General features: G+C 37.0%; 1 protein-coding gene across 1 annotated transcript; it reads right to left on the bottom strand.

The window, feature by feature from the left end:
* Positions 1-37,536: 37,536 nt before the first annotated feature.
* On the bottom strand, positions 37,537-138,196 carry LOC138705709 (uncharacterized). The gene is made up of 4 exons (XM_069834281.1): positions 138,064-138,196; positions 42,590-42,696; positions 37,971-38,139; positions 37,537-37,897 (listed from the first exon to the last, which is right to left on the bottom strand). Exons 2-4 carry the CDS (start codon positions 42,690-42,692, stop codon positions 37,864-37,866), a joined length of 306 nt encoding a protein of 101 aa, XP_069690382.1. The 5' UTR covers positions 42,693-42,696; positions 138,064-138,196; the 3' UTR covers positions 37,537-37,863.
* Between the last annotated feature and the right edge of the window lie 1,986 nt (positions 138,197-140,182).

Below are 140,182 nucleotides of genomic sequence, written 5' to 3'. Positions count from 1 at the left end.
TAAAATTAATGCAGTTATACCCCTTTTACTCTGTATTACCAATTATATTAAGTACTACTGTATTTGCAGTTGAATTATAAAATTAAGGCGCTGTGTAAAATGGGTGATGCATGAATTAAATGGAAGGGGGTAGGAATATTTCTCAGTTTTACCTGCCCACAATGATAGTTCTAATTCTGTTTATGCATGGAAATTATAGGTCAAAGGAGAAGGCTTAACACTGTTACTCCAGTTGCTGTTACGAGTTACGCGCTTTCACCACAAGGGATTCAACAGTTACCAACATGTGCTATGAATTGTTGAGGTTAGTTTTGGTTTAAGCTGATTCTAATTTATTTCAGTTACTTTTACGAATGACTAATATAAAAGAAGAAAGGACTAGATTTGGAATAAGATGTACCTATAGCCTTAGAAAAAAGTTTTTTTTTTTTTTTTTTGGAAGTCCCAAAAAGGAGGCAGTGCGCATGATCAGAGGACGAGTGATTTTGTTCACAAGAGGACTATACTTGTTTTTTTTTTTTTTTTTTGAAAGATGGGACATGACAGGAGCGTTGCGATCGGAAAAACAACTGAATATCACATAGCGTGGTAGGCCTGTTGCTACGGTTGAGTTGCCAAACTTACAGGTCCCACATGGCGAGTGTTTAATAGCTCTCATCTAAACATTTATTGTGTACACAACAGCGGCGTAGCATGAAATTTTGAGCAGGGGAAGCTAACTCAAGTTGTCTTTCATGCAATATGAGAAAACGTATTACAAAAATACAGCCTTAAAATAAATAGTAGTCAATTTCAAGTCAGCAGTCGAAGATTGGTTGGAACATCGTAACACCAATAAGGCATGACCTCAAATGATACGTAATAAAATATGATTTCACGGTTTACACATATCTCTAACAAATAGACACGTATACGTATAACATTAGCTCACTCCCTGTCATACTTAGAGAAATCACAATATTAGTATCATTACGTAAGTATGCGTCTGTCTTTTGGTTGTGTCCTTCATTGACAGCAAGGGAGTCGGTCATTTATTTTTTAAATCACTCTTTTGTTCGTAAGTCAGTTTTGATAATACAATTGTCCTAAAAAAAATTCAAGCAAATTAGTGTCAGGAACTGATATTTCGCTCATTATTTATTATATCAGCCACAATGCACACTAACACTTCAACTGAACACAACTGACGAAAAGGGATAACTCGGAAACTACTGATTTTGAATGTTAAAGCTAGCTTCTTTGCGAGCCTTGCGACTAGGGTAGCTTAGTTAGAAAGGGATGGAAAATCTGCGGGGTGGATTACAGAGAAGAAACCGGTCTGCTTGTTAGCTGGTGTGTGCAGGCTTCTTGTTTACTGCTGCATCACAAATCATCCTGAGCTGCCGCATCACAATATTTAACGCGTAAATATAAATTCTATTAAAATTAATAAATAATTTTCTTCATAAACTGCAGGTTTATTATGAAATTATTATTAACTGGGGAAGCTAAGCTTTTTAGCTTACATTGACGCTACGCCACTGGTACACAATGTTAGCATTGGTACGTTTCGTCTTTGATTCTCTGTCGAGTTTTGTATTGTTTTCTTACCTTCGCGTCAATTGTCAATGAATGTTTTAACGTCAGCCATCTTAACGACAATTGTTAGCTTCCATCAGCTGGCAGCTGGTAGTCCATGTTGGCAACATGGTACTGTAGTTCCAAACTCGGCGCTTAACTGTCATGTCCCATCTTTCAAAAAACAAGTATAGTTGAGGTTAATAAAATTAGTTTTATTTCGTTGTATGTCTGATCTGGGACTTATAAAGTATCTGTGAGACAAAACTTTTTTCCAAGACTGTACCTGTATAGACTGTATTAATGCGCTGCAAGAACTTGTTTTTACAATTTGCCAGTAGGCTAAATATCCACATTATTATGAGAAAACTTTTGATGAGGTTACAACGAGGAAAGAATATCTGGTAAAAAAAATACGGTAGCTTGTAACCATGGCCAGGTTTTTTGGAGGAAATTTTTCGTGAAAAACGAATGAGATATCGTAAGCCTACTTATAGTTAAAAATGCGACAGTAATTTCGTGATTTTTCACAATGTAATGTCATATACAATCATAATAGTAATACTTAATCTTATACCCGGCATTGCGAATAAAGGTCCGCTAAACAGGAGAATACGTACGTGCCCTATTTGTTTTGTATAGAAGTCATAACCTCGTATTATTCGAAATGCTTTATTTTGGATCACTCAACTCGTTGCTTACGAGATTATATCACAGTCTACTATATACAGTCGCGAAGCTTGAGGTGATTTTTTGCAAATTCGTGATAAAGCGCTCCAAGCTGTTAGCAACTAGAAACAATAGACTGTCCACTGTCGACTTTGGACTGTGTCGTATTTCCATCGAGTGCTAGTTCGTTGCGTATTTCACATTGATGCTTGTGAAATGTTCGTTATTGGTTGTAATGAAAATGTTAATGGCTAAAATACAATAATTGGAATAATAATATTTTACTAAAGACGTAGAAAAATTAAGTTTGTTTTAATGAAATTTATTGATCACGTTTTATTTTCAATTCTGGTGGGATTATTATTGCTTAGGCCTACTTTTTTTTTCAAAGGATATGTTTTTAATTATAGCTGCTAATTTTGTTGTTATTTTGACGTAGAAAAAGTCTGTTACAATAAAATTTATTGATCACGTTTTATTTCCAATTCTGGTGTGATTATTATTGCTTAACCTCATCCCACTTTGTTAACTACGTAAGCCTACACTAAAAGTACCGGTACACGTAAGTTACTCCATTAATTCATATTTCCATTATTATTGCTGTAAAGGGAAATGCAAATTAATATTTATTGGTTTCATAGTTAATTATCGCTATAATCTTGAATGAGTGAAGGGATTATAGTAAATTTCAGTGCGTTTTGCACAAACCGAAATAATATTAACCTATTTCTTGCAGGTATCTTCGAGTTTAAGTATGGTGGAATTTAATATATTCATTAAAATAATAAATTAACTTTATCCATTTAATATTTCAATAATGGAAGGAAGGTGTTAATTTTTCCAAAAGAACACGACAACGAAAGTGTAACATATTTTGTCGTCTGCTAGGAGAGAGATCTGTGATGATGAGGCGATAGTAGCGATCCTAGTGGTGGGCAACTACCCATGTTTGCATTTTTACTACATAATGAGCTTCGCAACTGTATGTAGTAGACTGTGATTATATACGTACAAGCTGGCGCATAGCACGATCGAGAGTGGGTCTCTGAGCATCATGACAATTTCTGCCGCTAGGTTCGCCTCGCAGTCCTAAGCATTGTGTATCGTGAAAATTGTTTGATTAATTTTGCATTACTGATCAAGTACTCGAAGAGTATAAACATAACAAGCATATTACTGTCTTATCTGAGATTTATTGATGACTTGTTAAATATCAGTATGCAGATTTTCAGCGTCATATAATGGAATTTACAATTTTGTTTCCCGAAAATCTGAATTTGTTCAATTAAAAGTTTTTCTTCCAAACTGCATTGTTCATCTGGTTCATTTACTTTGGCAAGTTGATTGTTTTCAGTTCCGTGTTTTTCCTTCGGATTTCGTTCCCTCTAATTTGTTATAATTGCTGAAAGTGAAATGCCGGTGTCTTCTACTTTCAGACATTTTTATTATTATTATTATTATTATTATTATTATTATCATCATTATCGTCATCATTAAACTAGTATAGTTCTTAGTTTGTCTTGCCTTAAGACAATCAGTAGCGTTATTCGAGGAAAAGAGCATGATTTACCTCATCATTTATAGTGGCGAAATATTCCACGACAATGGTTAATTATTACTGCTGAATATTGACACACATATGCTTTGGATTATTTAGGATACAACATACGCAGCAATGTGGTTTTAATGTTGAGCATACCGAGCGTAGGCGGAGAGAGAACCGTTTCCTGGGGGGGGGGGGGGCAAAGCAAAACCATAGAATCCCGATATAACGAGGTTACGGGGGATATCATTTACTTACTCCCCTGTTATAGCTTGACCGTGGTACAGTATATCGAAATATGATTGTTTAATAAAAGTATTTGTGGAATGCATTTTTCTTATAGTGTTACATCCATATCCACGATGTTTCGGACCGAGTTGTATAGGGCTTCAACTGTAGGCCTACTACAAATTATAATAGGGCATAACCATAGGCAGAGTTATGGGAGGGTATGTGGCAGCACTGCCCCCCCCCCCAAATTTATCTGAACTCTTTTTTTTTTTCTATTAACATTACAAAATATTGAATTCGTGTTATTGTGAATATTTCAAAAGTGTAGTCAAGTTCAGCAGGTGTTTTTTTTTTTTATAAATAAGCTAGTATTCTTTTCGGCTCAACTGTAGAATATGCCCGTTGATATATCACCCTATGGTTTAACATGCTTGATAAAAGAAAGAATGTGGAAATGAAGTGTTCAGGCCATGTCACGACCATAACACTTGTAATAAATATACAGTGAAATGTTACTTACTTACTGGCTTTTAAGGAACCCGAAGGTTCATTGCTGTCCTCACATAAGCCCGCCATTGGTCCCTTTCCTGAGCAAGATTAATCCATTCTCTATCATCATATCCCACCTCCCTCAAATCCATTTTAATATTATCCTCCCATATACATCTGAGCCTCTCCAAAGGTCTTTTTCCTTCCGGTCTCCCAACTAACACTCTATATGCATTTCTGGATTCGCCCACACGTGCTACATGTCCTGCCCATCTCAAATGTCTGGATTTAATGTTCCTAATTATGTCAGGTGAAGAATACAATGCGTGCCAGTGAAATGTACATTGATATAATCTGCTGCTACTCCTGTTACATCCACATCCATTCTAATCTGTTTATGTATGACCGAAACCGATAGCAGCAATTTAATATTTGGCAATTGGCGGTATTTTTGCGGTGGTTTATGGGGAGTAAAAGGTGTAGTTTGACGTCATATCCGTCGCACTGATTTCAAGCATATTTGCCTGGATTACTCCCTCCTTTCGTTTTATTCTCTCAGGATCCAACCGTGGCTTCGTTCCATTAACACAATTTAATTAATGAACATAGGTACACATAGTATGAGTCGTATAGATGCTGACATTTCCACTTTTCAGCGAAAATTAGACTTTCACGCAAAAAAATTCCTCACTTTGAAATCTAAATGTTCACTAATAATTTATAAGCAAATAGCGACAGTTCCTATTCATTTGAACTGCGGATGCAGGGTTCAGTTTCAAACGCCGACATTTCCTAGGAGCAGCGACATTTCCGTTAGCCAACACCTGATGCGAATTAAGTCACATGATTCCCGCCTTTGCTACCACTTATCAGCTGTACTTCTTTGCTGGCAAATTGGATATTGTGACTGTGTTACTTAAAATTCATTCATTCATTCATTCATAATGTTCTGTCCAAGGGTAGGTCTTTCACTGCAAACCCAGCATTCCAGACTTCCCTACTTTCTGCCTTCCTCTTTGTCTCCTCATATGATCCATACATCTTACTGTCGTTTATCATCTGATATCTTCTTCTGCCCCGAACTTTTCTCCCGTTTACCAATTCTTCCAGTGCATCCTTCAGTAGGCAGTTTCTTCTCAAACAGTGATCCAGCCAATTCCTTTTCGTCTCTCTAATCAGTTTCACCATCATTCTTTCTTCATCCAACACAGCTTCATTTCTTATTCTGTCTGTCCATTTCACACGCTCCATTCTTCTTTATATCCACATTTCAAATGCTTCTAGTTGCTTCTCTTCTCTTCGTCGTAATGTCCATGTTCTGCCCCATACAATGTTACACTCCACTCAAAGCACTTCACTAGTCTCTTCCTCAGTTCTTTTTCCAGTGTTCCACAGAAGATGCTCCTCTTGCCATTGCTATTCTCCTTTTGAGCAGCTCATGTTTCTGCTTATAATAGGTACACCCCAAGTATTTGAAGCTGTTCATTTGCTCTACTGCCTCATTTAGAATTCGCAAGTTTACTTAAAATATAAAGTAATAAAGTGTAAGTATTTCCTGTAGCAGGCCATAGCTATCTTCCCTCTAATAGGGTTTCCGGGCAAATTGAAAAAATTGTAAGGAAGAGATAAATGATTACACTGAACAACAAGAATTTTGCTCCGACTTAAAACAATGTGTGCCTTATGGTTTGATATGCGCTGAATCCGCTCTTTTCTTCATGTCACGTAAGGGTTTTAAGATATACTATGATTTCACTTTTTGATAAGCGCTCCCCCAGGAAACATCTGGCAAGGGTTGGTGTATAAACCAAAACAAAAGCTGATGCATTTTATGACTTTATGTCTTATTTTCAGTTTCTTATGGTTGGTGGCATGTTCTTTTGTGCTTCTAAAAATAAACAGATATTGGTCTCTTCTATTAAGTAAATTTCACAACAGTTCAAAGTGACCTGTATGCAATGAACAAACAAGGGTGTGGTTTTCAGTATTTAAAGGAAAAGTTTACCAATTTGAGTGAAGGCAAATTAAAAGAGGGCATTTTCATCGGTCCACAAATTCACAAAGTTATGACTGACCCTTTGTTTGAGGAAAAACTTTCTGTTACAGAAATAATAGCATGGCGTGCTTTCAAAGACGTTTGCTCAAATTTCCTTTGAAATTCTAAGGCAGACAACTACATAGGACTTGTCGTAAAAACCATGTTAAGTGCATATCACAAAATGAAGTGTAATATGTCTCTCAAAATACACTTTTTACATTCTCATTTGGATTTCTTTCCTCCTAATTTTGGAATGGTAAGCGACGAGCATGCAGAAAGATTTCATCAAGAAATATCTGAAATGGAAAGGCGATATAAAGGAAGATCATCATCCAGCATGCTTGCAGACTATTGTTGGTTCCTTGTAAAATACAATCCCGGGTCTGGTTATAAAAGAAGTCATCCAAAAAATTATTTTAGATGTAAGTTCAAATTCCGAGATTTTTCTCATTATACGCATGAAATATTTTTATTGTTGTTGTGTTTTAAACTGTGTAACCTCATTTTTGTATCCAGTACATATTTTTCAAGTATTATGAGGCATTTTGAATCCCTAGTGTGTTAAATATTATCAGTAGCAGTGAAAAATTAAAAACAAACAAGTTTTGTCATAAAAAATTCAGTTCATTTTCCCCGGAAAATGGTATGTGATGGGGCAATTTGGATTTTAAATTCAGATTTAGGGCACACATATTAGTAATATTCACCTACTTTTGTTTCGGAGCAAGACAAAAAGTAAAAATTTGTTGTTCAGTGTTATAAAGATATATTCCAGCACTTTGGTACAATAACATAAAGTGGTAGAGAGGCAGCCGTATGACTGGAAAAAATATGCTAACTTATGAAAATTCCTGGACAAGGGCATTTCAAATTCAACGAGGATAAGAGAATGATCCTGACTCGTGAAAATGGAATTCTGAAAATCAGAAGTGAACTGTTGTACAGAACTGCTCGATGATTTGCAAATTCTGTTTCCAAAAAAAGTAATAACATTGACAAGGTCAAACTTGAAATTTTGTTCTTAGGTGTGCCAGTTAAAAAAGCAAAATGTTCTGATATTGATTAATTACTGAAGCGTCATTTCAGAGATGAATGGAAGGAACAAAGTGACTGAGTTCTACAGGCGAGTGGCTGATAATGCAGCACACAGTAGGTCATTACTAGTGGAAGAAGAATGAAGCGGAGTTATTGAGGACTTGAACTGTATGCAGTGGCAGTTCTTAGTATTTTTTTTCTAAATAAAAATGTTTATAATACTGTATTTAAAATATAAACTAACTGTGGATACTTTAAAATAAGTTTAAAACGTTTTTTTTTTTTGCAATGAAAAACGTATAAAAAGTAATGGAAATTCTAAAGTCATCTTAGTACTAGATCCACCACTGAATTAATTTTTTACTTTTGCTTTTCATTAATATTGTATGAAAGGTATACTGGTACTAAAAATAAATTTAGTGTCAGATTCATGCAGTTTTGTTAGTAGCAGCTGAAAAATAATGCTATAATGGATATTATAGAAAATTAAGATAACCATTCAAAAGCAGACTCGGACATTTCCATAAATATTATCTTGTCATATTCATAGAAAACCACTAACATTTCTTGCCATTTAAAGGAATAATTATGGTGTTAGTTCTGTCTATGGTGTTAGTGCAGTTTAGATATTTTATGTAACATAGTTTGTTAGTAAGTTAAATATATATTTTTTTTCATTTCCTGAAAAATTAACAACGCTGGAAATGTCGGGGTTTGCATGTATACGACCCGTATATACTCAAATAAAAATAAATTAGGTCGATGAAATAATAAATCCGTCCAGATCCTAGGGTCCCTTTATAATGAGAGTTGAGACGTTGCAGGGACTCTGATCCCATCAACAATTAAAATATGTAATGATTGAAAATGGAAAAACGAGAAGTAAAACCATAGACCTGTAGTGGTACCTATGTTGTATATAGATATTAAACAAATTTGATACATAATTTTGATAATATGTCGAGGGCATCATACCAGCATTATCGAATTATTTTAATAGGAAAACAAAGATTTGAAAATTATAATGGACATGACTATGTATGTAAGTGATGTTTGGATCGGATCATATGCCTCAACTATATTCAAGTACTATTGAACTCTAGTTACTGGTATGGTGGCTCATATATAAATTAACCACTATAGTTGCTGGTAGATTCCATTTGAGACAAGAGGACAAATGCTTATGTTGCCATCTGATACACCTACTAGTGTGTTATATACAAGCAAAAAATACAGAGGTTTGGGACTAGTCTGAGCATCGTGGGAAGTGTTCTTGCAACATTGCAACATCTGCATCACTTTAATATTAAATGAAAATCCTTATGTAAATAGTATGTGACCTTTGATGTCTGAACTTAATTCTTCCTGTCAACATCTAAGTCTCCCTTGTCCAGTTGAACTTCGTAAATCTGTGACTAGGAAATTAAGAGAGGAATTAAGAAATGCAGAATTCGAATCATGGAAAGTAATGCCTGGAAGAGGCAGAGGTGTGGAATTGTACAGCCAAGTACCTAAAGCCAACGCCTGGATTTTTAATAAGTCTGGACTATCTATATCTGAATGGGTAACCTGCCTCAAAATGAATGCCAATTTAGCAGCAGTTAGAGGAGTACCTGGTCGCTCTCTGGACGGATCCTGGTGCAGACATGGATGCCCGGAGACTGAAACCCTTGCCCACGTCCACGGTCAGTGTAACAGATGTTTACTCCTCCGAAATGCCAGACACCATCATGTTCGATCCTTAATTGCAACTGCTTTGAAAAAAAAGCCTTGGATAGTGGAAGAGGAAGTTTTTTGCCTTTCTACTAATGGCTCCTCTAGACATATTGACATCATAGCATACTCCCAGACTACCAAGATAGGTTATATAATTGATCCTACCATAAGGATTGAAACGGGGAGTAGCCAGCCGGAGTATGTCAATCAAGAAAAAATCAACATTTATCTGCCAATAGCTGATTATTTCAAAGCAAAATACCAGCTTGAAAGTATGAGGTGATTGGTCTTCTTATTGGAGCTCGTGGTGTGATTCCCAAGTTCTTTGAAAGCTTCAGGAAGACTTTTGAACTACCACAGACACTTACTGCTGACATCATAACTTCAGTTTTGAAACGCTCTTGCCAAATTCTGAGTCATTATATTCACTCTGTTTAATTTCTTTTTCTTCAATTTATAATTCACATATGTTTATTTTAATTTTCTGTCAACAAATTTATGTAAACATTTAGGCTAATATTGTAAAATTCATGTAGGAGAGTATACTGAGTCCTTCTGGGCTACCTCCAATAGGAGGCAGTTAACAATTAAAAAATGTTTATAGTCCTCTTGATTTGAGGAGTTAAACAACCCAAGTCTGCATTGATTGTATAATGATCCAGAAATTGGCGTATATTAAGACTCTTCATTTCGTTGCTAAGGTATTTATTTAATGTACACAGTCAATGCAGCTTGCTTTGTCTCATTTATATAAAGATAAAGGAACACTAGTTTCAAATCTTTTGTTTTCACGTGACTAGTTAGAAATTGTTTCGATATCATTGAATGTTTTTTTCTATTAATGTCTTCAATCCAGTTTGTTGTGTAATTTTGAAGATGTTCCAACTTGGGAGTAACTCTCAAATCGTTTAATATTCCTACTCTTTCATTTCTATCCCATAACCATAACACATACCTTGCAGTTTTTCTTATGAAGCAATTTCTGCAGCTCGAATATTGTTCTTAAATGTTGCTGTGAGAGAGTCCATGCCTCACTTCCCAATAACAAAAGAGTTGGTTTGATTAATATGCAGGATGAGTCTAAATTCAACCGACAAACTTACAGGAGCTGTAGGGGACACCCATCTGAACAATTAGAGATAGGAAACCAAGAAACAGGATGTTAATTATTTTTATTTGAAAACTATTTACTGTAGATCTATGCTTTGTTACTTATAACTTTACTGAAGATGACCCATAAATAGGTCGAAACATGTAAACGAGGTACCGGTACGTTGAAATTTAACACAGGGAAGTCTTACCATACATATTCCGAAGTGATACAGTGTTAAAAGTTGTGTAATCAAGATGTATAATATTATATTGGTACCATAGAATTATACATACAACGCAATTAAGACATGATGTAAATAATTCACAGTCAACTACGAAAACATATTTACTGCAGATTTCGTACAAAGTGTGTGAAAATTGGGTCGGCTCCTGCTGAAGCATTTTGCTCTTGTATAAGTTTATCTTCTCCATATTTATTTAATTCATTTTTTATTATGTGAAGCATAATATACTTTGTATATTTTATTGAGTAAACTTATCTCCCCGTGGTTTTTATTTTCTTTTTTACTTCCATTTTTATAAAAAGAGGCAACTGAAACTTCCTGCTGGGATAAGGGGATTTTTGCGTTATTGTTCAGTAACTGTCGTCTTGGATGTCATTTGAAGAGTACAGAGAAAGAACGAGTTTTGTCCACTTTAGCAAATTGTTCAGGATAACAATAATTTAAAGTCTGTCTTTAGCATATTCTTTCGTTGTATGCCAAATCTAAATCTATCATAGCACTTAGATTGTCCACATTATCACAGTGTTTATTCGTAGGATTAAACTACAAATGGACAAGTTCGTTCTTTTCCTGTACCCTTCATTTTGACCTGAATATTTTTAAGTTCCATTTTTATGTTCTTTTCACCACGCGATTTTTTTTTTCGCTGGTTTTGATGCATGTGTTCGAGTTCTGATGTACAAATTATTTTTATGCTCGACCATGCCGAAATGCAGTAATTATACACCTGGTAATAGCCCTTTAATGCACCTCATTAAAGTACACCTATTCATTATAGTTCACTTGTTCAGCCAATGAGAAATCAGCATTGTAGCATTATAAAAGCGCAAGTATCGATTATTTTCGGATATGCAATCGAAAGACAACTAGCGAAAAGTCACGGAGGCTGGAAATCCAATACTGTCGCAGAAGATTATGTTCTGTTACTACAATAATTAGCGTTAATTGTAAATAATATTCAAATAAATTCAATTTGTGATCTCGTTTTTCAATTCTAAATCAATTTCCAGGTTATATCAAGACTAATGTTCATGTTATTCTCTAGATTATATCAAGGTCAATGACATTCGTTCCTCGGAAAAAAATCAATACTTTCGCGTCTGCGCACATCTCACAATTTAAAAGGTCAGTTCCGCTCCTCACTTACATAGCCGTAACATGAATACTTATGAATAATTTCAAGTTAGAAATATGGTCGAGCATAAAAAGTCGTATGAAACTTGCCTATAATGGTAATTAAGACGCTCATATGGAAATTATGAAACTCGCTTGCGCTCGTTTCATAAACAAACATACTCGCGTCTTAATTAGTACCATTATAGGCTCGTTGCATAATGTACTATTTCATTTTCACTTACATAGACCTCATTTTTTAAAAATAAGTAAGTACGTCCAATGTTAGTGCCTTAGCAACAGAACGAAAATATTTTAGTTTACTCAATTTCCGGATCATTATAAATTCAATGCAGACATGATTTAAATAAAGGAACTGTAGTTGCTGATATCAGTAATTTATACAGATATGTCTCAGATAGAAGATAAATTTTAGTTGTAGAGTTTCCTGACAAATTCAGTTACGGAAATAATATCGTTAGTAGTTTCAAACATTTAATATGCAACTGATATTTTGTCGGCCGGATCGACGTGTTCGGCGGTCATCATTTCGTTTCCTACGCGCGAAGAGCTTCAATAATTCTTCTTCTGGTTTGTTGACGTTTTCTTTGGCAACGCAGTGGGAATGAAATCGTTTTGTGATGCTGGCAGCAGCGGTGCAACGCGCGCGCTCCGGAACGAACGTCGAGCATATTTCGTATTCTGATCAGAGGCAGGCAATGGTCCGTAAAGAGATTCAGTTATATGTAATTAAATAAAAATCCTAATAATTGCAGCCTCACTAATTGACGATGTGCGCTGATTGTAGCGTTGAAATACTCAGGCCAGGCACTGCATCCTTCTAAACGAAATGTTAAAATAAATCTGAGTTGAAAGACCTTTCCTTGAAATCGACTCACCTAGTTCTTAAACAGAGCATCATCCTTGCACAGTAATACTCATGTAGCGTTCAAAACTAGCCAGAACTTTGATGGAATCCTTGCAACTACGCATGATATACTCGTCTTGTTGAATTATCTTAGGTAAAAGTCCTAGAAATAATGTATATTATTATTATTATTATTATTATTATTATTATTATTATTATTATTATTATTATTATTATTATCATCTGGGAAATGCGTGTTATTATTCGGTTGAGAAGGTTTTATCATCTAGTCTGCTCCCAAAAAATCTGAAAGTTAGAATTTATAAAACAGTTATATTGCCGGTTGTTCTGTATGTTGTGAAACTTGGACTCTCACTCTGAGAGAGGAACAGAGATTAAGGGTGTTTGAGAGTAAGGTTCTTAGGAAAATATTTGGGGCTAAGAGGGATGAAGTTACAGGAGAATGGAGAAAGCTACACAACGCAGATCTGCACGCATTGTATTCTTCACCTGACATAATTGAGGGCTTTGCCGGAAGAAAGGCGGATAGACCTATACGCCCTTCTTCGGGAAAACGGTTTAAAATGTAGAGAATAGTTATAGTAGCGAAATTTTGTTTTGATTGTACTGTACATACCTGCAGGACAGGGCTGCGTGCGTGTATAACATTTTATTCAGGTGCGTTTTAAAATCTTAGATTGCATGTATCTCAATTCGCTATATTGACGTATACGCCCTTTTTCCGGCAAACCCCTCAATTAGAAACATTAAATCCAGACGTTTGAGATGGCCAGGGCATGTAGCACGTATGGGCGAATCCAGAAATGCATATAGAGTGTTAGTTGGGAGACCGGAGGAAAAAAGACCTTTGGGAGGCCGAGACGTAGATGGGAGAATAATATTAAAATGGATTTGAGGGAGGTGGGATATGATGATAGAGACTGGATTAACCTTGCTCAGGATAGGGACCAATGGCGGGCTTATGTGAGGGCGGCAATGAACCTTCGGGTTCCTTAAAAGCCAGTAAGTAAATATTATTATCATCAATTATCCGCCCGGAAAAGTACGGATATTTTAAAAGAAAATTTACTATCCAATTGGCTCTTCCTTGTTCAGCTCGAAGTCGTCAATGCACTTAGTATTTCTTATCATTTGAATTGCATTTTATTGCATGCCATTCAATTTATATCTTAACTGAGTAACTGCATCTTTATCATTCTATGAAGTGAATTCAGTATCCGAATTGACATGTATGATCTTAGGCAGACAAATGACCGATCTGTAGCGTGATTTTGTAGAAGTGCACCATCAGGTAGCTCTTGGTTCACACATCTAGGAAAAGGATGTTTACTTTACGCCTAATTTACATCTTGGATGTATCTTTGTTAGACTTATAGATTCACTTGATTTATAAATAGAAAAAGAAAGAAAGAAACAAAGAAGAAAACAGAGGGAAAGTCTTGCATAAGAAATTCATTCACTTCTAAACCTAAATCAATCGAAGTCTTCCGAAAGAAACAACATATGGCAGCCGGTAATGTTAACTTGTCTAAGATGATACATAGTTTAGCTCACAGTAGGCAATTGTAGGCCTAATGTATATCTGCTAATTTGAAGATTATGCAAATCTAGTCTTTCAGGTAAAGCTTCCTGTGTACGTTAACAGAAAAACCACAATTCCAAGTCACACAGAGATTGTGTGCACTCGATGTGGGTCTCCTGGCGTTTCGTCAGCCCACGCGAGTTGTGTGGATATAAAGGGAAAAGTTGAGACGGTGTCGGGTGGAGTTCCCGGGTAGCTCAGTTGGGAGAGCGCTGGTACGTTCAACCAGAGGTCCCGGGATCGATACCCGGCCCCGGAACAATTTTTCCCTGCTTTAAAGGAAGCTTTACCTGAAAGACTAGATTTGCATAATATATACGTCACTGTGTACGTTAACAGAAAACCACAATATTGAAATTATTCTAATTTGAAGATGCCATACATCACGAAATTTGTCAAACGCGTAACTCGAAGATACAATTTATTATAAAATCTTTTGATATAGAGAGTGACCCGTAAGTAATCTCATTTATTCTAGTGGATGATTCTTTTAGTAAAGAGCAACAAAAAAGTCAAATACCATTTTGCTGCGTTTTGAATAGTTTTCCAGAAAAACGTGCATTTTAAAAGACGTGACTTGTGCGATCGTGCAACGCTGTAATCAATAGAAAATGCACATTAGGTTGTTATGTTCCTCCGAACAACCCATTCATCTGGCCTATTTTGAATAGGAGAGTGGGAGGTCATTGCCATATAGGCCTACATTGTTTTTAAAATAGTAAGAAAAAATAAAGTTAATATGCCATTTAATTTTTGTGTTTAAACTGTATCGGAGAACGAAGACTGAGCAATACTCATTTCACGTTAAACAAAGTAACTTGGAGAACTTGAAATAAATTCCATAACTTAATTTTAATTAAATGTTAAGAGAACACAGAATAAGATAGCCTACGTTCATTTCAAACTAAATTAAAAAAATTAAGAAATATTTTCACAATCTCATTCCAGTTAAATGTTCTTGAAAACGTAAACAATATTGTTGCTTATATCACGTTATAAAAACAAAATTGTAAAACATTTAAATCTTCACAGGTAGAATAGAAAATACGATATCCTTATTTTACGTTAAACGAACGAAATTAAAAACATTATTTTTAAACTCTTCGATCTAATTTTAATTAAATATTCGGTAAACACAGGGAATAAGAAAAATTTATTTTACACTATACGAACTAACTTAATCATAAAAAAACTCCGTTTATCATACTGTAAGCAGTTTCTTCAGCGAACTGGAAATAGTTCTCTCCCACCTTAGTTTTTAAAGTAGTACGGTAACCGGTAATCTTACAAGAAATCAAATTTTGTAAAGCGCAATTATTTGTGTTGTGTGTCTCTTCCATCCCTCTCACAAACTTAATCGCGAGCTGTTCAGGATACTTAGGCCTACGTATCTGCCTTTTTCCAGGCAATAATATTTACAGCGTTGTTAGTGTGCTTTAAATTTTAAAGTTGCTTTGCAGAACGAAAAGTTACATTTGTTCGGATCAAATTTCTGCATATTTAAAGGACAAAACTAAAATTCTTTCAATACTCCATCACAATTCACTGCTCTTTTAAATTGTCTGAGCATGTTGGGATTAAATCAAGTTTTCGCAAAGTACGCTATGAAATGTTTCATAGGAAAGATTTATTTTCTCGAAAAGAAAGAAAAACGAACAAAATTGTATTAAACATTTTTTGTTTGAACTATCTGAAGGAATAACCCCCTGAGATTAATGACATTACTTACTGTTCACAATGTGTATAAGTCAAGGATTTAATGTATCTTATTGCATTACGGTAAGATGGTGGTAGAATATCAGAATAAACCATCGTAAATTCAACGAGATCACTGAAGTGATTTCTGGAATTGAACCTTTGTATTTAACGGTAATATACAGAAATACATTTTTTGACATAAATGAAAATTTTCCAGGATGTCGAAATCGAACGAAAAGCTAACATTTTGGCATCAGGATATGCAGGTGCATACAGTGGCTTAACACCCGCCTAAATGTGACAATCTTAAGTAGGCCTACAATATCTATACCGCTGGCTCTCTTATTCCAGGAAGTCTTAGTTGTGTTCTGTGATGGTACGGAATTCACATCGAAATATTTTTGTCTCCCCCACGTGCATTGTGTTCCTGCTTGTGGAGAGGTTGTATTTTGAACAGTATCATCGATAAATATATAAGAATTCCCTTCCTCCCTCCCACCATCCCTAATCCCCATTCTTAAACTAATCCAATTTAAAATAAAACATTTACATTTTTGTTCCTCGCAGCATCTTCCACTGAAAATTCTTACCGGAGCCAACAGGAATATAAAAGAGACAATCTATTTTACACTACCCGATTAAAATATAACCAGACAGAGACAGAAAATAAAGCAAAAGGTTAGATAATTTTGATTGTATTCTTTGGGTATTTAGTGTACAGCGCAATGGAAAAGTGTGCAAAAACTACTTAGATAGTTCAATTTATTATATTATTATAACTTTACAGTACATTCAACAACACTATTTTTACAACGTCCATAAACATCACTGTTTCACATACACTGATTATTCACACATATAGGCCTAGTATCACTTCATGTCCACTTATTAGCAAGTTTTTGGTTGCCATCTTGGCTTCTCGAGCAATGTCTCGAATTAACGGATAGAGACACGGATAGAGAACACGTAGTCCTAATGTTCACCACCTTCGACGTCGGGCGCTGATCATTTTATTTGATCCTCTTACCGTCAGATGGTGCTGACCGCAGTTTCGCATCCTATTATCACAGTCTACTATTTACAGTCACGAAGCTTGAGTTTTGAGGGTGCTAGAAACAATAGACTGTGACGGTACTATTTTGCATTGCCTGTAATGAGGCGATATGAGCGATCCTAGTGGTGAGCAACTATCTAATGTTTGCATATTTACTACGTATTGAGGTTCGCGACTGTATATATTAGACTGTGCTATTATTATATTTATCCATGACAGTACACTTCCAGTATGATTGTGTTTATGATGACTCAGAAATCTATATGCGACAAATTCACGTGTTTTGAAAACCTATACTTGTAACTCGGAAACCAAGCATTTATGGAATTATGCACAATATGTAAACTATTTTCATTGTTTACATAATTATGAGGAACACATTGCTGAAGTTATGCCGCTTATTTTTGGGATTTCTGTGTATGAAGAGAAACAGCAAGCATTACGGTAGAACTTTTTGAGAGTACAATAATAATAATAATAATAATAATAATAATAATAATAATAATAATAATAATAATAATAATAATAATAATAATACATACATACATACATACATACATACATACATACATACATACGGTTGGATAAAAAGTAATGGCAACAGTTCGATATTTCAGACATGGCTTTATTCACAGGGTTACAACATTTACGTACCTTCAATATAGTCGTCCCCCTTATTTATCACCTTTTGCCAAATATTTGGAAGGCGTCGTACACCATCAGCGCGTCCATGTTTATTGATGTTCCGTATTGACTGCTCTATAGCACAGATAAGTTCATCTCTGGTATTGCACCGGGTCCCTCACAGTGGTTCTTTCACTTTGGTGAAGAGATCGTAATCGCATGGACTCATATCGGGTGACTACGGTGGATGTTACAGAATCTTCCATTGTCAGAGGTCCTTGACAGCAGCAGCGGTGTGACTTCTTGCATTGTCATGAAGAATGATGGGGTTCTGTACCACCAAGTGTCGTCGTTTTCTCCTGAGCGCTGGACGAAGGTGTTGGTGCTTCACGCAGTGCCTGAAAACATTCTTGTGCACTACGACCTCGTGCCACACCAATTTTGATGCAGGAACGTTGCTCTAGTTTTGTAAACATGATCTTTGGGCACTCGCACTATCCCTTTTTATCCAACCCTTGTAATAAATTATATTGCGCAGCAAAAAAAAAAACTTAAATTTAGGTCGCGTTAATAACTAGATATAATTGAGGGGTTTGCCGAAAAAAGGGCGTATACATCAATATGGCGAATTGAGATACATGCAATCTAAGATTTTAAAACGCACCTGGATAAAATGTTATACACGCACCCCAGCCCTGTCCTGCAGGTATGTACAGTACAATCAAAACAAAATTTCGCTGCTATAATTATTCACTACATTTTAAACCGTTTTCCCGAAGAAGGGCGTAGAGGTCTATCCGCCTTTCTTCCGGCAAAGCCCTCAATTATTTTGGAGTGTAAGTTAGGAGTCGACGTCAATTCGGAAGGCGGTTGTCTGCTAGCGTTTGCGTCGAGAGAGACAGATAGAGCAAGGCAGCGTACAACATTGCCACATCGTACTTCACGAGCACGTGCAATGCAAATAGCGCAGGAGAGAATTTAAATTATCAAAAGACAATAATGACCTTAGCCGTTGATTACTGTAAGCATGACACCAAACAAACCCTCTTTCCTTCACTAACAATATTCTTTGCACGGTTCTCAATCCCACACCACATACTTCTGCAGTCGTTTCTTGCATGTTTGCAACGTTGCAGCCAGCATCAAGACGGCCGGCAGCGTTCTGCTCGTTAACGTTTTTGAAATAATTATACACAAACACTATTTTCCGCGCCTGCTTGTGTAATACTTGTCTTTTTATAGTCTCTTCTTCCATTTACTTACCTTACATCATACATGGGCACAATTTTCGGTTACGTGAGGCACTCGATTTGAAATAGTTTGTTTACTAGGAGAGGAGACTGCAGAGTAGGATGGGAAATATAAACTGCTGTGACCTGCGTCACCTTATCGTAATCGCTAAGGCGGTCAGTGGCGAATTGTTAGGAAAGCGCTTGGTTAACGTGAGAGACTCGAAAACTTTTGTTCAATTTGGCAAATTAATTCGGCAGCTTTAATCATAAACCTCTTTACTGTTTCTCCATCGCTGAATTGATTTAAATCACAGGCGAGAAATTGCGTAACTAGCCAATAATATTCCATCACGTTGTCTACGTTTATTTTCTTGAATATTCTGGCGTTTCTCAAGATTACTTAATAGATTTGCACGTTCTCGACCTAAAATAATTTCAGAAAATCATATTTCGTTTTCTACGCACATTTGATATATTTTTTTTTTATAAATTTCTTTTGGAAATAATACGTACAAACAACATTTAATTCCCCGTACCTTTTAATGCAGCGTGTTTAAGGTATAATGTCGTATTTAGTATACTATGCAAATATTAAGATCGTAAATTTTCTTCGGAACTGTACGAAAAATAACATTTAATTTGTCTTACCTTCTAATTCAGCATGTTCTTTATGACATGAGGAGTAATGTCGTTGTATATTACATTTATTAATGCCTAATAGGATTTTCGAGCATAACATACATCGTATGTTCTCCCCTTCTAAACAGCAAAAAAACTCTTCCTCCCATTTCTCATGAAATAATCGTTTTCTAACGCGTACACGCTGCTTTGATAATGCCATTATGCCACCACTGATATTGCTTATGAAACTGATATAGAACCTGCCCACGCCTAGGAGCTACGTGAGGGAGGAACGGAGACTGCGAAGATGATGTCACTCAGCTATAAGCTCTGTGAAGGTCAGTGAGGCACAAATTCTCAAGTGAGGCACGATGCCCATGTATGCCTTACATACACACAGTAAATGTTAGTTTTACTTATTCAATGTATTGAAACGCTCGCACGTGAACAAACGAACTCGGGAAGTGCTTGTTATAGACTGATTCTGATTGGTTCTACTGTACAAGCTTGTGACGTCACATACCAGAAATGCTACAGCGCATATAGAGGCTAACCGCCTTCCGAAATGCCGTTTATTTCTAGTATTTTACAAATAGACTGCAATTGCCTTACAAGTTCCGCCTCTTTCAGTTTCCTGGAAGCATTGAGTGGTGGGTGATATAAATTCGGATTTTTGTTGTGTGCTGTAAAGTTGGAACTATCTGTCTTGTCCGGCTTCTCAATCACGGACACAAAGGAGAGACGCGCTGTGGTTTCTGTTGACGCCAAGTTGTTGTGCGGGCTTCCACCTGCGCGTGCAGTATTTGCACACACCCGGTGATACGTAAATAAAAGAAGGTCGAGCGCACACGATTATACCTGAGGCATCGGCCGGAAGGAGCCTCATCGATTGTTGCTAATTACCACGGCTGCTGCATGTAGATGACACGGAGAAGGGATAGTTCAGTACGCAGTAAGGCGGTGGTTACATAGGACTATCTATAGTCCACCTGTGGAGTAACGGTCAGCGCGTCTGGCCGCGAAACCAGGTGGCCCGGGTTCGAATCCCGGTCGAGGAAAGTTACCTGGTTGAGGTTTTTCCTCAATCCAATACGAGCAAATGCTGGGTAACTTTCGGTGCTGGACCCCGGATTCATTTCACCGGTATTATCACCTTCATTTCATTCAGACGCTAAATAACCAAGATGTTGATACAGCGTCGTAAAATAACCCAATAAAATAAATAAAATACATATCTATAGACTCGTCGTATAGTTAATATAACTTGGAGACGAATAATGCTTGTTCCCAAGAATTAATGATAACAGTTTGTTTGAACATTAGCACATCATTCAGCGGTGCTGAGACAGTCTGCACAAAGATTACATTAGGCCTGTAGCTATACTTGTTTTTTTGAAAGATGGGACACGACAGGAGCGTTGCGATGGGAAAAACAACTGAATGTCACATAGCGTGGAAGGGCCTGTTGCTATGGTAACAATGGTTGAATTGCCAAACTTACCGTTCCCACATGGCGAGTGCTTAATAGCTCTCTTGGCGACATTTATTGTGTACACAGTCTTAGCATTGGTACGTTTCGTCTTTGATTCTCTGTCGATTTCTGTATTGTTTTCTTACCTTTGCGTCAATTGTCAATGAATGTTTTAACGTCAGCCATCTTAACGTCAATTGATACCTTCCATCAGCTGGCAGCGTGGTAGTCCATATTGGCAACATAGCACTGTAGTTCCAAGTTCGGCCGCTTAACTGTCATGTCTCATCTTTCAAAAAAACAAGTCTAGGTGGGAGATGGTACTGAGTCCGTCTGTACAAAGACAGCTTAATGGCTATGTGGAAGATGGTATTAAATCAGTATTTGAAGAACCGTACACTGAAGTTATGCCTCTCTTGCTACAAAATATTTAAGACATGTAGGAATCGACTGCAATTAGCGAATAATTAACTATTACTTACAAATGGCCTTAGGTTCATTGCCGTCCTCACATAAGCCCGCCATCGACTCCTATCCTGTGCAAGATTAATCCAGTCCCTACCATCATATCCCACCTCCTCATATCCATTTTAGTATTATCCTCCCATATACGTCTCGGCCTCCCCAAACGTCTTTTTCCCTCAGGTCTTCTAACCTTGAATATTATTTATATCGCTAAAGAACGATAACAAAATATAAATGATGACTTGAATAATATTTATGACGCTTAGGAACGATAACAGAAAATAAATGATAACTTGAATAATATTTATAACGCTAAAGAACGATAACAGAATATAAATGATGACTTGAATAATATTTATAACGCTAAAGAACGATAACAGAATATAAATGATGATTTGAATAATATTTGTAACGCTAAAGAACGATAACAGAATATAAATGATGACTTGAATAATATTTATAACGCTAAAGAACGAAAACAGAATATAAATGATGATTTGAATAATATTTATAACGCTAAAGAACGAAAACAGAATATAAATGATGACTTGAATAATATTTATAACGCTAAAGAACGAAAACAGAATATAAATGATGACTTGAATAATATTTATAACGCTAAAGAACGATAACAGAATATAAATGATGACTTGAATAATATTTATAACGCTAAAGAACGAAAACAGAATATAAATGATGACTTGAATAATATTTATAACGCTAAAAAACGATAACAGAATATAAATGATGACTTGAATAATATTTATAACGCTAAAGAACGAAAACAGAATATAAATGATGATTTGAATAATATTTATAACGCTAAAGAACGATAACAGAATATAAATGATGACTTGAATAATATTTATAACGCTAAAGAACGAAAACAGAATATAAATGATGACTTGAATAATATTTATAACGCTAAAGAACGATAACAGAATATAAATGATGACTTGAATAATATTTATAACGCTAAAGAACGAAAACAGAATATAAATGATGATTTGAATAATATTTATAACGCTAAAGAACGAAAACAGAATATAAATGATGACTTGAATAATATTTATAACGCTAAAGAACGATAACAGAATATAAATGATGACTTGAATAATATTTATAACGCTAAAGAACGAAAACAGAATATAAATGATGACTTGAATAATATTTATAACGCTAAAGAACGATAACAGAATATAAATGATGACTTGAATAATATTTATAACGCTAAAGAACGAAAACAGAATATAAATGATGACTTGAATAATATTTATAACGCTAAAGAACGATAACAGAATATAAATGATGACTTGAATAATATTTATAACGCTAAAGAACGAAAACAGAATATAAATGATGATTTGAATAATATTTATAACGCTAAAGAACGAAAACAGAATATAAATGATGACTTGAATAATATTTATAACGCTAAAGAACGATAACAGAATATAAATGATGACTTGAATAATATTTATAACGCTAAAGAACGAAAACAGAATATAAATGATGACTTGAATAATATTTATAACGCTAAAGAACGAAAACAGAATATAAATGATGACTTGAATAATATTTATAACGCTTAGGAACGATAACAGAAAATAAATGATAACTTGAATAATATTTATAACGCTAAAGAACGAAAACAGAATATAAATGATGACTTGAATAATATTTATAACGCTAAAGAACGAAAACAGAATATAAATGATGACTTGAATAATATTTATAACGCTAAAGAACGATAACAGAATATAAATGATGACTTGAATAATATTTATAACGCTAAAGAACGAAAACAGAATATAAATGATGACTTTAATAATATTATATCGCTAGAAAACGATTGAAAAATAAAATGAAAACTTGAACAAGGCCCGAACTCATAACCTTCGAATCATTAAGCGAGCACTCTACAGCTGGTCTACGAGACGGAGATACGGCATAGTTCCGGAATTGCTTCTACAAGCCCATGTATCTTGTAACATCGCCGTGACCCCAAGTGGACTTAGAAAATATTCGCTGTTCACGAGTGCGGCCACTTTTCTTTTACAGCTGTACAAACGAGTAAATTCAGGTCTCTTCCTTCTCACCCTACGACTGAATACTCTGTTTTTTAAGGTTAATTAAAGTTCTCCCTTATAATATGTGTCCAGTAACCTTCTCATCATATATTCTGCATCATCACAGTCTTGAGTTATTACCACTTGGTCATCCGCAAGTAGAAGTGGATCCCTGATCAGAATCCCATTGGTCTACAAGATGTGTTCCAACTTTCTAACACATACTCCAGATACATTTTAAATAGGGTAGGGGACATTCCGCATCCCTGTCTCAAACCTTTGGATATAATGAAATCATATGATAGGTATTCACCACATTTTACGGATACCTTGCTATTTGCATAAATCCTTTTAATAAGAGTAACTAGTAGTTCATTAATATTCATTCTCTTCATTGACTTCCATAGTTTATTGATTGGAACAGAGTCATAGGCTCTCTCAAGTTTCTTGGCCTTTGCTACCTATCTGTGTCAAGGAGAATATGTGGTCCGTCCAAACAAGATTTTCGAACGGTAAAGCCTGCTTGATCGTCGGACATGTAGGGGGCGATACTATCCTGTAACCGCTTTGTAATGATCTTATAGATGGCATTACACTTATTCCTCTGTAGTGAGCAGGGTCATTATTGTTACCCTTCAATGCTTTCTCAGTTCATTAACACATTTAAGTTGGTTTTACCCTCATGATGCTCTCCCCCTGATATTTTTTCTAAATATCCAAAATTTGACATAATTTTTTTATGAATAAGACTTTTTTCTACCAGGTCTTTTTCCACTTCTCATAATTTTGCATTAAATGCAAAGGGCATCACTATGGCAACATGTGATATAAAAAACAAGTTTCTATCTGGAATAGCTTTCACGCTGAGTGTATTCAAAGTTTGAAAAATGCCGAAAGGAGAAAAATAGGTCAAGAAAAGGAGACGTAACCGATGTGTGACTTGCATTCAGTTACAAAAGTGTTAGGCTATATTAAATATAGAGTGTCGTTTCACATAAATTAGCAAAAAATCTTTTTCTGAAAGATTTAAGCCACTTCGTCGTATCCGGTACCCTTAGGTGTAGTAGCAATGATCCTGAAAATACGTTAAATTGCGTAGAATTTAATTAATGTGGTGTAGCTATACTACAGACAGTGAAAATGGTTTTTTAGTATGGGGAATTAACTTATTCACGTTCCATTCCTAACGTTTATTTTTTATTCTATCTCGTAAGAATTAATATTTTGAAAAGTAACACCCGTCTCGGTTTCCCGCGTCGCGATGAGCCTGGTTCCCAGTTGAAGGGTTTCGCGGTTTCGAAGGGTCCGGTATAATTTGAAGTTCTAGTAAACTGGATATGTATCGTGTGTGTTCTCATTGTTTGCGTAGTTCAGTATGATTTTTCGTGATTGCTGCCTTAATAAAGTTCAAAATGTTAAGAATGTGGTCCACACCTGTGGAGAAACGGTTAGCGCGTCTGGCCGCGAAACCAGGTGGCCCGGGTTCGATTCCCGGTTGGGGAAAGTTACTTGGTTGAGGTTTTTTCCAGGGTTTTCCCTTAACCCAATATGAGCAAATACTGGGTAACTTTCGGTGCTGGACCCCGGACTCATTTCATCGGCATTATCACCTTCATCCCATTCAGACGCTAAATAACCTAAGATGTTGATAAGCGTCGTAAAATAACATATTAAAATAAATAAAAAGTTAAGAATGTTACAATTCCACGTAATGCCCCTAAACGCGATAAAAATTAAAGGTGGGTTTTACAGTAAACTGAAGCTGCATTAATGTTTCGACAAAACAAAAATCCTACTTTTTCTACAACAATGCGTAAAGCTGCATTTTACGCACTGTTATCAGTTCGTAAAGTGAGTCTAAAACACTAGTGCGTAAACTAGTAATGACTTTACGCACATAATCAACACTGCGGTTAGGAAAAGTTGAATGCTATATCTTGTTGCAATGAGTACTGCGTAAAGCAGCCGTGGCGAAAATGTAACTCACGAGCACATTGTGGCTCGCAATGATAGCTGTGCATGTCTCTTGCTCCCCCAACCCCCACCCTCTCACTCATTGGAGTCAAACTCCGTTCCATTTGTATTTGTCTCTGACCTGCGAGTGGCGTATCGTCGCAATGTCTCTCTCGAAACCATGTACCTCTACAAAAACGACAGTTTCAAGTATGATGGGAGGACGCATTTTTTTTGCTGCCAATATGATGAGAATATTAAATGTATGATTTGTTCACAAGTGTCACGAGGAAAACGGTTGTATAACATAAAACGGCATTATACTACATGTTACTCATGAAACATTAAAAGGTAAAGCGTTATTATTATTATTATTATTATTATTATTATTATTATTATCATCATTTTTCAGCAGATGTACGAATAATGCGGTTAGGTCTTCAATTTAAACTCACAGATTTACAATGTAGCCCTAATGTTAGAATGAAAGCTAGCTATAAGAACTTGACAAATGTTGAACTTTTCAAATCTTTGCCAAAAAATAAATATCCGAAGCTTTGTTCTTTCGCTTGCTCTGTTGAAGCCATGTTCGCTACAACTTACGTTTGTGAAAAATTATTTTCAACAATGAAAATAGTAAAAACCAAATTTAGATCACGACTGATAGACAAATACCTTCGTGATCAACTACGACTGGCAGTAAGTGACGTAATTCCCGATTTTGAAACTCTGTCGCAGAGACATTCTGAAGACAGTTAATTTTAGGTTGTGATAATGTGGCCTATGTTTTCTTGTTCATTTCTTTCTTCGTTATACGTACTAAACATTAGTTTGTAGCCTTGTACTGTATAACATTATATTTAAGTGCTTGACGTAAGGAAAATGAAAATCCGTTAATAAGTCAGACAGTTGCTTCACTTCCCCTTCGGGTGTCCGCCTCCCTCCATAGGTGCTATGCACGTCGCAGGTTACAGAGTGGCTCGGCGCACGATCACATTTTCGCCACGGCTGGCGTACAGTGATCACCTGTTGTGCATGACTAGTAGCTATGCACAAGTAGGCCTAAATGGCTGCTATGCCAGGAATCAGATGTCATCGACATTCACCACAGATGGTGCAACAGCACCATTTTACCTCGCCGTGGACACCTATTACATTCAGAGCCTGATGTGACCTCCTGCTGTTGGGAGAGCTTTGCACAGAATCCACTGTTGTGTTGGATAATAGGCAGTTGCGTTACAGCGAGATCGATAATGCAATTATCAAGCGTAGCTTTTAATTTCCTTCTCATTCAGTCGGAGACGGACTTCCCGGCGTGTCCGACAATGCGGCGATGCGGTGCAGGTAGCCAGGTCTGTTGTTTTCTTGCGTCCACTTTAAACCACTGCCGAAGTTGGCGGTCGTAGCGTCGAAACTGATGAGCGCACTGAAGCCGGCCAGTGGAGGCCAAATACTGCTTAACTCATTCCAGAAAGCAACATCTTCAGTTCCAGAGAGTTTTGGAAACCCCTTAGCCTTAATTAAACTGCTTTGCTGTCTTGACAGAGGGGAACTGCTGATGTCTTGGGAAATGGAGGTCGGTGCTGTGTACCTTGATGGCATGTATAGTCGGACCATCGGATCTGTGCCCCCGTAAGATATGCGAACTGAACCCTAATTCCTTCTCAGCCTCGGTAATTCATTTCTCTCCCTGCATTCCTATCTCTCTCCCTTTCTCTCCCCCACTACTTACAATTTTGGCCTTCTTGCGGGACAGTTTACAATATTTGCACTTGCAGTCCAGTGTTGTCAACTCAACATGAATACTGTAGCACGGAGTGGTGAAAGAAATATTATTAAGCAAGTACGTAATAGCATTTTGCGATGAAGAGAAACAAACAGGTCAATATCTGTTTCCTATAAATCAGGAACGAAAAGAGCAACTGATATCACAGGTGAGGCTTTTTTTATTTCAATTGATTACATATTAAAATTACTTAACTAATACTAATAGTACAACATTTTATGTAATTTATATAGACAGGTCAGAGCTCCTAATAAAGAAAATCAGGAGAGAGGGAGTCTGTGCAGGAGATGAAAAGCTAGAATTACCAGAGAAAAACAGAGCAAGGGAACTTTTAATTATTGTAGATGATATGAACCGATGTATTTTAAGAAGAAAGATACAAGAATTTTATACCGTTCAGAAAGAAGTTTCAACATTGCAGAAATTAGTGAAGCTTGCGAGAGAAGCAATAATTTCCAAGATTGGAGAGAAAAGCTACGGAAAGTGATTCGAGACATGGGATTTAGGTTAAAAAAATGTAGAAATACAAGATGTATTTTGATTGAAAGAAATAGTATTGTAGCATGGAGGACCAGTTATTTATGACACCGTTTGACGGAAGTTTGGCAACATCCCTATTCGGCAAGGTTCGTGGCCTGCTGTTTAACGTGGTGGGAGGAAAGCGGGTGGAATGGAGTGAGTACAGGCGTTAACTTTTCCAAGAACGATGAAAGAGTAATGGAACGGAGAAAAATTCTCTCCGGCACCGGGACTTGAACCCGGGTTTTCAGCTGTACGTGCTGATGCTTTATCCACTGAGCCACACCGTTCCATTACTCTTACATCGTATGATGACACAGAATATCTGCATGGAAATATCATATGTACTTCGGTACATTAAAATAATATATAATTAATATATATTTTCCAAGAACGAAAACAGCGCTGAAGGGGCACAGATCCGATGGTCCGGCAATAGCCTATAAATGGATGGGGATTTTCCGATGAACAGCAAGCATAGCTATACCTGTAGTTAGGGTAGCGAGAGATTGGAACGAAGTGTGCTTTCACACTTTATTTTAACTTTGTCACGTTCTCTGATTATCAGTTTGCTGTCTCATACTTTTGAGATACGCAGTTGAACAGGAACGAGTTCGCCTGAGGGACTTCTCTAGGCTTGCAAGTCTTGCGAACCTGTCTGATATTTTTAGTTTTTTTATGCTCGACCATGCCGAAATGTAGTAATTATACACCTGGTAGCAGTCCTTTAATGCATGTCATTAAAGTACACCTACTCATTAAAGTACAGGTGTTGAACCAATGACAACTCAGCTTACAGGTGTTCAGCCAATGACAAGTCAGCTTTGTACCGTTATAAAACCGCAAGTATCGATTATTCTCGGATATGCAATCGAAAGAGAATTAGCGGAAAGTCACAGAGGCTGGAAATCCAATACTGTCGCAGAAGATTATGTTCTGTTACTATAATAATTAGCGTTAATTGTAAATAATATTCAATAAAATTCAATTTGTCATCTCGTTTTTCAATGTCGAATTCAATAATCAAGGTTATAACAAGTTTAACGGGATTACATCAAGGTCAATGACATTATTGTTCCTCGGAAAAAATCAATACTGTGCGTCTGCGCACATCTCACAATTCACGACCTAGAACAAGGTCACTTCCGATCTTGTCAGATGCAAATAAAATGTATACATCTGAATAATTTCAAGTTAGAAATATGGTCGAGCATAAAAAGTCGTATGAAACTTGCCTATAATGGTAATTAAGAAGCTCGTATGAATATTATGAAACTCGCTTGCGCTCGTTTCATAAATATCCACACTCGCGTCTTAATTACTATCATTATAGGCTCGTTGCATAATGTACTATTAATTATAGTTTTCAGGACCCAATTCTGTATTTACCGTTCAGGATAAGACTGAAGCAACGATTAAGAAATTAAACTTGTGGTCTGGCTGAGTTATCAGTCGAGAATTGCGTTCATTTCCCACTCTGTGACTTTCTAACAAGACCTGGCGATGAACGCTTGTCCGATAACTGGGAAGAACATCTCCATTGATTGACATAAAAATTAAGAGGGTATTACCTTTCTGTAATGGAAAAACAATATATGAAAAATCTCTTCTTGATGACAATAGTTTGCTCGTCAAAAAATAAAATAAGGGGGGGGGGGGTGTTATGTTCCAAGTCGAGGTTAACATCATGTTTCATACAACTTCCCTATTGCAGTATTGGTTGCATGCACCCTACATAATATATCCCAATGTTTCCCGAATTGCAATAGGACTATCAAGCTTAAAGTCATTTGCTAGCATACCTACATTTCTTCCGCCTGAAGGTAAAAGGAAGTAAACGCCAAAACATGGATTTTCAGGTTACTGTTGATTCATCTAGTATTTTATGCTCGACCATGCCGAAATGTTGTAATTATACACCTGGTAGCAGCCCTTTAATGGACCTCATTAAAATACACCTATTCATTAAAGTTCAGGTTTTCCGCCAATCAGAAAGCGATATGAAAGCGCAAGTATCGATTATTCTCGGATATGCAATCGAAAGAAAACTAGCGAAACATCACGGAGGCTGGAAATCCAATACTGTCGCAGAAGGTTATGTTCTGTTACTATAATAATTAGCGTTAATTGTAAATAATACTTACTTACCTACTTACTTACTGGCTTTTAAGGAACCCGGAGGTTCATTTCCGCCCTCACATAAGCCCGCCATTGGTCCCTATCCTGAGCAAAATTAATCCATTCTCTAGCATCATATCCCACCTCCCTCAAATCCATTTTAATATCATATTCCCATCTACGTCTCGGCCTCCCTAAAGGTCTTTTTCCCTCCGGCCTCCCAACTAACACTCTAAATGCATTTCTGGATTCGCCCATACGTGCTGCATGCCCTGCCCATCTCAAACGTCTGGATTTAATGTTCCTAATTAGGCCTATGTCAGGTGAAGAATACAATGCGTGCAGTTCTGTGTTGTGTAACTTTCTCCATTCTAACAACCCTTCACCGTAAAAAACAGCTTGTTACGAATCCTTCAAATAAGCCTCGGAATTGTAAATAATATTCAAATAAATTCAATTTGTCGTCTCGTTTTTCAATGTCTAAACCAATTTCCAGGTTATATCAAGATTAATGTTTATTTTACTCTCTAGATTATATCAAGGTCAATGACATTTGTTCCTAGAAAAAAATCAATACTTTCGCGTTTGCGCACATCTCACAATTTACGACAAGGTCACTTCCGCTCCCCAGTCAGATAAGAATAATTTGAATACCGTACTTATGAATAATTTCAAGTTAGAAATATGGTTGAGCATAAAAAGTCGTATGAAACTTGCCTATAATGGTAATTAAGACGCTCGTATGAAAATTATGAAACTCGATTGCGCTCGTTTCATAAACATACTCGCGTCTAAATTACTACCATTATAGGCTCGTTGCATAATGTACTATTATGCTTGTTTTGATGTCGGCACTCCTGAATTTAGTGATAGATAGTTGCGCAGGCCTATATTCAAAGGAAGAAGTTATAAACCTGTATGCAATGTGGAATATTCACCTCACCATATCTCGGAATGGAGATTTTGGACTTACTTCCTTCTGACTTCTGAGGTAAGATTTTCTTCAATAAGAAATACGTAAGTAAATTTAATTGTGAGGTAGACTTGCGACTACAAAGGACATCAACCATTCCAATGATAATCTTATGATAAGTCTGAAAACTGGTTTCATCTTTCACAGCAGAGGCGTGATACAACGTAAAATAAATTTGTATTTATGTGTGTTCATATTGCATTCAAGAGTTAAAACTAAAATTTAATATCTCTGCCACTATATTAAGAGTGTTTAATTCACTACATTATATAAATGCATGATGGGTAGAACGTGAACTTACATTAAATGTTTTGGGAGCCGCCAAAAGAAAACATGAGCTTCAAGAGTCCGCCGTGTGCATTTCCGGACTTAATGATTCTTAATTTTCTGCAAAGGTTGTAAATAAAATGAAGTATAGGGTAATTCGTTTGGGTCTGGATAAGTCCAAAGTCTTTCGTAGCAATGTGGTCTTAGAAGACAGGAGTGAGCGAAATGCATGCATCTGTGTGTGTGAGTGAGGATTACCGGATGCTTTTTCCAGTTTTGCCCAAAGAAATATTTCCCCAATAACATTGCACCCAGTGGATTTGTTTCCAATTGTAATTGTTACCAATCCACATCTTTGAATGACAGATTTTCCCTTTCTCACGAATAATAAATAACAGAAACCTAATTATTTTAATGTACACACTTACAGGGTAAAAGTAATCCCAAATTACACCGTAACTGGTCGGACTGCTCTTCTTCCTCTTCTCCTTAGCCATACACTAGAAAATGATGTTCTGGGATATCTTGAAGCTCTTCAATAGGTCTGGGATCTGTTGATTGGTGTTTCATCCGTTCACGCTTAAACTTCTTTTTAAATTCTCTCTCTCTTGGGCAGCTCATTGTGCAACAACCGACAAAGATAATTTCAGCATGTTCACTGCCGTTCTTTTCATTCTATTTACAAGAATCCCTGGTTGTACTTTTTCTGCGTTTGGTGCATACTTCGATTACATTTCTAATGCTTCTAGTAATTGCAGTGCAGTACACTCAGGTTTTCTTTCACTCCTTAGGCATCTCTTCGATTACACAGTTGTCCGTTTAATGCAAGCTTTTTACCACCCCTTGCAGAGATTATAATTACTACTTCATAACTAGACATTGTATGCGGGATGACTTAAGGAAAAGTGAAGTTGTTTCGTATCAGAGTATATGGCACGTGCCGCGCCGTCCGTCTTTTGTGTACCTGGCGAGTACAGCAGCCTACAAAACGAAGGAACCCTCATCTGTTCATAGTAACATTGCAACGCAATGTGTGCAGTTGTGTTATCCGGCTCAAGTATTTAGTACGCGTTGAATATGTTTTGCTGATCCATTCATAATGGCAAAACGTTAAATTCGCTCAGAGATACGAAATGCAATTAAGAAGTATGAGAGTGACATTATATGTATTAACGAAGACAATATCGTGTGTAATGTATGTAAAATTGAAATAAAAACCAGAACAACTCAGACTATAGAGAAATATTGCAACAGTACATCGCACAGGAAATACGTTGAAATGAAATCTGAGGAACCATCATCATCATCATCATCATCATCATCATCATCATCATCATCATCATCATCATCATCATCATCATCATCATTTAGTTGTGCGAGTCTAACGACACGTGCAACATGATGCTCAGTGCAAATATTCCTCTATAGAAATTGAGTGATCCCCATTTTAGAGGTTTTCTTCAGAAATTCTGTCGATACAAAAACTGTTTAAGCGATAGGCGAAGACGATTCAGTTTCGACAACTTACGAGAATATATCGTCGTTTACTGCAACTCTGGTAATTACATAATGATGATGACGAAGACTGAACTTTGCAAGGTATGTACTACAGTACGTTATTTTTCTTTTCCTTCTACTCTACGGAGATACGGTAGCATGTTGACGTCGTCTGTTTACGTTTAAAACCTGTTGAGCCAATGGTCTGAATGAAAAAAAAAAATGTAATATATAATAAATGCGGACTTACATTCAACGAGAAATCATCCCCCCTCCACCGTCTATTCATAACAAATTTTTTATATGATCATTATAAATGTAACTGGAAAATTTCTATATGTTACATGTTAACTGATTGCATTGTTGTTGCAAAAAATGAAATTAGATTTTGATTGAATTGTTGTTACGTTTCATGTAAAAAAATGAAATTAGATTTTTGGATAGATAAATTGGGTAAGAATTCATTGGGAATTAGCCTATGGCTGCGGGGAAAAACGTTTTGAACGAAATTTAAATTGGAATTAAAGGAATTGGGAACTGTTATTTTGGGAAAAACGAATTGGGAAAAAGTGACCGGAAATGATGCGTGAGGCAGAGATGGCTGCGTCGTACGCATCGTGGCGTCCAGATCCACCGAGCCTAGATGAAGCAACTTGCAATTTGCTATGGTCTAATGTGGACAAACAGATAAGAAGAAGAAATATAGCTGCCATTTTTCATTTTTACTGTATAACCTTTCAGTTCATCCTGTCGAAATGGATACGCTGTCCATATGACGAGGTACGCGTAGGCCCGGGGATATGTTACCGATTTCAGAAATTTCTCTCTTCCCTCCCTAATGCATCTTTTGAAACTTGTGACTAATTCAGTTCGATAATGAAGTAATTTCCGGGCCATTTTTGTGTAGAACCAGTGGCGGTGCGTCAATAAGAGCACAAGAGCACGTGAACACCTTGTTTCCATTAATGCACGACTAGTTTTATTATTTGATACCGTATTGATGTATAATATCAGAATCGAGTATTTTAAACTTCCCGCATCTTGCATAAACTTCTTATGTAAACTTGGCAACATCCGTTCACGTACAAGCCGTGCTCTTTTCAAGAAGGTTACAGGAATTTCACGCATGCGCGGGAGAAAATTGTCTTTAGCTGGCCGCATATGACTCGTCAAGAGCACAAAGCGTTAAGTGAACGTGATGAGTATCTATCCTACAGATGTCAGGTCCATCGATGCCTATCGTTCACGTGCTATATCTCGAGGAGGAAATTTAATAGCCTGTAGATGTCAGCATCTGACTGTAGGAACGTTTACTTACGTGGATGTGTGTACAGTGCTGCTACGAGAGTGTAGTTTGTTAATTACTATACTTCAGTGTCGGCATAATAGCATAGTTTGGCTTTCAAACACGTGCTGGCTGACTGTGGTGGTGGTGGTATGAATTTAAGTATCTGTATGGCAGTGTATAATATTTAAGAATAATATTTACTGGCATGTATTTATAGTAATCAATCTATGCGAGTGGGATTACAGTACTGGTATAGGCTATAGTGTATCAGTGTGTTGTGAATCAAAATAGCCTATATTACTGAACACACGCGTTTGGAAATAACGAGACTGTGGTATGTATTCATTTTTAACAAACGTAAACAATGAATTCTGTTCAAGTAATTATGAACAGCAAAGAAAAATTGGAAATAAAAAGACTGAGTTTCATTATTATTATTATTGTTATTATTATTATTATTATTATTATTATTATTATTATTATTATTATTACATGTTGTTTTGAATTTATATACGGTTTTTTTTCGATAGTGAAACATTGGAATAATGACATTTCATATTAGACTAAACGTACGATTTCAAATTCTCTTCGATTTTGGAACCACAAAATTGTGAACACACACAATATTTTATCACGAGCCGCCACTGTGTAGAACTCTGTAGTCTCCAACAAGTCGAGTAGTCCGCACAGTCCCGTGTGGCTGTCATGAAGCCCGTCTCTTCACGAAGATCCCGAACACATCTTGAAAAACCGGAAAATAGTGGGGGGGGGGGAAACATTAGGGACACTTTTTGTCTCAATTTTTCATGAAGTGACTAAGAGTGTTAAAAGATAATTTAGTGTAATTCTTCACATCACCAGACGAAACGTGTAGGCCTAGTGAAAAGAAAAGTTTAGTTTCTAGATAATTATGTTGGCTGATGTTTTCAATTTTTCCATTGTAAGTTTTTTTACCTTACTGGTGAGGAAACCTGTACGCTTATAAAACAAGTTTAATCTTGCGTTCTGTTCGTTGAGTTTGTGATTTGGATTCCTTGGTACACTAATAACTTAACTTTGCAAATGCAATTAATATAAATGCTGTATTTTAAATACTTATTCCTGAAGTTCAGTTATGAAATATTTAATAAATGTAATTCAATTTCACATTGTATGACTGTTACAATAACATGGGAGAGCAAAATAATTCCATATTTTATAGTTGGACGTACCTTATTCAGTTCTTCTGGCGACGCTCTTCCATTTCTCCGAATTCATTCGAATCTTTGACTGATAGAATTTCAACAATTTAATACTGCAGATTACTTCAGCAAGTTCTAGGAAATGTCACTACAGAGTGGGCTAGTTTATTTTATTTTGTTTTCCCTGTAAAACAAATCTATGAGGACAATTTTGTCCGTGTTAATTGCATGACATTGGCGGACGTATTTCGAGGTATGATCATGGTGCGAGAAATCTGACGGGCCTGAGGGAAACCATAACACGTGGAATTCCAAGAGGTGAATATGAGAGCCTTTAGTGAGGGGAGAGACTGGTGGCTTCGCGAGCGGCCACAATAAGCGTGTTAATTCATTGACAGTCGCAAGCTATCTCTGCTCGGTGGCGCCCGCATATGTTACTCGAGGGTTTTCCGGCATGGACCTGCACAGAAGCCACACTAAAAACTTTCGTATTCACCTCGCCATCTTGGAATTCCCGTGTGTTATGGTTTCCCTCAGGTCCGCAAGATATCTCTCATCATGATCATACCAATGTCATACGAGTACTGTCATCCTCTGAGGAGTTTAGTGCTGAGAGGAATGCGGTTCCGACTAGACTAGTGCGGTACTGGAGTGGGAGGGGACAGTGACAGCGGCAGTCTGGAAGGAAGTACAATCATACTGAAAACATTCGCCCAGTTTACGAGAGCAGTATGCCTATTAGTTTTCTAACGTATTTTTGGCGAGATAGAGATACAACCATTCGTACTTACGTGTTCAGAGAAGGAAAATAGTGTAGAAAATTTTATTTATTCATTCATTCATTCATTCATTCATTCATTCATTCATTCATTCATTCATTCATTTATTCAGGTGAACTTAATGCCATCACACCACCAGAAAGACAAATCCAATAAAATAAATGAAAAGAAAAATCATAATACAACTACAATAATATAGGCTAAATGAAAAGAAGAATCATACTATAAAATTGAGTGATTAGTAAACTGAATTAAATTTGTAAAGTAATCAATTTAAATATACTGTACTGCTGAACTCACGTGAGAAGTATACCGGGGACAGAACAACTAGAGGCTTCAGTGACGTCAGTACAGAAGAACTCACACACAGCAGAATTGTTCGTTGCACTACAAACTGAAAACTTTGACCATCTACGTTCACTGATCCAGCTGCGCTCTCACAATACAATAACGTCTGTTCAGAAAATGTTTTGCAGCTGAATGGTACCGTATACCTGCTAGTGCGGGAGGAGGGGTTGGTCGGACAGTAAAAGTAACCGTCTCCAAGTTTCTAGATGTTCTGTCCCCAGGCTACACAGTCATACACCACTACAAACTGAAGACTGCATATTTTTGGGCGATTAATACTTCCCAATCCGCTCGGCTCGGCTTGGCTGTAACAACAAAAGAAACTACCTGTAACCCCCCCGATGGCAAGAATACCTCAGGTCCAGCGCTGAACTCGTCGGAGGAAGACAGTAACACAGACACAATTTTCCTGCATAGATTTGTTGTGTAGTGGAACTTCTACCCAACGAGCACAGAATGCTCGTATTGTATTCTGTGCTCGTTGCTTCTACCCCTCTGCACATGAAATGGCGACTTAAGAAGTCCTCAGTCGACACAGGGATTACTACAGGGTGGGCAGATAAAACCGGCCCGTGTTATGACATTGAGAGGTACTAATGATTTGAAACAAACTTCAAATGGAATGAAAATAAAATGCATTTACCTTCATAATAAATGTTGGAAGTGCCCTCCATCTGCATCTAGACACTTCTGTGCACGTTTTAACAGGTTCATGAAAACACGTGTCAATTCCTCATGGGTGATACTGCGGATGCAATTCCGCAAGTTCTCCTACTCACATGACCTGTTGAGCCAATCTCGTGGTAGACTTTCGAGGACTCCTAGTCATAGATTCATTAATTCGCGCCGTAGCTGAGGAGTCCGGACAGAAGGAGTTCTGTTCCTTGTTACATTTTTGATGGCTCCAGTCGTACGCCATTTCGCACCAAATCTTGAATGCTGCTTTTCGCTGGTACTGAGCGAAGCGGATATTTGTCTCTGAATAATTGTTGTGTTTCCTTAATAGAGCTGGTCTGTACGTACGCCTCCACAATGAATATTCGCTCTGGTATTGAATAAGTCATGCTTATTTAAAGAACAACTTTTCACATGTGTTTAGAACGTCTGACTTTTAAACAGCAACCAGAAGAGGTTATAAGCAACAATGGCGCAACAACAATGACACAAAACACGCGGAAGATACAGTATAGCCAACATAATTACATTTTCAAGAAGAATGAAAGAAAAAAAAATCAGTACCCTACATAATTTATTTTCCAAATCATATGGCATGAGATGGGGCCGGTTTTATCTGCCCAACTCTGTATAATGGGGATAGCAACCAAGAAACATGGCAAATCCTGCCGCTTCGTTTCTTAGTTCCTGTGGATAAGCAAAGTTTCAGAATTTCATTCCACAACTTTTTATAATCTGTTTATTGCTTTATTTATCGATGCTGTACCAACTGTTGAGGACATGAGATGAAGTAATGACCATGGCGGCGAGTAACAGGGGGATGCACGAGGAAGCGGTGAGGTGTGAAGAGCGCCACCCCGGCGCTGTTGGGGCAGCACTCTCGTAAAACACTCGACAGGGGGCGCACTCACCCCGCGCGCGTCCCTGGCGCTGCGCGCGAGGGGAGTGGCGCGGCCCGCACAGAGCTGTTCGCGGCGTCGTCACTTTATTGTTCATACAAATACACGGGGAGGGTCACACCTAGTGGTCCGCGGGCCGCGGGGAGCTCACAGACCGCCGCCGCCGCTGGGCGCCTCGTCCCTGCAAGAAGAAGGCAGTGTGAGTGGGGCGCCGCCGGACCTCGTGAGCTAACCCGCCTAGGGGGGGGCCTGACCTCTCCAGCACGCAGCGGACCCACGAGTTCCACCCCTGCGCCGCCAGGCTGCACGGCTCCTGCAGCGCGCGCTTGCCGTAGCGGCTGCCGAAGAAGAAGCGGTCGTTGCGGAGGGCCACCTCGACCGGCACGCCGCCCGGCTGCCGCCTCAGCAGCATCGCGCCCGGAGCTGCAACACAAGAGGACGTGAATATGAACATTTGTGATTCACAATAAATCGAGAACGTAGACGACTATGCATATCGATATGTATGTCAATAACGATATGTAAAGTCGATATTACGCATTCTGATGTTATTTGTGTATAATTGACCAATGGTATTCTCTCATGAGTACAAGGCAGTCAACATAAACACAGGTTAACCAACTTCGAAATTTCAACTGAAACATTTCATTAGGTACGGTAGTCCGACCATCGGTTCTGTGCCCCCGTAAGATATGCTAACTGAACCTTAATTCCTTTTCGGCCTCGGCAATTCATTTCTCTCCCTGTATTCCTATTTCTCTCTTTTCTACCCCTCTCTCTTTCTCTCCCCCACTACTCACAATTTTGAGCCTTCTTGCGGGACAGTTTATTTGCACTTGCAGTCCAGTGTTGTCAACTCAACATGAATACTGTAGCACGGAGTGGTGAAAGAAATATTATTACGCAAGTAATAGCATTTTACATAAGTCAATCAGCGTCATTAGACCTACTTAAATTAAATTATGAATAAGTAATAATTAACCTTACAGTATTATAAGCAATATTCAAGAGACATGACACTGTTTGACGGAAGTTTGGCAACATCCCTATTCGGCAAGGTTCGTGGCCTGCTGTTTGACGTAGTGGGAGAGAAACGAGTGGAATGGGGTGAGTAGAGGCGTTAACTTTTCCAAGAACGACGACAGCGCTGAAGGGGTATAGATCCGATGGTACGACAATACTATAAATGTGCCCATGCATCTTTATTATCACAACCTATTTTAAGTCTACCATAACGTAAAATAATTAGAGAAGAAACATTTGTAATAGAACAAAAATGAACACAACAGTAGTTATTGAATTGAAGCGTTAATATGTAGTGTGTAATACAACCAATACAGTAATAAAATATGATTCACTTACGATCGGTGTTCAAAGATGCAGCTATTGAAAGCCATGTATTCTCCTTCATTTTCTCATCTTTAGCCTTTACGAGGCGCGCCGCTTATCGTAAACGTGAGTATTTTCCTCAACACTCAATATTAGAATCTCATCAAATAAAACTTGCTCCATGATGCACAGCACGGAACAAAATAATGCATAGGTTATGTCACGGTCTTCTTGCTACAAAATATACGACGACAAAATAGCTTTTAGATGGCAATAGAATGAATCTAGTGGGCTGTGATCGGAAACGTGAACGCCAAAGTTGAAACTTGGCCAACTCTCCGTTCCCGATCTCGGGCTCCGGCAAGCTTTTCGTTAATTGTGAATGCTCACATTTAAATGTACACATTTTAACAATTTTACCCTTTTCGTTTTCGTTCCGATTCTCGTTTCCGGTTTATTGTGAACCAGCCTTTAATTGTGGCCATGTGAAGAAGATGGACGTGGCCTACCACATGGATGGGAGGAGAGGCGAAGGCCGAGTGTGGGTCGCGGAAGATCAGATAGGGTGAATAGCAGTTGTCGAAGGGACGTGAATAAACTCTCTTACGGTGCAACTTTTTTTAGTGGCTTATTTTACGACGTTTTATCAACATTTATGGTTATGTAGCATCTGAATGATATGAAGGTGATAATGCCAGAGAAATGAATCCAGACTCGAGAGTCGAAAGTTACCCAGCATTTGTTCTTAATGGGTTGAGGGAAAACCTCAACCAGGTAACTTGTCCCAACCAGGATTTTAACCCGGGCCCTCCCGTTTCACGGTCACATTACATTTAGGCCAATTTATATTTTTGAGATTGATGATCTGCCCAGTTATGAAGTAAGAATGATGCGTGCTTGTATTGGCTTTAGATCACATCACGTTTATTGGGATATTTTAATAATTCAATTTCAGTATTTCGTTACAGCATACGAAAGGAATATTTTGTCTTGCGATGATCCAGAAATTGTAACGTAGTCTCAAGTATTAAAAGCTACAAATTTTATTAACGTTATACGAGAGTGATCGGATAGTGCATGAAAAAATTAGCCAGTTTTTTAATGTTATAAATTACAAATGAAAATTGACATGTTGTAAAATGTTGGGTTGCAAACATTTCTACAATTTGACTTGCTGCTTTGTTACATTTAGTGAAGTGAAGTGAAGTGAAGTGGTCTGTGTTCACATCGTCAGGGACGCAGGTGCGACGCGAGAAATATGAGGCAGGATTATTGCGGACCGCTATTTTTAGCAACGCAATCATCGTTACCTCATCAAAACCTCTCATTGTTATTACCAGTAGTGTGGGAAATGGAAGATAGGAAAAGAATGTGGGCGAGAGAAAGAAGGCAAGAGACGAGAACATTAACAAAAAAAGACGAAAGGGAGAAAAGATGGATAGTTATGGGGAAGAAATAAACAGAAAGAGAAAAGGGAAAAATATAGATAGATACACAAAGACAAAGAAATAAACAGAGAGGAAGAAAGAGGATAGAGAGGAAAGGGAGAAAAGATGGATAGATAAGCAAAGAGGAATAAATATAGAAAGAGGAAAGGGAGAAAATATGGATAGATAAGCAAAGAGGAATAAATAAAGAAAGAGGATAGAGAGGAAAGGGAGAAAAGATGGATATATAAGCAAAGAGGAATAAATAAAGAAAGAGGATAAAGAGGAAAGGGAGAAAAGATGGATAGATAAGCAAAGAGGAATAAATAAAGAAAGAGGATAGAGAGGAAAGGGAGAAAAGATGGATATATAAGCAAAGAGGAATAAATAAAGAAAGAGGATAGAGAGGAAAGGGAGAAAAGATGGATATATAAGCAAAGAGGAATAAATAAAGAAAGAGTATAAAGAGGAAAGGGAGAAAAGATGGATAGATAAGCAAAGAGGAATAAATAAAGAAAGAGGATACAGAGGAAAGGGAGAAAAGATGGATATATAAGCAAAGAGAAATAAATAAAGAAAGGATACAGAGAAAAGGGAGAAAAGATGGATAGATAAGCAAAGAGGAATAAATAAAGAAAGAGGATAGAGAGGAAAGGGAGAAAAGATGGATAGATAAGCAAAGAGGAATAAATAAAGAAAGAGGATAAAGAGGAAAGGGAGAAAAGATGGATATATAAGCAAAGAGGAATAAATAAAGAAAGAGGATAAAGAGGAAAGGGAGAAAAGATGGATAGATAAGCAAAGAGGAATAAATAAAGAAAGAGGATAGAGAGGAAAGGGAGAAAAGATGGATGGATAAGCAAAGAGGAATAAATAAAGAAAGAGGATACAGAGGAAAGGGAGAAAAGATGGATATATAAGCAAAGAGGAATAAATAAAGAAAGAGGATAAAGGGGAAAGGGAGAAAAGATGGATATATAAGCAAAGAGGAATAAATGAAGAAAGAGGATAAAGGGGAAAGGGAGAAAAGATGGATGGATAAGCAAAGAGGAATAAATAAAGAAAGGATACAGAGGAAAGGGAGAAAAGATGGATAGATAAGCAAAGAGGAATAAATAAAGAAAGAGGATAAAGGGGAGAGGGAGAAAAGATGGATGGATAAGCAAAGAGGAATAAATAAAGAAAGAGGATACAGAGGAAAGGGAGAAAAGATGGATAGATAAGCAAAGAGGAATAAATGAACAAAGGGGATAAAGAGGAAAGGGAGAAAAATTGGATAAATAAGGAAAGAGGAGAAATAAATAAAGAGGATCGAGAAGAAAGGGAGGAAAGGTGGGTAGATAAGCAAAGACGAAATATAAAGAAAGAGAATAGAGAGGAAACGTGTAGATACGTGCAAATTGAACAAAATCAGTGCAGTGATTCGCTGTACACAGATAGCCTTGTTTTTTCTTTGTTGCGAACACGGAAGGTAGTGACGATCACAAAACTCCTCTGCTGCCTAGCTTACTGCGAGCGATGTTCACTTGGTGTGTAGCGGGTAGTATTTATATTGCGCCACGAATTTGAGAGTTCCTCACTGAGTTCTATGTTAGATGAAAAAAAAGTCAGATTTGAAGGCCATGATTTCATATTAGGCCAAGAAAGAAAATGAGGAATACTACTTGCAGATCTGTGGATAATAAATAAAACGAAGCACCTACGAAATATTTATGGAACTTAGCACCTTTCATAAATTATGAAGTTCGTTTTTATCTCAGTGTGTTAATTTTATCAAACCATTGATAAAGATTGGTCAGAAGTTGTTATATGCGCTTCTCATTTATTTCTGAAAAATAAAATCTCAAAATTGTTTAAGAGAGAAAGGTTTTTATTAATAAAATACTGATTAAATTTCAAACTTTTTACTGTGTTAAATATTAATACAGCAAAAAGAAGTTGGAAATTTAATCAGTGATATATGTGTTAAAAGTGTAGCTATGTAGAATAATGAAGAATAAAATACTGTTTATAAATTTGGCACTTTGCACCTTTCTGCTGTTAAGTATCAAACGTGCATTTCTATGAAAATTCGTAATGGATTATCACGACGCTTCATTCTCACGCGCCCGCCGTACCTTCCCGTTTGCCGTAGCGCCCGCTGGCGTAGAACTGCTGTGCTGAACAGGTCACCAGGATCATCAACATCACCACCATCACCACGCTGCTTGGGGAAACCATGGTGCTGCAACACAAAGCAGACGTCATAATTGGGAGGCAATCCCGCGAACACCCGGACAGGCACGCGCGCTGATCCAAATGCTTTAACTTCAATTTGAAGCTGGGATTCGCAACTTAACGACTAGGGGAATAGCCTGCAGTTCTGAATGAATCCTATCTTGGACTAATAATGTGCGCGCAGTATCTGTAACACTTAAATAATTCAGGATAAGAAAAATCCTGAGGTAAACAAAAGAGTGGGCATTTACCATCTCCCATATCATGTACCAAATCATGCTTGTTCTCCTATTGGCTACTGATAACGCAGGCGCTAAAAATTAGTTCGGAATTCTTATAGAGTGTTTATTGGTGCTGCTTATGATTAGCTTTTCTCCGGAGCAGTTGTTTGCGCGCATTCGATCGGAGACCTCCGGTTACCTCCGATTGATGCCGCGCAGGTTGAATATGTGCTGTGGCGCAGACATACACTTTCCGCTGAGCTTTCCTTTAATCGGATCAGGTAGTGATTCGAGTCCGCTGACGTCCGCGTATCTTTTAAAATAAGTTCTAATTTGTTGTTCATTCTCTCTTTTATGTTAATCTCTCTCTCTTTCTTCGGCTCTTTTTTTTTTCTTGTTTTGCTTGAAGTGCTACGTTAGCTGACAGATTTTTTTCTAGTTTTGAAATTCGTAGTAATATATGGAAAGCCGTATTAGTTTTATGTCATTGATCAAATTAATAACATTCAATCTAACTGCAAAACTAACGCAGAAGTAAAGATTTTCAGTAGCTAATGTAAACATGTATAGGCTATTGTGTAAAGCGATTGGGTTGGAAGTAAATCCCGAAAAGACTAAGTATATGATTATGTCTCGTGACCAGAATATAGTACGAAATGGAACTATAAAAATTGGAGATTTATCCTTCGAAGAGGTGGAAAACTTCAAATATCTTGGAGCAACAGTAACAAACATAATGACACTCGAGAGGAAATTAAACGCAGAATAAATATGGGAAATGCCTGTTATTATTCGGTTGAAAAGCTTTTGTCATCTAGTCTTCTGTCAAAAAATCTGAAAGTTAGAATTTATAAAACAATTAGGCTTATATTACCGGTTGTTCTGTATGGTTGTGAAACTTGGACTCTCACTTTGAGAGAGGAACAGAGATTAAGGGTGTTTGAGAATAAGGTTCTCAGGAAAATATTTCGGGCTAAGAGGGATGACGTTACAGGAGAATGGAGAAAGTTACACAACACAGAGCTGCACGCATTGTATACTTCACCTGACATAATTAGGACCATAAAATCCAGACGTTTGAGATGGGCAGGACATGTAGCACGTATGGGCGAATCCAGAAATGCATATAGAGTGTTAGTTGGTAGGCCGGAGGGCAAAAGACCTTTGGGGAGGCCAAGACGTAGATGGGAAGATAATGTAAAAATGGATTTGAGGGAGACAGGATATGATGGTAGAGACTGGATTAATCTTGCTCAGGATAGGGACCAATGCTGGGCTTATATGAGGGCGGCAATGAACCTCCGAGTTCCTTAAAAGCCAGTAAGTAAGTATAGGCTACTGTAGTTCTCCTAGAAACTCTCGTTTAATCGCAAACAGTGTTTGTCAATAATTATTCTAATCGGTTTAGTTTAACGTAAAATATATTGAGGGAGCTTCAGAATGGAACAAAAGAAACGTGGGCTATCAATGGGTTAAAATTTACTGTCGAACATAATTTATTCAGATTCTTCACCGGACAGGATTGTGATTATTGTGTTAAATGGTGTCTGTATTTGAACTGCCTCTTCTAAAACGCGCCACTCTTTCTCTGTAATAAAAATATAAGCGGATATCAACTTAAGAATAATTGTAATTATATTATTACCACATGTTTCTTTAGTTTCATTCAGAAACTCAATATTTTAATCTAAACAGTAAAACATAACTCAAGTTGTCTAAACAGCAAAATATAACTCAAGTCGTCTTTTAAATATTTCATATGTTTTTTTTATTGCCTCGAAAGTTACGTTTTAGAGAAATTTCAAGACTTTTTCTTAAACTGTGGCCCTTTGGGAACAATAGCACTTAAACAATTTAAAAAGAAATTGTATCAAATGTTTTGCGTAATTGTTTTTATCAAGTTCGCGTTTGTGTGATCGCTTCAAATGGTCTAACACATTCGAAGTTCCACCACCCTTAGAGTAAATTCGTCCACAAAGTTTACAATGTGCGACTTTATTATTACATTCAACTAAATTAAAGAATTTCCATGCGACGGATATCGGATTTTGTGCCATTTTATTCCACTCACAACTACCGTCAGTCCGTACGCGCCGGTCGTCCTTGAGCTAACTGTCGCTTCGCTCCGAACCCCCATCCCTCCGTATGTCCCCTGTTCCACCTACGGTAGTACCGGAGATCACCGGTGGAGAGCTTTATTCGTAATCTCCAATTCCTCCGCGGTAGTAGTCGCTCCGATGAGCAGCACTGGTGTTTATCGTTACTAATAATTTAGACAGAAGTGAAATATGTTAGTCATGAACCGAGATTCGCGATACGTTTGGAATGCAGACATGGGTTATCAAGTCCATTTTCACGAAATTAATATTGGGCTGCTGTCTAAAGTGGGCGGGCTTCTTTTAGGCCGTATTGTTGTATTTCTTGCATTTGCAACTGCGTCACAATGTAACAACCTATACCACTTCGCATGTAATGCGGATACTTGTTTCGCTCCTTTGTAACCCTACAAAGATCTCTCCTACAGTACGTGTCTAAGCATATAAACATTATTATACTTACTTACTGGCTTTTAAGGAACCCGGAGGTTCATTGCCGCCCTCACATAAGCCCGCCATCGGTCCCTATCCTGAGCAAGATTAATCCAGTCTCTATCATCATATCCCATAAACATTATTATACTGAACAAAAAATGAACACAATTGCCATGTAGAGATCGGAGTCTGTGCTGTAGCGTAGTGGACGCAGCACTAAGACAACTGCGTAATAGGCACATTTTCCTAAAATTATCAAATAATTATTTACCTCCATATCGTTCTTGTGTAGAAAAATCGGACTAATCATCAACAAGGTATTATAAAGAATGCATTACTTTATAGCAGTGGTCGTCAGCTCTCGCTGAAATGTGCAATGTGTACGCGGTGCCGTCCCGTGTGCACTGTCGTGCAACAGGGAGAGATAGAGAGCATACCCGCTAGCAGCTACGAGAGCACTATAGTGCGCTGCGTAAGAGAGGCTAGCCCCAGCGTGCTCTATGCTGACGACCCCAGCTTTATAGAATTCAATGCCTGTCTTCATAGTAACTAAAACTAATTTCCATATTAACAGACTATACCAAACGCGCGCTGCAATAAGATGACAGATCAAGTTAGGTAATACATTTCGCATCAAGTGTTAATTTACCTCAGAATTTTTGTCTGGAATTCAGCTTAGTCGTTAATTTTGCTGTGTAGGTAATGATACTTCCTTTGGAAGGAATTTCGCACTAATTTCTCGGCCATGTTCCAGACCGGAGAATAAAGAAGCTTGGTGCAGTCTGTATAGATCTTTTACAACATATGGCTCCCAGAATTAGCAAACACGGCAGGCAAGTCAGTAGGAGTTTTCTGCAAAAGCTGTGAAAACAGTAAAGGACACATTTAAAATAATTAATAACAGCATGGTAGTTGCTTGTTGTCAGAGAGCAATTGATTTCTTTTTTTGTGTTGCGGCGGAAGCGTGTCACCGGGGCGTAATGACGTTACCCGCGGGAAATGACGTCGACATTGTTGAGGCTGCTCAAGACGCAGATTGCGTGTGCATGGCCGCTCTTAATCAGGGCCCGCAAACAAAACCCGCGTGTTTGCCCGCCTGATGAGGTGCCCGCCGCCCGCCCGCGCTCATTCTTAAGAGCCCGCTTGTCATAACAGTGCGGCTAATGGACTTTGATCCGATTGATTTAATTAGCGATGTCTTGCAGGTCGTCGAGCTTTTGAATTAAGTTGTTCTAGCAGCTTCACCCGCATACTCATCTGCACTGATTTTTCTTTCGTTTGCGTAATCTTCATCATCTTCGTTATCATCGGTTTCTTCATCTTTAAAATTTTCTTCACCTATTCTATTTTCATCTTCATTATCATGTACTGTAGTTCACCATCATCTTGTTGATCTTCATTATCATGTACTGTAGTTCACCACAATCTTGTTGATCTTCATTATCATGTACTGTAATTCACCACCATCTTGTTGATCTTCATTATCATGTACTGTAGTTCACCACCATCTTGTTGATCTTCATTATCATGTACTGTAATTCACCACCATCTTGTTGATCTTCATTATCATGTACTGTAATTCACCACCATCTTGTTGATCTTCATTATCATGTACTATAGTTCACCACCATCTTGTTGATCTTCATTATCATGTACTGCAGTTCATCATGTTGATCTTCATTGTCATGTACTGTAGTTCACCACCATCTTGTTGATCTTCATTATCATGTAACTTACTGTAGTTCACCACCATCTTGTTGATCTTCATTATCATGTAACTTACTGTAGTTCACCACCATCTTGTTGATCTTCATTATCATGTAACTTACTGTAGTTCACCACCATCTTGTTGATCTTCATTATCATGTACTGTAGTTCACCACCATCTTGTTGATCTTCATTATCATGTAACTTACTGTAGTTCACCACCATCTTGTTGATCTTCATTATCATGTAACTTACTGTAGTTCACCACCATCTTGTTGATCTTCATTATCATGTACTGCAGTTCATCATGTTGATCTTCATAATCATGTACTGCAATTCACCATCATGTTTATCTTCATTATCATGTACTGCAATTCACCATCATGTTGATCTTCATTATCATGTACTGCAATTCACCATCATGTTGATCTTCATTATCATGTACTGCAATTCACCATCATGTTGATCTTCATAATCATGTACTGCAATTCACCATCATGTTGATCTTCATAATCATGTACTGCAATTCACCATCATGTTGATCTTCATAATCATGTACTGCAATTCACCATCATGTTGATCTTCATAATCATGTACTGCAATTCACCATCATGTTGATCTTCATAATCATGTACTGCAATTCACCATCATGTTTATCTTTATAATCGTCTTCAACTTCATCCTTACTTCCAACGTCATCCTCATCCTATTTTCTTCACATCAGCACTGGAATTTCTCTCTTGCAATTTTTTCGTTGTGACAACACGATGTCTGTCAAGAGAAACCGACAATCAGTTCTGGCTGAGTGGGAGGATGTAGGCTTAAGATTGTGGCAATGAAAATATTTACGATTTGTTAAGAAATATTGCAGTGATGTCGTAAAATTTATTACCTGGATGAAACTTGAGTAAATGCAGAAAATACTGTCTCAAAATCTTGATCAGATAGCACAGTGAGATTAGACAAACGGACATTTTTGTCAGGGCTTGCGACTGAATTGAAGAACCCTGCAGGAAAAGGTAAAAGGCTAACAATTGTGTAATGAAGCTGGATCTGTGGAGCATGCGTTGTACGTCTTCGAATCAAAGGACACTGAAACTTATCACGAAGAAATGAACGGACGAGGTTACAGTCTGTGCAGTCAAACAGCGTTATAATAATGCGCTGCGGCAGGACGTGCCCAAAATAGCTAGGATTTGACTTATAATAATAATAATAATAATAATAATAATAATAATAATAATAATAATAATAATAATTTATTTAATCTAGCAGAGCTAAGGCCAGGAGGCCTTCTCTTCCGCCCAGCCAGACTCTAATTTTAACTAAATACTGTATATATACAGGGTTAATTAAAAATCCCGCACCACCTAAATAACTTTTGAAGCATGTGGTTCACTGACATAAAACTTGGTATGTGGGGATAACCATATACTAAGAACTCAATAATGGTATTACCGAGTTTTTTCTATTTCCGGTTTAACCGGAAGTAACTCCAACTCTCTTATTTTAAATGGAACACCGAATATATATTTTTTATTTTTGAATAAAGCTCATTAAGAGCTTTTCAAAAATTAACCACACTTGATAATTCTGTACAAATTCAGTGTTGCTAAGTCAAGAAAACAGAAAAATTTATCGAATATTAAAATAATAAATGCAGTACCTAAATAACTTTTGAAGCATACGGTTCAGTGATATGAAACTTGGAATGTGAGGATAACCATATACTAAGAACTCAATAATGGTATTACCGAGATTTTCTACTTCCGGTTTAACTGGAAGTAACTCCAACTCTCTTATTTTAAATAGAACACCCAATATATATTTTTATTTTTGAATAGTGCTCATTAAGAGCTTTTCAAAAAGTACCCACACTTGATACTTCTGTACAAATTCAGTGTTGCTAAATAAAAATGGAAGTGGTGCAAGATATTCCTAAAGCCTGGTTAAATCATTCCTTAAATGGTTTCTATGATCGAGTGACACATTGTAAATTTGAACACATAATTTAGAAGGTGAGCTAGCTTTGTTTTGTTTTTGTTAAGGAAGGAGTATTTTATTATTTTAATATTCGATACACTTTTCTGTTGCCTTGACTGAATTTGTACAGAAGCATCAAGTGTGGGTAATTTTTGAAAAGCTCTTAATGAGCTTTATTCAAAAATAAAAAAAAATATATATATTGGGTCTTCCATTTAAAATAAGAGAGTTGGAGTTACTTCCGGTTAAACCGGAAGTAGAAAAAACTCGGTAATACCATTATTGAGTTCTTAGTATATGGTTATCCTCACATACCAAGTTTCATGTCACTGAACCGTATGCTTCAAAAGTTATTTAGGTGGTGCGGGACTTTTAACTAACTTTGTATGTGTATATATATATATATATATATATATATATATATATATATATATATATATATATATATATATGTATATATGTGGCAAAGTGGAAATGCTGGATAAGTGAAGTCGGTAAAACAGGATTGTGAGAGATGTGTTGTCGATGACATAGTTCAAGAAGCAGGCAGGGCACACAGTAGTAAGAACTCATCATCACTGTGCCCTTTACATTACCTCGCCAGGCACAATACAACATTAAATTTTCTCGGCATAGCTGCAAGCTGAAAATCGAAAGAGTTCTGTAGTGAGAGAAGAAGACCTTGATGACCTGCTGTGTCGGAGAGATTTATCAATTCTGACAACGATACGTCTTACAACAATAAACTGTAAACAACCTGGTCTCGGTTCGTAGCACAGCATGGGTTGAGTTCGCGCCATACTTGAGAACCGAATTGCCGCGCGGAAGGAATGGTAAGCGGGCGACCCTCTTTGACTGATGAAGTTGTTGTCACACAATAAGGTGAGCTGTATTAGGTGCAGGAGGCGTGTGTGATGTTGCACGTTTGCATTACAAGCACGCCGCGCGGTCTGCCCCCTCCCACACTGTTGGAGCTCGTAGATTGTGCTCGGAGACTCCGTAATACATCCACGGATCAGTTTCTGAATTTTAGCGCTCTTTAAATGGATAATGTTAAATTCATCGCACTGCCACTGCAGGTGAGCGGCGTGCATGTCACTTACCGCCTTTCATCTGAATTTCAGCAGCAGTAGCAAGTTTAAAATTATCTGTATGATACTGAAAGTAATTAGATCAAGATTAAAATTAAGGCCTACATCACTGCGCATGATTTTTTATGATTTAAAACTAATGTGGGTTATTAGAGTGCTCAAATAAATAATTGTATATTATTTTATTGCAAACACTAGCTGTACCCGTGCGCTCCGCTGCACTTGTTAGAAATAAATATAAAGTAATTACATAATTAAAATAGGACATCTGGTCCAGGGAACATTCGTGTTTGATAGAAGGATAAATCGTTTAATATGTCACTTAATTTAAATTGTATTTAAATAATTAAAATGCGATCATTTTGCTCCAGAGACCACTCATTTAGTGCAATGATAATTACTTTAACATGTTTCTTAATTGTTATTGCATACAAATAATTAAAATATGATCATTTGGTTCAGAGAACATCCGTTTTTGGTGCAATTTGGTCCCATAAAAATTTTGCTTGGAATGAAACGTATCGGAAATATTTTTTAAAGAAACTTTTGTTATGTAACATTTTTCACAAAAATCAATAATAAGGGAGATATTTCGATTTATTTAATTCAAGCCCCCTTATAACCCCCCTTTTAAATAATGTATTTTGAATGTCATATAGCCTAAAATCTAAGTTACAACGAACTTAATTTATATTCCAATTTTCATATAAATCGGTTCAGCCATTATCGCGTGAAGAGGTAGCAAACATCCAGACAGACAGACATACAAACAAAAATTTCAAAAAAGCGATTTTCGGTTTCAGGATGGTTAATTATACATGTTAACAACAATTATTTTTGGAAAATCGAAAATTACTAGAAAAATTTTGGCTACAGATTTATTATTAGTATAGATATGAAATATTCAGTACAATTCTTCTTTGATAAAAAATTGTTGCATATAAGTTTGCAATAAAATGACATGCAGCAATTTCTTTGAGCATGTAGTTAATTTCTTAAGCTGTACAGTTTTTTTTTTCACTTTACTAAATGTATCTATAAATAAGGTGTCTGCCTGTAGCCTAACGAATTTCAAAGACTCGAATGGTCATGCATATCGTTGTGCCGCTGCCTGGTCGGTAGTCAGGGATTACATATTATGCGAGTCTGATAAGTCCATTGGAAGGAAGATCAGAGAACTTAAGAAACAAGTCCGATGATTAGGGGGCGGATGTTGATGACCTAAAAATCTACTTAAAATGATCATTAACATACCCTTAAACTAATGGAAAAATGACATAGAATTAAAAGAAAATGACATTTAAATATTATTCACCGTATTCGCACCACAACTTCTTAAAAATTAGTCACCTTGTTTCAATGACTGCCCTGCAAATCTCGAAGAGAGGAGGCAACTTCCTGGAATTTGGCTAAGATAAAAGAAAATAACATGCAACAAAATGAAGGTTTTTAAGGAAAAACTATAGATTTTAATGAGGGTTTACAGTGTGTTTCAATCAGGAGTGGTCCATGTCAGTGCCTTCATTCTCCGTCTCCTCCTACTTCCGCGCGCTTCACTTTTGTTACCAGATCTTCCAGATGAGGGAGTGTGAATGACAAAACAAATTGTGGGCGCAGCGTGCATTCTTCCAATCTTTGTGTTAAAAATACTGTCCACCACAGTAGAAATCCCTTCCGAACCATATTGAGGAAACAACGTCCTGTCCAAGACACGGTGAAAGTTTCCCCCCTTCCAAACATAAATTCTAAAGACATCCTCGTACCGACAAAAGAACAGTAGCGGTCAAAGTCTTCATTTAAACTAAGCTGCTGTCAAGCATTTTGTACAACTTCCGTTGTGTGAAATGAAGCCTTCAATAGAACGAGGGATGGACTTTAGATTCTGTTTGAAACTATAAAACTCAAAGTTCACTGTTATTCACTTATTCAGTAGGTAATTACTACTAACTTATTTGGTTAGAAAATGATTTAACAGACCTATCGGTAAAGAAGAAAGTAAAATGCACTCCAAATGATCTAAAACTTGTTGTAAGTATTAAAAATGACCAAAAAATGCCGAAAAAATATAAAAATGATTTATTAGTTCAAAAACGTGAAAAAAATACAAAAAAATGCAATATAAGAAATTACTTTTTTACGTTGATTTTAACATAGAAAGGATTTTTATATTAATAGGCATTGTGATAATGCGAAAAATAAGAAGATGACTTGTCATCAACATACTGATGACAGATCGCAAGATGACTGAAATATGTTTGATGTTTTTCATCATGCATGAGTTACTATTAAGTTGTGGTAACTATAAAGTAACTAACTTTTGTTCCACATTTTCAGTAGGCACCTCCATAAGCCAATAGATAATTAAATTACTGAGTGTGAATTTTTGCTGCACATGTCCTTAGATCTTTAGGCTAATATTCTTTGTCAGTATCTCATCCTGGAAGCATTATCGTTGATTTAAAAGTTGCCGTAGCTGCCCTATTGATGTCTGCACGATCCCAATGTATTTTGTTACTTTTATTGGGAGGACGTAAGAAAGTGTGCTGTGTTTATTTTGAAGTGAAACTGCGAGCATAGACAAACCGTAGGCTCCACATAAAGTTGAAGGAAAAGTGCACGCCATTTGTAAATCGCACGAATGGAAGGAACAAACAAACCTCCACAGCGACTGTTACTTTAACTTACTTATTGTTCAGGAGTACAATACAAGGAATAAGAAAGACATTTTTATTCGAGTATTCCATCAGCCATTAGACCAGTTTCACATGGAAAAGACTTGCCTGTTTCTCTACCTACAGTTGTATTAGAAAACACAGCAGATGGTGTTGAAGGGGATGAAGTCTGTGAGGACGAGAATGGTGTTAACAGGTCTAGCAAGAGACCTGGACTTGCCTAAGGAATCTGACTAGCAAGAGACCTGGACTTGCCTAAGGAATCTGACTAGCAAGAGACCTGGACTTGTCTAAGGAATCTGACTAGCAAGAGACCTGGACTTGCCTAAGGAATCTGACTAGCAAGAGACCTGGACTTGTCTAAGGAATCTGACTAGCAAGAGACCTGGACTTGCCTAAGGAATCTGACTAGCAAGAGACCTGGACTTGCCTAAGGAATCTGACTAGCAAGAGACCTGGACTTGCCTAAGGAATCTGACTAGCAAGAGACCTGGACTTGCCTAAGGAATCTGACTAGCAAGAGACCTGGACTTGCCTAAGGAATCTGACTAGCAAGAGACCTGGACTTGCCTAAGGAATCTGACTAGCAAGAGACCTGGACTTGCCTAAGGAATCTGACTAGGAAGAGACCTGGACTTGCCTAAGGAATCTGACTAGCAAGAGACCTGGACTTGTCTAAGGAATCTGACTAGGAAGAGACCTGGACTTGCCTAAGGAATCTGACTAGCAAGAGACCTGGACTTGTCTAAGGAATCTGACTAGCAAGAGACCTGGACTTGTCTAAGGAATCTGACTAGCAAGAGACCTGGACTTGTCTAAGGAATCTGACTAGCAAGAGACCTGGACTTGCGTAAGGAATCTGACTAGCAAGGGACCTGGACTTGCCTAAGGAATCTGACTAGCGAGAGACCTGGGCTTGTCTAAGGAATCTGACTAGCAAGAGACCTGGACTTGCCTAAGGAATCTGACTAGCAAGAGACCTGGACTTGCCTAAGGAATCTGACTAGCAAGAGACCTGGACTTGCCTAAGGAATCTGACTAGCAAGAGACCTGGACTTGCCTAAGGAATCTGACTAGCAAGAGACCTGGACTTGTCTAAGGAATATGACTAGCAAGAGACCTGGACTTGCCTAAGGAATCTGACTAGCAAGAGACCTGGACTTGTCTAAGGAATCTGACTAGCAAGAGACCTGGACTTGTTTAAGAATCTGACTAGCAAGAGACCTGGACTTGTCTAAGGAATCTGACTAGCAAGAGACCTGGACTTGTCTCAGGAATCTGACTAGCAAGAGACCTGGACTTGTCTGAGGAATATGACTAGCAAGAGACCTGGACTTGTCTGAGGAATCTGACTAGCAAGAGACCTGGACTTGCCTAAGGAATCTGACTAGGAAGAGACCTGGACTTGCCTAAGGAATCTGACTAGCAAGAGACCTGGACTTGTCTAAGGAATCTGACTAGGAAGAGACCTGGACTTGCCTAAGGAATCTGACTAGCAAGAGACCTGGACTTGTCTAAGGAATCTGACTAGCAAGCGACCTGGACTTGTCTAAGGAATCTGACTAGCAAGAGACCTGGACTTGTCTAAGGAATCTGACTAGCAAGAGACCTGGACTTGCCTAAGGAATCTGACTAGCAAGGGACCTGGACTTGCCTAAGGAATCTGACTAGCAAGAGACCTGGGCTTGTCTAAGGAATCTGACTAGCAAGAGACCTGGACTTGCCTAAGGAATCTGACTAGCAAGAGACCTGGACTTGCCTAAGGAATCTGACTAGCAAGATACCTGGACTTGCCTAAGGAATCTGACTAGCAAGAGACCTGGACTTGCCTAAGGAATCTGACTAGCAAGAGACCTGGACTTGTCTAAGGAATATGACTAGCAAGAGACCTGGACTTGCCTAAGGAATCTGACTAGCAAGAGACCTGGACTTGTCTAAGGAATCTGACTAGCAAGAGACCTGGACTTGTTTAAGAATCTGACTAGCAAGAGACCTGGACTTGTCTAAGGAATCTGACTAGCAAGAGACCTGGACTTGTCTCAGGAATCTGACTAGCAAGAGACCTGGACTTGTCTGAGGAATATGACTAGCAAGAGACCTGGACTTGTCTGAGGAATCTGACTAGCAAGAGACCTGGACTTGCCTAAGGAATCTGACTCCCGGGTTAAAATTGAAAATATTCTGGCACAAAGAGCATATTTTTCACGGTACGAAATCAGGCCCTTAGCACGTAACGGGGCATTTTCAACTATTTTTCTGACATTCACATTGAAAATCTTGTCTGTTCTCTATTAGACCGAAGTGCCTCTCACAGGGCATAGCTGTGATCTGGTTCAGGAAATCGGTGGATAATAGTCTGCAGTCTACTAATGTTAGTATAAGTGAAAAAGAACTGAAGACTGAAGTAGTGCCATATTTAGGCACCTAACATCACCACTGAGGTATTCTCAAAGTAGATAGGAAACTGATTCACTCATTTGCATTTCTCTTTCCAGTCGATTATTTATACATATAAAAGTGCGCCGTCTGATTTGTGGCAGATTTGCTTGACGACTGTAAAATGCATCAGCATGTGGCATATTATGTACGAAGTGTTTCTGTAGATTTTATCTTTAAGCCAGTTTTTCTTGTTTCTCAGACGATAGTGTGCTTTTCTTCTTCAGACGCAGTACTTTTCATCTGATTGTCGAGATCTGCTAGTGTCAGTTCGAGGGCTTCCAAGTGCATAATTGAAGTTTGTAGTAAAAGTCATAACTGACCAGGCCTACTGGTTTGTAGTTTACCCTCTGCCTTCAAACAGTGCTGCTCTGCTTCATATGTCTCTAAGCACATGTCATACATTTTGCTTATACAGTATTTCGTCGTTGTTCCTGCAATAACTCCTATGTGACATATTTATCGATTTTCGGATTTTCGCTCTATTAAATAACTTAAATACCGATACAAGAAATAATAAAATCTGCTATATCTATCTATCTATCTATCTATCTATCTATCTATCTATCTATCTATCTATCTATCTATCTATCTATCTATCTATCTATCTATCTATCTATCTATCTATCTATCTATCTATCTATCTATCTATCTGTCTGTCTGTCTGTCTGTCTGTCTGTCTGTCTGTCTGTCTGTCTGTCTGTCTGTCTGTCTGTCTGTCTGTCTGTCAACCCATCCATCCATCCATCCATCCATCCATCTATCTAATTTGAACTGGTAATGGAAATTACGGGAAAACGGCTGAACGGATTTTAATGAGTGATCCCTCATTTTCATGCCTGGCATCCAAAGTTTTTCGGAAAAATAGTTAGTTTTCAGTGAAATGTCAATTTTCCTACATACTTTTCCTGTTTTCGAAAATCCATCTTTTGTCAGTTTTGAGAACTAATTTTATTGAATCACGGCCGACTTGATTGAATTTCAGAACAAAACACACACTACAATAAACAATAGGCTATTACACGAATTTCAGAACAAAACACACACTACAATAAACAATAGGCTATTACACGAAGGCCATGACCTTCAGGATTGTGGACATATTTAGAGCTCAATTCAATTTGTTATTAAAAACGGATTCTGCAGTGTATAATTTTCCGAGTTCAGCTGTGTATTGGATATTCAAATCTACGAAACTTGAGGTGGTTCGATGACATTATTACCATTAGAAATTAAATATTATTATGGTTAATATCATGATGCGTCTGTTCTTCATTAATTGTACATAATATTGATGCTATATTGATGACATGAAAGTGAAACGTTCTAAGATTATGTAAGTAAATGTAGAGAATATCTTAATTTAGATCTTCATTTCTATAATTTACTGAGTGACTGCTATATATAACTACAAAACTTAAGTACGAGTAATATTGTTATTAAAAATCAAATATTTGTATACTTATTAAACCAGTGGGGTTGGGTCTTTTTCATATACTTAATTAATAGTTCATATTATTTTGTTGTTTAATTCGTAAATAACTCTTGTATACATGTAACTCTCATCTAAATCAAATTGTTGAATTCTTTGTAAGTTCATGCATATGTATATACACTTTTTGCTGGTTGTGTGGAAGAGAAGGCCTTACGGCCTTAACTCTGCCAGCTAAAATAAATCATTATTATTATTATTTATTATTATTATTATTATTATTATTATTATTAATGGCGGTGTAGTGTAGATATTGATATGTGTCATTGTCTTCAGTATTGGCTCGAGAGAGCGCAAAAATTACAGTTCCTAAGGAAAAATAAAAAGGTATTACTTGCTGATAAAATAAGAGGCCTAGAAAATTTTGTAGTCTCCAGATCATTTCAGCAAGATCTCTTTGTAGGATAAAATGATTTTACGCTCTACATTTCAAGTTCTACATGCAGCAGCTATACGAAAATGCTATTGTTCGAAAGCTTAGCAAACCTGACATTTTTTTAACTTTTGCCTACAATCCACAATGACCTGAAATAGCTACTGCTATCGTCCTGACATTGATACTTGCGTTTTCGCGTTGAAACTCAAAAACTGAAGTTGGATAGGTTCAAGAAAAAGTATTTGGCCTAAAAAAATCCATTCAGAGAGAGTATGTTTCATTATTATGGAAGCAAATAACTATCAAAAAGACAATTATTCTTCATTGAAAATAAATCTGAAAATTTTTTATTTGAACGTCTAACGAACTTAGTTTGGAGCAGCATTTGCTGCACAAGCCACTAGTGTAATTATCTTTCTTTGTTTCGAAAATGTAAGAATTCAGTCTCCTATACACGGCTGCCATAGGATGAATAAATGTGTTTTCTCTTCCTACTGAAACATTTTATATTTTGCACATAGGAGTTATTGCAGAAACAACGACGATTTGCTACTCTCCTTCCTATAGTGGGATAGACGATAGAAAAATTTTTAATATGACTATTTGATTTCTAATGGTTTTTGGAATAGTATTTGGCCAGGTGTCATGTTTTCCTCTCGTCTTGTGAAGGAGTAACGTGTGCCGTTCCTATGTAATTTGCAAGGCGTTCTAATCCTACGTAATAGACTAATTCTGTCTTAAATAGTTTAATGTCCTCTGGTCCGAACCTGACCCATAAACAGAAATGCATTACCAAACACAGCCACGACGAACGTACACAGAGTTGTAACCACAAAGAAATGAATCTTACTGTTCCTGATTACAAAACACATTGATCTTTATCTGTAAGTGGGATATACTCTTTCTCTTACATTAGCAATCTTTAGCAGGTGTCCTGCTCGGTACCGCTTTCCCCGTGACTCCTATAATTATATTCTTCACCCTTCGCATGTTTCAACTTCCTCACATCCATTTTCCAGGACTTTTGATTTTTAAATCTTTTTCGTCCACTTCGAGGAACTGCATTTACACTTTCCCGAATTACTACAAATAACAGCTGGAAAAGGAAGAGAATGCAAAATAGCAGAGTCTATGGTTTCTGTAGGGACTACAGCAAGATGGCACCTCGCGTGCTCTCTAATCAAAGATTGCTGAATCATTAATAATAATAATAATAATAATAATAATAATAATAATAATAATAAAATAATAATTCTTTATTTATACTGGCAGAGTTAAGGCCATAGGGCCTTCTATTACACTCTACCAGGTCACAAAGTATACAAGCAGTTAAAATTTAACAAAAAGTTAAAGAACAGAATACTAGCATATTACAAATAATAATAATAATAATAATAATAATAATAATAATAATAGCATAATAAAATCGACACTAAACAATATGAAAATAATACCATAATAGAAAAAAGTAAGTAAAATACATTGAAATATAGTGAAAGCAACTCATTTAGTACAAATGGTTAATATGGAAAAACATAAGGAAGAATATATCAAAATGGAATGTAATAAAATAATAATAAAAAAGAAAAGAAGTACGAAAATTAAGTAAAATTCACAATAAAAAGGCTATGATAATAAATTCATCGACTGATAAAGAGAACAAAAAAGGGAAAGGAAGGAAAAAGAAATAAATAGCCTATATTTTTACAAAACTATGGTAGAGAAAAGGGCTTATAACTGAAAGGAATCTAATTCAAAAAGTGCAATTTTAATTTATTTGTTAAACTAGACAATGTCCGACAGTCTCTGACATGTTGTGGTAGAGTTCCAGAGATGAGCTGCAGAGACCGTGAAAGATGAAGAGTAGAAGGATGTTCTGTGTTTAGGAATGGAGAGTGTGATATGGTGTTGTGAGCGAGTATCTATTTCGTGATATGAGGACAAATGTTGAAAACGAGAAGCTAAGTAGCTAGGGTTAGAGGTTTGAAGAATATTGAATAGTAAAGTGATAGAGTGAATAGTTCTTCGCTCTTTGAGACGGGCCCAGGGCAGCATATTTAGTGAAGGTGTGATACGGTCAGATCTACGGACGTTGCAAATAAATCGAACGCATGCATTATGAACACGCTGTAGTCAGTCTCATGTTAAGGTCAGTGTAGAGAGTGTCACAGTAATCAAAATGAGGCATCAAGAGCGACTGCACTAAATTCTTCTTGAGGAAGCAACGGAAGGAAATTTCGAATTCTTTTTAGTGTGTGAATTTTCATAAAAATTATGTTACATATGTCATTCTAGGGCACTAGAGGTGCCTAAACATGAGCGAGATAACTTGCAATCGCTTATAAGCCCATCAATTCCCGGCGGATCTACTCCGTTCTTGTATCAAAGTTGCCACTAATATTTCCCTATACATAGAAGTAGAAATGAAATTTTGTGAATTTTAGAGTTCCCTTCCTCTTGCAGCAGATCTGAACCAGAGTCGCTGCGGAAACGGAGCAAAGACCAGACTTGATATTCCGACGCTGGATGTTACTCAAAACAACGGGAGTGGTGTAATCTTCGTGTTAACGTGGGGCGCTCGCTGTAATTCTAAATATCGTCCACAAATTATAGACTATTCATTCGAATGGTTTTTCTCACACAAGTAACATCGCTGGAAGATAAAAAAAACAACTCTTGGATTAGTAATAGAGGAGGGATATCACCCTCAGAGTGGACCAATGCCATAAAGATGTCCACAAACAACGCAGCAGTACGATCTGTGCCAGGTCGCTCCTTCCAAGATCAAAACTGTCGTCATCCAGGATTCAGCGAAGTAGAAACCCTTGGGCATGTTTTGGGTTATTGCCCTGAAGGAGAACTACTGAGGAACAATCGCCACCATAAGATAAGAAGCTCCATCGCAACCACTCTTCGGAAGGCAAAGTGGGAGGTTTACGAAGAAGTACACTGCTTGGCTGAGAATGGGTCAACGAGAAGAGCAGACATTATAGCCATCGATCTCCGGAATCAAAGAAGCCTCATTCTTGACCCCACTGTCCGTTTTGAGAAGGATGATCAACAAGCCAATAACGTTAACGATGAAAAGAAGTCTATTTACAACCTATGTATTCCTCACTTCAGTGAGAGATACAAAATGAATATTAATACATGGGAAGTGAAAGGACTTCTTTTTGGCGCTAGGGCAACTTCATTTAAGTTAACCAAAACCATTCTCCTTTCTCTTAAATTTTCTAATGAGGACATTGTATACTAGAATGTATTTTTCTGTTTCTGATCATGTATTCAATCTTTTTTTTATTACATATATTTTTTTATTGTTGTTATTTCAAAGTTAATACTGATTGTGTATATATATTCAATCTCTCTTTTTTACTCAATTATGTTTATTATTTTAAGTTCATATTTTTATACCGGTATGTATTTTTTCTGTATGTGATTTGATCCTGGTTGAGTGAAAGAGAAGGCCTGATGGCCTTAACTCTGCCAGGGAAAATAAAAAACTATTATTAACAAAATTTGTCTAATGGTACTGAGAGATTCATTATCCATTTCACACAATCACTTGTATAATATTACGTAATATTTTTTTTACTTCATTTCATTTCTCTTCAATGTACTTTCATCTCATGTTTCTGCGAAATCAATTGTACTTTATTTTTTAAATTTATCATTGTTCCGTATTCTCTCCGCAATCATATTGTATTTTTAATTTAACCTCTGCTTTGTATTCTGGATCCTAGTGGTCAGCCGTACATGTCGGCCAGATGTCCCAAATTGTGGAATTTGTGTGGACATATAATTTCTTTTCAGTTTTTAATGACATTTAATTGCCGATCTGCGTGAGTAGCAAAACACTGGGTAGCATCGAATACATTAAGGAGAAGAAAGTGCAAAATGAACTACGGTTCATATTGAAGTGTTATACCTAACTTCTGGTCACAAAACATGTAGAGCAGACATGAGGAAGAATCTGAAGTTTGTTCGTTCCGCCCTCCCTCTTTCCGCACCACCGCATTTTAATTTATTACACAAACTGTGAGCAGGCTTCATACCGGCGAGCGTCGGAAAACATTGCATTTAAATCAAGTGGTTTGTTTTAAGAAAAGAGCTCCTCACCATTTCCCGGAACTTCCAGTCTATTCTTAAGAATTTAGACCCTATGAATCCTGCTTGAAATTATTTCGAATCGTATGCTTCTGAAATGTAAGGCTGCATAATGTAAATGGAAATGATTATTGCACGTGGGTAATGAAATAGAATTAACTTAGAAGCTCGTAAATTCAAATGTGTCAAGTATCTTACAGTATATTATCACCACAGTCTAGTATATACAGTCACGAAGCTCGATACGTAGGGAATATGCATGCATAGATAATTGCTAACCACCAGAATCGCTACTATCGCCTCATTACAGACAATGCGAAATAGTACCGGCATAGTCTATTGTTCCTAGTACCCTCAACAACTCAAGCTTCGTGACTGTATACGGTATACTAGACTTATGAAAATGTTGTACTAAAAGGGAACGTATGGAAATAATCACAACAAGGATTGAATTCTTGGAGTGAGTATTGTGTTTATTTGTAATCATAATTTGGCGAACCCAGCACTCAAATATGATAATGTTATTAAGCCTAAACATGTTCGTATGATTGGGAGAAGTAATCTTATGATTAGTGATAGTGATAAAGTTTTACATTAATGACAAACTCTAGATAGCTACAGTATTAGCCTACTTTTTTAACAGTTTGAAGAGTAATGTAGTTTGAGCAGGGGCGGCTCGTCCATAAGAGCTGCGGAGCTGCAGCACTCCCTGCTTTGACAGGAAAATAAAAATAATATTTATTTTAATTTGTAGAAGAATTGCTACAGCTTTTATTGGTAAATTGCTTTATATTTCATCTGGCCGGGAATATGTACTATTATCTTATGCATAATCTTTTTGCGCGTCGACTGTATTGGAATTGACACTGCATTCAAAGTCGTCCTGGGATCTGCAGGGTGGGACAGCTCACAGAGAGTGTGTCTTGCTTGGTCAGGGGGTAGAGAGGTGAAGGGAAGCAGAGGGAAACTGCCGCTGTTTGAAACCCATATCTCGCTGCAGTGGCTTACAGAGCCAGGCGACAAGGGAAGATCTTTCCTCTCCTCCCACACCGCTATTGTAATGCTACGTCAAATGGATTCTCTATTCCCTTGAAACTTAATGACAACATTTTTATTTTCTCTTCACATACTTATTGTTGTAGAATCTTATCGAGTTAATATAACGAAATTAATATTCTTTTTTGCCTTATTATTACGTATATATCCAGCCTCCAGTAGAACCTTAGGATTTGCCTTAACTCAAAATGATTGCACGAGTAGAATCCTTTTGATATAGCACGTAAAATACGAAAGAGACTTCTTTTCCAGTTTTAGAAAATTGTTGACCATCAATATATCTGAGTGTTGCTTTGGTGTAACGTCTTAATACCGTAACTTAACCAGTGCAAATGTGTGTTATGACTTTTTTATTTGATTGAATATCTTTATTATTTATAGGTTTTGTTTTTTTTTTATTTCTTCTTTGGATACCAGCCTGAACGACTTCAGGCTGGTATCTATTTATTATTTTATACCTTATTGGCATCATTACCTTTATTGGTTGGTATATTTTATATTTATAATTTTTTGGGCTTATTATATATTCCTTTATTAATAAATGATTTTTATATTAATAATCTATTTTATTTATGTATGAGTGTGTGTGAATTACAGAATATTAATTTTATTTTTCTCAACTTTCCCTTGTGGAGAAGATTGATGTAATGAAGTGAAATTAAAGGGTCGTCCGTTACCCGACTTAAATCTTACTCAAGCTTCATCCAGCCGAAATAGTGCATATATGTAAGGAAGTATAACAATGAAATTTACGGTGAGCATTTGTGGTTACGTGGATGTGAACAAAAAAAAATTCTGTATTTTGTTTTCCTTGCCTCCTCTTCGGTGGTGATACTGCATAGAGTAGAAGTGGTGTGACAGATTTAGGACATTTGCCCCTAAAAGGTAAAAAGCACGAATCTTCGCAGTCTCACTTGAAAAATGTTGTTTCATTGGCTATGTTAGGCAAAACTAATATTGCTGTGCAGCTAAGTGAAATGAACAGAACAAACATTCTCAAACATAATCAAGAAATGGGAAAAAAATCGTGAAATTATTAAAAAAAAATTGATTGTATCAAATTTTGTGGCCAATATGAACTTCCCCTTAGGAGACATGATGAAAAAACGATTCGAAGAACTCTGGTGTATTTCGTGGGTAATCTAAACGAGCCTCTCAAAAATCATTTGGAACATGCCGCTGTTTAAAGGTAATTCTAAAACAATTCAGGATGAACTGGAAGATTGCATGTTCAGTGTCTGCCGATTTGAAATTCAGGTTGAAATTGATGCTATTAGTTTTTTTTTTTTAGCGATTATGGCAAATAATGCCACAGACATCTCCCAAGTCAGGAAGTTTTGATTTTTCGATATGTAGTGCATTTATTGCTTGTATTATTTATTTGTATTTCTCTTTGTTTGTTTTGTAATTATATTTCTTTATTCTGTATATTTGAATTTAAATAAATAAAATAAATGTATTTAAATAAATAAATTTATTTTTGTCCTATACTTATTAGTAGTGATATCAAGAAGTGAAATTTGTATGTACCAAAATCTACTGCAGCTCCTCCAATCCATAAGTTCACGAGCCGCCACTAGTTATGAGTCTGCTCATGTTTTATTAATCTTGTGAAAATCTTAGTGAGAATTAGCTTTTCAAGTAGAGAGCATCTAAACTTCTAAAGTGTTTGAGGAAATAAAATGCCGCAACTACAGACTTGTGCGGTCATCTGGGAAATAAAAAGCCGCTTCTCGCATTTATTTATTTGTGATTGTGTGCTGTAACAGTTCAAAGCGTCACACAGGTGCATGTGACATGTCATCTTTCCGTCTGTCTGTCGCTTCTTGCAGTTTCTACTGAGTTTTGTTCATATTCATTATGGTCGGAGAACTGGAGCAAATAAGAGCATTAGTGAGTGCGGTGTTGGCTGTCACGTGGATTCATACTGCAGTACGATAGCGCTTTGAGGTAGAACGTGACGAGATCCAATGTTCCAAATATTGAAATGAAAAGACTCCAAAAATTTCGTAAATCAACCAAATAGATATTTCATAGATTTTCTTAATTGCTTTGAAAGTCATTGATTTAAAATAATTGATAAGAGAATAAAATATATTTCTTGCACTAGAAATTTAAATTCAAATTTATTCACAAATTCAAATTCAAATTTATTCACAATTTACATTTGAAATTATACATATGAATATATACCCGAAATGAGCATATGCTCGTGCTCGGGTACAGTCCAGTAGTCTACTTAAATTTTACAGAGATCAATAATAATGTTGATGTTAGAAATAACAGTAACGATAATAATAATAATAATAATAATAATAATAATAATAACAATAATAATAATAGAATATCCGTGACGGAGATGATACAAAGATAGTAATACAAATTAATCCATTAATAATTATAATAATAATAATAATAATAATAATAATAATAATAATAATAAAACAAAAATATTTACAATAATAAAATAAATACTAAGACGGATAAAATAAAATATAAAACCACTAGCGACAGTTAACACAACTTAAATAAGCATATAATAATCAGAAAAAAAATGAACTCGAAAATCAACAGAAAAGTTCATTGTATCGCAGACGACAGCAACCGCCGTATTGACATTGTGTTATTGGTAGTAGGGGGGCCGAAGGTCTACGTAACTTCCGTTCTCTTCGAATCTTCTCATACAATCATGGGAAGTTAATGCTGAAAAACAAAATGTCTACGAGTCAAACTGTTCATTATTACCAGGATAAATACAAATAATACTGAAATATATTAATCAAGTTTCAGTTATAGATCTCCCCTTTTGTATCATATCAAAATATTTTATGAATGGCGGGGAAAATATAAATCTCAAGAACTCTCTAGTGACAGAGATAATGACAAGTACAATCAAGTGTATCTGTGGCGATGCTAAGGAATCATTTATTGGAGATATATACTGTTATTAATCAAGAAAATGATCTATATATATTACAATGTTTTATCTTATAGGTTACATGCATCAGATAAATACAATACATATTAGTAACATATAATGCTAGTAACACTTAAAATAATAATAAAATGTATCAAATATCATACAAACATTTTCACTTTATTTTTAAACTTAAGAATGTGCAGATTGCTTAAGTCTGGATTATTTTTCAATACTGAATTGTATAGGGCGGCCGGGTAGCTCAGTTGGTAGAGCAGCTGGCTACGGACTGAAAGGTCCGGGGTTCGATCCCAGGTGGTGACAGGATTTTTTCTCGTTGCCAAACTTTCAGAACGGCCCCAAGGTTCACTCAGCCTTCTATAAAATTGAGTACCGGGTCTTTCCCGGGGGTAAAAGGCGGTCAGAGCGTGGTGCCGACCACACCACCTCATTCTAGTGCCGAGGTCATGGAAAGCATGGGGCTCTACCTCCATGCCCCCCAAGTGCCTTCATGGCATGTGACGGGGATACCTTTACCTTTTTTTTACTGAATTGTATAGTCTTGGTCCATAATTCCTACTGTGTCTTAATCCAGCTGTAGTGTGACATTTAGGTTCTGCCAAAAGAGTTGGGACATTTCTTCTGGTGTTATGTATATGTTTTTCAATTATAAAATTCATTCGATTTTTGTGAAAATAAATTAGTACTGTATGTTTAGTACTTGGAATTCAGAATAAATAAATTGTGTCGGATAATCAAGTGGTTTATACAGACAAATTTTGATGATACGTTTTTGTAGTAATATTAGTGGAGTTAGGATAGTCTTTGTCATTCCACCCCATCCTATTATTCCGTATTGGATGACTGATTGAAACAAGGCTAGATAAACAACACGGAGAACATAGATAGGCATATATGCGCGAAGGATTACAAAATTGTGAATTGTTTTCCGTAACCTATTACATAAATATGTTATATGTTTATTCCATCTTACAGTAAATGTTGATCAATGACAACATCTAAGTATTTTACTTGCGTGGATTCTGTCAAGGAAGAGCAATTACAATCAATCAAGTTTATGTTACTGCAATTGTGTATTTTTAAATTTGTATCCTTATCGAGTTTGGTTTTTCTCAGACTAGAAGCCGTTAATGTAAAAGGAACTGCAGTTGTTTTTGAAATGTTCAATGAGAGCAAATTTTCATCTAACCATTTCTTAATTGGAAAGTTCTTTACTTTTCTATTGTAAATTTTTAGATTTTTACGAGTGTATAATTATTGCATACATTTAGGATGTAGCAAACACTTAAGTGTAGGCCTATGTTAAAATGTCTTGTATTTTTAGGATCGGTCAAACTCGTTCAAATGAAAAATCAAATCTATAAGTTTTGTGCACACTCATGATCTTGTATGAGCATCAGGCCTACTTATTATTCTGAGAATCATTACTTTAACATTGATGGATAATAATGATTAATATCCTGTCCAACTAGAAAAGAGATACTTTTGCGGATGCTTTTTAGTTCATTATTGTAAAAATGAGTAGCCCAGATGCAAAACCAGCTGTCAAAAAAAATGAGAAATGAGATAATGGTAACCATGGTTTCAGTTCGTCATTAGCTACGTAATAAGCCATACATTCGGTTACAAATCCAACCCTAAACCCTTTAAATCTAGTAAATAAAATTGCATAAGGTTGCAAAACCTGCTAAGTGTGGAGAGCGTAAGGATGCAATACCTGCTAACTGCACAATGCCATGTTTACTTTTGCAAAACCTGCTAAATGTCACTGAGACAACATGGCCATATTGAGAGTTACGGATGCAAAAGCTGCTATTTCGATCTCCATAAGGATTACATTGAGCCTACTAAAATAACGAATAAGATATTATTAGACGCTGATAATAAAGCTAGTTTTTGCTCGTATAGTTAAATTGACTATACGCTGCATTTAAGACATCAGCTGAGAGTTTCTGCCCGCGCTTTATCGGAGACTTCTAACCTTTTATGTTAAGCGTGTTGAAGTCTTGAAGTGGTTACTGTGATTATCTTGCAGTTTTTTCGACTTTTGCCGAAATGAGTGTGGATGGATATGGTGTATCCTGTTTCAATAACTCTGTTAGTGTTGAGGGAGAAGAAACAGATGATGAAGAGAATGATACCAGTGAAAAGACGAATCCAAAAGTTTAAACAATAAAGGTAAACATTTCCAAAAGGACTACATTCCAATGGGTGTCATCCTTAAAGAAGCAAACATCAGGGACATTGAAAGACTTCTGGAATTGCACTTCGGGTAGGACTGGCTTCGGAATGCAGACCTGACCTTCTACACCGAAATGTTCAACCAGCAGCAAGACCTTTCTGTTGCAGACCTGAGTGAAGATGAGGATGAACGTACGGATGTAGTGGACTTCGAACTCATGGATGAGGAAGAACCGAACATTTTTTAAAGTGTTATATTACATTGATGTTTGTAGAAATTGCAACACCAAGAAGGATACATGTGACTGAAATGAAATTGATATCACAGTTTAGATGCATGACAATACACAAAGGATTAGAATTACAGAACTGTACCTGATCTGTGACCGTGAGATTTCATTATGGAGTGAAGTCTCCATGCGCTGCAATCAGAGCTTCTAAACGTCGTGGTATGGAATCAAAGAGTTCTTGGATGTTCCTGGGGAATCTCCCTCCACGCAGTTTGTATGCGAGTCCACAAAGCGTCAAGAGTGGGTGCTGGAGGACCATGACGAACAAGTTGCCGACCAACCATATCCCAGACATGTTCGATGGGCGAAATGTCTGGCGAACGTACAGGCCAGGAAAGCAGTGATACCCGTCATTCTTCGAAGAAGACTTGCACAATCCTCGCCACATGTGGCCGGACATCGTCCCGCTGAAATATGGCATGTGGAGTTGCCTGAGGGAGGGGCAGTACCTCGGACTCTAAGATCTCTCTAATGTAGCGGTTGAAGTTCAGATTGTCCTGAATACGTAGGAAGCGAGATCGCATATTGTATCACACTAGGAACTTGTCCGCAATGCAGGCTCTCAGATTGCGTTCACCACGGTAGCGCTTAACACGTATGTGACCATCACTGTAGGACAAGTTGAAGCGGGACTCGTACGAACACACTACATTTTGAATTCTGTTTTACACATCTCCCGAGTTTGGGGTAATTCGGGCCATTCTTTCTGGGTGTTGCACTTTTCACAAACAGTAGTACATAAGGAAACCTTCAAACTATAACATTAGTATTCTATTCTCCTGTTTTACTTTTTTATAGTACAGTATTTGTGTGTTTAATAATATTTATGTATGTAACGAAAATAAGAATGTTCTCTTCTACCGTCAGTTTGTTTCCAAGTTAATCTTGTCAGATAAACTGTTAACATTGATCAAATACCAGGTTTTGCAAACTAATGTATCGTTAATATGGCTAACTACAGAGTTGCAAATCCTGCTAACTGCTCTGTTCGGCTGCAAAACCTGCTATTTGCAAATTAATATACAATATAGCTAATTACCTATTAATCATATATTTCTGAGCTGTAGGAAGACAAACTAAATATTTTTCCCCATTATTTAAACTAGAAATCATGCCTCTAGCATCTGTGGATAAGTTTTTACACAATTTTCCTCATTTGCCAAAATTCGTCTAACTTGCAAATAGCTGGTTTTGCAAATTGGCTACTCAAATATTTAGATTATAAATATTTAGGTATACATTTCTAGCAAATTCTTAGGAGATACAAAACGGATGACATGTGTAATTAGTTACCACTGCCACCGTGTATATACACATTTGCAGTGTGAATAAATACATACATACATACATACATACATACATACATACATGCATGCATACAAAATAATATACATCAAAATAACTATGCTTTATGAAGCTTACGACCCTACTTAAAATACGACATATCTTCTGTTTTGTTGGTTATGTTGGTTATGTCTGTGAAGTTGTATGCTAAATACACAGCCGGCATTGTTGCAGCATTAAAAAATTATTTTACATCAAACATCTGTTACGCACTGCACATTCTATTTCTATGACCAAACAAAAAATGGCGATCCACAGTACCACCAGCCTCCGCAGGTATACTGCCCTCTATAGTATTATTACAGTGTAGTATATACAGTGCGAAGCTCAATACGTATTAAATATGCAAACATTAGATAGTTGCTCACCACTAGGATCGCTAATATCGCCTCATTACAGGCAATGCAAAATAGAACCGTCATAGTCTATTGTTTCTAGCACCCTCAAAACTCAAGCTTCGTGACTGTATATAGTAGACTGTGGTATTATAACTCGTTGGTCCAATGCATTATGAGTTAGAGAGCTGCTTACCCAATGATGTTTGATTTTGTTACATTAATTTCCCTCGTGATGAGTTGAAATTTCCCTTTTACGAGTAAAATTTCCCTCTACATCTCGTATCTACTTTTTCATTGCAAGACATAATTGCGACCCAATTTACACCTTCACCTAATTTCACTTCTTGTATATAAACCTGTAATCTGTAATAGATTGTAAGGGAATAAATGAGCCGGAGCCTAGAGTCGGCAACACTGTAAATAACTGTAACATCATTGAGCGGAGGCCTACGTGTTCGCTTTAATGTCGATTTTCTATGTAAAACATAAGTGTGTGTGTCGATGACGTTATGTTCGCTGTCGTACCAAACGTTCATCGTTTAAGTGCGTATTGGTGATAAAAGCAAGACAGTAGCTTAAATGGAAATAAAATGACTGTCGCCTTTTTGGCAGTTTTTACCGTTAATGATGACAAAGTGATTGAAAATTCTTCTAGATATTAAATATTTTATAAACTACATCTTTATAGTCTTATTTGTGGTTTGTGATGTTCCAGCCAAATAATTATTATGGGATCTCGCCTGCTATATGGGTATATTATAGGCCTATCAATAAAGTTACTCCGTAGATTTTAAACTTCATTGAAAACAGCTGTTTTGTGATCCCATAAATGTTGCAGTCTTGTTGAAGATTCGGAATGCCTGCTATAATTTGTAGATGCACACACTCGTTCTGCTGTTTGTTATTACTTTTTGTAATTGGTTACAAACATGTTTCTTTTCACTTTGTATATACAGGATTTAAAGTTCACTGCGTTTACGCTAATTGGCACATGATGTGTTTTGTTACATATTATGTTAAAGGCATGTTTCTGCATTTTTTCATAGATATTTACACTCGGCCTAACTATTTACATCCTCATACTTTATTGTAATATGTGCATAGTTTCCTTTGTTTATATATTTTTTTGCTTAGTTTACATCCTTCACTTGTTTTCTGTAGTTATATTTATTTAAAATTACATTTGAAACTGTTTATAAAAATAATTCAGGATAACAGTAATTATTGTTATGATAATTGGCCAGGTTCGAACCAAAACTGGCTTCCTAGCATCTGAAATATTTATAGGTAATCACATGAGATTAAAATGTATAAGATATCGTATAACTTTCACGTCAGAGGCGGAACACCATAAAGCGGCAAAATCAAAGACGTTTTATAGTTCAACAGGCAAAACATTGTCAATTTACTAGCTACATTTTGGTTAATTGATTGGAATAGGGTATTGCGAAAGTACGTCGTTATTTAATTTAATTTTGGTACAAGTAACGTTTAAGTAAGTATTTATTTGCTCTTGTGCCATCAATAAAAAACGTATGCTGTGCTTTTAATTTCCTCAAGTCATTTTAAGTGGCACAGTTTTTGTACCGGTATGCAAGTATTCTGAAACTCGAATAAAATACCATTTCGGATTCCGTAATAAATTATGTACATCAATATTCTGAGTCTTGATCATATCCACTTACTTTTCTATAAATTAATGTCGAAAAGGTACACGTGACAACGAAACCAAAGCACTATAATGCCAAACAGCGTACTGTATTTCGACTCCACCCTAGCTACCACTCATTGTTGCCAAACATACGCATGCTCCGGCTTGTAACTGAAGATGGCTCTGGAATAAATAAATAAATACAATACTGTTCTGTCTGCCTCTAATGACTGGACCATGCAGTCACAGTGATGTAACTAGTAGCTCGGTAATTTCACTCAAATCACAGTATAACGGAATAGAAAACCTTTATTGCGTCATCAGTAAGGGCAGATCATGGGTCTCAAAGTCTCGTGTCGTTATGACCACAGTATAAGAAGAATCAGTAGGGACAACTCTTGTCGGCACCTTTGATGTTGTACTAAATTCAAGCTCAGTAAGGTCTAGTTCTCAATGAATCAAACTATGTCGCTAGTATCAAACCACTATCAAAATATTAATAAAATATTTATTCATTTATTTTATTAGTCAGTAATACGAATAATCTTGTATGTATATTATCTATCATTAATATTATGTCGCTAGCAAGTCAAAATACTTATATCCATTGTTGACGTTCATGTTTGCACTTCACCGCAACGGACGCCGTGATGCATTATGTTGTACTTGGATCAGTTCTACCAACATAAGCCTCAAACAGTGACTTAAAAGTTAGCGTCAATTAGTGAATATTTTCATGATGATTGCATACAGAAGTAATTATTATTATGGTTATATTGCCAATCCTTTGCCTCATGTCTTTAAAATTGTTAAAAGATGAGTATTGAATGTTTTCAGTTAATATTAAATTATGCCAGCCCTGTCGTAGATGGAGAGCCATCTGGTGGAGATTCCAGATAATACACCCGGTTTCGTGACATGCGCACTCAGAATTTGTTCCCACGAAATGGCTTAAGTGTCTTAACTGTATGTTCTCTACACTGTGTAATGACATGAGTGACTCAAGCTTCGATACGTGTAGGTTATTCTTACTGCTGTTTCTCCCTCCTCGAACCAAGTTCCTCCAATAAGTATTCGACAACGTTCAATATTCATATTAATTCTAGAATCTAGTTGGAAAATGGTAAGGAATGACAACAAATAAAATTTTCCTAAATTAAACTGAAAAGTGGCCAAAATATTAAAAATGTCCTATTTGACACAATTTTTCCCCCTTTTCCCTCATGGCATCAGTTTTTCTCCGGAATTTGGGAAATTTCCCTCCCTCTGACGTCACACAGAAAGAGTGAGAAACAACTCGAATATTCGTTAAACCGGACCTGAGACACTCCGCAAGACGGAAGAGTTTTGCGTACTGACTACAGCGCCAGGCGTCCAATAGCAATATAATTTCTATTTTTCGTATGGGTATGCTGCCTAGATGTGGGGGAAAATAATGTAACAATTATTTTGGAATACTACATTTCAAAATAAGAGTGTTGCTCAGAGCTATAGTCCCGTCTGTCTAATTTCCGGCAGCCAATCACGTTGCAGGTCGGCTACATTTAAACGTGTGCGTCTTGTGATTCGCTTATGAAGACGTTATTCATTTCTTAAGGCTCGATAAATACTTAATATAATCGCCCGCCATTTTGGCTCTTTCGTTGGCGTTCACAGAAAGCACACGAGGACGTTATTTGCCGCTCAATTATTTGCTGAATTACAGTGCGTTTGATTTATTATCATAGAAGCTACGACATGATAATGTTTAACGGTGTGGCAAATAGATTCCCCGTATGGTAGCTCGGCAACGAAAGAACAAAAATGGTGAACGATACTACCTACCTAGACTTTATAGAGCCTTCACTTCCTAAGACGTAAGCAAAGAGGAGGAGTCACGCCGAGAATAACAGCGTCGCGACTATAGTACGAGTATAAAATACTTGCTGTTACAAAATACTCGTTTCACTTTGGAACTACATTATGACAACGCCTGTTTCACAAAACGAAACATCTTTGCTACTACTGGAAGCAGAAGTGGAAATCTTTTCGTCACATTGAAAGGAATGTTAGAAACTAAAGTAATAAAAAGAAATTAATGGTAAAGATACGAAGGACTTCTTTGAAAAAATGTACAATTTATGTTGAAACTTATGTTACTGAGTATAGGATTTTATCAAACAATTATTAGCATAATGCCTGCATTACAATATAGTAACTGCATTGTGAATTACAACAAAGGAGTTGAAAATATACAGGTCAAGTTTTATTTACAATCGTTTTCCATTTTTAGTTTCATTACCAATTCCTGAAATTGAATTAAATTTTGTTCAAACATGACTGTGACCTTCGTGAGACAGCAGAGAATGTTGAAGACTTTCTATTTACAAAAATACAAATGTTATAAATTTATCTGCTTCATCATAATGACTTCATGACGGTATTGTGAATTTTAGTAAGGCCGTAATGATTATAGGTATCTTCTATTTACTAATTTTTGGAGAAATTGAACACCATAGTGAACTTGAGCTGGGCAGAAGAGAAAGAATAGGTTAGGTTTTATTTATCATTGGGATCCACTTCGATTTCGTGCCCAATTTACAAATAATTTAAAATTACATTATATTTACTGCTTCGAACGTAACTATCTACGAATTCCGTTTGGTGTTAGAAAACATTTCAGCTCATTATGACATCATACTGCATCACATGGCATACAGGTAAGTATGTGGTCATTTAGCGTCCAAAACACTACTATTACATTATGTACTAGTCGCATGTGCATGTTCAAAATACCACTGTGTACCTTTGTGGTCAACATACAATATATTAAATAACGTTAAATTTTGTGGCAAAAGTTCGACAGTTGAGGGTGGAACTGGCCGAGGAGGAGGGAGCCGAGGAAATATTTTTATTTTATTTTATTGGGTTTTTTACGACGCTGTATCAACATCTAGGTTATTTAGCGTCTGAATGATATGAAGGTGATAATGCCGGTGAAATGAGCCCGGGGTCCAACACCGAAAGTTACCCAGCAGCTCGTATTGGGTTGAGGGAAAACCCCGGAAAAAACCTCAACCAGGTAGCTTGCTCCTACCGGGATTCGAACCCGGGCCACCTGGTTTCGCAGCCAGACGCGCTGACCGTTACTCCACAGGTGTGGACACGAGGAAATAAGGGGAAGAGTTATTTATTAGTGTTGTAATGAGTAGTATCAACACTGAGCGAATGAGGTAATTAGGGGATGATGTTCTTTTTGTATTTATTGTGTCTTTATTTTTTTCTAATTTTATTTTATTGCTTTGTATATGTTTTTTTATGTATTACAGTTATATTTATTAGTTGGATTATTTCGTACAGTGTCAATAAGGAATTGAATTGTTTATATATATATATATATATATATATATATATATATATATATATGTTTCACTGTGTTTTTTCTCTCTTTTCATATCTTACATTTATTTTATTTTTATTATTTTTGTGAAATTTGGTTTGAAGTTAGATTAGTTGTAATTGTGATAATTAATGATAACGGTAGTAATAATAATAACTGTTGTTTCACTATTTTATTATTAGTAGGTATTATTTCGTTTTGAAGATTCAAACTGTGCATAGTTATAGCACGAATGGCCGTACGGGCTCGTGCGAAGGATCTTGTGTACAGGAGTTTGTATAATTTATCATGCATCAATAAATGCACTTATCTACCTATCTATCTACATAGCGTACTGTTAATCGGAACCTAATACTGTATTTTCAAGGAACTGGAACAGTTGGAACTGTTACGAGAAAATAACTTTTCCTATCTCTAATGCTGCCGACTTATCGATGTGGGTCCAGTGAACTTGAGATCACTGATGTAAAGAGGTAGCGGTCTTCACTGTCACGTGGCTTATCCCGCAGCTGACGTGGAAGTGTTTAAAACGCACTCGAAGTAATACGAGAAATCATGTGAAGCTAAAGTGATACTTTATTACTTATCTAAGCGAACAAAAATACATGCAATTGAAATTCGATTTAAAAAAAGTCTGTTTACAAAAGCGAATTACGTACAGCAAAATATCGGATAGGCTATGACTGCATAACTCTTTGTTACGTCACATCTCACTTTTTGGAACCGTCAACCGGGTATACTTTACACAAGGGGGGTAACTTTACACATTTCTAGAAAAAATGTTTAGATGGCAGCACATTAGAGACAATGTGTAGCAACTCCGTGGAGCTGATTCTGTGTGACAACAGCACATGTGTGTAGTAGTCTGAAGTGTGTGCCATTATTAAAGCTGTTATACACCATTGTTGTGGTGAATTTCACGAGGCAAGTATTTTTACTCTTTTTCCTATGTGTAAAAACTTTGTGTTGTACTGAACAGTTCAGTTCATACATTCAATTGTGACTAGTATCGTATGAAATTATGAAGCTTTCGGACGCGGGAAATGACTGCCTGACCAGTTTTTCGTTACATGTGCTACCCTGCGAGAGGGACAACAAGAATGATAACCTAATGTACCTCTGAACTTTACACAGATGTGAAGTGTTTATGGACACTAATTAAAAATAAAAACTCTTTTTAATATGATGTATAATGTCACTATTAATGGCGGTAGGATCGATTCCCGTCAATGATAGGGGAAAATAAATTACTTTCAAACAGACAAGGCCGTTACTTGTAGATTATTATTATTATTATTATTATTATTAGTATTACTATTATCATTATTATTATTTTAAATAATCCGTGGCACGTCAGCTCTCAAGGATCAATGCCAGTTGAATCGGTTACTGCAACTAGTAGGTAGCAGTATAGTCATGTGGTTAGCATGATGCTATCCCTCAACCGTTGGACCGTCACCAGGTTCTGAAAAGGCTTCCTACAGCACCTCCCCAGGAAAATCACAATGTAGCAGCACATTCATGAACAGCATATAACCATTTATTGTACTGTTATTACATTGCTTTACTTTTATATAAAATATTTCATTTTCAGGAATTTACCGATATATTTTGTTCCCGCTGTGCTAACTGTAGTGGGCTAATAAATTGCGAAACACATCATATTGTTCAGAAATGTTTTACCTTTCCAATCCCAGTACTTAAAACAGTGCAATTTTGGACCATATTGAACAGAATACTCGATTATAAGGCAAAGTAAACGGGGCATCTTTACACACGTGATTATTTATTTACAAGTGTGTCATAATGCATATGTACAACCACTAGATTTTCAAATTTACTCAAATTAACCAGGAACATTCATATAAAAATTAATTTGTGTATCTAACTTGATAATCTTCAATTATATTAACGAATAAGAAAAACAAGTGTGTAAAGTAACCCCGGTTGACGGAATATAAAATGTATCACTGAATGATTTGTCTAAATTAAACCCGGAGTATTATCGTGACAATTTAAACCCGGCCTCACTTTGTATTTTATCACGACTTTGTTATTTTTATTCCATTCTCTCTCACATCAATTTTAAGAGTTCTGTTCAATTTTTCAGATGGCGTCGAAAGCAACGCACTGTATAGTTGGTATAATGCTATTTATAATTGTATCCAGCTGAACTGAAGCGTCAGTCACAAATTATAATCACGCCACAATGTGTGCTAAGTGGAAAGCAAGACAGCGTGGCAAGTTGATCCGCAGCGATTGATATCCAATCACATTCTGACGCAGGATTAGCTTCATGGCGTCACTGTCCGCCGCCCGCAATAATACCCAATTAATGAAATCGGCGTGCACAGTGTACACCTTCCCGGGAATCGAACCACCGGTCTCTTAGGCAAATTTATTCGGAATCGTTTACCAGCGTTCGCAATCTACTAATCGCATTGTCCTGCAGCAAGTTTTTTTTTTTTTTTTTTTTTTAATCAGCCCGAGCGGTTTGCGCGAACAATGAAACAGACTGACGGAGTCCCCCTCTGCTGGAGGGCAACGCAAACATCATCAAGTTGAAGAACTAATAGCGCGACCGCGCGCGTGCAACAGTGGCCCAAGCAGCGCCTCACTTCTTTGTTAGCTTCTTCTCTTTCTTTCTCTCCTTATTTTAGCATTGACTATTCCACAGTCCTCTAGTTTCTCTTTCTTTGTTCATATTCGCTAGATCTTCCTCCCATCCATTTAATTTCTCTGTGTCATCTTCTTTCATTTATCCATTGCCCCCCTCGTGCTCTTCGTTGTTTGTTATTTTTTCCTGTCTCCATTTACTGTTTTGCTCGCTTTCTTTCCTTTCGTAGAGTCTTGTACCGCTGTTGCACTTCGTCCTCGGACACGTGACCAGCCTGGAGCATAGTCCGACCCACATAACATGGCGGCTGTCATTGAAATCAGCTGATCGGAAGTGGCTTTGTTTCTTTTGACTCTGCCGCGTACAGACAATTAAATTAATAAACACTGACGGGTTACCTTTGAGGAGGCAACAAACCGCAAATAAAATACATTTCCTACTGGAGATTGCAATTCGCCTCCACGCGGCGCGGCGTGGGCAGGTAATCCGAGAGGCGGTCGCTCCCCTAATTACAAGGCTGCCTTGCTGCAATCAGACCGGCTCACATTCCCTAATTATTTTTATTATGAAAATATTATCTGTGAACTCGCTCGGGTTCAATGCGCGATGGTCTACAGGGTGAATCTAATTCACTGACTGAAATGAGAAATCATTTGAAGTATTTTGACGTAGTAAATCACGTGCCGGAAACTCTTTGTTTCTTGAGAACAGGGCGCGAAAGTGCCCAAGAAAGAATCCGATAATTACTTCCTGTAGGAAATATGCGCTCGCAGTCTACCTCAGCTCAGTCCACCACCCAAACAGTGCCTGAAGTCCACATCTGTGAAGTAACGGTCAGCGCGTCTGGCCGCGAAACCAGGTGGCCCGGGTTCGATTCCCGGTCGAGGCAAGTTACCTTGTTGAGGTTTTTTCCGAGGTTTTCCCTCAACCCAACATGAGCAAATGCTGGGTAGCTTTCGGTGCTGGACCCCGGACTCATTTCACCGTCATTATCACCTTCATCTCATTCAGACGCTAAATAACCTAAGATATTGATAAAGCGTCGTAAAATAACCTATTAAAAAACAGTGCCTGAAGTACCTAGGCAGCTTGGCAATGATCTGCGTGGTTTAGATCAGGTGACTTGTAGCAGCCAGTCTCTGACGTCCAGCCCGCAGTGTGGTAACTAGAGACAGGCAAAATATGGAATTTTATATTCTGAACAATTCCTGCTGCCGATATGGGATCAAGGATTTTCATGATTCACCGTGTGTAGAATGACATTAAAGCTCATATTTCATTATATAGGGTATTTCGAAAGTCAGTTCAAACATTAAATCTCTATAAATATTATAATGTTTGAGATAAGGGAAAAAACAAAAACATCACAGTGTTGGGCATACAACGGAGTTTACAAAACATTGGGAAGATGTCCGCCGTTTTTGATTTTGATTAAGATTTTTTTTCTATGCTTTCCTCAAACATTCACCTATCAGTCATAAAAATTACACCCCGATTGACTATCTTAGGAGCTACAACGTGATATATATATATATATATATATATATATTTAACGCAACGGAAACTGATTTCTTCCTTCCTCTGGTTCCGGTATCGCTCTCACACGAGACACCTCTCTCTCTCTCTCTCACACACACACACACACACACACACACACACACACACACACACACACACACACGCCATCTATATTACAACGCCGCAGAGATCTCCGATTGGTTCTCCTCATATTCAGGAGATTTTCCGCGGAGAATAGAAGCCAAAACAAAATAAGTGATTCTTATTGCATTTTTTCTCATTCTTTTGAATCCAATGAGTAATTTCGGTGTAGGCATATTTAATTTTATACCTGTAAATTCATGTTTTAAACGAGGTTCAAGCATTAGTTAACCTGTCCACGTAATTTCTCCTCTTCTTGGAACTTCATAGTTTCTCGTTGTACAAAACAATGCTGATAGAATGTATAGGCCTAATGTTTTTTCCAGAAAATATATTTATTTGTGTTGTAACCATTGTCATGTGTGTGTGTCAGCCGGGTTAGCTAGGTGGTAGCGTATCTGCCTCCAGTCTAGCCGGCCCGCGTTCAGAAATTTTCATGTAATTTATAATCACTAGATTGTGAACCAATATGGCTGGTTAAATCCCAAATCTCTCCGCAGTGCATATGAAGGGAAGGCATATGTCACTGTCGACAGTGATTCGTCCGTCGGACTGGGACGTTAAGCCATTTTTTTCATATTGTGCCGGACTCTACCCTTGGTACTATTCGACAGGAGTAGTCCACGTGCCGGCACCGGGTTTCCCTTTCTCCTTTCTCATCTTCATAATCATCACTCATTCCATACACTACTTACACAACACTCACTCTAGTGCACGACATAACCCTCCACAGATATACATCACGTACAGGATGGCCCGCCGAAGTGGTTTGCAAGTTAGAAAATGGATCTCAGTCCTGCCATTTATCCGCAATATGTCGAACCCGAATCACGTAAAGTGAAGTGGGTTGGCATTGAGAGAGAGAGAGAGAGAGAGAGAGAGAGCGGGAGGGGGGGTGTGTGCGCGCGTGTGCGTGAGAAAATTGACTTGTCTAGTTGTTGCATTCAGGTAATGATTTGATAATAATGCTTAAAAACTGTTTATGCTCGACCATGGCGAAATGCAGTAATTATACACGTGGTAGCAGTCCTTTAATGCATGTCATTAAAGTACACCTACTCATTAAAGTACAGGTCTTCAGCCAATCACAAGTCAGCTTTGTACCGTTATATCGATTATTCTCGGATATGCAATCGACAGACAATTAGCGAAAAGTCACGGAGGCTGGAAATCCAATACTGTCGCAGAAGGTTATGTTCTTTTACTATAATAATTAGCGTTAATTGTAAATAATATTCAAATAAATTCAATTTGTCATCTCGTTTTTCAATTCTAAATCAATTTCCAGGTTATATCAGACTAATGTTCATTCTTATTCTGTGCCAAGGTCAATGACATTCGGCCTCGGAAAAAATCAATACTTTCGCGTCTGCGCACATCTCACAATTCAGGTCAGTTCGCACATAACCATAAAAAGACCTACTTTTCAATACTTTCAAGTTAGAAATATGGTCGAGCATAAAAAGTCGTATGAAACTTGCCTATAATGGTAATTAAGACGCTCGAATGAAAATTATGAAACTCGCTTGCGCTCGTTTCATAAACAATCATAGCCTACTTGCGTCTTAATTACTATCATTATAGGCTCGTTGCATAATGTACTATTATAATTTTGCAGATTTATTATATTTTATTTGGTAGCATATTAAATATAGACAAAACTATTAATCTCTAAAGACTTATTTTATAAGTAATTTTGTAAACCTGCTCCAAATAGTTTAGGAACGAAGGTATTTTAATATTGATACATATATTTCATACTTTGTCAACATTTTCTTTATATTGTGCCGGACTCTATCAATGACAGTCTACGTGGTACAACTGTAGTAACGTATGACTTATTGTTTTAAGAAACAATAACGTAAGTAGGTAAAGTGGCCACGTTCAATTAGTAGGCTAGCGGTGTCAAAAGGACGGAAGCTTTGTAGTTTCAATAATTTTAATTATGTCGCGCTGTCCATTGTCGTAAAGTCTTTTGAAGGCCGCTCCAATACTTCATGTTATGTTAATATATAGCAGCAACAAACAAGACGTGACAACGTCGCATTTTCATTTTATTATCGGTGCATGCAATAAAGACCTACAAATCTTAAAAGGAGTGCCGCTGCCTAATAATTAAACGAGGCTACTTTAACAATAATGGAACAATGGTTGAATGAAGATGATGGAATATAATAAATAAATAAATTAAGCTTTCTTTATGAAAAGGTTGCCAGATTTGACAAAGCGTATTATATATAATTGGGAAAAACATGTATAAAGTAAAATGATTTACATTTGAAACAGTTAGGGAATCGAATATACAAACGTCAAAAAAATTAACACCTAAGTAGCGTACATGTTCATTTGCAATTAAGCATGCTGTGATAGTAGTGTCATCAGAAATGTTTAGTTGATTTGGAAGCAATTTACCGCGAGAAATATTAATAGCTACAGAATTATTGACATTTATATCCAAACCAATAGCTTTGGAAAGATCAGTAGCTATCCTTGTGAGTTCTAAAGCAGAGGTTTTGTTTTTAGCTATGATAATAGTGTCATCTGCAAAACCAATTATTTAGAATAGCCTGCTCTACTGTAACTGTCGAGGAAGGAAGAAGTAGGATCTATAAATCCAACGCGTGAAACTCTAATGCATCAGTATCAGTCGATAAGAACTCGGACATTGCAATGTGCTGCATACTGTCACTTTTCTGCCAGCGTTTCGTATCTGGGACGAATATTGATGAAACGTTTTCATTTCAGTCCGCGTTGATAACGAATCGCGGACCAGCTGCGAGCTGGGTGCAATGTTCAAATAAATAGTTTCATCTGAAAAGTGCAGTTGGCTGCCCTGCCCTATTAAATCAAAATGAGAGGAAGTGAAGTGTTGCGATATTGGGCGCACATCCGGTCGCGGCGCTGGCGTCGCATCAGAATGCGAGGCGCGTTCACAACCTGCAGCACCGCTAGTTAATGGACAAATTGAATTGGATAAATAAATTACGCGGCACAATTAAGGCGATGAAACGCAGTCATAGCAGTGGCATCGATTAGAGCGACGAGCGAATCAAGTTTGGGCGATATTGGTCGCAACGAAAACTCCATTGAAAGCATTGACTACGAACGGTGCAGACCCGAGCTCCACCGCGATAAATGCAACGCTGTAGTTACGTATTAATAGTACGAAATTATCGTCATGAAGTAAGTCTAAACATCTGTTCCGTTAACGGATAAACTTCGCTTAAAGACCTGATCCGTGAGAGGATGGGTAATTACGCTTAAGGACCTGATCTATCAGAAGATGACACGCTTAAAACCTGATCCGTCAGAGGATAAATAACGCTTAAAGGCCCGATTCAGGGGAGGATGAATTACACTTAAAGACCTGTTCCATCACAGGATGAATTATTACGCTTAAATATCACATCCATGAGGGAATAAATTACGCTTAAAGACCCGACTCATGAGAGGATTAATTATTTTTTTGTATGAATTATTTAATTGTAATTGATATAACACAACAAAGCCGTTTTTAAATTTTTTATGTTTTATAGTATCCGAGATATTCAGTGTCCTATATATATAGGACGTCAGTCATATCCCCATGCAAAAACATTATATGACATAAGTCGTTTTAGCACTAATATGTATAAATTGTTTAGCTTAACAATACATCAAATTAACACAAAATTATAATATCACTCACACATAAGATTATTGTATTTTTCGAGAATGTTTATGGTGTGTGATAAGTGATAAAACATTTTACAAGTACACCAACATCACACTTCATACATATTATTGTTGTCTTTGTGTGGCACTGTCAGCATCGAGTTTGTTGTTCTTGAGATACCACAAAATGATTACTTCCATCAAACCTTGAATCTTTTTGCTCAGTCTTAGATGCGATGTCTACCGCAGTGGTCGTCAGCATTTGCTGAAATGGGTAAAGGGTAAGTGCAGCAGGATTAGGTAGAGAGCATACCCGCCAGCAGCCACAAATGCACCTGCGGGTAAGAGACGATAGCCCGAGAGTGCAGTGAGTTGACGACCGCTGGTCTACCGCTTGACTGTACATGTCGAGCAGTGGATTCGAGACCAGATAAGACAAGACTTTTGCGAAATGCAAGATGATCGAGTTTTTCGTTGGAGTTTATCTTGTATAGCTGCCATGCATTTTGTTCTGCTACGTCAATGCAGACTAAAAGTACCATTTCTTGCTTCTAATAGATGTTTTGTACAGATTGATGTTTTGGTCCACCCATATTTTTGTTGTACTAATATATGATATTGGGCTATTTCACTGATATTTTCTTCAAATTTCTAGAGTATCTAGAAACTGTGTGCACGGAAATTGAAAAATATAGTATTTCCCTGCTGTATGTCAACTTCTTCCCAATTGAAATTTATTATCCTTTCTCTTCGTATGTATGTTGCTGAATCACTAGTATTTCTACTGCCATTCTCACCATCGCCTTTACTATGTTCATCATCACCATTATGACTTTCGTCATCATAATCATCCATTCCCTCTCCTTGTGTGTTGAGGGTTACTTCCGTCTCAGCTCGCAACTGACTACCAGGCATATTGTCAATTGTAGGGTTATTTTCATCACCAGAATCCTCATCAGTTACGTTACCACACGCATTTTTGGTGATAAAATGGTGGTGGAAATTTTGTTGCACTTAGGTATAGCAACTTGGTCGTCCTGAATCATTTGTAAGGCTTCATTTAGTGAAAACCCCCTATAATAACATAAGTACTATCAGTCTCACGAAATGTCCCCTCTTATGACTGACGTACTACATGTAGTACGCCTAACTTTACCATGATATGGCATAACACTAAATTAAAAATTGAATCTAATTATGAATTATTATATACGAAGTACATCATACGAGTATGCCCTATCAATATCAAAAGCATTATACCTATAGCATGTGATATATACCGACTTCGAGAACAACATGTTCTGCTCCACAGCCATGACTCACAAATATGTTAACAACAATGACCATGACAGACTGAACACAATAAAAAAAATTGGAGGCAATTTATAACACATAAGGATTATGGTATCATGATGGCCGACTATGAAAATCTTACACAACAATGTTAAAAAAAAATAAAACGTCCGGTGTCCTATATATAGGACGTCAGTCTTATCCATCATAGGATGAATTATTGCGCTTAAATACCGGATCCATCAGGGGATGAATTACGCTTAAATACCTGATCCATCAGGGGGTAAATTACGCTTAAAGACCTGATCCATCATCTGGGGATGAATTACGCTTAAAGACCTGATCCATCATCTGGGGATGAATTATGCTTAAGACCTGATCCATCATCAGGGGATTAATTACACTTAAAGACCTGATCCATCATCAGGGGATGAATTACATTTAAAGTCCTGATCCATCATCAGGGGATGAATTACGCTTAAAGACCTGATCCATCAACAGGGGATGAATTACGCTTAAAGACCTGATCCATCAACAGGGGATGAATCACGCTTAAAGACCTGATCCATCATCAGGGGATGAATTACATTTAAAGTCCTGATCCATCATCAGGGGATGAATTACGCTTAAAGTCCTGATCCATCATCAGGGGATGAATTACGCTTAAAGACCTGATCCATCAACAGGGGATGAATTACGCTTAAAGACCTGATCCATCAACAGAGGATGAATTACGCTTAAAGACCTGATCCATCATCAGGGGATGAATTACGCTTAAAGACCTGATCTATCAACAGAGGATGAATTACGCTTAAAGACCTGATCCATCATCAGGGGATGAATTACGCTTAAAGACCTGATCTATCAACAGATGATGAATTACGCTTAAAGACCTGATCCATAATCAGGGGATGAATTACGCTTATAGACCTCCGCTTCATCGTGGACGTCCAACATCTCTAAATCCTTCCGTAATTGTGCGTGGGCTATTGTGTGTTGGTATGGAATTGTTAGGTTGCATAAATACTGTAGTTTTCTTATGAACTGCATCTCTGAAGGTGCACAACTCATAAATTCCAACTTTGCAATTTCCATTAGCCCGTTACCTTTTCTATTAATTGCCAACTTGTGACATGTAAGGGATAACAAGGAAATCTTTTCAGATCCCTTCACAGCACAGTGACGCGTCTCGCAGGACTACACAGCAGCAGATGAATGCACCTCCCCTCCAGTTTTAATAAATCTGAACCGCACTCACATTTGTCTCGCGAAGTTTCCTGGAAGTTGGAGGCACATTTCACATCCCATTTTATTCGGATTCGAGTCTGACAGTTGTAAGCCGGCGTGACGATTAGCACCGCGCACGCAAGTACTGATCCAGGGCTGAATTCATTATTCTCGGTAATAGTATAGCCTGCTGGGTTCGCGGATACCAGATTTCAATTTTGATATGTAAATAAATAATACCAGAGGTGCGCAGTGCTACAAGCCGGAAGGTCGCGGGTTCGATTTATTACGAGTTCATGGATTTTCTGTAATCCTTCCGACCGTACTATGGTCCTCTGAAGATGAGTAGCAGGGCATTCATTGCCTTGGGGTACCCCTACCCCCATTAATGTCGATCTTAACCTCCCGTTGCCCTGTGGCTATTATGGCATGTAATGGTGATGACCAGGCTTCGAGACTTTGGACCCAATAGACCAGTTCAGTGGGAAATCCGTATAACGGCGTACTGAGTATAGTGGTAAAGCGTACGGTGGTGGTGGTACTGTAGAATGAGTGCCAACAAATATGCAAAGGAAAACGCTCTGGATTTGAAGGTTCTGACGAATAATTTGGTTTTCATACAAACCCATTTTCAAACTGTGTCTGAAACTATTACACGGTTAGAAAAGTCAGAGCAAGAGATGCCGGAAGCCCTCAAATTAATTTAGAAAATGACGCAGAGAATTAATGAGACACCAAGTACACCGATTACTGAACGTGTAAAACAGAAGTGGAAATCAATTTTATGTAAAAATAACGGATATGGAACATTGTGTAGCATAAACAGCAAATTAGTGGGCATAGAGTCACCCGAGAATAAAGGACTGTGTCTTAGAGACTGCAATGATGTTAGGTTTTTTCGTTTTGCTCCTATCACGTCAAGCGACGTAGAGCGCAGTTCTTCACAGTACAAACTGTGTTTGGCAGATAACTGAAAAATATTTACGTTTGAGACACTGAGAATGTATCTTGTAGTAGGTACACTGCAATTCGGTACTGTAACTGCACTTCCTAAAGACGACCAATAGGATAAATGTAAAATTAAAATTGCTACATGCTTATTCCACCATTAACACTGTGTATAATTAAGCACAAATGCTTATAAAAGACAGGAGAATAAATGCTTTTCACATTCTTTTGAAATTGTCATTGTGTAATGGACATTTACTTTCAGAATGTACATATGTGTGTGTTGCTGCACGCATTGTATTCTTCATCTGACATAATTAGGAACATAAAATCCAGACGTTTGAGATGGGCAGGACATGTAGCACGTATGGGCGAATCCAGAAATGCATATAGAGTGTTAGTTGGGAGGCCGGAGGGAAAAAGACCTTTGGGGAGGCCGAGACGTAGGTGGGAAGATAACATTAAAATGGATCTGAAGGAGGTGGGATATGATGGTAGAGACTGGATTAATCTTGCTCAGGATAGGGATCAATGGCGGACTTATGTGAGGGCGGCAATGAACCTCCGGCTTCCTTAAAAGCCAGTAAGTAAGTACATATGTGTGTGTTTCCCCATACTACCGTATTCTATTCTAAATAGCAACGTTGTTACCTCAACACATCTCTACCTACCTGCAGCGAGTCAACAACTATAATGATGCACGGGAAACTTATTGTATCGGGTCCAAAGTCTCGAAGCCTGGTGATGACTGGACAAATAAGTTAGATATCACTAATAAAATTGTAATGTTGTCATGAAAGTTATTAATAGCTTTAATAGACTAGTTGAAACGCATCAATCGCAGTTTTAGAGAAGTACAATTTTTGACATTTCAGAAGTCATAATATTTATTTGGTATTAAACAACGTTATTTTCCCCATCCGTAGCCGTTTACCGACAGTTCATACACTTTTCAATAACGTCAAAACAAAATACATTGTGGACAAATCCGTAAGAGTTCTGTTTGATAGATTAGTACTGCAACTATTCTAAGGATTGCTGTCTTGCAGTAGTCTATCGTTCTGCGAGGCATATTAATAACAACACAGCAGTTAGGCTGTCACACGTCCCTGTGGCGTGGCGCGGCTTCCGAAGCAGGGGAAGCAGCCAAGATTAATTTAGTAATAATAATTACACCGTTCTGCATGGATTTTGTTGTTTTGAAATAAATGAGCGTTTCTGAATCACAATTTCACATTGATTGCAAAAATGAAATCCGTTTTCGCTTACCACGTCCGAATTTTTTAAATTCAAAATTTTATGTTTTCAATATTTTTCGTAATATAGTAATATTACAGTGTGCTTGTCGTTTGTTAAAAAGGCTCGACAGCTTATAATTTAAAATTTATTACTTAAAATGTGATATAATATATTTTATTAAGTTTGTATTTGATATTTATTAAAATCTACTGACTATATCCGCCCTTGGGGGTTGTACAAAATTGTATCCTCCCCCTTAAAATGAACCGACGTTAAGAAATCCATTGTTTATTCTTGGAGATTTTTATCTGTCTGCACCCAACGTTATCTATAAGCAGGAAGTTCAAATGTTTAGTGTATCAGATATATATTTTGATGTACCGAAGTACATATGATATTTCCATGCAGATATTCTGCGTCATCACATGATGAAAGAGTGATGGAACGGAGAAAAATTCTCTCCGGCGCCGGGATTTGAACCCGGGTTTTCAGCTATACGTGCTGATGCTTTATCCATATCATGGAAATATCATATGTACTTCGGTACATCAAAATATATATATGATATGCGTAATAAATCACTGCGTTCATAGACATCTATGACGTAGTGCAGAGGGCGGCCACTAGAGGGAACCCAAGAGATGGAGCTTAATCTGAGACGATTCTAAACGGCGTCGGGATTGTATCCGGCGTGGCTTAGTGGATAAAGCATCAGCACGTAGAGCTGAAAACCCGGGTTCAAATCCCGGCGCCGGAGAGAATTTTTCTCCGTTCCATCACTCTTTCATTAGTGTATCAGGCCATAAAAAATTATGAAGAAAATATTTACTCTTAGAGATTGCTATTAAAACTAACAATGAATTAGAGAAATGACATAGGGTCCCTGTATATATATTTATTTATGGAAGTGCAATCCAGCTTATGAGGCTACAGATTTCCTTACTGAGATAATAAACCTATCCCTTTTTAAAAGTTGTTTTAAAATTAGAGGTTCAGTTTTGTGTTGTTGGTTGTGTAAAAGTGAAGTGTGTGAGTTCTCATTTTTCTCGAGAGTATAACATAATAGTGTTGTTTCATAGAAATGTCGAAACGTAGTTGTGTAAATGATTCAAATTTGTTTTGCTATATATGTGGGTCATATACGTTAGTACAGAATGTAACAGCTTTTGTAAAGAATACTTACTTTGCTTTGCTTGAGCAGCCACATTCCACGAAATTATAGGAATTCTACGAATCCTCTGCCTTCCTTTTTAATTCACAGATTATTCTCCTCCAAGATACTTAAAATATGCAAAATTAACTTTAGTTTAGCTTCCTATATTTTGATTCTAATACTATTGGCCCCTTCTAAATAACCTATAATGAAATCAAATTTACATAGGCTCTATAGATACATAAAGTTTTCAATATCTTCAACTCTAACATTGCTGTACTTTTCTCATGTGCCTATTTACAGTTTATTTTATATTTCAAAACATAGAATATGTGCCTAAATGTGATTTTTAGATACTCCATGTCTACTCAAAAATATGAGTAAAATCGTTTAAATAACTTTGGCGCTGTGGGCTTAGACAGATGAGCGGACAGAATCACGAAAACCACTTATTCGGTATTTAGTGTTTATGTATTAAGCAATTAATACTATTATACTGGCCACCCTATCCCATTACCTCCTGACCTAGTTGCATCATAAGTGGTGCCTTCTTTGTATCACTTTGAGGTTCAGACCTCTCTTCGGTCAGTTGACTAAAAGAAGAAGAATATAATTACTATTACGACTGTATTATTATTATTATTATTATTATTATTATTATTATTATTATTGCATATAGAGTGTTAGTTGGGAGGCCGGATGAAAAAAGACCTTTAGGGAGGCCGAGACGTACATGGGAAGATAATATTAAAATGGATTTCAGGGAGGTGGGATATGATGATAGAGACTGGATTAATCTTGCTCAGGATAGGACCAATGGCGGGCTTATGTTAGGGCGGCAATGAACCTCCGGGTTCCTTAAAAGCCAGTAAGTAAATATTATTATTATTATTATTATTATTATTATTATTATTATTATTATTATTATTATTGATTAGTAATGTTATATTTTGTATTCATAATGTAACTACTAATAACATCACACTGACTTAAATTCTGAGACACTACACAATATCGAGCTGCGAACAACACCACGTGCTGTTGTCAGTAGAACAAAGAAACGTTAAAAAGAACCTGGAAGCAAATTGCTGCTTACATATCCTTAGAAAGAGAAAGCATATGAGGACATCCGTTCCAAACCGTATTAAGTCCATCCACGGACAAAATAGAGTTTTATATTATTTCGTATAGTTCTGAACATGCTCTATTATGCTGTAAAGTCTGTTTGGGTCTATCTGTATCAAATTCCCTTGAAAAGATTGCATGAAACCGTGTGTTCGTGGCAAACCATATTATGTCCACGTTTTGTTCGCGTCAAACCGTATTCTGTCCAAAACCAAATAATATTTTTCATTGTAAGGTTGCGTGTCAAGTTTCTTGTACTGAGAAAAACTAGCGCCAGTTTACAGTATTGACTTATTGTCGACCTTTGTTATCAGTTCAGTGCCGCTGCAGTCTAGCTGTGCGTGTGATATCCGTGGAAATGGAGGGAGAAGTGCCTATGGATGAGGATAGCACGAAAAGAGCGAAGAAAAAAACAGCTCGACAGCAACAAAGTCAATTTCGATATAATATTTTTACTATATTTTTTGTTAATAATGAATAAGTGTTTAGGAGACTTACTTTCATTAAAAACGGTTTTCTACAATAATCATGTAATGTACAGTAGGGTATTCTTTTTTCAATCTGCAGGAACATTGATAAGGATCCTGATTTAACACTGTGCTAGAATAGGGAAGGTCGGTTCCACTGTTGTCCAATTTCCTAACATGATATACGCAGGGTCAAGAAAGCTGATCAAGATCGTTAGAATTAATGAACATTATACCACAGTCTACTATATACAGTCGCGAAGCTTGAGGTGTTTTTTTGCAAATCTCGTGATAAAGCGCTCCAAGCGGTTAGCAACTAGAAACAATAGACTGTCCATGGTCGACTTTGGACTGTGTCGTATTTCTATCGAGTGCTAGCTCGTTGCGTATTTCACATTGATGCTTGTGAAATGTTCTTTATTGGTTATAATGAAAATGTTAATGGCTAAAATATAATACAGTAATTGGAATAATAATATGGGACAAGGAGGAGACGTTTGTAGTGCTATAAACTGTAGCAACAGTAAGAGAAAGAGGCCAGAGTTATTCTTTTTCCGATTTCCGAAAGATTCAGAAAGGTTCCTGGGTTTCCACAAGAATGCTGTGCAGAAACAAAACTGTTAATTTGAAGTTCTTTGTGACTGTTAGAATACATTATATCCTTAAATTTCACAATGAAATGTTTCAGTGTAACCGAAAGGACATTAGATACCGGTTAAAGTTCTGTCACTTAGGCTGCTAAATTTCCAGAGAAATAAAGGTTAAGTCTACTTTTTTTTCAGAGGATATATTTTTAATTGTAGCTATTAATTTTGTTATTATTTTTATGTGTTATTTTACTAAATACGTAGAAAAATTAAGTTTGTTTTAATGAAATTTATTGATCACGTTTTATTTTCAATTCTGGTGGAATTATTATTGCTTAGGCCTACTTTTTTCTTCAAAGGATATGTTTTTAATTATAGCTGTTAATTTTGTTGTTATTTTTATTTGTTGCTTTACTAAAGACGTAGAAAAAGTCTGTTACAATAAAATTTATTGATCACGTTTTATTTCCAGTTCTGGTGTGATTATTATTGCTTAACCTCATCCCACTTTGTTAACTACGTAAGCCTACACTACAAGTACCGGTACACGTAAGTTACTCCATTAATTCATATTTCCATTATTATTGTTGTAGAGGGAAATGCAAATTAATATTTATTGGTTTCATAGTTAATTATCGCTATAATCTTGAATGAGTGAAGCTATTATAGTAAATTTCAGTTCGTTTTGCACAAACAAAAATTATATTACTTATTTCTTGCAGGTATCTTCGAGTTTATGGTGGAATTTAATATATTTCATTAAAATAATAAATTAACTTTATGCATTTAATATTTCAATAATGGAAGGAAGGTGTTAATTTTTCCAAAAGAACACGACAACGAAATTGTAACATATTTTGTCGTCTGCTAGGAGAGAGATCTGCGATGATTAGGCGATAGTAGCGATCCTAGTGGTGGGCAACTACCCATGTTTGCATTTTTACTACATATTGAGCTTCGCGACTGTATATAGTAGACTGTGGTTATACCTTTGTGTTTCAATATTAATAGGAGTAAGTCAAGGAGTGTTACCGATTAGTTACACAATTACTTTGATTGAATTTTTACAAATATTGAGGAAGAAATTTTTTCTTCTTTTTTTATGTTCATGTCAAACCATATTATGTCCATGATATTTTCTGAATTTCAGGACAGTCTGATGTAAAAGTGATTTCAAATATAGTTGATTCTGATAAAAATAAGTTCTTTCAGTAATTAATAATTTTAGTATTTTAATTTACTTCCATTTTTTGGCACATAAACAGTTTTTCTTCTCGCATGAAAAATTTACATTAGGGCCTAAGAGGAATGAAGTTACAGGAGAATGGAGAAAGTTACACAACGCAGAACTGCACGCATTGTATTCTTCACCTGACATAATTAGGAACATTAAATCCAGACGTTTGAGATGGGCAGGGCATGTAGCACATATGGGCGAATCCAGAAATGCATATAGAGTGTTAGTTGGGAGACCGGAGGGAAAAAGACCTTTGGGGAGGCCGAGACGTAGATGGATTTGAGGGAGGTGGGATATGATGGTAGGGACTAGTTTAATCTTGCTCAGGATAGGGACCGATGTCGGGCTTACGCGAGGGCGGCATTGAACCTCCGGTTTCCTTAAAAGCCATTTGTAAGTAAGTAAATATGAAAAATTTACATCAGTGGACTTAATACGGTTTGGAACGGACCTCCTCATATTGCTTCTGTATCTCTCTGTCTCCCTAGCAACCCATTGTGGTAAGCAGGTATATTTGGAAGCTAACATTTCACATCATCCGCGTGTTCAAATCCATCCCGAGTCAAAACGTTGTATAAACACGAGTTAACAAAATATAGGAACAAACGAGTTATAATTACCTTATCTGTGTACAAATAAAAAATAACTTTCTTCTAAAAATAAAAGAGGAACTAATGCTTTCACCACATCCGTCCATGGACGATACGGCCCTGATGCCGTGTCCTGGTTTGGGCTCAGCAAGGATATTAATTAGTTCTATACGGTGAGCAATAATCTTAAATTTCCGTATAAAACTTGGTTAATTTCGTTGTCAGACATAAATTCAGTGTTATTTCCCATTTAAAAAATATAAATCTTTTATTCTCGTCGTGCAAAATGCATTAGTCTACTGAATATTCCTACGAAAACTAGAGACCTCTACCATCAAACGGAATCTTCAGAATCTTTGTACATTGTAACTTCTTCTTGGCACTTGACTGTTGTGCATAGAAATTAGTATATCAGTAGGCTATTGTATATTTTGTGTGAATAGTATAAATTAATAGGCACCACAAAACATTCAGGATGTTTCTATCTACTTCACATTTTAAAACGAAGCTACTCGAAATACGGTTTTGAATATTTGACTCAAACTTATTTAGATAGTGAAATGGGCTTTGAATATTAAATTTCAAATGTTGTACATAAACATCAATGCAAAAGAGATTATACAGTGTTTTTATCAACAGTAATCTCACTAGAGGCTTTGATTTATCTAGAGAAAATTAAAACTCGAGTGGGATTTAACTAACTATTACACGATTAGAAGAAAGTATATAAAGATTAGAAGTAACGAAGTACTCCAATACAATAAAATATTAATTGACTTACGAAAATACAACTGTCTTCAAATGTATTATTGTACTATCTCAACATTATGCTAGATGGCAGTAGTGTTTTATGATTATGTTTTCTTGTTACTGGTATCAGTTGTGCCAACTATGGAATCTTCATTGAACTCTGTGGACGGTTACTAGTCAAGAAGGCTTTGTTGATTCAGTTTCATTTTTATTAAAACATTTGCATTCCACTTCAATCATCCCGATCCCAGATATCAACGTCACTTGACAGATGATTTTCAATAAATCTTAGTATTAAACAATCTCTGATACGTGACTATCCATAATATCATATAGCAGAAGCTATAACAAACATAACCTAAATAATATAAACAAGTGTTAGAAAAGTTTTAATTAGGGACGATGAAATAAACAAGAAACGTTTTAATTAACTATGATGAAATAAAAAATAAACATGAATAATTTTAAAAGAAACAATAATTATTGAAAGTACAATTTTCAGATTTAAATGTTTTAGTGATTGTTGGTTCAGTTGATGTTATATTGGACTTGTGCGTAAAAGACGTGAACTCGTTGATGTACATGGTGTATCCCTCAACTTATTCAGGATTTCCGAATGGTGCTCTTCATATATGACCAGTGATTTTTATTAATTCTTGTTCTTGAATGCCAATGCGAGTCATATTTGAAAGTGCTGTGCATCGACTGGAGTGGTTTATAATTTTCTGTTTTTTGACGTCCAGACCAGTGCAGTTTGAAATGTTGGCAAACAAAGAAACAATTGCTAGGGTAGTGATAAAAATAAACATATGCTAGGGACGCGATAAAATTAAACAAATGCTAGGGACGCGATAAAATTAAGCAAATGCTAGGGACGCTATAAAATTGTGCGATAAACAGCCATGATTGGTTGAAAGACGTCCTTTCGTACCGTTTTATTGGTCAAAGGTAGTGTGACGTAGTAAAAGTGTAATAGTGACTTTAAATTTTCAGAAAATTAATCTAATTAAAACAAAATTGTAAACCCAGCTAACTCCAATCTCTGCCATGCCTGCCAGCAGTACAGGGTGCAAGAACTTAGCTTCACCAAAACTTATTGTAGACCTATTAACTCACGCACATATTTATGTGACTTCCAATAAATAATAAAATAATTGCTTGATATCATTTGTTGAGTAGTATTGGATTGTAACTGCAAGTTTAAGTTTAAATTACCATTATTATATGTATTACTACTGTTATTTTTTTCTCTACTGTGTAATTACATTGTTGAGTGGATTAAATAAATAAATAAATAAATAAATAAATAAATAAATAAATAAATAAATAAATAAATAAATAAAATCAAAATTTCTCTTTAAAAGCACTAATACCGAATACATTCGTGTTAAAAACAAAAATTTCGTGTTATTTCGCGTGTTTGAACTTGGTATATTTTGGCCAGAAAGGGCTTCATACATACTTTGTTTTGTTTTTACCAGCTGAAAAACCGTATTTCGCGAATCCGTGATTTGAGAAAACTGTGTAATCTCTAGTGATTTAACGTTATACGTGTACTTTGAAGGAAATAGAGCCGTTGAAAACGAATGGAAAGCTAAAAGATAAATTAAAGTCGGAGAAATTGAAGAACTGAGGACTGGAGCAATGTGATGTTGCACCAGGATTGAAATGTGTCTGTTGTTGGAGGCGTGCCGTGATTCCAGCATTTGCCCGTCGAATGACAGATTAGAAAAGTTTAAATTTCGAACTGCTAAGTAAAGCAGAAGCGTCTTTGATCCGGAAGTGTCGCCTTGATCTCTCATCAGAGTATTCATGAGGCGGGTTATTGCGGCGCACACAGGTGTGCTGTTCGGTTGGCAGCTCTGCTGCTGCTGCTGCGGTTATGGCCTGCCATAAAATTTGCACAAAAACAGAATCGAGTTACGGCTAATTCGATTGACAAGATTGTGAAATCAATTGTGCGCGCTATTGTTGCGAGCGCCTCTAACGAGATTTCGCGGAACTAGCCGGTAAGCTAATTAGTGTGCGTGACGTCATCACAGAGAAGAAGAAGAACGGCATCGCGTGCGGGTCGCCCTGTAATCGCGCGACTTCTAATTTATGCGGAACAAGCCGCAATCTGAGCAACCCGATCACAAAGCAGCGGGCTGATCTCTTCTTCCTATCGATTGCGCGCCGACGCACCGGAAATAAGCCGGAAGCGCCCTTATCGCCCAAGTTTCGCAATAATAACTATGGCCGTCCAACTTTTCCATTACCTGCGCTGATGAAATTTGCAACTTCGATTACATCTGTCAGCGCCAGGTGGTCCGCAACTTCTTGCGCATTCCGCGCGCCTCGTTCCCTTCATTAAGGAATACCTCTCCCGGATGTAATATCTAGCCGCCGATAAATCGATACGGTATGTGTTAGCGTTTTAAATATCGATACATGTCGATTGTTTGCAGACGTCAGCCGCATGACGGATTGACGCGGCTCGTGTAACAGGCAGTTAATTGGATGGCGCCGCAATTTGTCGAGAAGCTCGTCTTCACGGCCTCCGAGAACAACTGCGCGAACCGCGGACCTCGCAGTGACGTCACTGCCATACTAATGAACAAATGACAGTCATAAAGGCAGCAGAATGGCACGATAACGTCGTCCTGCCGTCATTTGTCCGTCACCATAAAGCTTGCCGGACGTCAGCCGCCATTTTGCGCGCTTCAACTGTCAGCTGTTTTTGTGAGTGCCCCCCGGGCGCTGCCATGTTTATTGTTAATCACGTCACGACGCTTTTCTTTTTTGTTTTAAAAAACATGGCGGCGACGCGAGTTACATTTAAAAAGACATTTTGATCAGCTAGGCGTGTATGGCGACCAAGCGTCAAATTATCTTTGCGAAGTAGACCGACAACGAAGAAGACGGCCTCAGTGATTTCTGAAGAACTGTTGGTCTCCGTCCGACATTTCGATATTCTATCAATTCTGTAGTCTATACTGCCATGAAAAATGAAACGACACATTTGTGACTAGCGAATTTTTCCGTAAGAAAAAATACTACTTGCACAATTATTTCCGTTCAGATAGTTGGAAAGGCAAGAAAGGTTCATTTTTCTTAAATGCTGAATTGTCACTAGTTGTACACAGCTCCTTGGTCTGGTTGAGTGAATTTCACACACCAGTTAGCTTGCAAGGAACTATCCGGATGAGAAAGAAAACATGTCGTTACAAACCGCTAGTGTCGTGTAACATTTGTCATTTTCTCAGAAATGATTGCAATATTCCATCCCAACTTGTTGAAGATTAATCGTGTACATATATTTAAACAGTGGCACTGTGTGGTATCCAGAGAACTTGGTTTCATCTTGAATATCAGTTCAAGGAAATTACAATAAAATTGTAAGCGGTAAACACTTTAAAAGACCCGAACTCACACGAAATCCGTGTATAATGTAGTTTCATTTCTTTGAATATAATTTAAAATTTGACGTAATTGTGTTAAACGACGAGAGTTTTCGAATTTGGACCAGGAACTCATGCTAGCGCAAGGTTTATCAAGTAAGTTTTATAAAATGTAAGACCATCTATCCATGAAAACGGCACAGCATCGCCAGAATTCAACATTTGAATCACAATGCTCACAGCTCACGCGAAATTGGCAGTTATTTTACTGCTGCTGCTAAACATACATACATACATACATACAATCGGCCTCGATAGCGTAGTCGGTATAGCGCTGGCCTTCTATGCTCTAGGTTGCGTGTTTGATCTCGGCCCAGGTCGATGGCATTTAAGTGTGTTTAAATGCGACAGGCTCATGTCAGTAGATTTACTGACATGTAAAAGAACTTCTGTGAGACAAAATTCCGGCACACCGGCGACACTGATATAACCTCTGCAGTTGCGAGCGACGTTAAATAAACCATAATTTATTTTACATACATACATACATACATACATACATACATACATACATACATACATAGATACATACATACATACATACAGTCGGCCTCAATAGCGTAGTCGGTATAGCGCTGGCCTTCTGTGCTCGAGGTTGCGGGTTCGGTCTCGGTCCAGGTCGATGGCATTTAAGTGTGTTTAAATGCAACAGGCTCATGTCAGTAGATTTACTGGCACGTAAAAGAACTTCTGTGGGACAAAATTTCGGTACACCGGCGACACTGAGCGACGTTAAATAAACCATAATTTATTTTACATACATACATACATACATAGCCTACATACATACATACATACATAGCCTACATAGCCTACATACATACATAGCCTACATACATACATACATACATACATACATACATACATAGCCTACATACATACATAGCCTACATACATACATACATAGCCTACATACATACATACATAGCCTACATACATACATAGCCTACATACATACATACATACATAGCCTACATACATACATAGCCTACATACATACATACATACATACATAGCCTACATACATACATAGCCTACATACATACATAGCCTACATACATACATAGCCTACATACATACATACATACATACATACATACATACAGATGTGAAGCCGTGTTATTGGCTATTTCCTTGCTCGGCTGTTGTAACGTTCACATTCTTGTAGAGATTCAATTTTTGTGGCGGATGTTTCAACAATAATGATGCATAATGTCCCCAGCATGTAGCTAATCGGCGATGTGTGCAATGGAGGAAGAAAGGAATTGGCCGCCCTACCCAGTTATCTCCTGGCCTATTGCCTCATGAGTGATTCCTTATTGGTATCGTATCACTTATGAGATTCAGACCTGTCTTCGGACAGACTGAACAACAGTGTCCCCAGCTGATCATCAGTCACGGCTCTTCCAGTGAAGCCATTTCAGAGCTGCACTATTGAAATAATAATAATAATAATAATAATAATAATAATAATAATAATAATAATAATAATAAATTCCACACGTATCAAACATCGAACATCGTGCATTTCAAGACATCTCCAGCTTCATATCCGAAGAGATTCTTCAGTTTGTACATTTCGCTCTTCCTCCTGTGTTCTTTCTTGCGTTTGTTCTACGTTTATAATTTTTTCATTATTTGTGGACGTGATTCTTGCATTTTTTTAAAAATAAGAACAAGATATTGTAGATGTCCTTCCCCTCCTTAACGCGAACAAGATATTGTAGATGTCCTTCCCCTCCTTAACGCAATGCTGCTTTCAGCGATATTACGTCAATTTTATTCGTTTATCGGAAATACTTTACTAAGCATTGGTAAATAGTCACACTGCTATGTGAAGACATTGCCATACCTATTTTCGCTTTATGATAAAGACAATTATTAAAGAATGTCGTCGCTGTTTAAAAACAGAAAATTCTGGGAACATCGGAAAATTGTGATTATCGAATGGTTGAAATTTAAAATTTGGTATTTATTTCCTGCATGAAATGAATATGAGAAACATGTCCATAATAATATTACGATATCTATAGAGACAGAATGGTAGACTAATTGAAATGAAAGGGAGATGAACATTTCGCTGCGAATAATCTGGAAATCTTTGAACGTTGCCAAGTCTAGGTTTGTACTCGTAGATTTTGTTTGTCATGAGACAGAACCATCAAAATCGGCAACTTCAGAAGCATGGCCTGTCCTTAAGATTGTGCGAGAATTGTAGAAACATGCAACTTTCGGAGCTAGGTATGAACTCTCTATCTGTTAATTTCTTCATCGAGATCTGTTCTTGCGCAGGCAAGAAGAAGCAACAGGGAAAGGGTAACCTAAGCAGCTTTGGGGTCCTTACCAAGAGCTCAGTCAGGCGGGGAGCTGAACTGGATTGGAAGTAGTGCAACAACTGTTTTCCGATTTACATCGTCGCTTAAGGTTCATTCATTCATTCATAGTTTTTCACTGCAAACCCAGCATTTTCCAATCTTTCCTATTTTGCTTCTTCCTCTTAGCCTCCTCATATGATCCATATATCTTAATGTTGTCCATCATCTGATATCTTCTTCTGCCCCGAACTCTTCTCCCGTTCACCATTCCTCGCAGTGCATCCTTCAGTAGGCAGTTTCTTATAGGCCTACAAAAATGACATGAAGACAGAAGCAAACGATGTGTCTCTGCATTTTGCGGTTGTTTTAATATTCTCGTATATGTTATGTGTTCAGTTTTATATTTCGTACAGGGAGTACCCAGCCCAGCCATATGGCCAGCATAGCACGAGGGACTCATACGTAAAAGAATTGTGCAGAGGAGGGGCTTCGATTCGCGTTGGCCACTTGTTGCAGCAACCTGTTGAGTCGCCACAACAGAGCAGACTGGCTCAACAAGTTACAAGGGATACGTCGGCACTCATGTCCAAACACCCCAGCACTCTGCTGTTCCTATCAAATTTCAGGGTGCGAAACTAATTTGAAAGGGAGCATTAAGAAACAAGTAGCCTAGTTGTGTTGCCATACTCCGTGAACTCCTTTCCTGTCATGTGACGTGCGTATCCAACTCTCTGCGGCAGCCGTGTGACAGTATCTGCTGAAAGCCGGGGCTACTCAATTTATCGATAATTTTTTATTAGAGTTTTACGTTCTTAAGCTCACAGTGTGGACAGAAAAATGTTTTATTTATCCAACTGTACGCGCAGTTTGGGGAGGTTTCGACTCTACTTCATGACGTTCCTTGATACATAACATTAGTGCGGAACTTGAAGTTTCCGAGACACGTAGTCGAAGATTGTGAACTTACTCAGAGCGGGATTTATTGGCTGCACCAGGCAATAACATTGTTCATAGTGTGCGCAAGAAGAAAATACATAGAATAATAGCAGTTCATTACGCAAGTTCGTACGAGCTGTTGATGGATGAAATGGAAGGCGAAGGCTGCTTTTATAGAAATCCACATTGAAAATACACATATTTGAGCGAATCCTTGAACATTGCGGCCGGAAACTGGAAACGAGTAAAAATTTTTACTCGTAAAATAATTATCTCCATGCAAGATTTTCCAGTCAGACCGTGATGTCATTATATTAGTGAAATATTTTATAAATGTATGCTATGACAGAAATAATCCCAGATTTAAAGGATGAATGAACCAATTTCGATTTTATCAAGTTTCGACATAAGGTGACGTCATTCGTAAGTCTTGACAAATTGAGTATCTCTGAAGACAGCATCCATAAGGAGGAAGAGGCCATTTTTTTTATTTGATAAAAAAAATATGTTCTTGAAAAATGTCTTCAGAGTTTCCTTTGATATAATTATTACCTAATTTTCCAGCAAAATTTCCAATGTTAGGTGGATAAAACCCTATTCATAGACGATGGTCCTCCACGGCATGACTAAAGTCGAGGATGCAATCCATATCAGATCTACTTTTTGACAGAAGCTGTCGATTATTCCGTTTAGTAATGCAAATAGTGCGATGTTTCGTTCTTGAACTATGTCACCCATAATAGTGACGCCTTGAATGGACAATGTTAGTAAATTTGGTTCTGTAATTGAATCTTCCCATCATATATAATTGCGTTTTGGTTGCGCATAACTTTGAAATTTCCAAGCACTTTACAGTGGATTGTTTTTAATAATTGCCTTTCAACAACCTTACTAGTTTTAATTATTTTTTTTTTTTTCGAAATTTGAATGCTTGAAAATAGTCGTCTGCGTACATCGGCCCGCACATCAAACTGCGCCTCTGTCTGTTGCTTTGTGCAGGGGATATTATAACCTTGAATCAATTTATGAATATTAATGTTTTGACAGATGGATGGTATGAACAGCTACTACTTTCTCGTAAAGAGATGCTTTTGATTTCAGCATCATCATCATCATCGTCATCAGCTTTATGTTTTTCGTTCGGTTCACTTCCATCATGAGGCCAAGTATCTTGACTTTTGCAAGTTCAGTTGTAACTTGATTCGCTGAAACGTCACTCTATCGTTATATGTTCGAACTAATGACCTCCTCTTTTGGATCCATTTAATGCATTATATGGCAGTAAAAAATCAAACTCAAGACATAACATTATTTAGAGCCAAATTAAAGAAGTACCTAATTTCTCACGCCTTCTATTCTGTAGGTGAATTTATGACATTCTGCAACGCTGTATGAATATTTTTGTCTTGTATTGAGTATCGATACTAACTCCTTATGTTGTACTAGTAGACTATATTGTAAAACTCTTCTGTATATATTTCAACTAGACTGTGACTATAATTAAGACTTTATAGTATTATAAAGATTTTTTGGTATGTTCCATATTGTAGCTGTGATGTGAAGCAATGTACGAATACCGTGGAATGTAAATAAATACAATACAATACAATCACTTGTACTTAATGTAAAACTGTGCATTCTGAGCAAGATTGCGAATTCATAATGTGCTTAATTGAATTAATCTGCATATAATTATTAGACCTACAATGATGTTCTCCAGAAAATCTTAAAATATACAGAACATTGAGAACCAAATGTGCTTCAGAGACGGATGGCGACAATTACTAAGGGAGGCCCAGGCCCACCAAGGGCTGTAGCGCCGATGGTGATGATGATGATGATGATGATGATGATGAAATGTGCTTCAAAGTTGGAGAAGGTCCTTCAGCGGAGATGAAAGGCACGGCATCGACATAATTTCATTCTTCAAGAGAGAGAGAATAAATTCACCCTAGAAAACTCAGAAACGAGGTTAAAAGTGCGCACTTTTCAGTTTTTGCCGTGTTTATAAATTTGGATAACGAGCGCCTTTCTAACAGGATAATAGGCCTACTGCACAAAAATCGAGGGACTGGGGTTGTAATGTTTTCGGAAAAATAATAGAGGAAATGTTTGAATACTGTTGTTTTGATATATCCCAAATTAAATACTTCAAATTTAATAGTTGTTGGATTTCTTTAAATTTTGTTATATCTAATATTAATGCTAAAGAATTCGAACTGTATGGGTATGATGATGAGTCCAGGCTTGGGCTTACTACGAAAAGAAGGGTTACATTTAACCTGCAAACATCGGATGAAATGGCCATGAAGTGTTTTACGGTGTTTTTATTTTATTCATACCCAAACGGATCATCCTGTACAAAAGGGTTTTACAATATAGTCTACTAGTACAACACAAAGGTTTAGTATCGATACTTAATACAAGACAGAAATATTCATGAAGCGTTGCTGAATGTTATGAATTCACCTACAGAATAAAAGGCGTAAGAAATTAGGTACTTCTTTAATTTGGCCCTAAATAATCGTATGTTTTGAGTTTCATTTTTTATATCGATAGGGAGGCTATTAAAAAATTTTACTGCCATATAACGCACTCCTTTTTGATAGCAGGATCCACACCTGTGGAGTAACGGTTAGAGCGTTTAGCCGCGAAACCAGGTGGCCCGGGTTCGATTCCTGGTCGGGGCAAGTTACCTGGTTAAGGTTTTTTCCGGGGTTTTCCCTCAACCCAATACGAGCAAATGCTGGGTAACTTTCGTTGTTGGACCCCGGACTCATTTCACCGGCATTATCACCTTCATCTCATTCAGACGCTAAATAATCTGAGATGTTGATAAAGCGTCGTAAAATAACCTACTAAAATAAAAAAAAGATAGCAGGATAGACTTGCCGATGGAGTATGAAAGTCATTTTTGACGCGTATTTATGCTATGAACTGTTGGATTAGTTTTCACGATTACATACGGGGAAGATTATTATGAAAATATATACTGACAAACCATGGGCATTATTTGTATTTTTTTAAAAAATGGTCCCACACGATTCCATAGATTTGGCACCCACTATAATTCTAATTACTTTTTCTTGTAGTATGAATAATATACTGTTACTAATTATCTGTGAAATTTCCCCAGACTGAAGTATAACTACCAACTTTTAGAGCATATAAATCCGGGCTGGCACGCTGCGGGCATGTACGAAGAACGCACCGTGCAGACAATCTAGCTGCAGTTAGGTGGAGAATGTCTGGTAATTGAGCCTTCTGACCCACCACACATTGATCCATTTATCGACAACAGAAGTGAAACACGTCATCAATCAGCGAAGTGGTCAGTAAATGTAATTGGTGTCTTAGGACCGACGGGTGGATCAGAAGGAATTGAAAGCATTCGTGAAGGGCGTCTGGCTTCGCATTTGAGGCATCCGGGGTTCGATACCAAAGTCGGCTGTCCTGTTGGAGTAGGATGCGCTTGCATTCGAAATGGAGTTGGCTGAATGCGAAGACTCGATTGAATAGCGCTGCTGAGATTGTAGTTACGCAGCAGGTCGCCATTCTTTTGTCGGGCTTCCGAACTCCATTCTGCGAGGCGGCGCTGGCACAAAGCATGTACAAGCGCCTGGGCCCGTCACCAGCACCGTGGCGTATGTCTCACTTCAGCATTTCATTTTCCCTCCTCGTCATAGTCACCGCCAGCATCTTTCCATCAGCGTCACTTTTCTGCATTATTGTTTCAATAACACTAGTCTGCGATGAAATTTCTGCCTCCAAAGTTTGAATGTTTTTAGGGTATTTTTAGCATGCTGAAGTCAAATTCGAAGCCAGAAAGTTCCTATCACGTACCATTTTTTTTTTGTTATTTCAATTTTCTTATAATATATTACGACAATTTATAGCGTTATTATTTGAACTATAATACTTTAACAACTGTAATTTTAGTATGTTAAGATATGAAAACCAAATGTATTCAACATATTTTTAAGTTGTTTATATTGAAAATCAAGGTCAACAGATGTTTCTTAGCAGATAGAGGGCGCAAGCGTTTAAGGAAGTTAGGGTAAAATAACGTGCAGCCTTGCCATTATCTTTGTTTGTGGGAGATAGAAATGTCAGCCATACCTTGGTGAGAGACTCAACTCGTCTAGTTCCTCTCATATTTCAATAGCCTGTGTTTCACCTGGAAACGAAACGAAATCAGTTTTTGAAGCTTTATTGTGTAGTAGAAAGTTGAGAGTTTTTAGTTCAGTAAGAAAGTATTTACCATGTCGCATCGAAAAATTGACTTTGGTTTCTTCGGAGGTTTTCCCCAGCCGTGGGACTGAAGCCGGATGGTCTATGGCGAGTCCTTGGCATCAACCCCTTTGATTTGATTACCTGGTTGGGTTTTTCCGAGGTTTCCCCCACCAAAAGGCAAATGCCGGGTAATATTTTGGCGAATCCTCGGACCTCATCTCATCTCACTACATCTCGCCAAAATGTAAAAAAATTGTACAAAATTGTAAAAATTGTAGAAAATTACTAAATTGTAAAACTATAAAAATTTGTAAAAATTGTAATTGTAATATTGTAAAATGTTGACATGTTCCACATCTTAAAGCTTCATTGCTCATGTAAGATCTATGGAATAAAATAAATGAATGAATGAATGTATAAATAATCCAGACCATTTTTGTTATATAACTTATATAAAATGTACACATTGCCTAAGCAGAGGCGTAATTTTACATATTTTGTGAAAAAGTCATATCTTGCTCATTTTGGAATCAAACTTGGAGATCAAAGTAAGGCTAGGGCACCACACAAAGTATGTAGAGTATGGATTGAAGAACTTCATCATTGGATCAACGGCAGAAGACTGTTGCTATCTTTTGGAGTACCTATGGTTTGGAGAGAACGGTCGAACCATAGTAATGACTGCTACTTCTGTTCGTGTGATGTGAAGGGGTACGATTCTAAAAATAAAAAGCAAATCGTGTATCCAGTTATTCGGTCAGCCATTTTACCTGTACCCCATGGGCCTGATGTACCAATCACTGTGCGACTAGAAAATCTTGGAATAGTTTTCATCTGAGTCTGATGTAGAGGTGAGGGAAATTGTGACGAGTGACAGTGACTATCTACCAGAGTCGGGTGCTGCAGAAGTGGCTTTAAATAAGGAAAGAGACTGTTTGAAATACATATGTGAGAAATTTCCGCTACTATCTGAAGCAAATTAAAAGAAGATATATTTAATGGTCCTGACAAAAGAAAACAGATGTCTGATGCAGCATTTAAAAGCACTGTGGATGAAAAGGGGAAAGCAGCATGGATATCTTTCTGTGAATTTGTTTTAAAATTTCTTGGTAACAACAAGGGTCCTAATTACCGAAACATTGTGGCTAACATGCTTGAAGCATACAAGGAACTTGGTTGTAACATGAGTATCAAAATTCATTTTCTGTTTTCTCAGCTAGATTATTTCCCCCAAAAAATCTAGGATTTTTGAGTGAAGAGGAAGGTGAACGATTTCACAAGGATCTGCAGGAGTTCGAAAAGAGATATCAGGGACGATGGAGCACCAGTATACATCCTCATTATTGTTGGATGTTAAAGCGTGAAATACTTGAAGACAAAACTAAGAAGAAGTGGTGTAATTTTTTGTGTGATGCATTGTGCTAATTTATACATGCAATAGTGAAGTAAACAAGACAAAACAAAGCAAAAACACTCCAGTGACATATAAGAACAACCACACACATAATTGCAGCAAGTTGTGTCTTTTAAATATTGCTTTTGCATTTGAAATAAAAAAGTGAAATGAAAAAGTCTGTGATGAAATTCACGCAATTATACAATACATTTAAAGTGATTTTGCAGACAAACGTGACGTGACAGAAGTAAACGGAATGAAAATTCGAATTCAGCACATCGACATTATATAACATCACATTATTTACTTCAGGCAACAAACACAAAGTTTAAATTCGCAGGCTAGTGTAATTTATCTTCATCCTTCACATTAAGCATCTTTCCTCGTTATCATTTCCCTCATCATTATGATCTTCCTTCCTAAATTTCTTCTTTCTTCGTCATCACAGTTTCTTCTATCTTATTCTCTTTATCATCAAGATCATTTCTCCATCGTATTTCCTAGTTCGCCGTCAATTTCCATTATCGCTTTCAACTTCCTTCTCCGTCATCTTTCTTTTTTTCCATCATCATTATCTCCATTTCTCTTTCTCATCATCACCATATTTACTTTTAAATTTATCTTTCTTCATGTTAAGGCTGGTTCACAATAAACCGGGAACGAGAACCATAATGAAAACGAGAAGCAGAGGACGTGAATACAGAAATTTTTGATTCACAATAAACCGAGAACGTAGACGACTATGCATATCGATATGCATGTCAATAACGATATGTAAAGTCGATATTACGCATTCTGATGTAATTTGTGCATAATTGACCAATGGCGTGCTCTCTTGAATACAAGGCAGCCAACATAAACACAGGTTAACCAACTTCTAAATTTCAACTGAAACATTTCATTATGAATTGAAGCATGAATATGTAGTGTGTAATACAACCAATACAGTAATAAAATATGATTCGCTTCCGATCTGTGTTCAAAGATGGAGCTATTGGAAGCCACGTATTCTCCTTCATTTTCTCATCTGTATACGAGGCGCGCCGCTTATCGTAAACGCGAGGATTTTCCTCAACACTCAATATTAGAATCTCATCAAATAAAACTTGCTCCATGATGCACAGCACAGAACAAAATAATGCATAGGTTATGTCACGGTCTTCTTGCTACAAAATATACGACGACAAAATAGCTTTTAGATGGCAATAGAATGAATCTAGTGGGCTGTGATCGGAAACGTGAACGCCAAAGTTGAAACTTGGCCAACTCTCCGTTCCCGATCCCGGGCTCCGCCAAGTTTTTCGTTAATTGTGAATGCTCACATTTAAATGTACACATTTTAACAATTTCACCGTTTTCGTTTTCGTTTTCGTTCCGATTCTCGTTTCCGGTTTATTGTGAACCAGCCTTAAATCTCTATATTGTCAGCATTAATAATCTTTCCACCTTCATTATAATAAGTACCATAACCATTTTTCTTAGTGGTTTCTTCTTCTCATCGTGAACCGACAGACAACGACCATGACCGCAGCACTAATATTCAGTGGAAGCATACTGTATTATTCTGGTAGCCGTTTCAGTCGAGGCGTAAGTTATGTCTTGTGTCTTTGATTGAGGGTTGTATTTCGAAACCCAGTGAAGTTCGGGCCTGTTTGATGATTATAACACAGACCGACTAATCTGTAATTAATGAATGTCGACAAATCATTAATTGCAACACAACGACCAACAAGTGCAAATGTTGAAACAATGACCGCGGCACGAACCGTGGTCCTGCAGGGACTCAACACTGGGAAAAGCGGAGCAGTGACGTCACGCGCTATAGTCATTAATAGGAATGGTTACGTATGTTCTAGGCATCCGTGCAACTAACAAAGTAGGTTGTAAAACACGCGTTCTGCGGATAATGTTTGTTTTGTTGGCCTGTTATATTAAAATACGTATTTGACTTCATTTGTACATTGCGCAGTTTTAAGTATATAGAGTGAATCGTAAGCAGTGTCATTAATATACAGTAATTTCGATTTTATTAAATTTACAATTGTACAGAGTTTCCTGTTTGATTTAAATTTGATTTCAAATTTTGTATTTGTTATATAATTTTCTTCGGGCTTTCTCCTTACAGTAATGTCCTGTTGAATAGGTTTTCTGATAGTGTAGGTTCTGTCAAAGCATTGTTTGTACAGGGACATCATTTTATTTTTACTAACATTTTTAATATTAACTTGCCTATACCTCTGTATCAACGCCGTTTGTTACCCCCTTCCACGACTGGAGTTCGATGATACTGACATAATTACAAACAAATCACTTTACTAGGTAAGTTACAGGAGGGAAGAAAAGTAGTTCATCCATTTACGTAAACTAGGAAATACCGCGATTTTGAGTTTGATAATTTTCATTAGGTTTTTGTTTAATCAAAATACAGTACTGTATTAACAATGAGTGTTTTTACTCACGAACTGAGCTGTCCATGTGGACGTATTCATTATGCAGTGTATATTATACTGTCTACAGCACATTAGCGTACACTATAGAGAATGAAGTTAAATTGAAAAATAATCATAATATGGATATTTAAACACATTTTTTAAAATGGTGCCCGTTCATTTCGATCCAGGCTTCAATTCTAATATGCATATTATCGCACTATAGACTATTGTACCTAATCCCAATTACCAGTTTCGTCCTTTGTACTAGTAACTCACGTTGAAATAATTCTGTACCTACTCTATAAAAGAGTACCTTACGTACTGTAAATTCAATCTTCACTTCTGCCCGATCCGAAAAGATAAAATTATCTGACATACTATCTACTGTCCGTCCAAGTGGTTATGTCGTAGGGTCGTAGAAAGGGAGGAAATCACGTGACAGTTAATTACTTAACGAGGTCCTTTTATTTAAGTTATTTTAAACAGTTGTATAATATTACGTAGACGTCCAATTCCTAACAGAAATTAATGTTCTCAGAAAAGAGTTAAGACAGCCCAGCCACTAGCTGGCGAATAAAAGCTGGTGGGAGAAACCGGGTTACGACGTAGGCAAATGGACGACAGTACCTGTGCGAAAATGATTCAATATTGAAAGCTCTTTCGTCACTGGAAAACGCGAACATATTTTTGGAACGTACTGTTTACTGCGATCGTAAGGCTACTATGACTGTATATGCGGTCTTGGACGGTTGAACTTCATTAGTAGAAGGGGTGAGAGTGAAGTACATTAAAAAACTGAGGTACAATAAAAATTGAAGTAAAAATAAAATGATGTCCCTGTAGTTGTATACAATAAGTTATTGTGTACCTGCATAACAAGAAACACAAAAGTTCCGTCCGCTCCTTTTCATAGCCTTGGCTAACTTGTGTTAAAATAAATGTTATCAAACTAGCCGTTGTAATTCCAAATAAAGTCCAGTTAATAGTCTATTACATTTCGTACGAATAAATGCTGGATAAATTGACTCGTAGATCTAGACACACAGTGCGAACAACCATCGCCAAATAGTTAGCATGACACAGCCGACATGAGACAGATCATCTCTACTATTATTTTTTCAAATTGTGATCGTACTAGGTGGTGGTGTCTATAAATAGGTTATTTCCAGACGCTTGTAGCAAGGAAGTCTTTCAAACTTCCATGGTAACAGATGTCAAATTTGCTGCAATTTTACATGACGTGCAGCATTTAGGTCATAATGCCTCTGTTCACCATCAAGGCCAATTTGCAGAGATAAAAATACTTCTTTATGCAAAAGTAAATTGATAAAACAAATTTCCAACGCGATTAAATTGACATTAAATTCACATAACTCGTCAGCCCAGTAAATGTTCATTTAAAAATGTTTTTAAAGAGACAATGTCAGGATTTTCAGGGCTGCGCTAAAACTTCGAATGTCTTTTGTTAGGTAGAATCCTTCCTTGTAGACCTATTGATGAAATTCGATCTTGTAGGACAAACACAATGGCGGCAGTGCAGTCCATGGTTTAAGAAATGGTAGGCGGAGAAATAAATTCATTCGTTTGATGTAGTTATTAGATTTATTTGTTAGGTAGGCTTACAGGTAAAATTAAATTAGATCGAGAAATGTGAAATACATCGATTAAAGGATCTCATTCGGCCACTGCCTTCCATTTGTACGTACATATCAGGGCTCAGAAATTGGAAATATTTATCATTTAAGCCGAAACTCTCGAAAATGACATTTTATGCCTGCAAAATACTGGCACTTAATTATTTTCCCTGTTCTGTCTGTCTAGCAGTTTAATTTAAAATATCCTGTCATCGACACAAAGGTACGCGCCCACTACCAAGTGGCAACGTAGCGTGTCTGGCTACATAGGTTTACAAAATAAAACCTTTTTTCTTTCACGAAAATTAAATTAACTGAATTTTTGTCATGTTGAATTAAAATATGCTTTCAGATTTTTTCCGTCAGACAGATTTTTTTTTGTGACACATGTTTAAAGTTTTTATCAAATTAGTAGATATATAACACTAAACGCTAAATATACTCGTACATCTAATTTTTGATTATCCTGGTTAAAAAGTATTATATGATGATTTTCGGGCATAGTCTGCCTTTGGGATGTCCCTCTTCATGGTCCAGCATACTGGGACTCCAGTTGCCTTGGTATCTCCAGTCCATCCTAGAAATCTGCTAATGAAAATGGTCGCCATGTTCATCTCCAAAATTTTCCGGGAAGAAGTCCAAGAAGTGAATTTTTAAAGACATGTTGCTTTGTATGAATTCACAAGATCAATATTTCACGACAGTTTTCTGCTTTGTGATTTCCAAGAGAACCACAACAGATATTTTGTAATAGTTTCTCAAAATTTTCATCACCCAATATTAGTGAACTTATTTGTCGCCCTATAAAAATTCCTTCATTCAGTTTTGCATTACTAACTTTGGGAAATAAGTCTCGTGACGAGAATATTATACGAAATGGAAATATAAAATTGGAAATTTATCTTTCGAAGAGGTGGAGAAGTTCAAATATCTTGGAGTAACAGTAACAAATATAAATGATACTCGGGAGGAAATTAAACGCAGAATAAATATGGGAAATGCCTGTTATTATTCCGTTGAGAAGCTTTTATCATCCAGTCTTCTGTCAAAAAATCTGAAAGTTAGAATTTATAAAACAGTTATATTACCGGTTGTTCTGTATGGTTGTGAAACTTGGACTCTCACTTTGATAGAGGAACATATGTTAAGGGTGTTTGAGAATAAGGCTCTCAGGAAAATATTTGGGGCTAAAAGGGATGAAGTTACAGGAGAATGGAGAAAGTTACACAACACAGAACTGCACGCATTGTATTCTTCACCTGACATAATTAGGAAGATTAAATCCAGACGTTTGAGATGGGCAGGGCATGTAGCACGAATGGGGGAATCCAGAAATGCATATAGAGTGTTAGTTGGGAGGCCGGAGGGAAAAAGACCCTTGGGGAGGCCGAGACGTAGATGGGAAGATAATATTAAAATGGATTTAAGGGAGGTGGGATATGATAGTAGAGAATGGGTTAATCTGGCTCAGGATAGGGACCGATGGCGGGCTTATGTGAGGGCGGCAATGAACCTCCGGGTTCCTTAAACGCCAGTAAGTAAGTAAACTTTGGGAAATATGGGTTTCAAATGCATAGATGCAGCAGAAATTTTATCGACTGCTTTTACAAACATTTTCATAAGCCCCAGTTTCACATGGAGGTGAGGTAAACATACTTTTTCAGGATTTACTAATGGGGTATTTGACACATTTTTATTCCCAGGATAATAGATTCATGTTTAGGACGTTGTTTCCTAATATAGCGAGACTTCTTATCCTGCTGTTCCATTCACAAAAGAAACAGCAGAATTTAGTGTAATCAAGTTGAAAACCCAACAATAAAGCTATCATCTTCAAATTTCTATATATACGTATGCCAATTATATTTTGTATACTTCATTGCCTTCAAAGTAATTTCAATGAGTCTGTGAGTAATCGGCACTCATCTGGCTGGTGTTGATGTCGAAGTGCCTACATTATTGCACAAACGTTATTGCAGTTTTCTCTTTAGAGAAGTAGTCTTTGAAATCATAGTCTCGGCTACGATAAATTCATATTCTTTCATCTTTGTGGAATAGATCCTAACCTTTTAACCTGGAACTTAAAAGTTCAGCCAGTTGTTTAGACAACATTAAATCCCGAATAAGATTGTGTTGTGATGAACAACTTGCTTCTACAGTCGGAGTTACAAAATCTGGACACTTTGGTACAGAATTCTCACTATGCAGACGGAAAATCGGGATAGTTAACTGTGTATGTTGTGATTCCTCTGATGTCAGTTAAGCAGAAATAGTAATCTGTTCTCTTCAAATTCATAGGAATTGAAACTGGGATTTGATGTGTGCCATTTTTTCCATTCAGTGAGAAGTATAATACACAGCATATATTTGGGGCCCAGTCTTCATCAAAATCACAAAATTTACACCCAAAATAAAGTTCATAACACTCTTACAAATGGCGTGAGATTTCGTCTATGAGACTCCAAGGTTAGTTCACTATACACTTAGCGGAAATTGTCTGAATGATTTAAACACTTATTTGCAGGGAAAGGATTTATATGTAAATACATATTTACTTATAAAGCTAATATAATTTATATTTTGCATTATCTTTATGTTTCACAATGTGTAGGGTTGAAAAATCCTACTTTTATTTTCCATATTTTTCCATATTTTAGAGTTTAGTACATATTTTCGTTAATTTCCATATATTTTCCATATTTCATATAAAACAGTCCATATTATATTAGGTTTAACAATAAAACAAAACAAAATTCCATTAACTTTTAAAAATACATTTCAACAATAGAAATTTAAACACATGTTCAGTAATCCCTTTAACATCAGAGTTATTTGAAAATTAGCAGTCCTATCAACAATGGGAAAGTAAGTTACAAAACTGTATTAATTTAATTTAAAATTTTTAACAGACTTCAGTTGTGCAGCTCAACAGTTAAATGCCAGTCAGAGTACACATAGGTTCAGTTTTGTAAATCATACTATAAAGACGGTAAATATGCCAAAAGTACGTCATTCAGTCAATTTAAAATCAAAACTAACAAGTTACATTTCAGAATTTAAAGAAGATGGTTTATCAACTGACAATAAAATATTATTTTGTAATTTGTGTCAGTGTGCAGTATCATCTACACAAAAGTTCCTGGTGCAACAACACATTACAACTAGTAAACATCAGGCCAACAAACAACTAAATTCCAAGCAGAGACAATTGTTTTTAACACAACCAACAACATCGAATGTAAGATCTGAGTTTAACATCGACCTGTGCCGTTCTCTCATCTCTGCTGATATTCCTCTCTACAAACTAAAGAATAAGGTCTTCAGGGAATTCCTTGAAAAATATACTCAACATACAATCCCGGATGAGTCAACACTTAGGAAGACGTATGCTCCATCCATCTACGATGAGACAATACAGAAGATAAGAGATGAAATTAAAGATAGTTCAATTTGGGTTTCCATTGATGAGACTCCCGACAAAGAAGGTAGACTTGTTGGTAATGTAGTTATCGGTTTGTTAAGTGAACAATATTCTGAACGAATTCTTTTACATTGTGATGTTCTAGAAAAGTGCAATAACAAAACTATAGTTAAACTGTTCAACGAAGCTATGGGTATCCTGTGGCCAAAGGGTATTATGTACGATAATGTGTTATTCTTTATTAGCGATGCTGCCCCTTATATGGTCAAAGCTGGACAAGCATTATCTGTTGTATATCCTAAATTGACTCATTTTACTTGTGTGGCGCATGCATTTCATCGTGTGGCAGAAGTGGTCAGAGACAATTTCCCTAAAGTAGATTTGTTGATTTCATCAGTGAAAAAAGTATTTCTCAAAGCTCCCAGTAGAGTTAACGTGTTGAAAGAAATGTACCCTGAAATTCCATTGCCACCAAAGCCAATTTTAACTAGATGGGGTACATGGCTAGAAGCAGTTGAATATTATGCCGAACATATAGACTCTGTTAACAATGTTCTCCTTGCATTGGACTCTGAAGATGCAGTCTCAATTGATACTGCGAAAACAGTTACCTGTGACGTAAGTGTGAAGAATGACTTAGCTCACATTCAGCATACATTTTCATGCATCATAAAAACGCTCAAAAGTCTCCAAAATAGGCACCTTTCACTATCTGAAAGTTTTGAAATTATAAATAGTACTGTGGAACAACTGAATCGTGGTAGAGGTAAAGTTGCAGATGCAGTAAGAGCTAAGGTGGACACTGTACTTTCAAAAAACCCTGGATATGAAGAACTACAAAAGGTTGTTGCTGTGATGAGTGGTGAATCAACAGTGAAGATTAACTTGGACTTATCCCCAGCAGACATTGTGAAATTGAATTATGTACCAGTTACTTCTTGTGACGTCGAACGCTCTTTTAGTCAGTATAAATCTATCCTCAGAGACAATAGAAGAAGATTCACTTTTCAGCACTTGAAAGAAATGTTTGTAACCTATTGTTATGGTAACAGACAATAAAAATTGTGTTTTGTTGAAACTACATTGGAAGATATATTTTTTGTTTAGTTTGATTAAAATGTACCAATATTTAACGTACATAGTCATTTTTTTATAATTTTAAGTCCATATTTAATTCCATATTTTGGTAAAAATCCATATTTAATTCCATATTTTGGTAAAAATAACTACATATATATTTACATATTTCATATATTTTTAGTCCATATAAATCCGTTCCCTGCTTATTTGGCACATTGAAACTTCTCTAAAAAACATAAAAATAAGAACAGTAACCTACATAGAACAAAACATTCAATACTGGCTGTCTGCTTTGCAATATCTAAACATGGTACACGTCTGAACATGAATAAGCCATCCTGTTCTGAATACAATTTTCACATTTAATAAAAAATTCTCACTTCTTGTAACTTCTGAAAATTATAACAAAGAAAGCCTGATATTATAGAAATATATTATATAAAAAATCTGTCACGAAAAAAACTGTGCCTAATGAATGAATCCTGATTACAGCGAGTGAACCGTAATACATTTCAGGGAGTTATTCTTTGAGATAATTCAAACAAAAAAGTTTAATACAATTTGCTCGTTTGTGCTTCCTTTTCGAGATAAAAATTGTTTTATATGAAATATTTCATAGCGTGTTTTGGAAAAGTCATTGATTTAATTCCCAATATGCTCAGTCAATTTAACAAAGCAGTGTATTGTGATAAATAAACGATTGAAAGAATTTTAGGTTTGTTCTTGAAATGTAGAAAAAATTCATCCGAACAAATGTAACTTGTCAGGACAAAAATAAATTCTTTCAGTCATTTATTATCACAATACACTGCTTTGTTAAATTGACTGAGCATATTGGAAATTAAATCAATGGCTTTCCCAAAACATGCTATGAAATGTTTTATATAATAGTAATATGCGTTACAAGAGCGGTATGTTGAAGTTTTCATGTTCGAGGAAAAGTTTGAAAAAGCGAAACGTAGTTGAGCTTTTTTAATTTCCGAGAATTGAAAGAAAACATACCGCTCGTGTATCGTACATTATTTTGTGCGAAGATCGTTTATTACATACCTGAAAGAGGAATTTCTAATTAGTTGCAATGAAATCTCCATCTTGATTTCTGTTCAATGACGGCAAATTTGCAAAACAAAAATATCTATCTTCAACATTGTTGCTTTAAAATGTTTTCTGTGTTTACTATACTCCAGCAGGCCGTAATATACGTCTGTCTTCCCCCCCCCCCCCAGTCTATAAATATTGTTGATTTTTTCACGGCTTCCTTAATGTTACTTGCATCACGAATGCAGTAACTTTAGTGGAGTTGTATAGTTTACTTAATTTTTGCAAATATTTAAAAACAATAATTAACAGTGCAATTTAGGTGAAATTGCAGTGGTAAGTTTCCAATTCATAATTATTACTATATTGAACGTCTCTAAAAATAATATGTTAAAAGCCTAAAGCAGTAAAATCAATATGTCACTTAAGCGGTAAGAAGAGAGAAATTGTTATGTGTGTTAGGTTGGGAATACTGAATGTGGAATTTTAGACTTTCCGCGGATTGGTTTTGTGCGGAAACCAAGCAAATACGCACGATCTCGCACAAAATAATTTTTATTCCGAAAAGGAAGTAAAAACGAGCAAAATTGTATGGAACTTTTTTGTTTAAAATATCTCAAAGAATAACCCCCTGAAATGAATGGCATTACTTATGGTTCATCCTTTAAATTTGAATTGAGGACAAAAAACTGCCCTGGAGTAAGGAAGTCATTCAGTTTTCTTGTAGAAAATCATGTTAACCAGTTTTATCAGAATCTGACCACCCATGCCCATCAGTACAGTTTTCAGTATCTCTTGCTTCTACCGTAGTTTATTACAATCCCAGGTTGTTTTATGCGAACGTGTACGGAAGAATGAAGTTTCTAGTGTACCAAGGGAGCAGGGCGTATCTTTACATTATGGACAAGACAGCTCCGTCCTATCGGCTGCTTAAGTGATAGATTGTCTCCAATGCTCGTCAGCGAGACCCCAACACTAAAATTTTATAATATTGATCCCACGGAGGAATATCAAAGTAAGTTGGGGCGTAAGATTTGACCCTGCTAACGCGGCCCAAGTTCGATCCCTGGCTAGGTTGTGATGAAATTTGTGGTGGACAAAGCACACATTGCATACCGTTTTCTAGGGGCACTTCTGTTCCCCTCTCCACTTCCCCCTAATTTCATCTGTAATGTAGAATAGTTAAAGCTTGACTGATGCTGATAGAGGAAAGGCTTGGGGTTTGTCGGTCTCCTAGTCTGAGGCAGGATGACTCGCTGTCATCATCGGGTTCATGAATGTCACCCAGGTCAAAAATAAATTCCCCATAAAAAGAATATCCAGAGATTCCTTTGTGACATAATTAATTAATCTACTGGTACGTAAATGCATGTGTTAACAACTAAAAAAAATGCCACCTGCCGGACCTTGGCATTCGTCGCATGCAGGGTGTTTAAAAATTTGTAAAATCTTTCGTGGGGTTGAAGGCCAGAACATATGGAGACGTTTGAGATAGGGAATGCATGTTCACCGATGCCGACTTCCAGAGCTATGTCTTGTAAAAGTTCTAACCCTTACAGGTAGGCAAGTTGCTTGAATTTAAAGGCCCTTTTGGTACCCGAAGATTGTAAAATGTTTCGTGGGGTTGAAGGCCAGGACACATGGAGGGAATGTATCGTTCCATGAGCTCAGCGTGCACTACACCTCAGGCTAAGTCTGGTGACAACAGAGGAGCCTGGCACGGTCGTAAGATGTGAGCCTCAAAACGAACGTAAGGGTCGCTGTGCATGAAGGAGGAACGACCAATGACGACGCGTTTAATGTGCACTGGCAACACAGATTACAACTCTGGGTAACAGACGATGCGTATTTATTACCCCTACTGTTGCTTGACGCTATAGCCTACTAAAACAACTCAAATGTACCTGATCCTCGTCTACAGTACAATGTTGCTTGCTTGTTGTTTCCTGCACGGACAAAGCAATTTGCCTACCTGCAGGGGTTAGCACTTTTACAATGACGTAGCTCTGGAAGGAGGCATCGGCGGAGTTGCATTCCCTATCTTAAACGGCTCCAAATGCCCTGCCCTAGAATCGCTTTGAGCTTACTATCCATTCTTCGATAATTCCACAATTTCGGTCGTCACTTTAATTTTATGTTTAAATAGTACTTTGGACAGAATTTTCGAACTTCATTGAAAGGGCAAGTTATAAATCAAATTTGAAGGCTGTAGCTCAAGTTTAAGGTTAGACTAGATTAGAACGGGTTTTCCTTCTGTGCGGTGACTGCTCTGAAAATTAAGTTGTGCAACGGAGATGGAGTAGGCCTACAGTTATGGAACTGATTTCATATCCGAACAAGAAAAACAAAAATAATCTTCCTATTGTGGAGTCTGGTGCATTTATACAATTGTTACAACTCTGTGTTTGTTTTAAATGTGCGGAAATGCAGAAGAGCGCACCAGCCAACTTAAAAGTTGAAGCATTATTACTTGCAGTATCTCTGTTGTTACGCCATTCTGACCTTATAACAACTGTATACAGTTCTTTATTTGTAGCACTCTCGGGACGAAATTACGATCATCCTTAAAGTTTAACGATACTTCTTCATTCTGCAGATCCAACGACATGTAATGACTGTGCGGTGAGGTTAGCAAATAATGTATTAAGAATAAACGTGCTTCCTACTGCAGCCAGCTGCACACTTTCAAGTCTTGTAGGCTACTGTATCTGACTAAGAATTGCGAAGACAACAAAATAGTTGTTATGTTGTTTACAATTTATTTAAATTAGATATGTAGTAAATGGTAAAATACCTGGAGCAGATGTGTATCATGGTAGCATTTGGAAATTAATCTGGAAATCTGCTACGAAAATACTGATTACAGTTCCAGATGTGGACAATACACGAGGGGAAGGTGACAAATGGGAACTTTTTGTGCGACAGAAGCACACAAATTTGGAAATTTCACAATATTTGCTTAGTTACTATTGATGAGACATGAACCAGAGATGTTGTTGTTGTTTAGTCAACTGTCCGAAGACAGGTCTGAACCTCACAAGTGATACCAAATAGCACCACTTATGAGGCAACTAGGCCAGGAGATAATGGGATAGGTTGGCCAGTTCCTTCCCCCCCCCCCATTGCATACATCGCTGACTAGCCACATATTACACTAGTCAGACTTCAGATGTATACAAACAATTGTTCTTCCTCTGACACAGATCGTCAAGTGAGATGTACTGCATCAGTTAGAACCTCTATCAGAGGATAACCAGAGATGTAGTGGCAGAATTTAGTATGGAAATAGCCGACAAAAAGTTAAAGAATGAGCCGTCTGCAGGATAATATGCAAGGGCGAACTTTTGTTCATTTAACGCCTAGAGGTAAGATAGCAAATAGTAAAAGTTACTCTAAACTGTAGCCGAAAATCAAGTCGAAAAGCAGTGGAAAACCTGTGATTTTGCTTTAGGAAAATATCAGACCTCACATATTGAATGATCGCCGATTTCCACGTTGCATCACTAGTTAAGGTGGATTTACGGTACGTGAAGAACCAACTTCGTCGAACCACAGATCTCATGCCTGCCATGACGCGTTGGCGTGACCGGATTGCAGTGCGCATCCTGCAAGTGTTGAAGGTCATAATGCAGTCAGAGTCTCTGACATCAGCAAAGAACACTGATGAGTAATAGCTACGTTAAGCTAGATATCTATATATGTAATTTCACATGTTTTACTCGCATCGTTACATCGCTGAATTTAAATTTCAATTAGAATGTGAATTTAAAATATTTATTGAATATATGTTTTCAACATCTTCTTTATTAAAATCCATTACTTTTGTGTTTGTTTTATGAGATGTTCTTATAATGTTAGTTTAGTATTTTTGTAATAATTTCTTCCTTCTTTGTATTAGACGAGTATTCTTCCTTCTTTCGACGTGCTTTTGAACATTGAATATATTTTTGGAGATTGAATTTAATTTTAATTTTGATATCATTATTAAAACAGATAGTGAATTGTCTGTTATGCAATTGAGTGATAGCCTGTTAACTCTTTGGGAAATCTGGCAGGGTTTTGACGCGCTCTGTATGCAGATTTTCGTATCAACTAGAGTCGCGGCCTTGTAGAATACTGGTCTGGTAGTTTTGGTAGAATGTGTAAATCGGGTAGAATTGGTAGCACAGGTCAGAATAGAAACTGGGACGTATGTATAGAAATCGAAATTCTTTTTGTTAAGGTTTACAGATTAACTTATAACAGCTAACAGAAGGATACTCATATGTGTAAGGTATCAAACGGGTATCTAGCTACAAGTTCCAGACGTGTGGAAAGATTTTGTGTTACTTCTCTTAACCACAGATATTTTCCCTTATTAAAAATAGATTTTTCTGAAATAGGATGTTTCTGGAACTCGTAAATGTCAAGAAGTTCCCTGAGTGATTCTATATCATGAGTTATTATAGGAGAAAGCACACAATAGCTTAATTATACAATTAATCTTCAATTTAATTTAATTAGAAATTATATATCAACGTTAAATATTTATTTGTTAGCAATTTGCTTTGGTTGTGACAGAAGTGTTCGATTATGTCATTTTCATTGTTAGATTGGAGTTCATTTCTTTTTCAGTCTCAGCTATATAATTTGATTTAATGTTAAAATTAACTTTAGTGAAATTTTGAATTTATAGTTCAGTTCATTTTCAAGTAATAACGTGAGTGTTCAGTTACCACAGCATTCTGACCTAGGTCGCATTCACTTGACCACTGAGGAGCTCTCGCCTACAGCCACTTAGCTTCTAGATCTTTACGAGTGAAGTATTAAAATTTAATAGTAGCTACGAAGAAATCGTATGTTAAAGAATCTGCTTATTATATCGTTCGTCATTTTCAACAGCATTGTACTTCCAATGGACCTCATATTATAATCAAAATTTATCATCACATCAATCTATGTAAATAATTATTTATTAACAATTATTTTTGTTCATTGAGGAGCCCAATCTAGGCTGCCCTCAATTCAGTGCCATGTATTGTATTTATATTTTATTTAGAAATGATCTGTATAGCGCTAAATGCGCTGATCGATCAATAAATTATTAAAAAAAAAGATTACATCGCCTGTTGTTTCTGCAACTAGCAGAGCCATGGTGTATCTAAGGTTGCATTACACCCTACGAATGCCGTATTCTACAGTAGTCTGCCGCAGCTTTATCGAAACCTCTCTCGGTGTTGATGTGATTAACATGGTCGGCAGTGCAACTCGTCTTCAATTTTTCGTTTCGCAGCAGATCGTGTCATTTCCAAAGACATTTCTTTGTTCGTCATCATGCACATGTTCTCCTTTTACACAACATTAGAATAAGCTCTTTCACTATAGAATACAAAATTACATTATTTTCTGATTAGTACAACGAATTTCACATCCTCATATTTCATCTTACCACTTTCAGAGGGACTCGGTTTGAATCCATCATACCCAAGACACACACTACCACGTTTGGTTGCCTATTTCCATACCCATACACAGACTGCTGACAGTTTGGAAGTAGCAAGTACACTAACCACTAACCTACCCAAATAATCTATCGATAATCGCTCCAAACGAAAGCCACCGGCATAGCTCGGTCGGTTAAGGCGCTTGCCTGCCGATCAGGAGTTGCGCTCGGGCGCGGGTTCGATTCCCGCTTGGGCTGATTACCTGGTTGGGTTTTTTCCGAGGTTTTTCCCAACCGTAAGGCAAATGTCAGGTAATCTATGGCGAATACTCGGCCTCATCTCGCCAAATATCATCTCACTATCACAAATTTCATCGACGCTAAATAACCTCGTAGTTGATACAGCGTCGTTAAATAACCAAGTAAAACAAAAAAAAAAGCTCCAAACGCACGATTCTGTTACAATGCAATTACAACTATTGTATCGTAATATATTATGGTATAAGATTTATTTATTTTGAAGAGCGTGAAATGATGTTTTAATAACTTTACATCGTACTTAGTTGCTTAACCTCTTTTTAGGCCAAAAAATGCGAGATTTGATAATTTGTAAAAATTGTATTAAAAGCGTGTGGAAAACAGACGCGAGCAGTTGCAGCGTCCCGTTAGTTGGTTCTGGTGATTTACTGTGCACCTATGTAGTCGTTGGTCTGAACGACCCTCTTGATGGACGACAACACGAAATCGGTAACCTGTTCACTTTGCATTGTACAAGGTCTGTGGCGGACCTACGCAAATCGACGAATGATGGCCTACGGCAGTTTTGTGATGCCTCCAAAAAATCTATTTGGAGATTTAAAGGGAATACAGTTTTCAGCAGAACTGATTTTTGATCATATTCAGTGATGGATCTTGTTAGAGCTCAGCTGCGTTTACTTCAAGCAATCTATGAAAACTTCCTTCTTGAGATTTAGACTCGAGTATTGTGCTACCAAAGAAGCGCACACTCCTGGCATCCCATGGTTTAGACTGTCGGTCCAAGATGTTTCTTGAAACGGTATTTTAATTTGTTCACGTTTCCCGATTTTTGTGAACTTGCTGGAATATTTTTCGTTTATCCCAGATTTTTCAGGCATAGAGTTTAACAGGAATGTATTCATCGGAGTGTCTTCTCTTGGCTTGCAAACCTTGCGTACCTGCCTGATATTTTTAGTTTTTTTTTTATTCCAATCTTCAGAGGTCAAGTTTAATTGTCTTCGCCTCGAGGACAGACTGAAGCAATGATAAACATATTATTAAACTCGTGGCCTAGCTGAGTTATCAATCCAGAATTCGACTCATTTTCCATTCCCAGTGACTTTCTAGCATCACGTGATGTTGAACTCTCGCCCGATATCTTTGGAAATTTGATATTAGAGTGAAGGGAATGGAAAAATTGTGCGAAAAATCTCTCCTTAGTGACAAGTAGGCCTAATAGTTTACCCATCAAAAGGAAGAGGTGCTCTTAGAATTATTAGAATTACCTTCTGCTTCGATCTTTAAAATATTGTTTCCTATAATTGCGTTCACCACCCATTTGTCCCGAAATTTCCCGGATTACAGTACAACACTTAATGCCATTTGCATCAGGATAGCCTACTTGTGTAAGAATAGGCCTACAGTTTCTATTGTGTCTTTCTTGAGTAACAAAGTTGAGGTAGACTTGTGACTAGAGTATCTACGAGTATGACTTCGCAAAGCAAAATTAACCATCTCACTGATAACCTTATGATAAGTCTAAAAAACTGGTTTCATTTTTCATACCAAAGACATGATATAACGTAAAATAAATGTGTAATTTTATAGTTTCAGATTATATTGAAAACTAAAACGAACTTTAATAACGCTGTCAATTAAGTTTAATTCACAACATTATGTAAATGTTCGATGAGTAGAATATGATTACGGGCCGTATTCATAGACATTTTTAGCGCGGGCTTCCGGTGGATGATCAGCGTTTTTCGTATTCATAAACCAGTGTTAGCGATAGGGTATGATTTGAATTCTGTACTAGTAACCAGTGGATAGCCGGGGCTAGCTTAGTACGCTCGTAGTGCGTGCTGCAAAATGTCTATGAATACCACCCTACCAGACTAAATTACGGTATATTAAATATTTAGGGGTCCGCCAAAATGAAATAGCTTTAAGGGGTCCGAGACACTCAAAAGGGTGGAAACCGCTCGTCTGTCTGCCTACCTGAGTGCATGAGTTCTGCTAAACTACTGGACGGATTTTGTTCATTTTTAGTAGGCCTACCTACTAGTCTGTGTGGGAAGAAATGCACCAGTGGCGTAGCATGAAATTTTGAGTAGGGGAAGCTAACTCAAGTTGTCTTTCATGCAATATGAGAAAACGTATTACAAAGATACAGTCTTAAAATAAATAGTAGTCGACTTCAAGTCAGCAGTCGAAGATTGGTTGGAACATCGTAAGTAACACCAATAAGGCATGACCTCAAATGATACGTAGTAAAATATGATTTCACGGTTTACACATATCTCTAACAAATAGACACGTATACGTATAAGATTAGCTCACTCCCTGTCATACTTAGAGAAATCACAATATTAGTATCATTACGTAAGTATGCGTCTGTCTTTTGGTTGTGTCCTTCATTCACAGCAAGGGAGTCGGTCATTTGTTTTTTAAATCACACTTTTGTTCGTAAGTCAGTTTTGATAATAGAATTGTCCTAAAAAAAATTCAAGTAAATTAGTGTCAGGAACTGTTATTTCGCTCATTATTTATTATATTAGCCACAATGCACACTAACACTTCAACTGAACACAACTGACGAAAAGGGATAACGCGGAAACTACTTATTTTAAATGTTAAATCTAGCTTCTTTGCGAGCCTTGCGACTAGGGTAGCTTAGGAAGGGATGGAAAATCTGCGGGGTGGATTACACAGAAGAAACCGGTCTGCTTGGAAGCTGGTGTGTGCAGGCTTCTTGTTTACTGCTGCATCACAAATCATCCTGAGCTGCCGCATCACAATATTTAACGCGTAAATATAAATTCTATTAAAATTAATAAATAATTTTCTTCATAAACTGCAGGTTTATTATGAAATTATTATTAACTGGGGAAGCTAAGCTTTTTAGCTTACATTGACGCTACGCCACTGAAATGCACATAGTGAAAGAAAATAATAGATCTTTGTTTGTAATCCAAGACACACGATGAGTATCCAGCTCCAGTCAACTTCATTGGTGATTCATTGTATCAAATAGAATACCGACAATTAATTAAACATAGCGTACTGACTGAAAAATATTTTCGCGAAAGAAATTTTGTACAGAGTTTCTTTTTTGTACTTTTCGTTACTAATTGAGTAAAAGTAGCTGTTTAGTTTCTCCTGATACAGACTGGTCGTAGGGGAAGGCCACTTATTTTTAAAGGATTCCTCTCAGTTGTATGTCGCTTCGTGAACCTGTGGAGCAATGTTTTCAATGAAAAGGGAGGAATATTCTTCGAGCTCCATTGTAAACTACTTACAAGTGAAGTCCTGCGTTTAGACACCTGGAGTCTCCAAGCAAACCGCAGCAGTGTAGGTACTGTACAGCTCTGCGGCATCCAACCGTACTTACGCAGTTCGGTGAACATGAGAAAACAAAACAAAGCTAGACTCTTGAGATCAGTGCTCTAATAGAAGAATTTGATAGTGAGCACTTCTTTAGAAAAGAAGAAAAATTGTACGAGTAGTTTATCAGAAACAAGGATATATTTTTCATTTGAAACACTTAAAATGTTTACAGTCATTCACTGTAATGTGTAGAGACTCGTGAAGTACGGTGCGCAGTCAATATAATTCTATTTATTTTAAGTTTGTACTGAAATTTATGTTTTTATTGTTAATTAACCATACCCGTGCGCTTCGCTGCACTTGTTAGAAATAAATATAAAGTAATTACATAACTAAATAGGGCATTTGGTCCAGGGAACATCCGTCTTTGATAGAAAGATAAATCGTTTAATATAGTCACCTGCGTAACTCAGTCGGCTATGGCGCTTGTCTGCCGATCCGGAATTGCGTTCGGGCGCGGGTTCGATTCCCGCTTGGGCTGATTACCTGATTGGGTTTTTTTTCTAGGTTTTCCCCAATCATAAGGCAAATGTCAGGTAATCTATCACGAATCCTTGGCCTCATCCCGCCAAATATCATCTCGCTATCACCAATTCCATCGACGCTAAATAACTTCGTAGTTGATACAGCGTCGTTAAAGAACCAAGTAAAAATATCGTTTAATATGTGTTACTTAATTGAAATTGTATTAAAATAATTAAAATACGATCCGTTTTTGGTGCAATGTTAACATTTTGCTAAATTAGTCTTGACTGCATTCTTTAATAAATCACTCCAAATTAATATAAATATAGAGTGCATTGTGTACGAAGATAATTTTTTATATTAACCTCACTGTGCATCTTCTTTCTTTGTTTAGTTTATTTAACACGCAGTGGTCATGTCCCGTGTTTAGAATGTGTGGGTATATCTGTAGGCCGTTTTTACTCTTGTTGAGTTCCTGTTTCTATAGTGTGTTGTAGATGGCTTGTGTTCACGTAATTAATTATAGCTTTTTGATTAATGTTTATCGTATTGGTAAGTCAGGCGGTAATGAATCATGGCATGTAAATTTCCAATCTGACATTTGCCTTTATGACTCCGCGTCTGTGGAATAACGGCTAGCGCGTCTTGCCGCGAAACCAGGTGGTCCGGGTTCGATTCCCGGTCGGGGAAAGTTACCTGGTTGAGGCTTTTTCCGGGCTTTTCCCTCAATCTAATGTGAGCAAATGCTGGGTAACTTTCGGTGCTGGACCCCGTACTCATTTCACCGGCATTATCACTTTCATCTCATTCAGACGCTAAATCACCTAAGATGTTTATAAAGTGTCGTAAAATAACCTACTAAAACTAAAATAAAGAAATAAACTAAAGGAAACCATGAAAAGCCCCAGTCAGATTGGTCGGCCACAGAGTTTGAACCAGTGAACTCCCGAATGCGAGTCTCAGATTCTACCGTCTGAGCCAACTCGCTCGGTTGTGCATCATTGTTTGTGTAAATAAAAAAAATGAAAATAAACTTGGTAGCCTACATAAATATTATTTTAAGAGACACAGGAAACGAATATGAGTAAATTATGAGCGCAGGAACGCCATTTCGTGATACTTTTTAAAATAACTCAGCTCCAGTGAGCTCAATGGTAAAATACTTATTTTCACTCTATATGTGCTGTATTTTTGGTCCAGTAAAAATACTCATCCTTACGACAAAACTCTTAAAAATACTATTATGTTCTGTGGACAAAACGAAACTGAAGTGTATAAAATAGAATGTTTTATGTGGACCAAATAAAGATCAAATAATCAAGTTATGCAATATTTCGACAGAATATCAAGTTTTCTGTGCGTGACGATATATTTTAATCTTACCTCAGAACTCATATGTAGCATTACATCCATCTACAGTAACTAAAATTTTCAAATAGTAAAGAAATGATCCAAATCTGTCAATTAGCTTCTGAGATTACTTAATGCAAACACACAAACATTCTCCGTGCATTAATATTGATAAACATTTATATTATATTCCCATCATAGACTAGAAATATATCCACATAAAAACAGTGTTAAATGAATAATATTCTGTTTGTTATGTGCAAGGCCGCCTTAAATATACGGAGTCATTTGTTTTCATTTCATTATAGTCTTAGTCTAAGGTGACGGTGACAAAATGTTTTGTTATTTTAAAACTCTTGTATCTAGTTACATATCAACGCCATACCCGGCCCCGGAACAATTTTTCCTTGAAATTATTCAATCCTTTAAAAAGTTTGCAAAGAATAAAAACTTACAGGAAATCATTTTTAAAGACACTTTTGTTATGTAACATTTTTCAACTGTAAAGCGAATGTGAGGTAATTCCATGGCGAACTCTCGTTAAATACCTCACTATCGTTGTTAGGTAAGAACGCAGTTGATAAGTCGATAAAGAAGCTATCGGATCCGTTCCCCTGGACTGGTGAAGTATGCAGCCTGCTATACAGCATAGGAAGTAAAAGTGGTATTCCCACAATACAGAGTGGAATTAATACAGGGACATCATTTTATTTTTACCAACATTTTTAATATTAACCTGGCTATATCTTTGGATTGACGATTGAAAACCGAAAACACCGTTTGCTACCCCCTCCCACGACTGGAGTTCGATGATATTGCTTAAAATACAAACAGATCACTTTACTAGGTACAGGAGGGAAGAAAAGTAGTTCATCCATTTACGTAAACTAGAAAATATCACGCTTTTGAGTTTGATAATTTTCATTGGGTTTTTGTTTAATCAAAATACAGTACAGTATTAACAATGAGTGTTTTTACTCACGAACTGAGCTATCCATGCGGACGTATTCATTATACAGTGTATATTATACTGTCTACAGCACATTAGCGTACACTATAGAGAATTAAGTTAAATTGAAAAATAATCATAATATGGATATTTAAACACATTTTTGAAAATGGTGGCCGTTCATTTCGATACAGGCTTCAGTTCTAATTTGCATATTATCGCACTATAGACTATTGAGTATTGTACGTAATTCCAATTAGCAGTTTCGTCCTTCGTACGAGTAACTCATGTTGAAATAATTCTGTACTTATTCTATAAAAGGGTACCTTACTTACTGGCTTTTAAGAAACCCGGAGGTTCATTGCCGCCCTCACATAAGCCCGCCATTGGTCCCTATCCTGAGCAAGATTAATCCATTCTCTATCATCATATCCCACCTCCCTCAAATCCATTTTAATATTATCCTCCCATCTACGTCTCGGCCTTCCCAAAGGTCTTTTTCCCTCCGGCCTCCCAACTAACACTTTATATGCATTTCTGGATTCGCCCATATAAAAGGGTACCTTACGTACTGTAAATTGAATCTTCACTTCTGCCCGACCCGCACAGATAAAATTACTCTGACATGCTATCTACTGTCCGTCCAAGTGGTTATGTAGCAGGGTCGTAGAAAGGAAATCACGTGACGGTTAATTACTTAACGAGGCCTTTTTATTTAAGTTATTTTAAAGTTGTATAATATTACGTAGACGTCCAATTCCTAACAGAAATTAATGTTCTCAGAAAATAACTAAGGCAGCCCAGCCACTAGCCTTTATAGAGAGGCGAATAGAAGCAGGTGGGGGAAACCGGGATGCGACATAGGCAAATGGACGACAGTACCTGCGCGAAAATAATTCAATATTGAAAGCTCTTTCGTCACTGGAAAACGCGAACATATTTTTGGAACGTACTGTTTACTATGACCGTAAGGCTACTATGACTGTATATGCGGTCTTGGATCTGTGTGCAGGACGGTTGAACTTCATTAGTAGAACGGGTGGGAGTGAAGTACATTCAAAAACTCAGGTACAATAAAAATTTAAGTAAAAATAAAATGATGTGTCTGTATAACTGAGCACATTTTAACAGCTTTTTTCCTGGGCAGAGTACAACAAAAAATTCTAATATTATATTAGTCTGAAATGAATACTTTCCTCAGAAAAATTAATTTTCCCTCAAATGTTAACACTGTAAGCACTATCCGCACGATTCTGGTTGTCACTCTGATCATTAACCCCTTTGCAGTTCTTAAATAATTAGTAGTAGTAGTATTTATTCCATATTTATAAACCCTATTTTACATATAGTATATTAGGGTTATATTTTAAACTAATCATAACAAATTGAAACTTACAGACTACCATACAATAAATATACACTTGTAAGAGTGTAACATATATAAATTAATTAGATTAATGCCTTGAAATTACAGTCGAAAAACATAGAGAATTTAACATGAATAGCATGTTGCACTTATAGATAATATTATGACACTTAGCTAATATACACACATACACACACACATACATACATACATACATACATACATACATACATATATACATACATACATACATAAATACATGCATACTTACGTATGTAGAGACATAACATATAGATACATACGGTGAATAAACATTAATTTGATTGAAGGCTTGAAATTATAATCGAAATACCTAGAGAATTTAACATGAATAGACATGTTGAACTTGTAGATCATATTAAGACATTTCGCTAAAATATGTACATTTGTAGACATAATATAACAACATGTAGACATATATTTATAAATATACACATGCATACATACATACATACATACATACATACATACATACATACATACACTCACACACAGATACATATATATATTATATATATATATATATATATATATATATATATACACAGCAAGATGTACGTCAGTAACAGATAATTGGAAAGGGTGAACAATATTAAATACCTTGGACATTCATTATCACTTACACATGACTATGATATACAAAATAAATTTACCAAATTTATAAAAACATAATGCATAATAAATACAATTTTAAAACCATCATTTATTTAGAGTTATACACGAATCGCAGTTAAAAAGAACTCTTGCCCGACAGTTTTAATCGCTGCCGAGATGGACTTCATGAGACACAAAATGGAACCACGAAAGAAATAATGATATCCTGAAATAACTCAAAGTCGAATCAATATTACAATATGTTAATCATTTCAAAAGGATGGATAGAACACTGATACCGAAACAAATCCTGCAGTACGCTCCTCGTGAAAGAAAATTTGTTGGTCGCCCTGCTAAGAGTTGGACTGACGTGAGACCTTAACAGACCATCTAGTCTAATACATGTTTTGGATAATAATAAATTGCATATTAAAGAAAAGGATTGACAGGTATTATTACCTGTCATTATAAAGTGTGGGAACCCTGCTGGAGTTGTAAGGGACGGAATCAGGTGTATACGTAGGTGAGCCGGCGATGCACTGTTGCCAAACTACGCAGACTTTAAGCCTAATTTCCTAAGTAACCCTACAAAACACATAATAGGTTTCTCATAGCTATATTTTAATGTAGACCTATTCTATTGGATTTTGAATGTTATTTATTCTCCATCTCCGAACGTAATTGTTGCGTTAACCATGTCTAATGAGTAAAGTTCTTATAATTTGCTTGTGCATATTTTATTAAAAGCAAGAAGTTGTGACAATATGAACATGAACTGTCGTCTGTTCAGACGGCTTGGGCGGGGAATCGCACCGAGTCGCTGGAGGCGGTGAGCAGAACGGCCTCGGGGAGATTTCAATATCTTCGCTACCCGCTACCATCTTATTCGCCACACAGCGATGTTTCTTGGTTTTATCTTAGTTCTCCAAAATGAAGAAATGAACAAGAAGCAGATTATACACGTGCTTGCCAAGTCATCGACTTTTCCAGTTTAGTACTGACACGATCTGTGTTTGATTTGTGCGTACGACTACGTATCATAAAGTCGGCTAGGTTTCGAACTGACAGGTCTCTCAAAGGTATCTGTGTTGTGTTAATTCAGGACGGGGTAATGGCGAACCGGGGCGTAAGATTTAATTTTCATCATAAACGAAGTGATCATTGTATAAGCAGTGAACTACTACGGCGTCACGTAGGTCCGTTCATCCATCGCGCTGGTTCGAGTCCCCGTGGGGAAAGAACTTTCTCATGAAATGTCAGCCAGTGTATGGGACTAATGCCCACCCCGCATCGTGAAGAATGTAGAAAACTACGATAGATAGCGGAATCCAGTTTAGGAAACCAGAGATCATCGTGTTGACTACACGTTAGCCCCTTACTAGCTGGATAATCGTTAACCTCTATACCTACTCATGCATCGAGTTCTGTGTAGTTGTGAAGTCCTTGGCCTGGTATAAGTATTTGAAAATGTGCGCACAGTGAAAGTTATGTTAAGTGAAGGGAAGACATAATGCTTAATAATATGTCCAGCCCAGATTGAATACACAGAGTTTATGTTCACCGTAATTTTTAATGTGCTTTTTGAAAATGATTTCTTGCCGAAAAATATATTACATATCCAATCTGGGTTACGCATGTTAACCATTGTGCTTTCCCTTCACATAACACAACAGATTATCCCCCCATCACTAGCGAAATAACGCTGAGCGCACCTATAACTGCACACACAGCGAGAGTAGAGTTCGCACATCGAGAGAGGAAATGCCCTCTCCGCCCAAGCCGTACTTCACCCCAGCCTATTTTGAACTACTGCGATAGGAGGTGGAGAGTGATTGCGGCTAAAGAAGAAAAGGGATTACCCCGAGGAAATCTATGCAACGTCTGTTTTGACCACCATAAATTTTATCACGACCAGACCGGGAATCGAACTCGGGCCATCCGGATTGAAGATCATCGCGTGTGCTGAGCCACAGATGCGGCTTACGAATTTGGTTGTGAGGGTATTCCTCTCCATTGCTCAGAGCTGCTGGGAAGTTAATCTGATTTCACTCGATGCATTCATCGTCGTCGTTGCATGTGAAAGTGGATAACATCATATTTTGGTCTCAGTTAATTCCGACCTCATCTTCGCTCACAAAGGTGCACATTTCAATAACCTGAAGAATAAGCGCGTTCCATCCTCTTTGCGGTCTGTAATTAAAATAAATCCCGGTCTCCCGGCCCGGCCCGCCCCCATATCCATATGGAGCAGTTTGCGGTCCTTTGCGCCATTTTCGAAAGGTGGGGCCGTCGCCATGCCGACAAGAGCTCTTCGATGCGCATTTGTTTTGTGATCAATATTTTGGAGTCCCCAGTGCGATACTCGTAACTGTAATTGCAGGTGACGACAACTGCGAAGTACGCCTACTTACGTCGATATTTTTGTTTTCAACCGTAACTTTACAGACTTTTTTTATTGGTTTTGAATCGGCTCTGAGAAATGCACAGAAGGTGTGAAGTCAGTACATAGTTTTCGCAATGTACTGACTTCACACTTTCTGTGAATTTTCTGTGAAAGTTCTCTTAAGTGCAAGATAAAATTATTATTTTGTAAATTTAGTTTTTAACGAGATCCCATTTTTCTCTCGTGAGATGCAAAGTTTCCCAATGAAGGCGAGGAGCGTATAGAAACAACTTGAATTCCCAGAATTCATTGACGCGGTCTCCAACAAGAGTAGATATTGGATGATTTTCGGTGAGTACAATCATATTTGATTTGACAAACAGAAGAAGAACTCGGAGTTAGTAGATACCCTGAAAAGTTTGGGGTACCCAATAACTGCATAGAAAGATTTTGAATGTTATAATTCCTATGCGTAAATTGTGCCAAAATGTCCTGTTTCGTTTCCACGTTATGTTCTGTTGTAGTTCCTATCCCAAAGCGATAGAATTTGCGAACTATGTCGTAGAAAATTACCTCGACTAAGGGTGTAAATTTCCACCAAAAATATGGACCAAAGCGACCACAAGTGCTTGCGAGTCCTTTCACGCTCATGGAAGTTTATTCTCCTCGTCCAAATTTATTCTTTCTTCGACATATTACGACAGAAAGTTACATAAATATCAAGCGCAAATATAAGAGACAGAAAAGAAAATGCAAACCGTTTCTTGATAAGTACAAAAATTCTTCTGCTCACAGAATGGGTGTGGTACAACTAGCATGCCACAATAATTCGCGGCTTACGTACTTTCCATTCTGACTAACGGCTGTGAAGAATTTATGAGTTGTGTGAAACCAAACGATATTTAACCACATCAGGCTAGTCCTAAGTCTAAGTGGGAAGGTATAACATTTTGTTTGGTTGGTTTTGTCGGAATTTACTTATGGTCTTAATAAATAGCGAACAATTTGTGGCGGTATTTACGGGAGTTCACCCACACCCGACAAACAGGAATAATATAAAATAACATATAGATCGAGTTATTGCAGCTCATACGAGACGGTGCAGAGACTCACTTGCTAGAATTGAATTTATAAATTACATAATATGCTATATACAGTGTATTTAGTTTTGTAAGCGTCATGTCGTAATGCATGCGTCCGATTTATTTGCAACGTCCGTAGATGTGACCGTATCACACCTTCACTAAATATGCTGTCCTGGGCCCGTCTCAAAGAGCGAAAAACTATTCACTCTCTCACTTTACTCTTCAATATTCTTCAAACCTCTAACCCTAGCTACCTAGCTTCTCGTTTTCAACATTTGTCCTTATATCACGAAATAGATACTCGCTCACAACACCATATCACACTCTCCAGTCCTAAACACAGAACATCCTTCTACTCTTCATCTTTCACCGTCTCTGCAGCTCATCTCTGGAACTCTCTACCACACAGCATGTCAGAGACTGTCGGACATTGTCTAGTTTCAAAAATAAATTAAAATTGCACTTTTTTAATTAGATTCCTTTCAGTTATAAGCCCTTTTCTCTGCCATAGTTGTGTAAAAATATAGGCTATGTATTTCTTTTTCCTTCTTTTCCCCTTTTTGTTCTCTTTATCATAGTTTTTTATCGTGAATTTTATTTAATTTTCGTATTTCTTTTCTTTTTATTATTCTTATTATTATTTAAATGTTATGTTTTATTTAACGACGCTCGCAACTGCAGAGGTTATATCAGCGTCGCCGGATGTGCCGGAATTTTGTCCCACAGGAGTTCTTTTACATGCCAGTAAATCTACTGACATGAGCCTGTCGCATTTAAGCACACTTAAATGCCATCGACCTGGCCCGGGATCGAACCCGCAACCTTGGGCATAGAAGGCCAGCGCTATACCAACTTGCCAACCAGGTCGACTCTTATTATTATTATTATTATTATTATTATTATTATTATTATTATTTTATTACATTCCATTTTGATATGTTCTTCCTTACGTTTTTCCATATTAACCATTTGTACTAAATGAGTTGCTTTCACTATATTCCAATGTATTTTACTTTCTTTTTTTTCTATTATGGTATTATTTTCATGTTGTTTAGTGTCGATTTTATTATGCTATTATTATTATTATTATTATTATTATTATTATTATTATTATTATTATTATTATTATTATTATTATTATTATTGTAATATGTTAGTATTCTGTTCTTTAACTTTTTGTTAAATTTTAACTGCTTGTATACTTTGTGACCTGGTAGAGTGTAAGAGAAGGGGCCTTAACTCTGCCAGTATAAATAAATAAATAAATAATAATAATAATAATAATAATAATAATGTCTATATGCTGTGACTGGACTATTCTACTTGCGTTTTTTCTTAAATATACAATTCATAACTAAATTTAACCTTTCAGATTTCTCAACACGATCTGCCGAAAGCGATCGTGAACGTTGTTGTTAGGAAGTGAATTTTTACTGTTGTCGAAGGGGATATAAATTGCTACGTCATCGATCTTGGTCTATTGTTACTTTACTGGCAGAGTGCGTTGTGTTCTGAATTTTTCCCCAAACTTAGTCTTCTCTGCGGTCTTTCTGTGGAGTCAAAATGCAGCAGCGTTCAGGACAGTAAAGCTGCCCCTTCTACCAGATCTTCATGACTCACTTCTATTATTTATGTTAGAATTTGTTTATCATTTGAAGACTGGACATAAAAAAATGTTGTAAGTGCCAATATTGTTGAAAATTGTCTTTTCAAAAAAATAAAAAAGAGTCTATGTCCCTGATTCAATCCACTAAGAAAAATTATAAGTCCCATTGTAATATTTTTAGCCCGTACTTCTCCCATAGACGTGCAAATCGTATATTACATTACTAGTGGCACAAGTGTTTTCTAGGGTTTGTCTCTCTGGCATTCACATCCTTTTTATATCTAGTCTTCATTTTACTGCGATGCGATATTGTTGCTTTCTTGTGACTGAACTTATCCGTGAAATGACTCACAAAGATGGCTGTGGCAGAAAACTGACCCCTATGCCTACACGCACCAGGTAACGTGGAGCGGATTTGCTTGTTAATAGGAAATACTGTATTTTGTTACTTGCTGACACCGATGCTCTGGTAAGCTCGGAACGGCACGAAGCGGATGCATATTGGCATTAGCTCCTTGTTGCGGACTGTCTGTTTAAGCCTGGTCCACAATAAACCGGGAACGGAAACGAGAACGAGAACGGAAATATTGTTAAAATAAATGTATTTAAATAGTCCACATTTATTTTAACATTATTTCCGTTCTCGTTCTCGTTGTCGTTTCCGTTCTCGGTTTATTGTGAATCAGCCTTGAGTTGAGCTTCCGTCGATGACTGAGGGCCTGTACGGGCGCCCGGCCTTTATTGTTTAATTTGCCAGGTATATATCCCTTTTGCTTCCTGTGTTAAAAACCTTGGAGTTTACTTTTATACGCATTTAAACTGGAATAACCAAGTAACCCATATTACCAAAAAAGTGCTTTCCATACTACATTCCTTACACAGCATTTGAAAATTCCTTCCGCTATCACTCAAGAAAATGCTAATGAAAACACTTGTAATGCCCCACTTCGATTATTGTGATTCTCTACTGACTGACCTCAATGTCAACCAGTCGCAAAGATTACAATATGTTCATGTGTTCATAATTCTTGTGTTCGCTTCGTCTGCGATGTCCGTCGCGCTGACCACATTACCCCATCCTTCCAAACTCTGAACTGGCTACGGCTTAACGAACGTAGAAATTTTCATTCCCTTGTTCTCCTTTTCCAAGTCCTTCACACCTCTACAACTACCTACCTTGCCTCCCGTTTCAGTTACCTGTCATCATATCATAATCTCTTCACACGCACGCAAAATAGCCGCATACTAGCCATACCAACACATAAGACATCATCGTATTCATCATCATACACAATCTCGCTCTCGCGCTTGTGGAATACCCTACCCAGTGACATCAGAGACTGTCGGAATTTAGTAGCGTTCAAAAGCAAGCTTATTAAGCATTTTCTTACCGCGTAGAGTAGGTTTAATTTGTACTTAATCAATAAAAGAAATGCTTCTCTCTTCTTAACTTTTACAAAAAATTGTCTAGCTTTTATTAATCAGTTAATCTTTTAGTACTTTGATTTTTATTGTAGGCCTATCTGTAAATTTAATATTAATTGTAATTATAATTGTAATTGTATTCTTAATATTGTAGTTGTAATCCCCTGGTAGAGGGGAAGAGAAGGCCTGATGGCCTTATCTCTACCAGGTTAAATAAATAAATAAAATAAATATTTTAAACGTTCTGTGATCGCAGCTGCATGGACTACATTTCCCATGTGTGTTGACTTTGTTACACTATATCGGGGAGAGATAATCAGCACAGAATGTTACTCTTAAAAATTAATGCTGTGGTTACGTATCGAGAAATGTTTTGTCTCTAGTGAGAAGAAAACGTGCGAGCGCTCCTGGCTGTGTCACCCCAAAACGTACAATAATTAGCGTCTATCAAAGAGAAAACGAATGGTCTTATATAATAGATTTCTTCCATCCTTGATGTTTCGAGTTCATATTATAGGCCTACCCTGGATACATAATTTAAAAGACAAGACACTATAATGCGTAAGAAGTACGCTGTTGCGATGACATCCATGTCGCAGTATGTGAGTTGTGTTACGTACTTCAACTACGTTTTAACCAGTCAACACTAAAGTATGATGCACCTGCCTTTACTTTAGATACATAATTATATTACGAGGAAATAAATTCGCAACTCCATATCGGCGTTCATGTTCATTTCCGCCCTAATTTGTGATGCATCATTTTCGTCGCTGCTAGAGCTGCCGTCCATTTTGTAACACTTTGAATTCTGCAACTTACAATTGAGCGCAGCATTGGTGTTGTTAGATGGTGACAGACTGTGTAGTTGAAAGAAAACGTCTTGCGAGTTTTTTTCGTGATAAGATTGAAAAAATTAATATTTTTGGATTTCTGTTTAGTGTCAGTTTTATTGAATCTGAGTTTCGTACAATATGATAAAGATTTCAGAACCGAAATACTGTAATTCGTCACGTCAGTTATATTGAATTTGAATTTCGTGCAGTAAATTTGATGAAGATTTCAGAACCGAAATACTGTAATTCGTCACGTCAGTTATATTGAATTTGAATTTCGTGCAATAAATTTGATGAAGATTTAAGAACCGAAATACTGTAATTCGTCACGTCAGTTATATTGAATTTGAATTTCGTGCAATAAATTTGATGATTTCAGAACCGAAATACTGTAATTCGTCACGTCAGTTATATTGAATTTGAATTTCGTGCAATAAATTTGATGAAGATTTCAGAACCGAAATACTGTAATTCGTCACGTCAGTTATATTGAATTTGAATTTCGTGCAATAAATTTGATGAAGATTTCAGAACCGAAATACTGTAATTCGTCACGTCAGTTATATTGAATTTGAATTTCGTGCAATAAATTTGATGAAGATTTAAGAACCGAAATACTGTAATTCGTCACGTCAGTTATATTGAATGTGAATTTCGTGCAATAAATTTGATGAAGATTTCAGAACCGAAATACTGTAATTCGTCACGTCAGTTATATTGAATTTGAATTTCGTGCAATAAATTTGATGAAGATTTCAGAACCGAAATACTGTAATTCGTCACGTCAGTTATATTGAATTTGAATTTCGTGCAATAAATTTGATGAAGATTTCAGAACCGAAATACTGTAATTCGTCACGTCAGTTATATTGAATTTGAATTTCGTGCAATAAATTTGATGAAGATTTCAGAACCGAAATACTGTAATTCGTCACGTAAGTTATATTGAATTTGAATTTCGTGCAATAAATTTGATGAAGATTTCAGAATTGAAATACTATAATTCATCATATCAGTTTTATGTCAGTTTTATTGAATTTGAGTTTCGTGCAATAAATTTTATGAATATTTCAGAGCTGAAGTACTATAATTCGTCATGTCAGATTGACAACGCTGCTATGCATTTTAATTATTTTAATGTAATTAAGTTCACCCTCGGAAAAAAATGGTTACAAAGGGAAGGAAAAAAAAACATAAACAAAGTGAAGATTCTTTTTTGATAGGAATATTGAATAATTCTGTTGTAAAATGTAGTTTCCGTGCCGGTTTCATCTTGCATCTGCGTTGCTAAGTAAAGTGCTGTGTGCGCTCCACAAATTGCAAATCCGTCTGTATCCCGAGATCCCCGCAGAATGTAACAGGATTTTCCCGACTAGAAATTCTCTTTGAGATTGTAGCGGATAAACATCTGTTGGTCCGTTCGCTGCAGACAACTTCAGAAAAATCACCGGACACGCGAGATATATCGCCCTATCAACTGCTGTACTTGCTGCGTACCGCGAGGAGACGGAGATTCAAGTAGCGGAGAGAAACTGCGAATATAATATAATTATACAAACAGTATTGAATGAACCGTTCTACTTCAGCGTCGAGCATCGGACAAGGCAGCAGATTTCACACGATTTTACGCTTCCGCAAGCTTGTCGCCGCAGTTAGCTTTCTGTCACGATCAAACCAGAGTGAGGGAAAAGACACAAACATAAATTTAATTTCATGCTGAAAAAATTTAGCTATTTTTCGTTGAGTTTTCTGTGAGCCACGAAAAAGTTAATTAACAGCTAAAAAAGGAAAAGTTAATTAACAGCTAAAAAAGGTAAGATTCGTAATGTCTTGTTTTAAAAACCACAAAAATCCTTGAGACTCGCTCGCTATAAAACAGTGGAGGCAAAATCTGAAAAGTAAAACTTTTAAAGTAAATGTGTGGAGAGGGAGGCAGGCAGGTACGGGGGCGCCGCGGCGCTGTACTTACGCTCTGATGCTGCAGTCGAGACCGGACACTCGCGCCGGCCGCCGCGTGCGCCCTTATATAATGGGGCGCCACCCCCAGGCGCCCTCCGCGCAGGGCTGCGCCGCGCTGGCTAAGCTCCTCCGTCCGCCCCCGCAGAACTTCTGCAGTTGATAAAGCATCGTCATTGGATCCACCAAATAATGTCCATTATTGTCTTCGTCGTCGTCATCATCATCATCATCATCATCATCATCATCATCATCATCATCAGAGCCGGTTTTCATTCTTATTAGCGATGAACGCTGTGATTTAGAAGCTAGGCAAGTGACTGGTTTAAAACAGTAAATTTGTTCCGAAATTTCGCGATAATTAAAACTTTTTGCGAAAAACCTCCTTTTTTTGCGATAAAAGCTGCAAAAGAATGGGGAGACAAATTATATGGTACTGTATGCCGTGAAAGGTTGTAACTTACGAATTGGTGGTTTTGAGTTACGAACTCCATGTGAATATAAAATTATTCTTCTTCAGATGGTATAAAGTTCATATGTTTAGCCTCTTCCATAATGATGTATAGCGACAGATTTTCAGTCCAACATAATGATATTAGTCCTATTTCAAACTTTGCTTTTGTTCTACTGAAGACTTGCAATTTATTAGGCCTACTTATGTCCTTTTCACGCGTACCATACAATGGAGCATTAGGGATTCTTTATTCTCTTTAATGGCTTACAGAATCATTTGTGACTGGATTTTTGTACAAAACTGAGTTAAGAAACAATAAGGCTCATTTAAAAAGGACATATTATTATTATTATTATTATTATTATTATTATTATTATTATCATCATCATCATTATCATCATCATCATCATCGGTTGTTCTTTATGGTTGTAAAACTTGGACTCTCACTTTGAGAGAGGAACATAGGTTAAGGGTGTTTGAGAATAAGGTGCTTAGGAAAATATTTGGGGCTAAGAGGGATGAAGTTACAGGAGAATGGAGAAAGTTACACAACACAGAACTGCACGCATTGTATTCTTCACCTGACATAATTAGGAACATTAAATCCAGACGTTTGAGATGGGCAGGACATGTAGCACGTATGGGCGAATCCAGAAATGCATATAGAGTGTTAGTTGGGAGGCTGGAGGGAAAAAGACCTTTAGGGAGGCCGAGACGTAGATGGGAAGATAATATTAAAGTGTATTTGAGGGAGGTGGGATATGATGATAGAGAATGGATTAATCTTGCTCAGGATAGGGACCAATGGCGGGCTTATGTGAGGGCGGCTATGAACCTCCAGGTTCCTTAAAAGCCAGTAAGTAAGTATCATCATCATCATTATCATTATTATCATTATCATTTTTACCGTCATCATGGTCATAACACCTTTTCCTTGCGATCGAATATCCTACCTCCGTGCAGTTTGTGGACTGCTGTCTCTTGCTATGAAGTGTAAAGAGGGAATGTGACAGATTTGGAGATTTTTCACAGAAATGCACTTTTATCAGCATCGCTGATGGCGAAAAAGTCGTCTTGGATATGCTGTCTGTCCGTACTGCAAGACAAATTGCATTCATATTCAGTACGTACGAATCAGTTCAACCGAGAATAAAGCACAAGACATGTAATAATTTCGGCTATGAAGTTTACGGGTCTTCGTTTTGAATAAATCTACAAAATGGCCATCGACTCGGAATCGGCTGTATTTTGTTTTTAATTTTGTTCCTTACGGCACGTAAAATAAAGTGATAAGTGCACATGCTCTCCGACTGCTGCACTTTTAGAGGAATTAATGAGTACTTGCAGGGTTGTCTCTAATCGGAGATAATTTTAAGGATTGCATTTTGCTTTTAATATTAAAGTGGTTCTAGCTTTTACGACAGTTTAACAAAACCAGAATTGTTAATTATTTCTTTAGACAAAAGTTAATGGCTTTAAGATATGTGCAGAAGTAATTTTCACAACTACGAACAAAACGGAACTTAAAATTACGATGGAATACTGGGTGTTCAGTTCAAAGTGTATCATGGCTCGCTGTATGCCGTCATGTGGCTAGTCGATGAGCCTAGAGAATTCAATCTTCCTACACTTCCGCAGAGGTGTATTACCTATGTGTCAGAGAAGTTGCCTAGCAAGT

Source organism: Periplaneta americana, chromosome 9, assembly GCF_040183065.1.
Source record: "Periplaneta americana isolate PAMFEO1 chromosome 9, P.americana_PAMFEO1_priV1, whole genome shotgun sequence".
NCBI lineage: Eukaryota > Metazoa > Arthropoda > Insecta > Blattodea > Blattidae > Periplaneta > Periplaneta americana.
Note: the sequence above shows the minus strand (reverse complement) of the source record. Positions and strands in the feature narration are given on the sequence as shown.

Excerpts from the sequence above, each read along its gene's own strand:
- LOC138705709 (XM_069834281.1), bottom strand. The coding sequence starts at position 42,692 with ATGGTTTCCCCAAGCAGCGTGGTGATGGTGGTGATGTTGATGATCCTG. Across the intron at positions 38,140-42,589 it reads GCGCTACGGCAAACGGGAAG|CTCCGGGCGCGATGCTGCTG; the intron begins GTACGGCGGGCG and ends CTTGTGTTGCAG. Across the intron at positions 37,898-37,970 it reads GTCCGCTGCGTGCTGGAGAG|GGACGAGGCGCCCAGCGGCG; the intron begins GTCAGGCCCCCC and ends TTCTTCTTGCAG.